This window comes from Anticarsia gemmatalis, chromosome 19 (assembly GCF_050436995.1).
Source record: "Anticarsia gemmatalis isolate Benzon Research Colony breed Stoneville strain chromosome 19, ilAntGemm2 primary, whole genome shotgun sequence".
Classification (NCBI taxonomy): Eukaryota; Metazoa; Arthropoda; class Insecta; order Lepidoptera; family Erebidae; genus Anticarsia; species Anticarsia gemmatalis.
Window position 1 is genome coordinate 3,548,577 of NC_134763.1, and position 144,179 is coordinate 3,692,755.

The following is a 144,179-nucleotide window of genomic DNA, read 5'->3' on the forward strand; positions in this document are numbered from 1 at the left end:
TAGTATTGCTAACGACTTTATAAATAAAGTTTTGTCTATCCGTGACTAGATTCTAACGAACTAATATTACTATTATTTTTAATAATAAACGGTAATGTACGATTTGTACTTTTATTATATTATTAACTTTTGTCATTTTTTTTTTGGTTTTGTGTTCAACTTACCCTCATTTTGCCAAGTAGGTATGTTTCTTATCCTCCGTTATATGGTTAAACTCTGAACCGCTAGCGAAAAAATCAAGATATTTTTTCTTAGCAGAAAAACTGAATTACTTTTTGCAATATTAATATTTTACTAGAAAAAATAAGTAACGTAGGTACTTTACAGTATAGAAACTACGTTAGATGGCGGCTAACGCCCGTGACCTTATAGTTTATTCATGAGCTAGTAGAAAAAACTGGTCGAGGGAACGTCCCTTGTTGATACAAAAAGTAAGACCCGACCACCAAATTACTCGCTCGTTTTACTTATTCAAGATAATATTGTTTCATTAAGTACTTTTAGCTAACAATTTCCGCATGGAATTCAAATACTGTTGTTAATTTTCCATGATCCTTCCCAATAGCAAATGTTTTCTTTAGAAATAATAATGTACATAGGACAAATGCAGTAGTAGCTACACTTATTTATAGTGCCGGTGTGTGTAGTCATCGTAGCATTCGATAGACAGCTACGATTCGCTACGAACGTCTAGTTCGTAGCGAATCGTAGCTCTATATCCCGTAGCAAGCCTACGAAGAGCTACATTACCGTTTACTAAACGTAGAACCATTCACAACAGCTACAAATCCATTTTTAATCTGATTCATTATGATCAAAGGGAATATGTTGAAACTGAGGTACATTTCAAATAACAACTTGTTGAAACCTCGTGGCTGCACTATCGAGACACGATCTACATTGTGAAGTGGCACTGAAGAGCTCACAGTTCAGAAACTAATATTCTACGTGTTTGAAAGACGTAAGCGTTCAGTTATTGAACAAAGTTGGAAACTTTCAACACTAAATGCATTAGTGCTATCGAAATATCAACGACGAATGCCCATGCGTGGCGAGAATATATTTTACAAACTTTTATCTTTTGCAGATGAATTAATAACTTAGTTTCTTAGTAAATCTTTAATATATAATTTTACTCATTATTTATAAATCTAGTTGAGTATTTGAAGATAATTCAATGCGATGATTAAGCAATATACGTATTGCCTTCAAAATAAAACCTAGTAGTTTATGTAGTGGAACTCGCTGATAACTCGAGAACTCGATGGTCGTGATGTTCGTAAAAGTGTGACCGAAACTTAATTTTTGCACACTGTACCTCGATTCTGTACATTCGATACTAACGTCACGCTATCGAATACCATACATTGCTATCGAGCTACTCGTTAGGAAACCGGCAGCAATCCGGCAGAGAATCGCGACCTATCGAGTATCGAAAACTTGACATTAAAAGTGAGAAAAAGTTTCGTTCTGAAAATTTGTTCTATAAATAAAATTTTATTGGTAATTATTGTGTATAAACTAATTTTAAATATATTATAAAGTGGATAAAAAATTATCATGAAAGGTATTATTCTCATAAATAATAATTATAGTCTACTTAAAACGGTATTAGTAAAATTAAATCAATAACATAAAAATATCATACTTAATGTTGTTCAACGAAACATTATCAACACAAAAAAAATCAGCGTTTTTTTTTCAACGTTGAAGCAGGGAAAGGAGACAATACCTTTTCAGCCTCGTTGGCCTCGTCTGGCTAAAATTATCTAATATAGATTATTTAAATAGTTTATAAAATTAAAAATGGAAAGAATATTTTCTTTCGAAATTCGAATTTCAAATTGCCCCTAAGTACGCGCTCCAGAAAAAAAAAATTATAAAAAATTATTTTATTTTAATGTTTGGTGGAAAATGGCGCCATTGAAGAACATAGTTGTTGCAAAAATCCGCTAGGGGCGCTGATCAAATTTTCATACAAAATTTTTCGATAGGTACTCGGTAGTCGATACTCGATAGTTGTACAGAATCGCGGTACTGAAGCCGTGTTGAATAATAACAAGCTCCATCGATATCAACCTGATGTAATATCCATATCTTTTAATGAACTATACAATAGAATCATTGCTAGCAGTGGAATGTTGAGATGATAATAATATTGAAACCGAAGCTTATATTAGGTGCATATGTAGTTCCAGCATTCATTAACGGGTCAATATCGTATTTGTATTTATGTTCATATATCAGTTACGTCATAGTTGAGTAGCGAAGGGTTTGTAAGAAATTTTCTGTATCATGCTTGTGTACCAATCCAAAATATATTTAAAATATTTTACTACTTGGTACTTAATTATTTATATCTGTAATTATTTATTTATTTATTATTTAAGTATTCGTTTGACATGTTGCGGATGACATAACCCTTCTTCTGGGACGAATAAACTACACTATATTGTAGCGTTATGCTACCAAAATTATACATTACTAAATAATAAATACACGAGAAAGCCCATAAACAGACTGTAACAAGCAAAAAACACTTTTGCAATATGTTTTTTTTTATTTTAAGTGAGAAAATGTTTTACCTTTACCCTAGATCATTTGTAAATTCTACATTAAGAAGGGAAAGGACTTAAACTTTGTTCTCAACTTACGAGTAGGTAAAAGATCTTAGCAAAACATTTTCTGCCTTGTCGGTCGCATTGCGACACAATCTCAAGTCTCTACCCACACATGTGAATGCTTCGCTGAGATTCACTACTAGCACACACACACATGCACGCTCACGCACACATGCACACTCACGCACACAAACGCACTACTATAAACAAACAGCTCCAACTATCGTAAGCTCTACATAATTTGATTTGTGCGCGCGGACAAAGAATATTAATGTAGACGTAACTAGGTTTTATTATGATTGCACAATTTCATGATATATTTTTCGTTTCATTTCTTTTAGTGCTTCCTGTGAATAAAAAAAATTAATATTCTATATGTTCTTACACGTTAATAACTTACGTTAATTGTGTGTCAAAAAGAGCCTAATAAAAAACCTTCACGTCTTTCTTAAGTTGTGTGTGAGTGTGTCAAGAAACTGGGCCGGGGATATATCTTACAATACCGACTGCTGTGCCGCGTATCCCATGACTGTTCCCCATGGCGATATCAAGCCGGGATACTTGGAACACGTTCACAATAAACTACCACAAACCAACCGTATAAACTATCCGCCCACTATAATCCCTCCATTTATTACTATTTTTCGCTCGCTGTCGGACCCTCTCTCCTTACATATAAACGCGTCATGATTTACACAAACTATTAATTATGATGAACACTCGCACTCGGCGGAGAGGATACAACATACACTACATCAAGTAACGCTAGATGTATATAATTTACATAAATAATCAAGGAAATTATGTATACAGGGTATGTTGCGGCGTAGAGTTAATGGTTACGCGGTTTACAGCGTCTAGAGATGTAATCTATGTGGGTGTGTTCTATTTACTTCTATCATTATAATATTACCAACTATACAGAGGACAATGATACTAAAATCTTTGAGTTGTGATATTATAAAGGTTATTTGTTATAACCTGTAATTACATATCCACTACTTATGTTTACTGAACCCTTGTCATAAAGTGTCTATCTGTCGTTAAATCTAATTGACAAACGGTGGGATTACGTGAAATAACAACGTGAGCTGCCAATATGAAGGAATAACGTAATGTGAATTTAGTGATAGTTTGATTGATTTCTTAGAATTTATTTAAATTATACACAATACTTACTAATACTGGTATTAGCCAAAACTTTTCAAAAATTAAGCGGTAAATGGAGCTGAAATCTAATTTACTCGTTTTGTTTCCATTGCTTTTAATTATTAACAACATTAACACATTAAAATGAAAATTCACTTTAGCGGTTGCATAAAGTATTTCATATTTAATGAAATTTTGTATGCATCTGTTAAATCAGGACCAGCCAGTTATTTGTGGTTTGCAAAACATTATTAAATAATATTTTGTAATTATAATGGTGAATATTTTCAACCTAATTAATTTATATTAATATTGAGTTAATTTTCGAATAAGAGAAATAAGTTGCGAAATTTCGGTTTCAAGTTTAGACACATTGTGAGGGCATTGACCTGTTTAGCCAAGTATTGTTCCCGCAATTCTTATATATAGACGCTGTACGCCTCTGCGTATATGTGCAAGGGTTAATACAGCCGGCGTAGGTCTTCATACCCTCTGCGTAATTGGAAACATAATTGTGTCTGTGACTTCACAATACTACGCCTTAAGATTTTTAATTCAATTTCTGTGAATATAGATGCACTAATTATATACAATGATAAGTAATGTAGCGCATTTGTGTCGGTACTACCGCGCATCGAGAGTTTAACGTTAAAATGTAGTGTTATCCCTTACGGCAGCCGCTAGAGGCTTTGTTCTGATTTCCATATAATTTATCAATAGCTAACCGGTTGTCGTTAGTATTTAGTAGTAGTAAACTTCCTCCCTATTCTATGTATTTAGTATTGAAACTACTATTACAGCTAAATCTAATTTGCGTATACCTAAAGTTCATTGGAATTGCTTTAACTCTCAACCTTCAGAGTTCATAGTTTACGATTTGAACATAATGAAGGTTCGAATCCTAACAACATACGAGTACGTGCCGGCTTTGAATAACTTTCGCCGTACACTTGTGACTTTGACGTTGCTTTGCTAGTTTGGATAAGTACTGGGTTAGTATATTCGTACAACAATAATTTGTAGTTAAACATAGCATGTAGTTTGTTCCATATAAAGGTATTTTCTTGAATTATTACTAAAGTCATCAGTCGTCTCGAAGGTGTTGGCATGGGTGTAAAGAATTAACACCGGGTACGTTTCCAAACTCTGGGCTATTATTGAGAAAATTGAATTCTTTGTCCCAACTAGGAGTCGAACCTGACATATTGTGATTAGCAGTCGTATGTACTAGCCACTCAATTAAAGAGGCAGACAGGCAAATTAATATTTTTTACTTGATACACATAATTATAATGGCATTTCTAAAAACTTGAGGGTCTAAACGATGTTCATACATACCTATGGTAATTTTTACCTAAGCCGCCATTTAAAAGCGATAACACACAGGACACAGAACTCGAGCATTATGTACGCTTATCTCTTACAGTTGCTTTATTACAGACCCTGTGTCATTGACCTCGCGGTCGTGGCGCAGGTTAAATGATGAGCTCATTTAAATTGTTTTCACAGCGGTAGAAATGATAATTTAATAATCAGGAGCCCTCTTTTGCAAAATTATGATGGTTATGGAAAATGATATATTTTTATATTTCTTACTAGATTATGGGTGATGTCATACAAGCTAGGACTTGTGTTTGGTTTTGATTCGAACCTCAGACCCCCCTATTTTTAGTCCGATGCCTCAACTATTTATTATATTACCAGTTTTGAAGCAAAAAGAGAATGAAATAAAATGTGTTGAATATGAAACGAAGCTGGTTTTAAATAAATTTTGCGAGTGAAACTCTGGAATGCAATATCGCAACAAATAGTGGCCACGGATATTGAATATGATTGTTTGTATATATTTTTATTTGTGTCCACGATATGAAGAGAGTTTATTCTTACTGAAATTTAAAATAGCACATGCTTATTTGCTATTGAAGAACTATTGGGATTTGATATCTTCATAAATGATATACCTTATGCTAAGTGCTTGCAAGGTAGTAACTTTTACTAGTAGACTATAAATTATGAGACGATACCTTTCGCTAAGCTCATAGGCAATGTGTGAGGTAGCATATTTTCAACAGTCGTTCGAGGATTTGACGTTTTGAAATGTACTGCAAAAATAGTTCCTTCGTAACCCGCTAGAGGCGATGATTCGATGTTCATACAAATTTCTCAGAAGTAAGCCGGTTATCGATAGCAGAAAATCGCGATAAGATTTACGGTACTTTTGTAGAATAGATAAGAAAAGGAAATGTTACCATTAACTTAAAGCAGTCTATCATATCTGTAGTCTGTTACGTCATATATGTGTATGTAAGTGTTTCATTCGCATAATTGAGTGAAAGATAAAACGGTGCTATAAATTATTTTAACGCTTGCTAATAATGCACGCGGCTGAAGGGTTATTGTGTGACGTCATCACGATATACGGGAAATGTTATGAACATAATAAATTGGTGGTTATTATAATTATTATGTACTCGTGTATTTCATAAATGAGAGGGGATTTTATACAGACTTCTTGTATAATATATTTAACATAATATTGTTTTTGTTTTTCGTTAGTTCATGATGAGGATTTCAGTACATATACTTTTAAGTACTATGAATTAAAAGGGGATAAATAAGGCGCACGCTGGATCAGTGTAGTAGATCGCAGATTTTCAATGCAAATCTTTCTGTATTCTTGACTCATAACCAACAGTAGACCAAAACGGGTAAAAATGTGGTAATACTGAAAATTTTGTTACCTTTATAATACTAAAATATTGGTCAAAGTCAAAATTCATGAAATATGTTTTATATTAAATAAAAAAGGATATTTCTTTTTTAGAGAGTCATATTGCTGTAATACTTCCGAAATCAAATAAATGCACAACTATTTTTAATATTTTTTTTCCGTCACGTTATTTAATATCCATGGATATCCGGCCGGGTGGTTATGAGTGACGGTTTATGGGAATATTCCATTGTCAGTCAGACTGGCTGACGGGAGAATTTAACAATCGGTACCGATACGCGCTGTATTGGTTAACCATTATCTCGACTTATTGGACTGTTATAGGAATCGGATATTTACAATTTTGTATACAAAAATGTGAATTTTAGTGGTGTGTAATTTTTTTGTGTTTTATTTAACGGAGCGGTAAACGTGATAGTTGTTGGCACATAGTTTTAACATCAGTTGTACAGAATGTGTTGAAGGAATAACGAAGGCGAAAAGTAAAAAGTATCATAGTTTATTTTTTTGCTTTACGAAATAAATTACGTTTTTGTTGGCTTAGCTGTTCCATAAAAAATGTAAGTAAAGTCTACTAGTCAAAATATAATTGTGTTGAATTAACTATAGAATAAATCAGTATTTTTTCCGTTCGTAAGATTTTTAGTGCGAGGTTCCTTTATATACATATGTGCCTAATATAGCCGTTTTGTGCTATGTTTGTTCCCGGAGGCTAAAATAGAACTTATAATTAGAAACGTTGTCGGAGATGTTATTGTTACATTAACATCAAGGCTATGTTTAGAAATAACAAGCAATTCACACTTTCCATAACTTGGAATCCGAATCTAATGGATGAATTATTTTACAATTCTTAAAAAACTTATTTATTCCACTCACATAAACAGTAAAAACAGAATGAACTCTGTGTCTGAATGAATATTTAAATAAGATTACATGAATGAATAAAAAATGCAGCGAGCAACAATGTAATCCTGACTTTTCTAAAGAACAATACGAATAATTTGAACAGAGATGTGCGGAAACGTGAAATGTGCGCATCGTTGTGAAATACTCTGCTGATATATTGTACGTCGCTCGTCGTCCGCGACTACATACCTACCGGCAGTTTATACTATGATTTATTTCCATATAGAAAGATGGCTTGAGAATTTGCTTCCCGATGGACTCAAAGCTTTCCAGCAACATCGATTCGATATGCTTTAAGAATTTTAATGTTATCGACTGCGAGGACGTGCCGCTGCAGAATGTAGAGATTTTAATATAAAAATCTTAATAATATTAAAACTTCGCAAGCAAAGTCCCAGACAACTACAAAAAGTTTAATTATGAGCGCAGTATCATCGTTTAAACAACCAAACGACTGCGACCAAACTTAAAAGACAACTTTGTAGCGGGAAAGCGTGAAGAAAAATAACTCCATTGTAGCTCAGATATATTTCTCAAGGAAATAAGCGACTATTTAAACTCCCCCGCCTCTCGCCCGAGCTCATGATAAGAGGGATTGTACACAAGAACAATAAAGTTTTCTTACTCAACGGGAGTTTATTCAAATGAATTATGGTTATAATAAAGCAAAAAGGAGCACTCCCGGATGTGCCGGGAAGAAAAGTTTAAGAAACTTCTTTAAACAAAAGTGGTAAGATGGATGAAATTTTGTTTTGTATAAGCATTTATTTTGTATGCATATACAATAAATTAAGATTTATTTATGATGTTGTGGAAAATAAATTATGAGTACTTTGTATGGCTTTTCTTTACGTGAAATTGTAAGGTTTGCTCGCTAAGAGGTTAGTCCCGTGGGAGCGGAGCGGTGCATTAGCTCGTGTGCGTCGGTGTAGAGAGGTGTGTGGTGACGGTGCTCGGTGCAATGCTTGATTTCACGTCGGTTAACAATTGTTCACAAATACAACACGTAACTATTCGTCTCCTATGACATATTTGCGATAGCGGGAAAAGGAAGCTTATATTCATAAGTTGCATACTAAAGAAAACAAGAACTCTAACATATTCCAGTGCCAGCCATTCATCACGACGATGGCAAAACAAGAATAAATGTACATTTTTGCAGTATCAGAAAAGCAGATTGTCCATTCACTCGAAGATATATTGAGATTGACAAACCAAATTGATTACAGAGACCATTTTTCCTCGACCAATAAAAATATACGATGACCTCCTTCAGATTCCGTCTTGAACATAAATCGACGAGATGAGTAAACAAAATACAATAATTTATTGGCAATAAAACCGAGTTCGATTGTTGACTTGATGTCAACGCCGCTATTTGTATTAATATCTTATTGAATGTGAAACCAAATTGTCTTCCTCATAATTTATATAACCCTTTTGAAGCCAAATAGGTCACAAAGGGAAATGGGGTTGTAAGCAATCGTGAATTCCAAAAGTTTACTTAGCGACTGCGCTTAACGGTATTCGCAATTATTATTGCAATCATTTTTACTATGTAGTTACGCTTAACAATACTCGTACTATAACTGGTATTTTTTTAAGTATATGAACCATCCTATAATTGTCATTTCGAACATAAATAAATGTAAATTTAAAAAAAATGTTATCTTGTACTCGTATTGACTCATATAGAAATAGTACTTTGTAAAAAACAATGTCGCTACATGCATTAGAGATAACAGAATCACAGAACATTGTGTTCACGTGCGGGCATCTCGCGGGAGACGAGTGATCCATTCTACTTCCAGCGCGCGCACAGAGGACACTCTCCTGAGAACTACCTACATCATGTTTACACTTCACGACCTTTGCGTAACAATAACTAAGTACTTTTATCATTAGATTGCTTCTGCCCAAAGTGCTGTCTACGTATGTGTATATCTAAAAGATTCCCCTGGTCTTGTCAATACGGCAGTAAAATATAATACGTAATTAAGTAATGCAGCAGCATTTTACTAATAAAATAATACGTTGGTCAAGTTTAGAAATATCAAGGATTATTCCATGTTGGCAAACAGCTAACTCGTTGGACTATTAATTTATTATAAGTCTTCTGCATATTATAAAGGTTATTCGTCGTGCGCCCTTTAGAGGTCAACCTAAGTGAACGATGTCACAACTAAAGCCAATGAATAGTATTCCTTACAAATAAACAGTAGATAGTAATACATATATGTGATTCAATCTCTTCTGTGATTCTCCGCATTGAGCGTGGAGAGTTTCAATAAAACGATCGAGCCGTTTGGCGTTAGATAGAATAACCGACAATCGGCCGCGTTTCATTTAACCCGCCCACAAATGGCACCTTTGTGCTACCAACTATTGAACATATCGAGATTTCCTACGTTATACTTCTGGACGTCTTAAATGTGAAATCTTTTGAGGATTTTAGTTTTACGCAGTCGTATTCTCTTACGTAAAGAATTACAGAGTTTAGGAACTCTTGATTGGTAAATTACATTTGCTTTCTCAAAAACCAAATGGGAATGTTATTATGGCAATCTCCTAAATATAAACCACCTTTATTTATCTCAGACTTAGTATTTCCATTTACATGTACTCACATAAAACATTTGTATTCACGTAGTTAACCTCTCACAGTAGTTCATCTGTTTAACACAAGTGTAGTACAAGATAACCGCGGCTGACTTGGAGAGATCTCTCAATGTTTACTGCGACCACTAACATTATACTACATAATTAGAATAATATAAAAAATATTATCTCATACACCTAACTCTACAGATGACTTTAAGTCTAGAGAATATGTTTATGGAATGAAACTATTGATTTTTGACTTGTCCGGGGTAAGTTAACGATTATGCGGAAAGCCCATCGATTTATGACCACAGTAGACGTCGTTAATACAGATATTCAAGAACGAAGTACTGACGATTTGAGCCGGGAAGTGCGAGTAACTGCCAATAAAAAGGTTTATGAAGCTCAGAATGTTGAATATTTGATACCTCCTTCCATGTTTGCGTTCTAGATCTTCAGTAATACGATCACAGAGAGCGGATTCAGTCATTCTCGAAGAATATGATCGCCTATATTGATAAAAGTTAATAAAACTTGTTCATATCGGTTTGAGTGACGGCTCTTTTTGTGTGTCGCTAAAGATTTATAGGTATGTAGTGGTGATCCGTACTACTCACTCACACGTCGTTCGTTCAGTAAATGCGTGCTCGTTACACAAACGCTGCCACTCTGCGTATTACCTTAGTTATTGACACATATTCCATACAGCCGACGTAAAACCCTTCACTTAGCCCTGTCACACGTGTATTGTGTAGCTTTCGGTATTCAATTCGGGTGAGATTTTTATGTAAATCTGGAGGATCAGGAATTTTATATTGCGATTTTATATCCTATCAATTTTTTATCCAAGTTGTGACTACTTCTACAACTATAACTTTTATAGAATAATACGAAGGAGAGAAATGCTCTGGCTTTGCATTGGCGTGCGTCTTGTTGCACTTGTTTATAGCGGTTATCCCGGCGCAAGTCTTTGCAGAAGAGGTTGCATACTCGTCAGGTTTTAGTGGGCTCTACGGTGGACCACAAACATATTTTCGCAGTCTCAGCGTGGCGGGGACCTAGCCGGTGGGAAGACCCTTTGCAAAGACCCCAAAAGGTTTCCCCAACGAAAAAAATGAAAATAAAAAGAGGTCTAGTTTTGATAGGTGAGGGTTACAGGAATCATCTTTGTATCTCAATTAATTCTTATCTCGTTCGTCCAAGTATCTCGACAAGTCTAGCACTTGCCAAATGTTCATCGACTGGTTATAATCGTTGAGATATAGGCGTTAAACAAGAAACTTCTAGGAAGGTCAGTAACCAAGTGCCGCCCACTTATGCACTAATTACATCAGGCGTCGGTCACCAACGTGCTTTCAAGCTTGATCATTATTAGATTACCCGTTCAGTGCAGTTGTGGAGTGGCTTGAAAGCTGACATATTAATTACTAATGATGATGGATCGTGCTGATATCGCATAGAACATCAATTTGCTGTAGTAACATTATACTAGTTATTGGTGAACCTGAACGGGGTATTATCTCTAATAATTGACTGTGACTTCATATAAAAGGGAAGCAATTTATAATTAAATAATCTTGTGTGTCTGAACTATTCTGGCATTTATAGTACGGCCGCTGAGTAATTACCGATTTGACAGATTATTCTTTAAATTAATCGATATAACCTTGCACGAACGACACATTTGCCGAATGATTTAGAATACCTCTTTAATATAAAACTTTATGTCAAAATATCAGAATTAAGTAATTTTCCAATAAACACTGTTTCAAAACTTAAAATAGTTTGTGAATAATATGAACACATTTATTTTTTGTTCCTTGGCGCGCTTGTATAAAGTTACATCGTGCGGATTCGTGCGTCTAGTTTTCATAATGATGTGCTTAATAGTATTCGGTCCGAATTCATTGGAATAGGTATGATTTTTATTTCAAGGAATATTGATGGAATATAGGAATAAGGAATATGGATATTTATTTTATTTCATCAAGGATACTCCACCTAATGAAGAACTTGTGTCTTTAACTATTATTGGTTTTGATTTAATAATGGTAATATTTAAAAACAAACTGTTCCAAAATGATATTAGGGTTACTAGTTCAGTCACTTCACTAGTATTGTCAATTTTACTATAATCATGTGACGCGGGACGAAAGCCTGACTGTAGGAAAGTTTGTGCATAGTACATTATTGTGCGCAGATTGCATTATTAGTATTCTGGCAGTTATAAGAAACATGTAGTACCTAGATAAAATTATTTTGTGACTAAGAATAATTTTGAATTAATAGTTCTCGTTACGAAATAAATTCTAATTTCAACCATTTAGTACACTAGTCACGAATTAAAAGATGACTTCCAAAACAAGATTGAATTAGCAGTGAACCTAGTCGTTGCGTAATGTTTCTAGCTAGATGAAGTTACCGCGAGGAAGGAGGCTAAGCACTGAGCACTAAGCACTAGCCTAGCGCCGAGTAATCGAAGTGTTATATTAATTATTCATGACGTTCACTGGCGACACTGTTACCATCCAGGATACTTCTTGTGTTCGTGACATACAGGTGAGCCTAGATTTTGGTAAATCTAGATTATTTTCATAATCAGGGTTTAAAAATGATGACATAAATAGAGACATAAAATCACGATCATCATAAAATCAAATCATAAAATCAAAATCACCTTTTGTCCAAGGGTAGGTAGATACCAACGAATGTCTCTTGGTACGATCCTTACAAAGTTCCCTTGCCTCATTCACATTTATACATTTTGTTATACAGAACCGTTTAAAAGATAGAAGACTAATAAAATTAAAACATTGAAAAACATAGTTGATTTAAAGAAAAAGATTAAGAAGTGTCTAAAGGAACGCAACTAAAGGCTCTAGGAGTTCTAACACTTTAACTACAGTACTACTAGAGCTATTGTAGCACATCTGAGGTAATATTTAAAAGGTGCAGTACAAATAGTGACAAATTTAAATCCTTTTACTCTCTTTATCCAGATTTAAATTAGGCAAACGTTTTATTTAATTAGTAAGACCTGGTTGGTGGTTCGTGTGTCACATCAGCTGAGCTAATCAAATTGTCGGCGGCAGAACGTAATCAGGGAGGCTATGAAGATAGCTCGGAGTGCGACGCAAACATTACGCGGTATTAAGACCGTTCATTACGTCGTCGTGAGCAACACACGCAATGGAAACTGCTAATTAGGTTTCATATTTTACAACTATTGGTATAAATCGTGAACATTATGTTTATACAATAAATACTTGGAGAACATACCCAAAGGTACCAAATATGTATTTTCTAAAAGCTTTTCCAAATTGTTAATTGACTTTTTGTGTCATGAAGAGATTTTTTTTTCGTTCTTCCCTGGTTTCCTCACATCAACATTATTGTATTTAAAAATGCTAACAAAAAATGTATCTGAATATGACTCTTACTAAAAAACTTGGAGTGAATTCAAATGTGCATGATGTGTACATTCACATTTGCGGTTCTCGTTAACCGTTACTTTTTTGCTTACGATGTGTTTAAAACAGTTTTTTGCAGTTCATGTAACTCGTTACGTAGTTTATAGAGTGGAAAACTTTACAAACATCAGCAATGTACGGCAAAGTTAGTTTTAAAAACATTCTATCAAAGTAAAATTCAATGACGGTTCATATAGTATTAGAAAAAATGTTTTAACCTTATAGCGAACGTTTCGTTCCCTCCGTTTGTAATTCACTCATTTGTTTCAACTTCATACTTGGCTGATTTATGTTCAGAAGTTAGTTGAGCGATATATTATGAAATTAAAAGAAATTATGGATGAGGCGCCCTTGGGAGAAGTTACTCTTGCTTTATATATAGTTCGACAAATGCAACGCCTACGTACTAAAAGTAGATCAAAAATGAAGAAGCAATACATGGGCAATACTTACTAGTTTTTCTTTGGCTACAAGAACTAAGTTTAATGCATTGCTAATACACTATATAAACCGCCCAAAAATTACTATAAAAGGAACTAGGAAAAGCTTCTCCTATTTTTGGGTTCAATGTCCCAAAGTACTTGTTTCAATATAATAGAGTAACATCACTTCAATGTGTCCCTAAAAGATATAATAAAGTTTTTGTATGACGTAAAGTTCTCTCATCATTTATCAAGACAAATTCCCATCCACCATTTGCCGGTCACAGGTCAGTGGGACCGCCCACGGGAGCAATAAGATATATCAGGAGTTGTCGTGTCCCATCATTATTCCCCGATGAAAACACACTGTTCTTAATGAGTCGTATCACACGCTGATTAACGTATACCCGTGTGTTTTACATCACATGAACATTGGATGCTGTACAATCTAAGGGAAAAACATGTTAACACTGTTATTCTACAATCTATTCTGTTATGTGAAAATATGAAAGTATTTAGTACTAGAGGCCGCCCGCGACTTTGTCCGTGTGTAAACTCTTCCCGTATAAATTCCGATCCCTTGGGAACTCCGGGATAAAAAGTAGCCTATGACGTGTTAGTCTGGGTTTTCAGCTACCTATATACCAAATTTCATCGTAATCAGTCCAGAGGTATTTGCTTGAAAGGATAACGAACATCCATACATACATTCTCACAAACTTTCGCATTTATAATATTAGTAGGATGATGTACGACAATGATACGTTTCCATTTATAACCAAAATGTAAGGTAATATTCACTAGAGTAGAGAGGAATGGAAAGTACACAGTTAGCCACTAATGCCCGGTTTCTGATGTACATTTAGCGGTAGTTTATCTATTTAATAGCGTTTTAAATTTTATAAAAATACGCTATTGAATAGATAAACCGGTGGTAAATGACATAAAAAGCGAACGGAGTTGAGTGGCTGAATAGCTTAAAAGCTTAAGAATTATAACGCCGGTTAAAAATGCCAGATTGTTAACACATTTGTGCATACAACTGTACCTAGTACGTTGTTGTTGTACTCTCGCTGTACACTGTGTGTAGTGAACCGCAGCCGATGTGAACACTAATCGTACTGTCGACATCCCTGGTGCAATGTGCTACTAAATAAAAATTCACCTTATTTTGCTTTGAAATTCTCATATTACGTGAAGAAAACATAGAAGGTATTTTAGGCACGAAGTTAACTATAATTTATATAGTTCAGTAAACGATTTTATCAAACGAGTCTTGCTTTTTTTTACAACTTTACGTCATTTGATTATCCGCAACACAGATATGCACATGCTCGTTTGCAAAAAAAGCCGTCGGCCACTTTTCTTTATCCCCGAGGTGAGTACCTGCCCACATACATACAGTAAGTACATCTATGAATCCACAAAAATACTACACGTTCTATAAGAATACTGTTTTGTGTAAATACGAAGGAGAATAACAGTATCTTACCTACTTTTCTTTTGAAAAGGATATAAAAGATTTTACGTTGGTAAGGCGATGATCGCTACGAGCCTACAAACCGGAACAAACGATGAATAAACAATGAATCACTTTCATACTTTCTGCGCAAAATATAACAGGAATTTGTCATTCAAATTGTTTCGTATTTTTAATGACGCGAATAATGCGACGTCCTTTTAATATTCAATATTTGGTAGGAAAGACTCGGCTGATCTCTTATAAAAAGTATATGAAAAGATATGTTTTATGTACTAAAATATCAAGTGTTAATAGATCGCCTAAAACCCTGTTGTGGAATTCTATCGTATTTTGTTTGTATTATTATCATTAGACTTTACAAACTTGCACCCATATATCATAAGAGTAAACGTCTCTAAATAAAATTGTTTCGCTGAAAAGCTATTTTTGTTTTGAATACTTTCCAATTATTCACTCGTTATATATCTGACTTAGAATATCCTCGTGTTAATTTGAAGTCAAAGGAATTTTGTATTTTTCTAGATAAATCTTAGTCAATCGAGCGGTCAATGCTAACGTCGAAAAAATAGGTGTCAGACGTAAAACTTGGCATTGTTATCCTAATCTAGACTCCAGAGCATACAAATGTTTCATGAATGTTTGAAAGCTGAGCCACTTGTCCTTGGAGTTTCCTCTTAGACTGAACCTGACTGCGCAGTTATGATTTACTTCAATACCGATTTATACAGCCTCCATAGTAATGTATTCTTTAGAGTGAGTTAGGTGTAGCTAATATAATAATATTTATCTTGTCCAGATTTTTGTACCTATGTACTGAAAAATATTATGTATTTTGTCTCGTTTCTAGTACCTATACACTGAACACACGTACTCAGAAATAATGTATTTAACATATTATTCGGCTGTTTACCTCTGCGGAGCAAATTATATCGAATCTCTAAACTTTAGTTGATTGATAAATCAATGTCGATAAATTCACTTTAGTAAACAAAAGAAATGTTTAAACCAGAATACGTAAAATGTAAATTTGCAGAATATTAAACAACTTGTGTAACTAAAGAAAGTAGAGACATAACTTTTAATTCAGCGGGATTACCACGAATCTATTCACATGTAATCACAAAACTGCATTGAATGCGAACAAGTGTCATATGAATATGTCGAGCTTCAAATAATATGTAATAGCAGCCAAATTATTTTAGTTTTGATGATAGTGTGTCGCACATAACCGCAAATGACAGCGTGTCAGGCGCGTATCACGCGGCGCGATCTCGTATGATTGCATTCACACGACCGACACACACAAACATACACACACACACACACATACATGTTCTCACGTGTTATTACACATGTAGAATGTGCTTCTCGATTGAACATTTGCAATGATATTGGCACTTGGCATATGAAACCGAGACCTAACGTGAGATTAGATGGGGTGAAAACTACTTTTATGCAAAATAAAGCTGACCATTTCTTTACCTATATAAGCATTTAGAAAATAGCATGAGCTTTGAATCCTTTTTTAAACCTGCGGTTTAATACAGTTTTTGATGCTAAAATAGCAGTTTATATCTTTAGTTTTCAAGCTATTCACCAATTTAATGCCTCAAGAAATAGCTTGTTCTTCAATAAAATAGAAGAACAAAAAGTCACAAAGTTAGTTAGTAAAAGCTTTTGTAGTTACTAATGCTACTACATGTCTAATTAAGTTAAAATCTATCATTTGTGCAATAACGCAATGGATTGTGTTTGACCTGGTTCGACCCTTGTCTCCTCAACAATATCTACCTGATTTAACGTTTCGTTTTAATTAAATAAGAAGTAAACATAATAAGCGTGTTGTAAGCTTGTGTGTCGACAGGTTAAATAATAGTCAAAACCGTAAGATTTAACCAAAATATACCAACATTAGATCATAAAAACAATATAAATAGTCTTTTACATAAGTATTGTATGCTGTCGACTTTTACCCTAAATATTTTTCTTATTTTCTATTCAAAACGAACGCTAACATGCTAAAGCAATATCACTAAAAGATGCAGCAGTGTATGTTGTGAACGAAATACAGAGAGCAATTCACAAACGTCAGTAGACCGCAGCGACATAAATCAGACTGGAAGATGTGAAAAAATGTCACAAGAATTTCACAATGAGCCACTGAAATTGTGTCGACAGGTCGTACGTTCAATGGCGGTTCTACCAACTTTTAAATAGAAGCAAAAAGTCCTGCAGTGAGCAGTATTTTGTACATGTGGTGTGGGTGCGGTTTTCGTTCAATGTATGCGTAGTTTATTTACCTAAGTAAATATCATATGACTTATGAATAGTTAATGATGGTATCTCCTTTTAAAAAGTTTCTCATTTTTTACAACTCCATTATCAGTTAATGAGTGTACATCAACTTTTATATTTGAAGTCGTTAAAAGGCTCTTTAATCTTTACCTGAAAAAATACGTCTCTTGAAAAACAGTTTTATCTTCGTTCCGAAGTTTTGAAACTGACATAAATCAACGTTCGTGAAAAAAGTGTTAAATTGTCTTTGAGTCCAATTAGTAAGCCAAGAGTTAGAATGGTACTTTTTGTATAAAAAAATAAAAGCGCATTACATCGACGTCGCACAAATAGTAAAATAACACAAATTTGATCATAAAAAATTTAAAGCACGTGTACGTAAAATTTCTACATAAAAACATTATTGCATGTTATAAACAGAAAATAAACCAGTCCTCAATATTCATTACTGCAATATGCCAAGAACAATAAATTCCGAAAACTATCTGAACTTTTAAAATTCAAACAATATAAAAGTAAACGAAAAATATAAAAAGATATTAAAATAAAAGTTTTATCGTTAAAAATTCTCATTCATTCTATTTGTCTAAAGTTGAAAACTAGCCAGATCTGTGCGCGTCCGACGCTCAACTTACAAACATTCAAGTTTCTTCCTTATCCAACTTATTCCAATTGAAAACTTCTATTATAATCTGGGGCAGTCGGGATTCTTAGAGAATATCTGACGTTTATCATCTTAAAAGTTATTAACATCTATCCGAGTTAGTTAAGTTGGTAGCTTTCCGCTTTTCCGTTAGATGGACGTCACAGTTAACTGTCCTTTACGGATCCAACTAAACCTAACAATTTTGCATTCTTTAGGAACACACCCTTACATGTATAATGATGAGGGCAAATACTTGCATTTGTACATTTGCGTTGTGCCCGAAGTATTCAAAGCCCTCAATTAATCCCATTCATTAGTGAGAGCGCCGGTCCCTTCCGAACTTGTAAAGTATTCAGTCAGGTCAACTCAAACGAAAATACCCGGAAACTTTATACTGAATTCTTAAATTACGTACAAGAAACCGTCCGCTCCATTTATTCACTTCTAAAATAGCTCTTAAGTAAATTAAAGAGTAGCTGGTCATGTAATTGTTATGCTCTTGTAGATCGTACTGAGTGATCCTCATTTTGCATTGAACTTCGCGCGGTAGAATGGAATTATGTCGTACAACTTTGTTCTGGCTTTTTACAATTTTGTTTTGCTTCCGACAAGAAAGTAGCTCACGTTTTTGCTAAAAATCGAATTATTTTTGGGATAATTAAAGTGAAGTTAAACAACCCTTTACAAAACTGTATTATACGTTAAGGTTTTTACAGTAATCTTGTGTTCTTGATCAAAACTAATAACTTCTTTAAACAATGTAATTTATTCTTAAACAATGTCCTCCTTAAAATTCTATTGTTATCATTGAATTTTAAACGACTCGCTATTATCAGTCCCTTGCTGGTAACAACACAGTTCGGACACAAGTTAACGGTGATTATTACGAAGTCCCCTGTCCGCCATTGTCCTGTAGTGGATACTATTCCCGTGAAAAACAATGTTGCGTGACAGTTGAGTGCGATAACACGTTTTGTGTGCGTTATCCTGCGCGCTCAACATTGCTTGTTTCCCATAAAATAAATTGTATTTGGGTCGAACTTTTTAAGAGGTAAGAATATGTACACGTATACAAAACTATGCAGCTTAATATATTTTTTAAATAAAATAGTTCTTTTTTGCGGTCTTACTGTCCGCTAACCTACTCTCACCCACCACCAGTAAAGTAAACGTAATATTAATTAAATCTCGTAGACAAATTAGCGCGGTCCACTAAGTTCAAATATGAACAAACCTCTTATACAAATTATTTTCAAAGTCCATCAACAAGTGCTTGTCAAACAATCTGAACTACACACAGAGCCGCAAACTTCGTAAACAGATAAGAAATTCACAAGTAGCGGTTATCTGAGGCGCCCAGTCCCTCTCCTCCCCCCTCTCTGCACGTCGACTGTACTGGATCATCGTAAATAATCACCCCTTTACAAGTTTTCATTAAGTTCACTAATTTCTACCGAGCAAGTAATTTTCTTCATCGTCCGAACTTTACCAACGATCGTTGTCCATTTTTTTCTTTTTCCGCTACATTAAACATAATTTTGACGAGTATATTGTTGTGTTTAACATATTCTTGTGTACTTATTTTGTTAGAAAGTTAAAAGTAGGTAGTACTTCTTATCTTTACTAAGCCGTGCGCCAAAAATAAATGACTATTAATAACACTAAGCTTAGATTTAGCGTGAATAGATTGTCGAATCAAATCCCTTTCCTTATCTATTAATATATAACTACGAAATACAGTTGACGAAGACAAATATCATGTTAGATTAAGAAGGAAAAATCAAGGAGATTGTCGTCGACGTGTGGCCTCGATTCTAGGTCCCTAAGGATGACTTAATTAAAACCAGCACCGCCTACATCTGTCCTTGATTTATTATCCGCTACGTGAAATATTAGCCACGCTGATTCCTTATATGAAACATTTTTCATAACGTTATACTGTACACTAGCCGCCTGCGTTAAATCGTGCAGCGCGTTTTTTTTTCTATCACTCCATATAAAACTAAAGCAACGTCGATCGCCACGTTTGTCTGTTTGCGATAAATACAAACTCTACTGAACGGATTTTGATGCTATCTTCGTGTATAATTCGTTAAGGTTAACTCGGAGGAACCCGAGTGATGCCGGATTAACGCCAGAGTCAATAAACAAACTTTGTATTAATTATTGGGTGTCAAATTTCCAAATTAAAATTATAATTTAATACAAACAAACAAAACTGTACATTTGTTATGTTTATGATAATAATAGGCAGAACCTTAGCTATATTAGGATTGTATTTCAAAACTAATCTGGTGATAACAACCAATTTTCGAGTAAGTTAGGACCTCACTCTGGCAACGTAATTTGTGCGGGTGACGATCACGGGTTATAATTGGAAATCCAATAATAATCGCGTTCGGATTTGCTCAATTGAACTACAAATAACCTTTTGATTAAGTCAATATTGTATAATCACGTTTGTGATTACAATCATAATCAAGCGGAAATTGCGTTATCCACAATTAATTGTACTGTAGAGAGTAAACTATTAAGGTAGATTATGTAATAGAATTACCTTATAAGCAGTAATCTTACCTTTGAATTGATTAAGTGAAGAACTTTTATTTAACCCACTGCTGTCAGACTGCTGAGCAAATGAATCTTCGCGAATTGAAATAGGGGTTAGGCCTTGAGTCCTTTTGTGCAAGTGTGGGTAAGAGATTTTGCCCTCCCTACCCTCAAGAAAAGCGTTTAAGAGTGTTTATGTATGCAAGGTTTATATAAAATGTAAATATACCGCTAGTATCTTTTAGTTATTTTAAATACAAAGATGGTAAATACGTAGATAGCAAAGAAAGTTGTAAGTAGTTCGTGATTTCACAACAATAAATAAAGCTTATTTTTACGAAAACAGCTAACAATCCTTATCTTTTACCACTTATCTTGAAAGAGGAAATTGTTTAACTTTACTTATTTGTTCTGTATTCGTCAGAACTTTACTTCTTACTTTCTCATTACACAGAAGCATGTTTGCATAAGTTTCATAAAAACATCAAAACTTGTCTGCAGAGTGCCTAACAGAAAAACTTGTATTATCATCTGAAAATGTAGGAAAACATTTCAACCACTTTCATTTCTGTGGAATAGAGAGAGTAAACTGACTCTGAACTACCATTAAGATAATTCGTATCCGGGTTTTGAGAGAAACAAAATGCGAACACGTAGTGAGGATAATTTAAGAAATTTGATAGAAGCGTTATTCGATCCGTCATTACCAGAAGAAAAATAAAAACCTTTCATAAATATTCCTTCCATATTGGTTTCATTTTTAATTTCATAGCTTCAAACTGCGAAGTGATGCCGAAAAAAATATCTTAGAAATCTTGCTCGATCCTTGGCCATAGTGCACTGTGATTGTTTTAGGATAAGTGAATTTGTGAAAAAGAAATAGGTACTAGAAATTTATCTAGCTTAAGTCTAAGTTAAAGATAATATAATATTAATATTTCTACATTCATGTCAAAAATATGATTGGTTTCCTCAAAATAACGTAACTTCTAGTTAGTCATGGCTTCACCTTGCACACATGAGGTGAACTAAAATTCCGCATTCAATTTACACACTGATACCTGAGTGTTTACTTATAATGGAAGGTCGGACCTTATTTGAATTATTCTCATTAATATACGATCCAGACTAGTGCATTCAGTACTCTTACTACTCCAGCGACAATATATACCGACTTTACGAAGAAAATATTTGTCGCAGCAACTTTTACTTATCTTATGTTACGCCCACACAGCCGGGTTCATGTCAACTAAACGCAATTACGATTGTTAACAATTTATTTTCTCCACTTCAAAGTACTAAAGCAAAACAAATATTCATTATGTTCGCGTTCATTTTGTCAGATTAGCAACAAGCAGGCGCTAATCCTTTATAATCGTGTTTGTGTTGTACTCACTATTGTTTACTATTCCTCACACGTAACGGGCACCGCGCGTAGGCAACAGTAACAAGATCTTGTCTGATATAACTAATATTATACTTCAGTAATTCATAAATCAAAACATCATAATATTAGTTAACATATTAGCTCACCTGTTTCGTAAACAAACAAGGCTTCAATATACAACAAGTTTGAACAAGCACAAGAAACCCTTCGGGACTTAATTAAATCGGCCATTATTGTTCAGACTGTAGTTAGTAACTAAATTGATTTCTATTGAAAATGTAGAACGGTACAAATGAGTACAAAAGCCTCGAATTAAACCCAGTTATAGTACAATAGTTAGGCTTTGTGAATTGCTTTCAGTAAAAGCAAATTGGTAATAGAGTTTTCTTACTAATTGGGCTATGGGGAAGGGTTGTTTAAAAACAGAGTATTACTGTAGTGAAGCAAATGATTTGAATTTGTAAAAACATTGCCGATGTACGTGTTTCACTGTAATATGGGAACGATTATAGTTTGCCCACTATAATCCCGTTAAAATTAAACCCATCATGATTGTCCTAAAACTAGTGGACGACTAAAAATAAATTGAATTTTATGTCGACCTACGAAAACTATAACAGCCGTACTCGATACGTTTTTATTCCCTCGAGCTGTTGACAAAACAAGCAAATATTAAAGTTCTCTACGACTTTATGCCTCTATAGTTTGCGATCATGAAGGAATTTTATTTGTATAGGTAACATCTTTGTAGGCGAAAAGCATTGATAAAATCTGAAGGTATCAATGACTTAGAAGATTTTTTTACATCTATAAACTAAACACGTAAAATTTTACTATAAATATCAAAACATAACGTACCACTGGTTGGTAACATGTTAACATTCGCATTAATATACGTATTTTTAAACAATAAAAATGTATTGTTAACTTAACAATATCGATAACCTACAAAATTGTTAAAATAACAACGTATCATTGTTGTTCCATTGTTAACGGCTTGACAGTATACAATCATGTCGTTTCTCTTTGTCATAATGAATCTGAATAATAAATAAAAATTGTACACGTAACATTGTATCGCTTACAGATTGAAATATATGAGTTTGTTCCTATAGTTTTCAGTTCATAAAAATAAAAAACCAGTCTTAATTAGCTATGGACTTTCTCTAACTATAGAAATCTAAGATATCCGATGACCATCAGCCGAATTTTTCCTTAACAAGAATAATATTCAAACTCCGGAATACTTTAAGAAGAAATCAATTTCTTCTGTGAGTTTCTTCCGTGACCGTAAATTGTAAAACAATGTAAGTAGCGTTCCCGTCCTCGCGTGTTGCAGAACTACGGAATAAATAAAGGTGTCTTACATAAAGTCATGAAAATCTTGTAGAAAATGTACGAATTATGACACGACGACAAATTTAAAGCGCTGTAGAAAACTGTGAATGAGAATTAAATTATGGTAAGTAGTTTTCACAACACACCAGTCTTACTGAGGGATAGCTTGTTATAACCCCAGTAACTGGGTTGTGGGAGTCCCATAAGCAAGCAGTCGCTCCAGATGTTGTACAATACTGGTATCCAGCGCTATCTGGTGAGATCGGAAGCCACCTCAGGCATAGTTGGAAGAAAAGATAGGCTAATGAGATTTTATTACTCGTTATAGATATATAGATTATAGGGATACACACAGTCTTTGGCGCGGAGACCTTCTAATGTGTTCTTAAAATGTCATTAAAATACCCAGATTCATGAATACAAGTTTAAAACAAACCTATTTACACAACTTGATACATGGGTGTATGGATGCAAGGAACAAACTGTCTGCTTAGTAATTAACAGACTGTAAGGGAAGTTAGTGGTTTTGTTCTAGTTGGTTACTAGGCTAGCGTTTTATCTTGTTCCACTTAAGCACTTTGAAATGGACCATACAGTAAAGCAATGTTCTATTTAAGTTAAATAATTAGGAATTCATGTGAATCTAACTTAATGTTATGTAAGTTTTAAAAGATTTTTGACATTAAAATACTTATTAATTTGAACTGGAGCTAGAAATATGTGTAAGGCCACTGAAATAGTTTCCTTGAATTAATAATTTCGATTTACACATAAATCCTCATCCGAAACTGCAACTGCACTGTCGTAGAAAGATTCTCCTTTTCAGTTTACGAGACAAGTTCAGGACAAATGTAGTAGATCTGTTGTGATAGTAAATCTGTTGTGTGAGTCAGCGGAACATTGTGTGCCGCCGTATCCCGCACTAAATGTATAGCTTATCGTAATGACCAACTCATCTTTGTCAGCTTACCGAAGGATACTGTCTAGGTCGTTTGTTATTTATTATTTTTATCGTGAAACTTATAGATGTATAATATAAAGGAGAGTTATTGTAATACCACATCATTGCAGATAACGCAGGCTAGATAAAAGAGTATATTACTTGAGAATAACTTGTGAAATAATTGAGTTGTTTACTCATTCTAGCAAAAGCGCACTAAAGCGCCAAAAACGGCGCGATTTAGCCGTACATCATAGGGGAACCTGTTGTACCTTGGCACTATGTGTACCTAGGCCACTGGGCTCGTTTTCAAATATTCGCGCGATACTAAATTCTACTGTTTACGGTATTCGATACGTCACTACAGACTATTTAATGTAAAGTTAGTCGCATTCCGCCTTTAAGCCGGTGTTTGGTGTTATCGACGCTGAAACTTTTTTGTGTGAAAAAGTAAGTATTTCTAATATATTTTGAAGTCTAATAGTTTTAAAAGTTTTCTAATAGTCACTTAACTGTTATATGCTATCGGTTCTTTGATTTTACAAGTCTCAACACAATAAAAAACTTACGAGATACTTTACCTCTAAACTATATAAATCCACCGTTCTAGTGAAGTTGGAGTAGTGTTGTACTTCGGCCACTGTCGATCAGCTGTACCTTGGCCAGTGGCCAAGGTACAGCTGATTGACAAAAAGTTAACAAGAACAGAGAAATTTATTATGTTCCAGAGATACAGAAGTACTGGGATTTCTACTATATGCTTATGGCTGAATTATATATCTACATTATTGATTATTGAAAGTGTTTTTATAATAGCTAGTCCAAATGACTGATTAAAATTTAAGAGAGAAATAATAATTTATATATAGGTAAAGATAATTGTTTCAATATTTTGTTTTCCATTTGCTATGCTATATAGGTATATTGATTTGCTATATTATATTATGTGATATCGTCGCTGCGCCTGCCAAGTTCCACATGTGTCTTTTGTGAGATTTTGGAAAACTTTTTTTTTATTTGGGACACACGATTCATTTTTTTTTAACATCAAAATACACATATGGAGTTTGGCAGGCGCAGCGATGTGATGTAACGAAACGGTGGCAAAAAGTTAGTTGTTTTTGTTTAAATATTTTGTTTGAAAAGCATAAAAATAGCTATGAATATTATTTTCATTTTGATCATTTCTAGATGTTGATCATTTGAGAATTTTTAAAATGTGTTGTTAAATACTGTATACTGTAATAATACTGTGTACTGTAATAAATCAAATAAAATGATTTTAGTTAACAAAACTTGATAATTTGCTTAAATTACCCCCAAATTTCAATGTGTCCTAGGTACAACGTACTACTGGCCTAGGGACATAGGGTATGTTGTACCTTGGCCACATTTCCCATTTTTTTTTAAATTTAAAAATATTATGTAAGTATTAAATATACATTTCTGATATTTTTTTGGTGAGTACCCAAATAATTGACATTTCAAAATATGCAAATATGATTTGTGTGCTGCATGTCAAATCATAATAAAAAATATATTTCTAAAAAACCGGCCTAGGTACAACAGGTTCCCTTACAATTTCACACACTTTTAGATGCTACTGTTTTATTACTAGCCTGGGGCGTATTGTTACTTAGGTACATAGAGTTATCATACTGCGAATTGTTCTTGACCTGACAAGACAATATAATATAACTAATATTTATTTATAACTTATGCAAAGTCGTATAACAAACTAGCTGACCCGCGCAACTTCGCTTGCGTCACCTAAGAGAATGGGTCAAAATTTTCCCCGTTTTTGTAACATTTTTCGTTGCTACTCCGCTCCTAATGACCATAGCGTGATGTTATATAGCCTATAGCCTTCCTCGATAAATGGGCTATCTAACACTGATAGAATTTTTCAAATCGGACCAGTAGTTCCTGAGATTAGCGCGTTCAAACAAACAAACAAACAAACAAACAATCAAACAAACAAACAATATTAGTATAGATAAAATTTCAGAAAAGCTATTAATCCACATTTGTCACCTTACCATTTATATCCTGAACTATTTACTATTTATGTCAACCGGTACAGTCTCATACGAGCAATTATGTCGGCTCAAAGTACTAATAGTCCTAAAGTTATAAAATATTCAACATCTCCCAACACTAAACGTTATTTACGAGTGCCTGGTCTCATTAGTAAGGTCTCGTTAGGCGCAGATAAACAAAATATACAGCAGCTCGATTCTCTACTACTATCGACTACCGACAATCGACCTGTCATCGAGAAATTTAGCATTTTTGTCGTAGGAAATGTTTTGGCAGTACATTCTAAATGTCAGAATTTCGATAGCTAGCCGGTTGTCGGTAGTCGATAGTGGTAGAGAATCGAGGTACAGATTATTAACGGTAAGTACTTTCTACAAGTTACCTGAAGTTATGACTACCATAATTCATGTCTATGGTCGTAGCAGTACGTATGTATAGTAGAGTGAAGTGTGCTTTTCTACAGCAGAATAACAAAAAATAACTTAGAAAACATAGGTAAAGTTATCAATTAATTGAAGTAAATCATATTTACCACAACATTTTCTCTTTTACTATTAAATTCGTTATAGTAACATAACTTTTAAAAAGTTTTTAAAGACAAACAAAAAGCAAGAATATACAAGTCAATGTTTGTATTCCCAAGTTCGAACACAGCCAGTAAGTTGTAAGAACCAGTCGAAATATTGCGAGAGGGACTAGCTATTTGTTCCAATTCATTATTTACGAGGCCTGTATTTTTTGTGAACATCTTCTGTCGAAGGAGGTACAAACAGAGCTTCAGATTTATAGCCACGCAACCTTACAGATAAATCAACAATGTACCAAACGGCTTGAATGTTCCTACTTAGGATTACGTTTCCGTAAATTGTTCAGCAGTTTAACATTAAATCTAATTTTAAATGTTTTAGAAAAAACTCTAGGTATTGAGTTATTTAATCTATACTAATATTATAAAGCTGAAGAGTTTGTTTGTTTGTTTGATTGTTTGTTTGAACGCGATAATCTCAGGAACTACGGGTTCGATTTGAAAAATTCTTTCGGTGTTAGATAGTCCATTTATCGAGGAAGGCTATTGGCTATATAACATCACGCTACGAACAATAATAGCAGAGTAGCAATAAAAAATGTTACAAAAACATTGAAAATTTTGACCCATTTTCTTTAATGTGACGCAAGCGAAGTTGCGCGGGTCAGCTATTGGTAATAATACTGAAAATATACATTCGTAAATCGCTTAAGTTAATTCCTTAGTTAAAATTCGAATGAAATGCGTCTATAAAATCAATTTTGCGCAACGAATTTAAACAAAAAAACATTCTCCATTAGCAGTAAAAACAGAAATGCACTGGAAAATAATCATATATTTGTTTGAATAATGTTTTTCAAACAGGTTTTTGCATTGTACAAATAACATGCGGGGCGATATTAATTCCTACCGTAATACTTCCGCAACAATAAAATGTGCACATTATTTTGACAAATGGCAACACACGACACATTACGCATAAAACGTACAATAATTTATCGCAAGCTTAGCTCGATATTGCACGTATTTCTCACAGACGCGAGCCTCCACCGCTCTCTACATAACGCATGCCGATGCAGGTGCGCCTCCATTCCTAATTAAAATAGTATCTGAATATTTATTGCAGATACAAATTCCAAGAGATGTAAGCACCAAAGGTGTAGACTATAGCCAATTACGTTTATTATTATAGGGTTAGTGTTTAATAATTGTCTCAATTTACTACGTAAGCGCGTGTGAGAATAAAAGTCGAAAATTTATCGTGAACTACGATAAATGTTCGTCTATTACTTTAAACTCTTCATTATACTTATGCCTTAAGCAGATTAGTATTGAATAAAGCCGTAAAACATAGACTTCTATATGTACTGTATATAGACTTGAACATGAGGCTGAGGCAAACGAATAATCAGACAGCATATAAATTACAGTTAATTCTGTAAACAGCCGTTAAACTAAGTTAAGTATCGATTAAATAAAATAACTCACTCCTGTCCCACTGCTGGGCAAGGGTCTCCTCCCAACGAGATACGGGTTAGGCCTTGAGTCCACCACGCTGGCCAAGTGCGGGTTGGGGACTTTACTTTTAAGACGATTAACGGGAATACCAAATTAAATCACAGTTATAATCTAATAATTACTTTCACCTCGTAATAAAGAAATGAACGAATCACCCTCAACCCTCCCGTTGCTCATTAATATTAATTATTACATTATAAGATTTCGACAGACGCGCCTTCAACCCCTTCTTACTATTGAATCACATTTTATAAGCGTGATTGAAAACATTATCATGGTTCCTGAGCCATTATCAATTTATTCATTAAGTAATATTGTCCAACAATTTAGCAGAAAGCCTTGGCAAGGTTTTCAGCTTGTAGAGGTATATATAATTCATGATATACAACGCTAGTGACTTGCGGACTTATTCAACTGATGGTGGCTTGATTGATAAAGCTAATTATTAATTTTAATTTATATAAATCGTGCATGTCAATGCCCTTCTTAGTTGCTGGATCTTTATAAAATAATAACTTAAAAATTCTATGTAGGTATTTATTAAATTGTAAATATAAACAAATTTAACGAATAAAGAGTTTAATTTCAAGTAATTAGTTTGAAATCAAAGACTTAATTACATCTTCTTTATACTTATAAAAATACTATTTCTATTGTTAGGTCAAATAATATTTAATATAATATTTATTAAATCACGTAATTTAATTAATTAGTCCGTCTGGCAGTTACTAAAGTTCTCGAGAGAATAAATAAAATAATGAATATTTCAACATAATATATTAGTCTTCGTTCAAATAACTTTGAAAGTTAACTAACTATAATTGTATCATTCAATAAGCACATTTTTTTACAGAATACGTAAATTAATTATTATCTTAATTGCAAAGTGAAAAAAAGTTAATAATGTCATTGAGTGTTTTAATAAAATAAGTTTCTCTAAAAATATTACGAGTCGATCAAAGGTACTTTGATTTTATTTATGAATTCTGAATAATAATACGTCAATTTACTCAAATCAAATTCAAATCAGTACCTAAATCATCAGCATAATGAAAAATAAAAGTGTACGTATAATTTCATAAAAATGATACATTATGTACTTAAATAATAGTTGCTCGGAATATGTTACGAGAAAGAAGGTCCAACAATGTCCGCGATAGTTTACGACCGTCCTTGACCTTAAAAGTTAAGGCATCAAGCTTCTTTATCTGTTTCTTCCGAAACCTTAGCTCATAAACTGTTGAATTACAGTTTTATTACCTTCCTCTCCAGTTTTCATGAGACTTTTTTGTTATATTAAAACAAGTCTCGTAAATATACCTCTGAAATGTGCTGCGAATATTCACAGACCTGCCGGGACGTATTTGTCGGCGCCTCTTTGTTACGATGCTACTTTTATACTCTAAATCCTTGCAAACAAACTAAAAAGTTTTAAAGAAAGACTCTTTGATAGTAAACTAAACTGTTTTAGATGAGTTGATAAGTATCCATAGTATCGTATCAAATTCGTGTCGTTTAAATGTCACAAGTTTCTTTTTGAAAAGATCCTTCTTTGCAAGAACAATACAGTTGCACAGAAGCGGCTGTAAAAAAAGTGAAACACATATACAAAATTATTGGTAAAACACTGTACCAAAGTCTATCGAACCAGCCTTCTTCATCAATGATACATTTCATAACGCCTATCGGTTTTTTCCTTATCATAATATCTACAACTTTTGTTTAACATAGAACACAAGTCTCTTTACAGCTCTTACGTGTCGTCGTATGACACCTCCGGGAGTCGCGTTAAAGAAGGCAACCTTTAAAAGGTTCGCTTATCGCAGTACCCAACAGTTTATGACACGTCACAGACATTCAACAATGGGGACTACCTATCGATAAAATTCTTGTGAATTTCCTAACATTGTATTTCAGGATTTTTTGGAAACAGATGGACAATTTTATAAAGACATAATAAATTTAATAAAATTACGATCAGAGTTTTATCATCAACATAACATTTTTAATTCTATAGATCCCTACCGCGTGGGTACCATACATACCTATCGATAGAAATGTGTTTGAGGAAGCTAATCTAAAATGCTTCGGCTTAAAATTCATGCAGTTACCATCAATCAGTGCAATGAGGCGTGTACGGACGCTCAGGGGGATAAGATGGTGGAAACAACGTGTCTGATCATCCGTCCTTATAACAACCATTAAATTAATTACCAAGAGATAGAGTAGTTATTTTCGTTAGGTTACGTGCATCAAATTAATTAAATTCCGTTTGAATAGCTATTGTAATATTGATATATACAAATAAACTACAAGTTTTATTATCTTTCAAATGAAAAATGGTTACTTTGGTAAAGATCTAGCGTGTCTATAAGACCCTCGTAGCCGCTATATTTCGATTATATGAAGACGTAAAGTATCCTCGCACACGCACGACGCGACACTTGACAAATGTACCTCACACTTATCACACGCACCCGCTCCTACACTACATACACTACACACATTACAAGGTTTATAGCGCTCTGTTATTGAATATCGGAAAGAATATTGCTTTGATGGCCACTTAACACCTTTTGTAGTTCTGAGTACAGGATCTGTTGAGGGCATTCTGTTTTGTTTATAGCTGTTGTTTACTTAAGTGACTATTTTATACTGACCCAGAGATGTACTTAATCTTTTATTATCCCTTATAGTATGTACTAGCTGACCCGCGCAACTTCGCTTGCGTCACGTAAGAGAGAATGGGTCATAATTTTCCCCGTTTTTGTAACATTTTTCATTACTACTCCGCTCTTAATGGCCGTAGCGTGATGATATATAGCCTATAACCTTCCTCGATAAATGGGCTATCTAATAGTGAAAGAATTTTTCAAATCGGACCAGTAGTTCCTGAGATTAGCGCGTTCAAACAAACAAACAAACAAACTCTTCAGCTTTATAATATTAGTATAGATGAATTTGTAATAAAATCTCTTTGGCTTCAAGAATCACAAATGAGTACAAAGTTCATTAGGTTTCTTTCAGTGAGCTCGTGAGGTACCCAAATATCGAGCTTTTTTGTGTAAGGAAAAAATTTTATTACAAGTTCATACATACTATAATGCGAAAAGAGATTATTCCCGGCCTAATATTTGTCGTAAGAGATAAACATTATATTCGAGTTCTAATTCTAGTTTTCAATATAAAAAATATGGAAGTGTAAAATTTTCACTTATGACAATTGGTGCCGGAACTGAAACGTAACACCACGTATTATCATCCCCACCACACTGGAGGGTTGCCAAAATGCAAGCCAAAGTCTAAGTGCGCCATTTAAATTTTACGGCGCTCTTAAAAAAACTAATCGTCTTGAAAGGTTCTTTGAGATCCGACACAAAAATCCACGGCATCTTTGAAGATAGATTATTGGAAATAACTTCGGATAAGCGTCAGATGTTTTTAATTAACTACGGTACTTAGAACTGGATACTTGAATCCCGGGCATTGTAGCACCTACATCTAACAAGTTACGCAAGAGCTTTTGAAAATTCTTTAGTATCTTATATCTACTGCGATCCTAGAACATTATTATTTGAAAAAATCTTTTACTATAATGGAAATATAACATTATGTTATATTGCAAAAATACATTCGAATAGTAAAACTTTCTATTTATTCTAATTGGGCAATGACTATGAAAATTATATCAATTTATATGAGAACCGAATCTAGTATTCGCTCGTGTAAGTTCAGTAAAACTTTTATTAGACCTTTTATAATTTTTCGCATAGTATTTTAATGTGAAAACGTTTAGTCACCAACTTGTCCGTTCTATAGACTATATTTGCGTGTCGGTGTTATAAATAGCGGACGTTCTGCTGACCCCCTCACGCGCCGTGAAATACGCAGAGAGTACAATTTGCATAACGTTAAAATACGTGCGTTTGAATTTATTAATACCGTGTAATGACTGTAATGGCGTCGTTCGTCATTGCCACGTGTGTACTTTTAGGAAAATTGGTTTTAACAAACGTGCTGATACAGAAAATAAATTTAATATCAAATTTTCATGCGGTTGGTACTTTAACCATGCCAAAACCACCGCATGCTGAAACCAAAACCTTCAACGACGAATAAAGTAAATACATTTAAATATGACTGCCTCTGTTACTAGTGTAACCGACTGCTGACCTGCTGACTGCTGACCGATGAGGTCTCGGCTTCCATAACTAGGTTGGGCATGTTGCTATTTCTTTAACTAATTTATATTAGATTTTTCTTAATAATTTAGTAACGTGTCCGGTATATAGGAATAGGCTCAACTCCACATGGAACTAAAATTGTAATGGCGAAACGAACACCTATGCCTTCACCTTCGGGTATAACATGCATGATATTATGTACGTATATGTACATTTAATTATTATTATAGATACAAAATCAACAAGTTGGGAATCGATCTCATACGCGTGTGACATAATAAATTCCCGGTCACGTATATGTGAGCATAAACAAAGATTACACAATGAAAATTACGCGATATTTCATATTGTTTACTCTTGATTTAGCGAACACTCGTTTTTATGTACTTGACATACATAATTTATCCTTGTTGAAACAAATTTTCGTTGTGTGGGTAGCTTATTGCTTTACAAATTATCCAAAAAATATAACTATGTAGGAAATACTACACGCTTGGATATTTTTTAACAGTCTTTATTATTTTATTCATATCTACAGTTTATACAGCTTTAAAGCCGATATCCGATTTACAATCATTATCTACTATCGGCTTTAAATACAACTTAGAAAGAAATTACTTTAAATACAACTTTTTAAGCGTCAAAAACCTTCTAGTATTGATTATAAAATCTCATCCCCGAAAATAATATACACAAATTATGTTGCTGCTATGTTTCAAAATTCAACCTTATTCATCCAGTAAAGTTATCAGAATGATAGAAAAATAAAGCCAAAAAGTAAATGACAGTTTTACAACAAAATTAGCACAATTTTACGTCATAAAAATGTTAATCCCTCGAAAATATGCTCTCAACGGTTAAAAGTGTAAAATTCATGGTGTTTTAATAAGGATGAAGTGTGTTATGGTGGAACAGGTTAATCTTTTTGGGTAAATGTTCGCATACAGCATTATCCCGTGAGAGGGCAGCACTGTCGACCGTCGTCATCTCACGCATGGTTTATAATACGGAATATACGGAATATACGGATATGCAGATCCTTGTTTATTTTATTTGATGGGAATGGGAGCTTCTCATCAATTATTATTTGCTTGTAAAGGATTTCTGGAATTTAACTGCGCAAACAGCAGTTAAATTTAAATAAGTCTGTGCAAAAGCTGGTTTCGTAAATGAAAAGTTAATGTCAAAAAACCCATCGGATAGATTTAATGTTTTAAACCGTAAGGAAAAGTTTCTTTTAAGTCTGTATTTGAGGAATAATTTTGACTAACTTTTGGAAGATCTATGGAGTTATTGTCAATAGTATTTACCGAATAAACGAAAAATGCGCTCTCAAACGAGTATCTAGAGCTATCAACATAAAGCGCTTATCACAGCTCAACAAACACGATTTTCGCGCTATCTCCATATGTATTATACGCCATATTTTATTTGATTGTCTACAACTAAAATCCCATTGAATATTGAACACGTTTAGTACCGATGAATCTCTACCAAATAACTATCCCAGGGAGAGGTCAACGTGTGTCTACACTTACACTAAATTTCACTTTCTAAAGAGGTAATTTTGCGCTAACCGTATTTCCACTAGTGTGACTACTCGCTTCAAATATTTACACGAAAACTCTTCACTTGTTTACTTGCTCTCGTAATGTGGATCCAATCTTTTGTACTGTAATAAAATAAGAGCTTCAGTCTGCGAAGGTTTTATGTTCGCAAGTTAACTCAGTATTGATGTTCGTAATTTGATGAATTCAGCCAACACGAGAAAAGTTCTGTAAAGCTAGCAGAATAAATTAATTATGTTGATGCTATTCAGTTCTCAGACGATAGACTCGTGACTACTATGTGTAATCGGACAAACGATTTTTACTAAGATATTACACTAAAAACAGGTACAACTAGATTCGTTATTACGTCTTACGAAAACCTTTTTAAAAAATCTTTCCATCCATCATTATAACACATTTCATTAATTTGTGACAAATATTGCATTACCGCCTTTTTGTTAAATCTTATAATAGAAACTGGACAACGCTGGCTGTTTAACATCAAAAATAAATTAAGATGCCATTAAAGTAATTTTTTTTACTTTTTCCTTTTCTACTAAATGGCGTCAACGTAATTTTTTCATCATAACTTGCCAGTTACTGTAAAGTTTGATAGAATATTAGTATCTTATAAAGAGGTTTATTAGCAAAAATTTTAATACTTACTAACTTTTTATATACCTATACTACCTTTTTGCACATTAGTACACAGTAGAGCAGAGGCAAGATTCGCCATATCGCCAATTAAAAATTCGATTGTCATGTTTTTTTTTCCTTGTCGTGATGTTTTTCTTTTCATAAAATTTGGTAAGTTTTTTTAACTCAAACTGAGTATAAATACAAGGAGAGGTTTTTTGCTTATGACATACAAGTTTTTATTCAATGTACGTCATGAATTATATTATGAATCTAACGAAGCACTTTCATAATAGTCAGTCTAACGTAAAATAGGCTAGCTCTTTGCATTTATAGTACCGGAAATAAGAGATTGAGAATGAAAAATAGAAATGTAGGAGGGAACGCGGAAATAAATCTTTGAAAATAGTGGAAATGGTAACGTAGGTACGATGAATATAGGGCAGTTAAGAATAATATGAAAGTGTTACTACAATGATGTGCTTTTTAGAGAGCGACAATAAATTCAATTCATTCAACATAAATATATTCTATGCAACGAAATACAGATGAAGTATTTAAGTTTAGTGATGTTGACAAGTCAAAATAATACGTTTATCTCTTGGTGAAGTTACAAATTCCATGTCAAACTCAAACCCAGATATTGTCAAAAAGGCGGCAGTTCTCCAGCCAAGGCAAAGACTTGCTAGCGACGTGAACAAACTAGGCTGAACACTAACAACATAAATAAACAGACAAATAAAAACTTTATCTTACTGTTTCTTTTCCGTATTATTTCTTATTTCAATCTAGACCTTCAAATATTTATGGTCTCCGCTGGTCGCTAAATATCATTACGCCGAAAATCAAAAACTTTTGTAAACATAAAACTCACTTTGTTGAACAAAAAATGAGGTTCTAAAACAATTTATTAGAAATTACATTGCCCAGAAGTTATTTGTCGAGAAAACTTTCGTAATTTGTTTACACTTTATAGTTTGAAAGGATTTAATCTCTTTCTAGAAAGGTTTCTGAAGAGTTGTTTGCGGGACTTGTTTTATGTTGATAGTACTATACATAAATAGAACACAAAATATTTTATTGAAACAAGGTCATTAACCCTTTTATATGTTAGACAAAATAGTTAGAGCATTAAAAGCGGTTTTAATTGCGCTTCAACCCTCGCACGTTGATAAAACTAGAATGATTCTCGAAATAGATCTTGCTAGGGGTGTTTTGCCTGCTATCCCCGCACTAGGCTATGAAGCTGAACTATATTTGAACCCCTCCCTCACAGTAGCCGGCATGCTCTCATGCCTGGTGAAAATAATAAGTTAACGTGTTTTTTTTTTCATTTATTTCCTGCATCCAGCTACTTACGCCACTAAAACTACATAAAGCAGAGTTGTTGCTTTCCTTATCCATTCAGGGTGGCACGGATTATTATTGCTCCAAAATCATTGGCCATTTAAACTTTACTTACTTTACACAATATACAGTTTAGTAGTTAAATTTATTCTCTTAGTTTTTATGCATCGCGTTATAATATATTAATTTAGCTTTCTAGAAGACAGAGCTACACTGGGAATTATAACATTTTTATGCAAAGGTAGTAATTGCAAAAAAAGTGAAACCCCAATAAAGTTAAATGTAATTGGTCTTTTGTACAGAGGTGACGTTCCGCGGCTGCTTTAAAATGATGTAACAAAACGGGTTCGATGGCTGCATCATCAATAACCCAAGATTAATGGAGTAGTACGTCTTAAGATAACATCGACATTTTACAGACGTCCCTTTAGAAAAAATATAAAAGACTTAATCACTTCCAAACTAGGGCGAAAGGAACCCAAATAAAAAAGTCTTGGCAGTGTATTCGTACGAAACAAATGTGCTTTACTTGCAAATTAAGATTGTGGAACAAATAGATGTTTTTAGGAATAACAGACTCGAATTGTTACAGGATATCCGTGACATCTGGTGAATTCTTATTTATTGTTTTTCTAGAAGTTTGAAGGCTTTTCAATATGTTTTCTTTGAATTGTTAACTTTATGTTCTCCACGGAATTTGTACAGAGTTATGACATGACAATGTGACTATAGTGCTGCTGCTAACTGGTATGGAGAATTAGATACTTGTTCGCAAAATCTTGAAACATACAAATAATTATATAAACCTTATAAAGGTTCAAACAATTTTGCGTGAAATTTAAATAGCAATTAGCATTAGTAGCGTTAGCTGGGTACTTAACTTTTTAACCATAACTATGTGCTATTAAGCCTTAGACACAAATATTTTATGAAGTAAGTATAACAACTCTTTATGCATAAAAATGGCAAGTCTAAAAAACTCACTGATTTCGTCCTGATGTAGGTACAATATACGCATACTATACTTAACGAAAGAGTATACCTTTAAAGAATATTGATAGGGGCTACACACCTACGCACAGGACAGAGAAAATCCCTATAAGTTGCAGTTTGAAGTGTTCAGTAATGTTCAGTACCGCGCAATCAGTCGCAGCGTGCGGACGTCTCCGCGCCGCTTGTTGTCGTGAGCGCGAGTGCACGTTGCGCCGTCGAATGTACGAGTGCGTGGTCCCGAGTGCTCCTAGTGAGTGTTATTGTGATGGACTAAGTGGTTTCATTGAGAAAATTAACATCGTTAAAGATGAAAATGTAAGTACTTGATATAGTTCTTTTTTGTATAAGGTTTCTTCAACCAGGACTTTACAGGACCGTGAAACAGCTGCCCTTGAAATTTTTAAGTTTTAATTTATAGCTTTTTTTTCTATCGTGAATATTTAGCTTTTGAGTGTGGGTATTGTTTATAGACCCGTATGTTATAGAAGTGACTCTGGGTGCTTATGTAAATTTAGGATAGCTATTAAAAATCAATGAGATCGGAAAGCAGAATAACATTTTTACTTGGACTAGCATCATAGTTGGATCCTCGAGTTAAATAAATGAGGATCCTCTTAGGCACTGGATGAAAGCGAGCACTAATTTAAGTTCACGGCTCTAGGAATTAATTAAATGACATACATAGGTAGTAAGGTAAGGTATTACTTAGACCGTCATACACTCATACGAGTCTCAGTTCGTCTCAATAAACTGAGTAATAAAGACAGAAGGGTGCAATAGTTTGGAGACCGACCACACTTGGAGCCCACGTTTTCATTGACCCCGTTCACTAGACTTCTACGAATCGGCTCAATAAGCGCTTTCCACGTATATTTTAAAGGGCTGTTCCACGATTTAACGTTGAATTACTTTGTGAAAAAGAGAGACAAATAAATACCGTATATTTTATTTATAACTTCACGCCTGTTATGCTTGAAGATGTAAGCAAAGGTGTAAGAAATGCACCACCATCATACAAAAATCTTAGAAAACCACAGCTGGGGCGAGCTTATTGCCATCTATGGGATAGGCATGTTACCAAAGTGTAGTCTGTCAAAAGTAGGTTACAGGATTTGTGAGCAGACGAGAACCGATCTGGGGACCCCATCATTATATAGTAACGTTGTACATCATACTTTTAGCGTTGCATGAGCAAGTTGACTTGACAAGTGACTTTGTATTTGATTGATCGTTTTAATAAGCTTGACTCCAATGGTAAAGGCATCGATCTTACGATCGAGTTGGTTAATAAAATCTCACTGCAATATTGATGGAACTCATGTTATACACAAGGCTTTGTCTTTAGCTATGGGTTGAACGGGATTGCCAATATAATGCATACATTATACAATATCACACCTGTTATACTCGAATGTTTAGGCAGAGACGAAATTCACCCACGTTATCTATTGCTATTTGCCGGGCAGGTTACCAAATTCTGGACAACTATTCAGACCCGATCAAATTAAATTAAAAAATACCAATAGTACATTGCCCGACTCGGGAATCGAACACGGGATCTCATGATCAGCACTTATGTTGCACTACCGACCGCGTCAATAAATACCGTGCTGACATATTGTCAGTCAGATATAGTTGCCGTTTAATGAATAAATACGTTAAAGAATTATGAAGTGTTTTGAAAGTACTTATGTAAACACTTTTATAAAATACTGCAATAACCGATGATTACTGATTAGTATAAAGTACTTTGTTGTTGAACAAGTTACGATAACAGTTATCCAATGACTAATACAATTACTCATGTATTTATTAGTACATAGTGACGGGTACTTTCATAAATAAATAAAATAAAATTAATATCATTGGACAACTCACACACGGTTATTTGATTGCAAACTAAGCAGAACTTGTACTATCGTAACCAAATAACTGATAAACATACTTATATACTTCTAAACACATACTTATATAGATAAATCTACAACCAGGCTCAGAACGAATAGTCGTGCTCATCACACAAAGATTTGTCCCGGGTGGGATTCGAAGCCGCCATTCGCGGCGCTGCGGCTATTGCGCCAAACGCGAAGTTTCATAATATTGAGTTTAGCTGCATCAAGAGCTGTTGTAACTTGTAACCACTTCACTTGAAAATATTACCTACTCATAAGGAGTGTAATGATATGTGATGGTTACGTATGTCGATGTTTACAAATATAATGATATCTTCTATTGATATACACAATAAAATGTCACCTTGGCATCCCAAAGTATCGAATCTCAGATAGTATGGATTAAAATAAATTAAGGATATTATAGGATAAATTAGTTGCTTAATTAAGCTTATACTTACGTGCTAATCTAACAGTGCTATCTACAATCACGCCTTTTTCCCATTGGGGTAGACTGAGACTGAAGAACGCAACTTGCCACGTTCCCATCAAACTTTTTTTGGTTCATTCACATCCATACATCTGGTCACACGCTAAGATTATCTGTGTAAAATTAATATAAAAAAAAATGCAAAAACATTTTAATAATGAATTCGATCTAATTTTTCGATGACCAATAAGTTTTCAGATCTTTAAACGTAGGATCTTCTACTCCCTTGCTCTTCAGTAAAGGACTGAGACTTTTTAGTTCAAGAGCCTGAGTTTGTGAAGTAATTTGCTCTTCAAAAACACTGTGTAGGATGTACCCTGTACCTACGCAGAAAATCTCTCAAAGAAGGGTGCGAAGAGCAAGCTTCGTTGTTAATTTACAAACTCAATTTAATATAAGGCCTCGTCCTTGAAAAAGCTTAACTTCGTCGCTACCAGTGACGTAAAATTATTCTATCTCAAAGAGGCTGTTGAATTATTTCGTTATCTATCCGTTAAATAATTCCTTTTCAAACTGTAATGTGTTTTTATACTCTTAATATAGATTACACGTCGATTCAACTAAACAATCATAGTTTAGTTGAATAGGAAAGTGCCTACATTTCTTAGTTAAGTACTGTAGCGCGATTCTCTAGCACTATTGACTGACGAGAATCGGGTAGCTATAAAAAAAAAAAATGAAAATCTAGACAGCGCTTCCAGCGGGCGCCGTACGAACAATTTTTGCAAAACAGTTTAGATTTCCGACTCACGATAGGTACCGATTGTAAATTACCAATTAACTGCAAACGCGAAAACAGTAACGTTTAGGGTAAGTGTAGTACTATATTTCTTCAAAAGATCTTGGTCGACTATCGTTACCGTTTCCAATCGGATGTATTCAATCATGAACAGAATTCACTCCCTTTACAATTTTATTATATGTATCCATATGTGTTTAATATATTCTATGATATAAAGAATTATGTAACTAGAATCTATACTATGTACATTGTACATATGTTATGAACTGCAGTACCTCTACCTACCAAAGTGGCTGCATTTACTAACAAAAGATTACGCCATCGACCATGACTTACACGTGCACCAGTTATGAGTGCTTTGACCAGCTATTACAGTTTACATTGTAATGTATTTTACTATGAGCCAAGTTATTATTATAGTATTACGATAATGTGCACCACAAATAGTTTTACACGCTTTCGAAGGTTACGTATTAGGTACTGTACACGATAACGATGGCGGGCACTGAACTTTGCAAGATTATTGCATTAGACACGTGTAGTTGTAACCAGGAAATGTACTAACATATCGATGTAATTGTAACATTTTATTGAAATGTACCTTTTTGGTCATTATGTTTAGAACTAGCTGACCCGCGCAACTTCGCTTGTGTCACATAAGATAGGATGGGTCGTAATTTTCCTCGTTTTTGTAACATTTTATATTGGTACTCTGCTCCTATTGGTTGTAGCGTGATGATAGGTATATAGCCTATAACCTTCCTCGATAAATGGGCTATCTAACACTGAAATATTTTTTTAAATTAGACCAGTAGTTCCAACAAACAAACAAACTCTTCAGCTTTATAATATTAGTAAGTATAGATAATCATCAATTGTAAGTGTTGGTCAAGTTTATTGGAGCCATTACCTGCGTAACTACCTCAAACTTTACTAAACAAAAAAGAAGAAAGTAAATAATGAAAATTATTAATATTTTCTTTTGAAGCCAACAAGGTCTTTGTTATCATAAATAGAATTGGGAAGTGAAAGCCAAATTCAACATTGAGACTTTAATAATAGCACTGATACCTTTTATGGCTGCAGAATGTTCAATAATTATTTGTAAGAGTCTTCTCTCTGACATTTTCAGAAAGCTATTAATAAAACCCGTCAGGATATTTAATAATACGCATGTTCAAAGATCGGAAATATCGTTTTCGTTTCATGCGAAGTTATAAATACCAAAAAGACTTTTTCAGAGTCTTTTTTACGTAGTCATTTGAAATTCTGACTTTCCACAGGCGCGATTTCCGATTGCTATCGACTATCGACAACCAGCTAGCTTACAATGAATTTTAAATGGAAAACTATCAGTGCCCCCTAGCGGGTAGTTTGAGAATTAATTTTGAAGTATGTACAATCTAAATGTCAAACTCTCGATACTAGATAGCACCTAGTGTAAAAAATGCGTTTCAGCCTAAAATAATGACATCTACCGTTTCTCTGTATGTGTTCCGCTACTCGATTTCGTATGCGGGTGGTACGAATGAAGGTAAATAAGCGCAGATAGTCAGCGGTAAGTGGCGCACATAATGAATGGACGCATATCGTTAGTTAGATATCAAATCGCGGCTGCTGCGGTAGCACGAGCTATTTCACGGCTGGACACACGATTACACGAAGTAGGCTTTGTGAGGGAATCGCCTGTGAACAATTTGCTAATTAGATAGGTATTCTGTACACTGGTAAGCCAAGTGTTGGCTGAATACTGTTTAAAAATGGTTCAGTTATAAACATGAATTAATGTTTTCTATTATAAAAATGAGACAGGATCAGTTCTGTACTACCAAACTCAAATGTGACGAGCTGTTGAAACATTTTATTTTAATCAACTGTGAAATTCGTAAGTTGTTTATTTATAGGGTGACCTATATTTTATCACAATCGGATTGCCAAATAAACCTGTTCAAGGCTTGCTTTGTCAGTAGACCGTATTATTGACCTGATGGCACTCCTTCAATAAGTGTTCGATCCTTGGCCTGCGGAATATTCGTGAATTGGTTCTCAGTTGGCAAAGTGCCAAAATATAAACTGGGTGGGAATTTGGCAATACGGGAGTTGTACAATTTTATTAGTTTTTTTTTGTCCAGGTCCATGTGAGACTGCGGTCGACTGCACTCGTGGATAGTAAACAACATTAAAACTTCGCCACAGCACTTCCTCTAAAGACCGGTTCCAATAATACAATAGCTTTACACACTATCTATCTAGTTTTAGTAGTACATTTGCTCATAAGGGGCAGGTTGCCTAGTAAAAGCTATCCTTATCTGAAGATAGGTTAACAAAACCAGACGTAAATGTATCGGTATCCTTCAAATGAAACGCCTACTTAAATAACAAGACATATATTTATGGCAAAGGATTATGTACAGATGTTTTAACGAGCAGAATTCCTGGAAATCGTTACCTTGCGTGTACTTACTTACTACAATCCCAACGTCGGTTTCTTGGAAAGCATCAATCAATTAGATTAAAGACTGGCTTATGGAGTTAATGCAAACTTCGCAAAAAATATATTTAAAAGGGTATTTGAATATCGCTTCTTTTTGGTTGGCAGCTGTTTATCCTAGGCTTACTGAGAGTAATGATGTTTTTGGCCTTCCTTTTTCACAAGATTTATTTATTTTTAATGTGGCAGTATTCTGTTTTTAGATTGAAAGCACACTTGTTTTACCCTATTTACTAAATTGGTTAATGTAAGCATTTGATAAATACATTCACAACAATAAACATTTAAAAAATTACACGAATTGCCAATTATAAAGATCTATAACGCAATGTATAGTTAAAATTATCTAATTTTCTTCTAACAAAATGATGTCGCGCAACTGTCTGCGGCAGAATAATCTCGCGCTAATGAATAAATAGAATTAACGGAAAATTAACCCTGTCTCTAACACGTAGCGACATTTAACTTCAAGTCATTATTCAACAATTTTCAAGTAAATTGAGTTTCCCTCTGATAGATGTGCGACGAACGTGCGTAATTAATGTGTACAACTTAGATTGAATTATACAATTTGGAAGTAATTTTGTTTTTAAGCTCTATTTAATCAAGGGAAATACTGTCACTTAGCCCCTTAGCTAAATTATTGGGTAGCTTAACTGGTTAAATTCTAATTCCTTAACATTACTACCTGCTCAATATGATGTCAGTTAATGTATGAAAATATGTCAAAATTCCATGTGATATACAGTTGTTTCCTTACATTTGCTTTCAGTTTATAAATCATCAGATATTTGGCCGTAAGGCGTATAACTTGCCTTATACGTATATCGCGATATTCGAAATAGATTATATTATCGATATACTTGAAATTCAGTGGAATTTAACTATTTCAGCATATAAAACACGATAACAAACTACTAATTGATCTCATAGTTCACTCTGAATAATTGGGAACTGCGAGTGTCTATTGCCATTTAGTCGTTTTATGTATTGTGTCACTGGCCCATTTATCTTTTACTGATTCATTATCACAATGTAACAAACGTTTTTACAGTTCCCTTTGTTTTCTAAATTAATTTAAAAAAGCAACATTTGTTTTACTGTTATTATTAGCGAATAACGTTAAAAGTAGAAAATATTAAGAAAAACACTTTAACAAGAATACTATCGCCAATCTACATCAGCATTTGTAAAAGAGAGATTCAGTCAAAGTAAGCCTTAATACAAAAAAGTGATAATATCTAATTGCTGGCTTAGGTTTCAAACCCAGGCAGTCTTCGAAAGTTTAACGCTAGTCGTCTTACTTGTGTTCACACTGGACCGTTAAAAAATCAGCTTCAATTTAATTCACAAGGCTCGCTCTCTGCCCGTAGTGATCCGTGAAAATCGTCTAAACGTGATTTTCACTCACACGCGCCATGTTCCGGTTCGTTACATTAAGTGAACACCTAACAAATTGCTTAATGACTGGCCTTTCACTAAAGCTCTGTCATTGATTTTCTGTCCGCGCCGACTGTCTGGTTTTGAAGCCTTAAATAGCAGACGTTTTTTACTCAGGCAAGTAATAAAGCAAGTCTTTGTATTAAATCAACTAGGTTTGATGATCGATGAAATAAAAATTATAGGCCCAGTTTGGCCATTTCTGGATATACTTTATCTTTCAGGTAAAAAATATAGAAAAAAAATTGTATGTGTTATCCGACATATAAATTCTAGAAACTTGTTATACAGCGTTGAAATTGACTGTAAATGTGTCGAATTTACGAGTATAAAGTAAATTTGTACGACATGTTCAAATTAGAACTCATAAACGCGCAATAGAATTCAAATAGGTAAAATCTATTAGGATTTGCATAAGAATCTCTTTGCGACTAAGTAATTTAATCGCACACGAGCAGATTATGATCGTACATTACAATATTCTCGTATATTTCTAACGTAAGGTATTCAAATTATTCCCTAGAAGTTCAGTATCTCAACGGGGATGAGTCTATCCTCACATTTTACGAGAACCCGCAGCTTGTAGACAATTAGTCGCCGGACGTTAAAGGCGGGCTTGACCGCACTCCGGGACCAACGTTTATTAATAATGAACAGAATGAACAGAATGCCTACCAGAGAAACATGCCAAGTAATTAATCTAGAATTAATTTGAACCTTAGCCCAACACTGACTACTGCGTAGAGCTCGGAATAATTCAATTGCTCTTTGTTTTTGAACGGATGTTAGCTGATGATTGAAACCTTTTGAAATGCTTCAGGCGTTTTCATAAAGCTAAGATTTAATATCAAGTTCAGTCACTTTCCATTTCGCCTTTCATATTGACCCTTTTGAAACGATACCTTCTGGCTCAAGGTTGTGCGAATGATCAAATTACTATTTAATTAAAAACCAACTTGGATACTTAGGTATTGTGATTGATTTCAAAGTAATTTCGGGAAATATGGTTTTGATTAATCAAAACTGTCTTTCCGGTGATAATTACAGTGAATATAGCCGTACAAAGCAATAAAAACGAGTGTCATAAGATCATGAGTTTAATGATGAGATAATAGGAGTGTTGAACAATATGCATTTCTTATATAGTCACTAAGACCCAGCCAGACGTAAATAAAAGAAGCATTTAAAATACCAAACCGGCCGTGAGTCTACTTAAAAGATTTCAATAAACTTTGCTCAAGTTGCTATCCACTCTGTCAGCGTAACTTCACAAGTATTCCAACGATACAATAAACTGGCACATTGAAAAGGCACAATTATTTGACTCGCTGCCATTTAATTCACCAGAGAAGTATTTTAAATAGGAATAAATGGACCGGACGGATCGTTGGAGCTAATTAAAGAATTCAACATAAAGTTCCGGGCATTTGCTTTGCGTTGACCGAACTTAATACTTTACAAGTTTGCCTCTGCCTTTTACTAATGAATGGGATTCAATGAACGTTGAACAGCTTAAATCTTACACACGGAAAAGTTCATGTAGATTTTCAAGAATCTTGTCAACATAATAATAATATATTATAAACCTTCAGTAAGGACTTATAGGAACTTTCTTTAATTTCATTTAAATGATAGTAACGCGCAATACGTAAGGCTCAAATAAAAAGGTATTACCAACTTAAAGAGGCTTAAATACGAGCATATCAAAGACTGGGGAAAACACCTAAAAAAACGTCCAATATTACTATGTCTCGAATGAATTATAAAACTACGATTGTCGATAAATTGTTTTAAAACGTTACACTTAGAGAACTTATTTTGGTAACTGTTGGTCTTAGTTTAAAGTTTCAAACTTCAAAGAGCGCCAGGTGTTCTAGAATTTCTAGTTCTATGAAGACTCGGGTTATTGTTGGAAAATTCAATAGAAATAACTTTGAAAGAATACTTGATACTTAGAAAGTAGAAGTTAGTTGTGAAGTGTTTAGGGAATACTTGTTTGGCTCAAATAATGATAAATCGAAGGAATTTTTAACGATGATAGTTTTAAAGATTTTTAGTTAATATTTAAAGACATGAATATAACGTCTGAGATTTTTAATAAGAGTGAAAAGTGATAATAAACTTGTTGTTCAAACGAAGGCTTTAATTTTTTGTTGTGTTGATGAGTTACTAAAATGTTTTTCTAAACTTTCGAAAAGTTCGAAAAGCATTTATTTTGTCAATCGATCAAAAGAACTACAAATCTTTCCTCAAACTCCTCATCCATCATTTCTTTCAATTTCAAACATTACTCAACTTAGTTCAGAACATAAATCACAACTGATTCGTTTGACGTGTTGAAACTTAGATTAAATATTGATTGAATTGGCGCTTCTATTTACTTTTATGAATTTATAATATTATCAAAGTATATTTTTTAACCCGTATTCTTGGCCGAGTTAAAACAATTAGAGACTTAAATTAAAGCATATAGGTAGCTATTTTATTAATAACTTGCTAGGTTAGTTACTACAAAGGCCTTTTGTAAGTATACAATCTCTTTACAATTGATAATTATATTTTTTTGAGTTCTAAACCTCTTTAACCACCCATCCGTACTGGCCACTATATCTGCAAAAAATGTTAACATAGCCATTTGGCCAATAAAAAAAAACTAAATATTTTTTCTGTGGCATCCTAATGATTTTTACACGGTAGAGTGCCAGTGTTAAATATTAGAAACTTTTTTACTTTCAATGTTGTTTTCATCTTAGATATTATTTCTCAATATACCTATCTATACGAAATAAAAGTGCACTTTGGTGCAGTGCGTATTTTTGGGTTCCTGGTTTTTTACTGTCAACTTTTCTGTTTTATTTTCACTACACTTGTTCTACTTCACACGCTTAAGCTTTTAGTACTGTGGTAAAAAGGCTGCAGCCACTGAATCACTCAAAAGTAAAAGGAATATGAATATTCATTATGCCTATTTTCTATGTACTAATACTTTACATATTGTTTATGGTGAACTGCAACTAATGAGGGCGGTCTAATCTTTTGTTTGTAAGTAGAGGAGAGATCTCAGCGTGCGATAATTATGTGGGATGAGACAAGCATGGCTGCCGAGGTTAAGTATATAATGCGACGTTAACTGCGTCAAATAATGATATCATCTCCCTTCTTTTCTCTTGTCTTTTCGTAGCGCGGTAATGAGATGTGGCTCCGGCTGCCTAATGAGGGGAAATTATTTTAGCGAAATGACGCTCCCTGGTTTTTCTTCCGGCCTACTGACGATAAGAAAGCGACATTTTCAAGGGAAGGGATTTCATGGAAAATTCTGCGTAATTTCTTAATTTAAACAAGACTTTCTTATTCCCAGTTATGTATTGTAATGCTAATTTATTTTTTTCTAGGAAATGTTGGCATTTAGCTTGTTCTCGGAAAAACGAACAAAGTTTCAGTGTTCCTTTATTCAATAATTTCTGCTACCTATATTTAATTTCATGGAATAATGTTTATACGTTTGTTTGTACGAAACAAAAGCAAAGCTCGTTGATTTTATAAGCATTTTTGTATTTGTGTTACAATATATCAAATACAATCACAAACTCGACCCTTGAACCCGTTACAGCCAATAACCATGTAAGTTATGTTTGCTCCTTTTATCATGATGCTCAACGCGGAAACTGAAGGAGGTCATCGACATATTCTGTTTGTTGAGGAAAATAAGCTCTCCAATAAATTTTGTTTATCAATCTCTTTTGGCTCGAGTGGACTATGTATTATTGTGTGCTGCCAAAACATTTATTCGACTGTTAAGTCTCTGTACATTTGTTAAGCAATAGTTTTGGTTATAGCACGAAACAAAGTTGCAAAAAGTTCGAGTGTGGCTTTGTGCGAGCGCTGCACAAATAACAACTATGAGAATAGTTGATACGTTGCCGCGGAGAATAGTAAAATGCATTTAAATCGTGTTGTATTTGTGGCAAAGTTGACCGATGCGAACTTTACCACCGTGTGTGTGCAGAAATGTGTGCAACTCTCCCGGGAGCGACCTTTTAGCGAACTGCCCTTTGTGTAGGTCGACGTGGGGTCAGAAACCACCGTAATCTACGTGTAACTAACCGCAATGATTTATTACCTCACTATCTACGATCTTTGAATCAATACTTTCACACGATTGAGGTTACCTTTTTCTAATGGATTTCCGATAGAATTTGTTTTCCTATTTTTTATTGGCTACATAATATTATGTTTTAGATTTACTTGTACAAAGTTTCTTATTACGTTACGTATGAATATATCCTATTACGTTATATAATAAGCCGTAAAGAAATAGACGCCAAAGATAAGTTAACAAAACTCCAGTTACGTATATGACCAAAAGAAGTTAAATTGACATGCTCAGTGTCTGCTACATAACCAAGTTATTTAACTATTTAAAGAATGCTAACAAATCTATAAGCAAATAGCTAATTATCCTTTCAAAATTTTACGGAACAAATTTTTCGCTGTTACCTAGATCCGAATATAGGCTTCAACAAACGTACCTTAAGGTAAATGTGGTGATCATCAATCACATCGAATAATAGTGAAAGAAATGTAAGGGACACCTGACAAATGACTACATTCCATTGTCTGTCCTCTCCAATAAGCTTTTTATATTAAACTAATGATAGTGTTTTTATTGGAAATGCTCGGATATATCACTATGGCCCAATTTATTAGAAACCTCTCAAGCTGTTAGTGCTTTACTATTATCTTTTAAGCTACGAGTATGAATTATGTTGTTCAAATGAATGTAGTTTTGTGATTCGGTAAGATTTCGGTATTAAGTTAAATCTTCTTTTTCAGGCTGACGTATCATCTGGTCGGCATCGCACTGCTGAGTATAGCGTGTGAGGTGTTGGCGCAGGAGGACAGAGAGCACCAGGGCCCGCAGACGTGCGGCGGCCGACTGAAGGGGCCCGTGGGGCTCATACAGACGCCCAACTTCCCCGAGCCCTTCCCCGTGCCCATCAAGTGCAAGTGGATCATCGAGCACGACATCGTCAACGGCACCATCTCCATCTACTTCACGCAGCAGTACACCACCAGCGGCCTCACCTTCACCGAGTACACCTACTACGACGACACATACAAGCTCGAGGAGAGGAGAGCACTTACCGTTACTGAGGAGAATATTACCAAGATAAAATGGCTACAGGTAAGTAAATATTAAAGGTTTTGATGCCAATAAATGATCTAAACTTTGGCTAAACTTACTGCAGTTAACTCGAAACGTTCATACTAATCCAATACTACGATCTTCGTATTTATTCAGCGGTTTCCGTAAAAAGCCGATACTATTTGTAATACTAACCTACTAAACGCTACTCCCACGTTTTCAAATCGACAGATAAACGTAGGGAGGCTGCTATAAGCCGCTCTAATCCTGTGAATGCACAACTGGATCAAACTGGATTATTGTGGCTTTACAATTCTATAGGGATTGACCTGGTTCATATTTAGAGTTGTAACCAATATTGGGTCGCAAATCGCAATGTAGTTGATAATATTAACTATTTATGTATCTTACCATTTGATATTTTGATATAGGACAAAAAAAAGTTCAGGCGTTGAAGAATTACTATTTTTGTTTTATGGTTAAATATCAAATTGTAAATTTAACACCTAAGCTAGGTTTAACAACATCTGGGGGCACGGAAGTGCCCCCGCAAGTCGAGCAAAAAAAAAGCGGCACGGCCGTAACATCCTTTTCTCGAAGCAATTCGGGCTATTTTTGACACCCCTATAATTTCGTTGTGAATAAAACAAGAAGCCTGGATTTTCAGCAACTAATTAGTCATTGTATAAACACGGTATATTTAAAATTTCAGTCAATTTGAACCAGTAGTTTAAGAATGACAACTTGTTAAAATTTTGAATTTTGTCACTCACTGATTCACTGATTCACTGATTCACTGACTCACTGACTCACCGATCATCAAAAGTCTAAGGTACTTCTAGCAGACTTAGAAGCTTAAAATTTAGAATACAAATAGGGTTTAGTGTCTTAATCATGGGAAAAATTTAATATTTTCTAATTTCGGTCCAGTTTTCTAAATACACCAACTGCAACAATAACTTTGTAATCCCATATAAATTGTATAAGATTACAAGGTTACATTTGCAGTTAATGAATTATTATTACTGTAGAAAATAAAATAAATAGGTGTAAATAGGTACCTACTATATGAGGCATAACGGGAGGGGGTATAGAGTGGGTAAGGGTGTGTAGCCCATGAAACTGAACAACATTCCCATAGGAAAATATGTTGAATTATGAAAAAAAAACGTCTTTCCATACAAATTGGACTTATGTTCGCTCTACAAAAAGAAGTGAGATGCCACCAAAAACATTCTATAAAAACCTCAAGTCTCGCCGTAAAAAGTGGTGAGATCTATATAATACCAAGTCGATTAATCTATTTAGTCTCTACTTAAAGGACCTTCTGTCTTAAGTTATTACGTATGTTATTATCATGCCAATTTAAAAAAAAATACCTTTAAAACAAATAGATCGACTTGGTCATCGCAAGAAAACACAAATTCGCCATTAACATTTCAGGAGCATTAACTTCTCGTAGTGTTGTGTAGTGTGATACATACTAATAATTAAATCATGCGATGGCCAGGTCGGTCTATTTGTTTTAAAGGTATTTTTTTTAAATTGGCATGATAATAACATACGTAATAACTTAAGACAGAAGGTCCTTTAAGTAGAGACTAAATAGATTAATCGACTTGGTATTATATAGATCTCACCACTTTTTACGGCGAGACTTGAGGTTTTTATAGAATGTTTTTGGTGGCATTGCATTTACTAATAATAAATGTGTGTCAGTGTCCATTCTATTGTTTTCATATAGTTCAAACAATGAACGGGCGCGGAATCGTGCCGTGTTTCTGCTATTGAAAAACACAGCCGCGTAAAATGTTTCGGTTTGAGACTAAATCAAATATTTACCGTGAGTTGTGCAATGTGCAGTGGACAAAGGGATGCTTTTAATGCTTTTATTGCTAGGCACAATTTGGACAAATCAATTTAATTTACTTACCAGTTAAATTAAAGCATCACAAATATTTACATTACACAGGTATTAGTGTACCTGTGTAATGTAAATATTTCCTGTGTAATTTAATTATCCCCCACTTAGTGTTAAAGTTGTTCAAGACGCTTAAAGGTTTTTGACATCAGTAAACGACTTGTAAACCTGCCCCTCGGTGCACGGAGATACTTAGATCAAACATAAGTGGTGTTCTGGATACTAATCTTCGGAATTACCAAAATTAATCAAACCCACTGATAGTTTATCGACTGGTGAACGCAATTTACCATGGGCGTCTTATAGCAGTACTATATAGATCTATCAATAGTGCAACGAGCTCTTTTTCTCCACTCCTGTCGCGAGCAGGTTGCCCCACTCTTTCCGTTAAATCCATTTCGTTAGTTATACAAAGCTTTACCTAAACAAAACGTTCACTGTGAACGAACTAAGTTCTCTGTACAAAAGGCACGGAGGCAGTATACAAATTACCTGAGTATTTTTGTTCCAGTTATTTGGGTTTAGGCGTCGGACTACGTTTGTACCTCACTCGATCTTACTGCTTTTGTTTCGTTGCTGCTCTTGAATATTTTATTTTCTTGTGTTCTATAGATCTTTTGTTGTTGAAGAATTTACACGCAGTAATAAAGTACCGTTGTGTTATGTACATCTTTTGCATACAAGCTTGACAGATAATCTATCAATATCTATCAAGGACTTTCAATTATATTCATCTCTCAACCTACAATTTGTCTGTAAAAGAACACTAACAGAATACAGAATAGTTTATCAGACTACCTAACTATACATTTGAACCTTCGATCAGAGGTTATTTTTTGTTAAATCTTATGTTGTTTTTTCTATCACTTATCGCTACAGTTTTTCTTACGGTGTCTGTGACAAGGGTCAGACGGCTACGCTTTTTCACTTGACCGCTAACATTTAATATTTTGACCTATATCCGTGACTGTAGCCACACAATGCTTCTTACAATTAGAGCTTCAAAAAGAAGAGGGCAATGAATCCAAGTTTAAAAATCGTAATTATCTTATTAGATGACGGACTGTTTTTATTAATTTTGAATAGTCAAATAACCCAATAAATTTTACAAGTATAACGATATTACCTACCTTACGATGTATTTTTAAAACATACATCTACAACAACTTATGCTATGCTTAGAGAAAATTGTGTCCTAAATATTATTATTTAAAAATTACTTGATTCTACCTTACTTAACTTACTTGGATCACTTTCATATGAAGAGAAAAACTATATGTTTTTGTATGTCTCAAAACAGTCAAATAACGTTGCATTCAAGTTTGCATTGAAATTGTACGATTCTGGTGTGTTTGACCTTTTCTGTGATTTAACGGTTCCTTTTAACGAGGACTTTTCAGATTCAATTTGTGTAAGGGTAAGAAAAGGTCTGTCGATACGCTCCATTTATTTTACTTTTGTAAATAGCCGGTCAACTGGCTTCGGCTGAGCAATGAAAAAGCCAAACTATAAATATTTGGCAAACGCTACTTTTCATCAATGTACACTATGTACAGTCAACAACAGACGTTGTTGTCTCAGTAGTGTATTTACGATACTATAGTTTAAAGCTTTGATATTCAAATAAATTATAATCAGACGCATTTCAAATATATTGCATCTTAAATTTTAATGTTTCTTAATTGTATTTTTGGAACTAGCCCCGATACTAAGCTGATTTTGCATGCTACAATTTTTAATACTATCGTGTCAAAAATATTGAACCAGTACCTCGATTCTCTACCACTATCAACTACCGACAACCGGCTCGCTATCGAAATTTTGACATTTAGAATGTACTGCCAAATTGTTTCCTACAACACCCGTCAGAGGCGCTGATCATATTTTCATGCACAATTTCTCGATGACAGGTTGTCGGTAGTCGATAGTAGTAGAGAATCGAGCTGCCGATTTCATGAGTGAGCAATAGAAATGGAATGAAGAATATATTGTCATAGCGATTTTCAATAACTTCACTCAATATGCCTCGGTCCCTGGGGTCACGTTGCTTTGATTCTCGCTGTTCTCAGAACTGGGGCGTTTGTATCGATTAATTGCTGTTATTGAGTTGTAAAGTTGACAGACCATTCAGTAGAATCAATCTGTTGTGAACTGCAACGCGTCTTACCTGTAGGTTGCTGGTTTTTCTTGTATTAACCTATACTGGGTACATATATTAGTTTCTCTATTTTCAGATAATTTTCAAGATTATCGCAAACAATGAACATACACAAAACATAGCTACTCGTAACAATTAAGTTTGTAGTTCATAAAGTTCACGTTTATTTTGGGATATAACACAATAAAAAATTAACCCATTTTTAAAGTTAGTGAAATCCAAACACTAGTGATAATTTCTGAGGAAGTTGGCTGAATATAGAATTATTGAGTGCACATACCAGGTGACAGAGTTGTTTATTTTTTTTTTACGCGAGAAGGAGTATTTATTGGCTAAAAACAAAAATGGATTTGAAACTATGTTTACGATATATGCAGCGAAAAATTTAGTTATCATACTACGAAATACATGTAAGCAAATGTCGGGCTCAAAGCAAAATGGAAATACAGTCTGCTCCTAGTTAGTTTCGAGCAACGATTTTAATCTGACAGTGACGTGAGGATTTTATTCACCTTGTTTTTACCATGACACGTTTTAGAAAACTATCTTTCTGCTCATCTAAAAACAAATACACATAAAGTTTTTATACACACTGTATAAGCTCGGAAAATGTATAAGGGTGTTGTTGTTAACTGTCGCAGGAGATAGAAAACAAATGACACGAGCCTTGAAAGATGGCTAGCAGTTGGTAGCTTACTGACGGGCGACAATATTTTAAAGTGGACATTTGTAGGATTTTGGGACACCCTTTTTGTTACGTACCTTCAAAAGGAGAGTATATAGATGCAAAAGTTTGTATGTTTGTTACTCTTTAACGCCAAAACGACTTAACAGATTTAGATGAAACTACACAGTAATATATGAGTTGACTATTTGAGTTTTAGATAAAAATTTTCAATATTTTACGTGAGTCAAATTTCCTGATTTAGTTGGTTTTTATTATATTTACGTTATATCATAAGAAAGTTTGTAATGTCACTGAAAGTGGTACAGCTCTAAACCAAGTTAATCCCTACAACGTTTAAGTTATTTCAGTAAATCTGTTTACAGAATAAAATACAGCGTCTAAAACATATTTACTGGGTCGTAGTTCAAAGCTGAGAGCTAAGGCGATTCACTTGCAAGTGGAATTTCCAAGATAAATCTACCTACTCCGAAAGAAAAACATTTCTCAAAACCGTTTTGAAAATATGCTACGAGTACCTTTGTACTTCCTACTTTTAAGAGCTACTGCTTTTTTAGCGTTTGTAAGTGAATGTCCAAGCTAAACCACTTTTAGAGAGACTATTATGTCATTTTCTACACCAGAATGATAAAGAAAATGTCGATCGACGAAGAAAATTCATGGTTGAGTATTGGTTTGTTGGATGTAAACTTAACCTATAATATTTCGATTTTATTCATATCTGAATTTTAGCCATTGATGTCACATGTTCGTGACATCAATGACTCTGTGTTAGGGATGTAGCAGAGCATTATTCACAAAACTTAACGCACGGTGCAGGATCTTTATTGTTCAAATTTAGTCTAGTGCAATAAATGTCTTTGAAGGCTATGCGATTAGCATTTTTATATATTAACCGTCTAGAACACCAATTCACATCCGATAAAGCCACGTTCTAACCCTATTCTGTGGTAGTGTGTTATAGACGCGGAGTCAATTTCAGATACACAAAGATCCTCAGACATAAATAAATTAATGTACGACGTCAGGATAAGGAATTTTATGTCAACAAATAAATTGGATGTTGTAACAAAAACTAATTTATAGTCTTCCAACTATATAGCTACTCACCCCCGGTGCGTATGGTTGCCAAGAAAAATGTAGCTCAAACATGATGATAAATTGTGCAATTCAGTTATATTTTAATTAATAGTTTTGGCATATTTATCTATACTAATATTATAAAGCTGAAGAGTTTGTTTGTTTGTTTGTTTGTTTGAACGCGCTAATCTCAGGAACTACTGGTCCGATTTAAAAAATTCTTTCAGTGTTAGACAGCCCATTTATCGAAGAAGGCTATAGGCTATATATCATCACGCTACGGTCATTAGGAGCGGAGTAGCATCGAAAAATGTTACAAAAACGGGGAAAATTTTGACCCATTCTCTTAGGTGACGCAAGCGAAGTTGCGCGGGTCAGCTAGTTATTAATATTAATAGTTTTCGCAATTATTATTAGGCCTCTGCCTGCACCTCTGGAAAAAAGGCGTGATTTTATGTATAATGTATGTATTTGGTAAATTGTTTTATTTAATTACATAATAAGTAAGGAAGGATACGAAGGCTGAAGGAGTGTGTATAATGCGTTGTCTGGTCTACCATTAGTAGAATTCAGTATCGTCACTAACTTATAAATATTTTAAAATTATCGTTAAAAAATCTTGAATAGCGCTGAATATGTTTTACTGAAAAAAAGGGGTAGCTACTCGTTTGTCGTTAGATGGAGATAAAGTGCTTAAGTTAAAGTAATATTCTAACAAGAGTGACAGAGATATCTCTATTATTTAAAAGTACCCGCAATTGTAATGAAATTAAAGTTCAAGTAAATTATTAAAAAAATATCGGTATCCTATTTTAAACAGCCCACAAACAGATAGGCATAAAGATGGATAGACTTTCAGTAAAGAAGCATGTTTATCTCACCTGCTTAACAGCGGCTTGTACCGAGTGACACTGACAGGGGTAGTTCTGTACACAATGTATTACTGTACCCACAAAGGGCCGTACTTACTAACACTATATATTTGTCACCTGTGACGGCAGATGTCTAGACGGATTAAGGTATGTTATTCTACACTAAACAACGTACTTAATGCTGTCCAATAACGTAGGCTTGCAGGTTTATGTTATCGCTGTATTTTATATAACCCTACGTTAAGTGCTTGGCAGTTGCTACGCACATAGTTATTTATTTCGTATAATAATTGTCACTTACAAGTTTCTACATATTTTTAGTAATGGGAAAATACTTTAAACCGCTCTTCCAAGCAGCCTGCGTGACATGATAGCTACGGTATACGCTACCTGAACTTTGACATTTTAAACGTTATAAAGAGGAATCATTTTCGATATTTTTTACTGTTTTTTTTCTTGTCTAAGTATTTCTTTTTCTTTGTTACTTTTTTATATTATCAGATACTTATTTTTAGAGTAAAAATACTTGGCAAATTATTGTAGGATGGGTTAGTAACAAAAATAATATTATTTTAAGTAGCAGCAGGAGTTTGGGCACAAAATTACGAAACAAAGTACTTTTCGACATAAAACAGGTCAATATCGAATATCCTCCTCGTTCTCTCTTCCCACGCGTTGAAAATATTTATTTGTACAGGTGTTAAGAAAATAAAGCGATCTTAAACATATTCACGACATAAAGGAAACACATTTTACAGTAACATTTACATGACAAACGTTTACATTATTTGAGCACAAAGGACAAAAAGCTTTTGTATTCAACGAGCTTAAAAGGGTTCAAATAGAATGGTGATTTGTTCTCATGTGATTTGGATATCATATATTATATTTTTTTATTCTTCTATAAATACGCATAATGTTCTTACAAAGCTCTCTAAAAAATGTTTTCGTTGATCTACTATTGTATAGATTTTGTACAAAAATCCTACTCCAGTAGCGCGATTCTATAGTCGATAGGTAGACTATCGACTATAGACAATCTTACAAAATTTCTCGATAGCTAACCTATCGAGAAAGGCGAACGGCAGGTTTATATGAAGAATTCGTACAGCTTATAAAATGTCATGTTTAGGTTTACTTTTTGTTTTAATTGGCAGCTAATATGATAAACAAGCTTATTTTAAAATTATTATATTTTTAAAAGTTGGGAGGTAAAAGTTATGTCCATTTTTAGAAGCCCCGATAGTTCGCTAAATTGCTCAGATGCTGTCAAAACCACAATCCAAAACAACAGCAAATTAGCGGATGCGTAGACGTCAGACTAAAAGTGACGTCTCATGAGATTTTATTTTTCTTTAGTTGTCAACAAATATAAGCCATATACCAAAAATTATTATTTAAATAAACAAATACTTTCTAATTAATCCGGACTTCTAAAAATATTATTCCCAAATAAAAATAAGTGACTTAGTCCCCTAAATAAGTGGTACAAATTCTGTTACGAAACAACACAAACTTTAAGCTGTACGAAATCTGCCGATCTCCTTTGTATGATACTCGAATCAGCGCCTCCAGCGGGATTCGTAAAAACTATTATAGACCTCCCGGTCTATAATAGTTTCTATCGGTTCCCACCGATAGAACTGGCTTCAGAGAATCACGCTACTGAGTTAGTTTAGTGTTAGGACGGCAGAATAATAATACGACGGGTGTTATATTCTTACATTACATACAATTATTATTAGTGCGTTTATTGTTGATGTTTGGTCTCAATCCAAAGGCATCATGCATATATAAATACTACAAAATAATGTGGACTCTGATACAATTGAACTGAGCGTGGATACGTATAGTTGTGTGACGTCATGACGGAGCCTTCAACATCGGCCGGTTCATTACAGTAACAATAGCTCGGAGATAGTGGCTTGTAGCGGCTTCACTGTGACGCGCTCATTCTATTGTGGACTTTTCTCTCTACGAGAAGAATTATTCAGGTCAAATCAAACTATTTCCACGAAAATAACTCTATTTCTAAAACGAACGAACTATTTTCATAGGTTATAACCATTATTCCTCGAAAACGCGGTTAAATGTTCATTAAACATTTGAAACGATTCTGCATACAGACTAAGTAAGAGGCATTTACTCGGAGTTTCTGAGGGATAATGTTAGTCTGTGTTCTAACTTTATGATGTCGTAGCAGATATTGAAATAGTCGCCGTCGAGTATAGATTTAGTGTTCATCGTCGACGTCTCTGTGCCAAGTTACGTAACACTTTAGATTTATCGGAGCTTTAGATTATGCGGACGATTCATATATTTGAACTGTTAGCAGATTCGATATCTGCAACTATTCAAATATTGCCACAAGATTATTATATTAACTGGCAGTGGGATTGAATATTCAGCTTTACACGTTTGTAAATTGTTATAGTATATTAAAGCTAATTTATAGCGTTACAATGTTTATAGCTTTATTATTTGTACTTACCAACCTGTATGACAAGATGTAAGGAAACGTACCAAGTAGCATTCTTTGATCGCTGCCTACCCCTATGGAAAAAAGGCGTGATATTATATACCTACCTATGTATAATATTACAATGTACTTACAAAGATTTAAGCTATAATAATCAACATATTTATATAGATTCGTTACTTTTAATTTTAAGAAAATAGCTCGGGAAAATGTTCCTTTATTACCTAGTCCTGAAACTACTTCCAAACATTATAAGTGAATATTTTTGCTCAAAGAAACGGAAGGAGCCATTAAACAGCCTCTTAGAATACATAAATTCCGAGCTGTATTTAATCACTATCATTTTCCTCTCGGACAACTCATCTAAATTAAAAAGTCGTCTTGCAAGAAAACTTCGCAATTAAAACTAGTTGCAGACTGAAACGTTCTTCACACTAATTACGGATATTATTTCGAAATTTCTCTTAAACTGAAACTGCAGACTGATCCGTAGCATTTAATTATTGTTGCGGTTTTAGCAACAGATTTAACTAGTAGCTACTGCATTCATTAAATAATAATCTACCTAGGTTTCCGGCTTTAGTCACAGTAAACTTCAACTTTAAAATAATATATTTTCTTTGCGAATAAAATGTGAAAAGTTTTTATAGGATTCACTATTATCGGCCAGCATGAATAACTCTACACTAGGTCGACGATTAATCACGTGAAAGAAAGCAAACTAAAGCAGTTGTTTAGCAGAAGTAATTAATATAACAATTAATCTTGAACAACAAAGTAGATATTACGTTAAAAAAGACGATTTCCTAGAACCTTAAGCGTGAGATACTTCGTCACGATATTGCAAGTTAATGCATATCAAGTTTTAGAAATAATCCCTGTTTATTTTGATTTCAGGAACACACATCATAAAGTTCTTAATTAATAGCCGCATATCAGTTCCATTTATCTTTATAGCGGGATAAAAGAGAGCATTTGCTGTAGTTAACTAGTGTATGTGAGTCTGGCGTCTCTCTGCTTGTCTGCTTGTATACATGAGTGTAGTGCAATATCATAATCTTACATGTTTATGATAACGTCCACAGTCTGTACGTAAGCACGTCGTTCTACAAAATTGAAATGAAACTTGGTTTTCTGATCCTCTTCGCGGTGAGAGAAAATCTTTTTGAAGGAAACATAAAGATTTTGTTTGTTCTTTTTCGTATCAGTTACTTGCCGGAAATAGCCATTGACTTAAGTTATTATAAAAGAAACTTAACAGTAAAATTTTAATTGTAAAAAATCATAAACACGTAATCATTTTGGTTCGTAAAGATGAAGCTAAATATTTATGACGAACTCTCCATATTTATTTAGGTCGAGTGTGCTAAAACATAACGAATCAAAAAACCGAATTTAAAAGTTCGCTTTTCAGTATTTGTATTACTTTTTATATCGTCTGCTGTTAGCGGTTTTACCACTTATTCCCAGAACGATGCACATGTTGAATTTTAAATGAAAACTTTTAACCACGACTCAACGGGATGAGAAACTTTGTGAACTATAAGCAATGGATACTTCACTTTTAGTTTACGTTCGCTTGATTTACTTTCAAGATAGTTGCGCTCGTAAAGTAAAGATTCGGGTCTAAGCCTTTTGTTTAGTTTAGTGAAAGAAAATACTTAGGACTTAAGAAGTTATGCCTTTAGATTTCTTTTAAGTTTTTTTAGTAACAAAATGTCATATGACCTTATGCTGCAAAGTCGTATTATTCCAACAAGCTATCTATTTCAACTTAGGGATTATTAACTTTGCTAGATCTTAAAATATTCTGATATGTTTTTATACGTGGACACGTGACCTTTAATAATACCTACTCGACTTTCAGATTCCAAAAACTCCTCACTGAAACTTTGCAATATTAAATTCTATACATTTGAAAAAAGAAATAGAAGTCTAAACTCTGTCTGAAATAACAGCAAAAAAATCTGCATCTTGAAACGCTCAAGTTAAGAACATGTTATAAAAGCTATTACTTGCGGAGTGCAGTCACTTTGATCTGTCCGACGCGCCGCCTCCAGCGACTCTCGCGAGCCTTTGTACCGTACCGCCACGTTGGAGGGACACACCACATCTATGCATAAACTTTTACAACACTATTATCTCAAATATACTATCTTAAAGCAACGTTTATAGAGTTTTTAAAATTTGCGTCGAGTGTTTTGCTAAAAATAGCTCGAGAAAAAGAAAATATTTCATGCGATTACCTACTTAAATAAAAAAAGCTTTCATGGATAGCGCAAAATTACATAGTTTTTTTTTGTCTAATGGCATTCTCGGCATTAGTATGCTTTTTAAACAAAATCAAGGAGTGTTGAGTTTATATACCAATAAATGCCAGTTTATATACCAAATACCTAAAAAAATATGCGTTACAAATTTTACAGACAGCTATCAAAGTCACTCTACAATAATGTATAATAGAATACGGGAAATTAACCCATATCTTCCCAAAGCAATTATTATTCAAAAATACATTAATTTCTTTACACTTTTATTTAAAGTAGCCTTTCAATAAGACAAAAATGGGCGTCAAATTTTTTAGGGTTGTAGGGTAACTGAAATTCAGTACCGCACCTTAAATGGGGCGTTGGGATAATATGCCACTGGAATATGTATAGAGAAAAAAATACCTGTTGTTATGTTATATCACTTTTATTTATGGAATATCATATAAATAGATAAAATTACAAGTAATCATATTAAATGATAAATAAATAAATGAAAAAGAAATCAGTAAAACAAAAAATATTGAATTGTGAGGCAATATTTCAGGCAATGTGCGAAAAATTACGCAAACCCTTCATTAGCGGCTCCTAAAATTAGGCTTTTGTGGCATTTACGACACCAGATTTGAGTTCCGCTTTGATAATATAATGGTCCTTTCCTTCCTCTTGATCATAGTCTTAGCTTTCTTGGGGGCGCAGCAGACATATCGGATCAAATAGGGGTCTTCACCGCTTCGCCTTTCCCCTTGACGTCAAACAGTCGTCCACATTGCCTTACCACATAACTTCTGAACTTCTGATGATGAAACCGTACGTCGAACTTCGGCTTCAGCCAACAATTAGTGACGCGCAAGATTATAAATCGCCCCTGCATCCTTGCTTCCACTATCTTCGTCACTCAAATCACTATATTCAGGTGGCGTGATAAAAATGTTAGCTGAAATTGTAATGTTATCGTCTTCCAAAACTGATAGAATTCACTGATATTCAACCTGTAACTAAAAAAAAACAAAGTAATAACTCTAAATTTTATATAAACTATGTTTCAATAAAATTGTTCAAACAAATTATCATGGTGCCTTCTGTTCCCAACGCACCTCAAATGGGGCGTTCAATAAAACATTGTAAAATGCACATAAAAAAATGAAATAACTTTATGTTACTATTATTACCTGATAATTTAATCTTATTACTTACCAAAACATCGCCCCACTAAAATAATGAATAATAAATGTAACAGTTATTACATACCTTTTGCTGCCACTCGTGTTGCTCGAAATTGACCAAACTCGGAATTTTATAAAAAAAATACTAATGACCACAATCGCTGCCAATCACTACTAGATTAACTGCAAAGATGTCTAGTATATAATAAAATTATAACATCTATCATTAATTGTTTACACTCAGGTTTTATCGTGTAAAATATAAGTGCACCTTAAATGGGGCGGTGGGAAGATATGGGTTAACGCGAACACGCATTTTACCTTAAAATGCCTAACGTTTCGGCGCAGGTTGCACTCGCCGTGGTCCCAGGCAGACTCTGCCTGGGACCACGGCGAGTGCAACCTGCGCCGAAACGTTAGGCATTTTAAGGTAAAATGCGTGTTCGCGTTAATTTCCCGTATTCTATTATACATTAAACATGCAACGCGAGAGTTTAAAAGTTATGATTGCAAATCACTCTACAATAACCGTCGTTTATTGTTCCAATAAAATGCAAAAACACAAATAAGCGTTTACAATTTAAATGTAAAACAGAGTTACTTGCAGACGTGGGAATACGATTTGAATTATGTATACGTTACCGCTATTGTTATATCCCCAAAGCAAATATAAAGTTAATTTAATTGCTTTTTCCTTCTATAAAAGCACAGACCTATTCTGAAACAATACATCGCATGTGTAGGGATTTAAGGGTCAATTTTACAACTTACGGTTAAATGTTAGATAGTATAAAGTCAACCTGGGTAACTTTGAATCATTTGGGTAACATTGACAGTGGAAATTTGAACTATTTTCGATTATTCCTGTTCCTTTCATATGAAACCAACACAATTGATAAAAGATTGCAAAACTAAAACAAACCTTAATCAATTGTGTTGGTTTCATATGAAAAAATAATCAAAACTAGTTCAAATTCCCACAGTCAATGTTACCCAAATGATTCAAAGTTACTCAAGTTGACCTTAATATAAGCTATAAATAAAGTTAGAACATATCAGCCTAATACATGTATTAATTTTACCGTCAAAGTACAGCCTGACAAACTAACCAATACCATTAGAATTTCTTTAGGTAAACCTTCTGCGCTTTTAAAACCTACTGAATCAGTGCCAAATTTGTGGTTATTTCGACGGTGAACTAATAGGCGGTTTTCTTCCACAGGTGCAGAGTCCAGTGCTGGTGGTAGAGCTAACGTTGAACAGGTTAGAGGGCACTCAGCTGCGTGCGCTGGGCTTACTGTCTGTGTTCGGGTTCAACATGACGTACGCGGTGCGCGCGCCCGCGGACTCGGCCGGACCTACCTCGTGCAGCGCCATCGAGTGCCGACTGCTGGGACACTGCTATGCTAGGCACGATTACCAGTAAGTAAATTATTAAATACTAACAACACAAGGATAAACACAATAACATGAATATCGTAAGAATAACAAACCCATCTAACTTACTCTTTACATTGTACATACCCTCGAGTCTTCTCTTTCAGATTTAGATTCTTGCTATAAAATGTTATTTTCTTTCTCTTTTTTCTCGCAGGGAATTTTACTGCTCGTGTTTCGACGGCTACTCGGGAGCTGACTGTGGAATAGGGCCCCTGTGTCCCAAGACCTCCAATATGTGTAAAAATGGCGGGACCTGCAGGTAAAGAAATCTTATCGAGAAGATAATATGCTTGCAACATTTGTTCAAAGAAATTGTTATTTAGTACGTAAAATTCTAGCAAAGCAAAGAGTACTAGTAGTTGTTTCGACAGACAGATGGGCCCTGCCGCTGTCAGCTGCATCTGCGCTCGAGGCTACACCGGCGACCTGTGTGACACACAAATTGCTCAACCAAGTGAGTTATTATAAAGTTATCAAAAATATTTATGCCATAAAGAAGAACTATTATTGTGGAAATTCATTACTTTTTGACAGTGTGCGGCAAACAAGAATGTTCAGATGGTTGCAAGAGACGAACATCCTGTGACTGTCACCCAAAAGAAGCTGACTTTAGTAAGTTTCAATCACTTTCCACATTTGCATGAGCTGACTTAAATGACATTCAGGCCAATTGAGATAATAATATCAATGTCCCTTTACAGCATCGGCAAGGTACGATATAAACTTGGAGGTAGTGGACCAACCAAACATCAACATATCACATGAAATTGTTAAACAAGCAAGTATTTGTCTTACGAGAATTTTATCTTGTAATAAATTTAAAATACCCGAAAGTTTTAACTTACAATTAATATTGATTTCAGCTGTCAAGTTACTTAATAGCTTCAAACATCACGTTAGATGATGAGGTTGAAATTTTGAATATAAGGTGAGGATATTTCAGAATAATTTGAATGCGATTTTTTACACACATTAGTAACAACCAGGAGCGTATTGCATCCACGCATATTATCAATAGCACTCTTTTAAAAAGTTTACAGTTGTACATGTGTGTGACAGTTCAGTGCGTGCTAGTGGTGCTCGTACAGCGATGGTGCGCGTGTGGAGTACACGACACGGTGCTGGCGCGCTGCGAGCGGCGCTCACGCGGCTCGGAGCTGCGCGCGCCCGCACTCACACTCTGCGCTTGTTGCCTGATACAAAACACATCAACATCCAGCCAGCACTCAGCTTACATGTAAGTTTCCTTATCATATCCCAAAAAGGCAGGCACTTGCGTTACTCTGATACAATATTGTTTTTTGTTGTTGTCAGGCGTTAGCAGTAAATCAACGTCCCGAAGTATGGGAGGGGTCAGAATTCATCCTGACGTGCATGGCGTACGGACCACCCGACATTGTTTTCACCTGGTATAAGGACGGCGTTAGAGTCAACTTTAATGGGACTACACGGTTAGTTATTTGAAATAGCTGACTTTTTAAAAAGTAATAAAACATCGTCATCTTTTTAATAATGTTTTCTATGATTGTTAGAGATATCTGGACGCGTACAGTCTCAGAAGACGAGCTGGGTCGTCGCATGTCAGTGCTGGGCGTGGCATCAGCGCAGCAGATCGACGCTGGCGCGTGGTCGTGCGCTGTTGATGACGCTACGCGTAGACGCTGTCGCGCCGTCACGCTCACCGTACTTTCGCCACCCACCATAAGACTCGTACCTTCCACACTCACTTTGAGTAAGGTAAATTAGCAGTGTTAATAAAAAAAATTAAACGAAGATACTAATTGTGCTAGTTATTGATAGATTTTTAAATATTCTTGCTTAGGGTGACAACGTGAGCATGACATGTCTAGCCGGTGCGGGACGGTCGCACGGAGTGTTGGGTTTCAGTTGGGCCCGTGAGAGGAGTCTATTACCCATGCAACCACACAGACATGTGTGGGAAGACTTGTACCCCGCTGGCAGCGTTTTAAGACTTTATAATATACAGGTAAAACCTATTGTAAAACTATTGTATAAGTATAATAATCAAATATGCCAATTAAATATTTGGATTACTTTTAGAAATCTAGTGAGTATCGATGCCAAGTGTCGTCGATGGCAGGCACCAATTTCGCGGCGGTGACCGTTTGGGCGCTTGGCACTGATGATGAAGCTTGTCGCAGCGACACGACGCATGGGGTACACTGGATTAGAACTGCCCCTGGCGCTCATGCCTCCGCACCTTGTCCACCTGGATATACTGGGGAGATCATCAGGTAGTCATGAGTTTCTAGAGACTTCTACAAAGACTCAGATGAACCACTTTTTTCATTGCGATGACCTTTTCAGATTTTGTGAGCCGCAGATTGGACAACAAGGTGTCAAGTGGATGATGCCAGATTTTTCTAATTGTGAAGCTGATACTTTAAAAGAGGTCTATGAACAGGTAAACATCAAATAAGAGTAGCCGACCATAAATATTTTACTACACATATATATTGCAAAGTATTTCATGTTTTAACTTCTAACGTTGAGACCACCTCTTTTTTCAGTTCAGACTTATCTCGTACGGGTATTCATGGAGTAACGTATCGGACGTATCCCGGCAATATCACACAGTTCTACGTTCATTACGCTTGCACCCAGGTGAGGGTGCAACTCCCTTGCGTCACGTTGCTCATATGTTGCAATATCTACTGTCCGGTGCCGCAAGACGCCCTGATGCATTTCACAGCGCTACACATCTGTTGAACATTTACGATCATCTGCTCGCACGCCCGGAAGCATTCTTGGACGAAGAGGTACGGCAGTGGTCAAGAAGATTTGAAACTAAGTGTTTTGGATATAAATGCTAAACCTAACATGGTCTTTTCAGAAAATCTACGAGCTCCAAAACGCGATAGTCACAGCAGCAAGCTTGAGGAACAAGTTGTCGCTTCATTTGCACTCATTCACAATTGCAACTGCACCGGTGCATAGAAACACTGCGCACGTAGAGTTGCACCGTGCAAGTTCTGACGAATGGATGCTATCGTCAGCTGAATTGGATATACTTCCGACCACATATGAAAAACTTAATACTTCTTTTGTAACTGTGTTGTACCATGACTTGGGAACAAGATTGCCGTCACTGAGGAGAGCTGTTGAGTTTGAGTTAGTTTTTCTACTTTTAATTGGATTTATCATTATAGTATTTTCTCCCTTTTTTTCAACTTGTTGTGTTGTTGCAGTGGAGATCGCGAGGTGGAGTTTATGGTATGCTCGCAACAAGTGCAGGTGTCCATCAGAGGTGCACCAGAAACACACACGCTCCAACACACTGTCACCTTGTTGTTCTCACACTCTAAAAATTACTCTGTTGATGGTACAAATAATTTACTGATATAGAATATCGAAGCAGTAAGACTCATTAGATGTTCTTATAACGTTTAGCCTTTCTTTACCAGCTTCAAAACTAGCGTGCGGTTTCCGCTCGATGAAGTCACCGGGTGTGTGGAGTATATCGGCGTGCGAGGTGCGAGTGTCAGGTGTATCGCATGCCGCGTGTCGATGTCGTGCTGCTGGCACTATAGCTCTGCTTACACCTGCAACACATATCAGTGTGAGTGCACACCATTTTAGATTTGAATTTAATATTATATTTTCCCGTAACGCAAATGCAATAGACCTTGAATAGAATAATAATCGGTATACCGCATTAATTCAGACAGATACAGAGACAGAGCTACGCGGCGCGGTGGTCGTGAGCGTGAGTGCGTGCGGCGCGATGTGCCTGTGCGCGTGCGCACTGCAGCTGCTGAGTGCAGCACGTGACTGGCTACTGAAACTGCTGCGTGGTGCAGTGGCACTGGGTCACGCGGGGGCCATGTTGTCACTGCTTCAATGCGAGGCAGCAGCGTGTCCAGGTGCAGCAGGCTGGGCGGTGGCAGCGTGCTGGTGCGCAGCGGGCGCTGGACTGTGTGCTGTGCCACTGGCGCTAACCGCTGAACTGGCGGGAACGGCTCCACGCACGCATTGTGTAGCACTTCTGGCCGGTGTGTGTGTTTTGGCATTCACGTGCGCGCGTCTTTGGGGAGGTGGTCCACTGGCACTGGGCTCAGCCGCCAGCCGCATTATAGGTGCCACTGCTGCTTTACTGGCCACCGGTGCAGCAGCACTGGCGCTTTGTGCCGCTAGGAGCGCCACTCACCTCGCCCGCAAACTGCCGTCCTCTGGAAGTCGCGTACTGCGTCATACGCTGCTGTTGCTGCTCACCTCGTCGTGCTCACAAGCTGCGGGTGTCGCCTACGTTCAGCCCGCAGAAAGACAAGTGGCACACGTTGCGGCGCTTTCTGTCGCCGCCTTAGCCAATGTTAGTAACATTCAGCTTTTATTATTTTTAAATAATGCTTTATGTAATATAAAAAAACAGTGAGAATTTGTTTATATTTTGCCAAGGGCGTAGCGATATTGGTGTGCTACGTGTTTCGTGATGAAGAGTGCGTGCGCGCGGCGCGACGTATGTTGTCGCTACAACCAGATACGCGCGCCCAGACCGACACTTCGCTTAGTTGTAAGTACTTCTACAGTATTAAACAATTCTACTTTTAATTGAAAAGTTACTTAACTTAAATTCCTATTCTTAGTGTACATAAAGCAAGGCGGGGAAGTGGAGAGTCGCGGTGGTGCCACAATGGACTCGAGCTCCACGCCCGTCTCACCCGCCGCAATGTATTGGCACGATGCGTCCTTGGAAAGTACAGCTACTATGTACAGGTAAATAAAAATGCATTCGACAACCATTCAAATAGAAAAAAAAGAAGTTTATTTTTACATGCTTATTTTCTTACAGACGACAATCAAACCCAGACTGCCGCGCTGACATAGTCCGTTGTGTGGAGTACAGGGATTGCGTGATATCGCCGAGACGTGGAGAGCGTGCAGGGCCCGTGTGTGACTTGATCCCTGCGCGTGCGCCGCGAGACTACGTCGCTACAGTCTGTCTTGAGCTGGGGGCTAGACATGAACCCCCGCCGCAGACACAAGTGACATGTCCTCTCAATTTCGAACCATACAGTGACAAAAACCTAGATACTCCAAAGGTAACTAGATCATACAAAATAATTATAATGTTTCACTTTTTCACTTAGAAGTCACAATGATAGTGACTACTAAGATAAGAATTAATATACCGATTGCTGGTATAATCATTTTCATTGTTCACAGGCAAACTGCACAATTTGTGCTCAATCAACACCGGACGTTTCGTTAACATCACAGCCTATCAAAAGCTGTCTCAAGAAGAAGTCGTGTGGGTTCACGTCGAGTACCTCGATGCCGTCCATAGACACAATCAAAGACGACAACAAGTCACACATAGAACATGTCAACAGAGAGTGGAGCAAAGCTTACGACAACCCACAAACTGAGAAAATGCTTCACAAAATATCTACTGACCTAGATTTTCTACTAAACAGGACAAAAAGTAAAAACATAGCGCAGGAAATAGAAGAAGCACCAACTTAACAGTAATACAAATGTATGCTAAAATAAACAAAAGAATGTACATATTGTAATAGATAATACATAGACAGATTGTACTTGTTAAGTTATTTTTTTACAATGATTGTTACTTGTTTAAGAAGATAATGTAAGACAAGGAATAAAATACTGTGATATTACATTTTAATAGGTGTTTTATTTAGACCTGTTTAACTAAAAGGTACAAGAAAAATAAAAATACAACCACTTAATTTTAAACATACGTGCAACAGAGAGCTGACGATACCTTAGAAGTGGACTTTCTTAAAAAAACACTACAATGAAAGGTTCGAAACTTAAACCTCTAATACTCTATGGATAAGAGAGCTAGCTGAAAAGATGCAGCCATAAAAAAAACTACGAATACGGCAAAGTTGAATTCTTAGAATAGAATATAGAAAATATTTTTCCAAAATTGCTTACAAATGTATGTGTTGGTAAAGTTATTTGTAGCAAAAATATAGGTATATTCGGTAGGTTGGTAATCACGCAAGATTATATCGGCTCACCGTCACGAGCGGACGTGACAAGAAATTGAATTATTTACCATTTTCTCGGCTTTATGTGTCCGTCGCGAGTATTCGGTAATTTGTCTTCCTCTACATCGGATGAAGGATAAATGTTTTGCTATTATCAAGCGTGAGGCTTTTTCAGATATTCTGTGCAAATTATTTAGTAAGTGCCTTACTTACAAACGTTTTGTAAGCACTAATAGTATTTATACAGCGTCATGTCACTTTCAATCAATTTTGAAACTGTTTAAGGGTGATAACGAAAAAACACTGTATGACTATTCAAAACTTATACTACGTTCATTAGAAAGACAATTACTGAATAAAAATATACATTATCAAAATCTGGGTCATTGACCTCATAACCTAGAATAATAAAAAAAAAAATTATGACTTCTCAGATGAATCACTTCAATATTTTATCGAAATATTTAAGCAAAGAGCCTGTCTCCCGATGATGAAGTTGATCGCTTACAACATTGTTATTTTAACGGCTTGTTCAAGCGTGCAGCGAAGAGGAGGCGACCTAATTAAATGAAGCTATGTTGACTTAAGATTGGGTTGAGCTCAGTTTACACAATATTAATACAGATAAAGTTTGATCACTTGATGAAGGTGACTGCGACGAGCTGACATATCTAGTCGTTAAATATTTGTTTAAACTCGACAGATACGTAGTGCCTGACCGGTGTGTTTTTACAGAGAAAAAGAGGAATTCCTAGTTTTAATTAATGCTATTTATTGCTTCACTGAGTACCTAGTACCAGAGATGTATTTTAGTAAGCAATAACTGTTGGTTACAGTTAACCAAACAAAACCAAACAAAACTGTAGGTAGGACAGTTCCTACCTACAGTTTTGTCATCATAAATAAGGAATAGAAAATCTAAATTGAGGAATGTGCTGACTGCTGATGCTTAGTGCTACTGAAAGTTAAATTGCCTAGACGTATCACAAGAGATTTGTAGTTGATTATTCTCGTCGTCTTAGCGTTCTCATTGTCTAATATTAGTTATGTAGATAATTGTATTTTCCATTTAGCATCTGTATTGAGACGAATACTTCCACAAACGCGAGTCACGGGTTGGCAATAATCTGTTTTTTCCACGACAAGCGGTACTATTTGGTCTAGCTTAAACACGCAATATGTTCTTACAAGTTAATTTACCAGTATGACTAGACCAGTAGTAGCATTCTCGAATAACACATAACATTTTCTTTTTATCTAAACAAATTCATTTTTAGTTTTACAATTTCACGCATTAGCACGAACCCATCAGCGAACTAACCCCATAACAGTTCCATTTCAGAGAACTTTACATTTATAAGATAGTCTAATTTGGAACAAAGGATTTTTGTACTTGTACCTCGCGGAATAAGGTTGAATCTGGCTATTTTACAAGCAAGCAGTATTCTGTAACATCATTTTATAATTAAACGATGTTAAAAGGGGCATTGAAGTTGCACCGTGGTAGAATATTACGTGGATATTAGCTCTGGGACTGTTTCAGTAGTATTTTGAACTAAGCTAGCCGCGATAGTCCACGGCAAAGTACAAAATATCTAAGCTTATACGGGTTGAGATACCGTGCAGTGTATTGGTCAAACTTCATAAGTTCTTTTTAATTATATGTAACATAGGTATATCTCATAGCTTCGTCTGCATAAATTAGTATGCAAATGCAACGTTACTAGGTAGGAATGTTAAATTCAAACCGCGCCGTTTTTTTAAGCAATTTATGTCTCTAAACCGTAGCTTTACAAAAGCACACAAAGTTCAATAGATAATTTAGTCAATCAACTTACTTTACCCGGTCAAATGCACTGCTGTTGCTAATCAATGTGCAGTGATAGTTTGTACAATCAGATTGTAGTTACAGTAGTGTTTGATTACTAGATTATTATTCTGAGCACGCTTGTTTGTGTATTAGAAGGTTAGATACATATTACGCACATATACTATCTACCTAGTTACAATACGATAGCACAGACTGTGTCCAGTCATTTTATGTTTGTGAATATGAATTAATTTTGCATAGTTCAAAAATAGCTTTTATCTACATTAATAAAGTAAATCTTTCTTCAAAATGGTTTTACCGAATGATGATTCAAGACTGGATCTAATCTGAAAACAACATAACAGTACCTCGATATCTACGCTAGCTACTTGATAGCACTGACTAAAGGGGATCACGGTACCGGTATCTATATTAGTAAGAAACGCTAATATCTTACACAAACTTACTAAAAATATCAGCAAAAAGTACAGCTTCCAGATTTTTATTTCTACTACTTTATTGAAGCTCAAGAATGCTTTGATAGTAATTGTACACCGCGGGGTGGAGTATTCGCATTTAAAACGTGGCACGTCGTACACGTAGCTGTAGTTAATATAACACAAGGAGTGCCATGAATGGTACGAGCCTCTCGAGACGTCGAGTGTTCGCTACAAGCACTGCTTCGCAAGCTTACTGCAAACTCGTTCTATCGAGAAATGCGCACACGATGAAAAATAGAAATTGCTTGATATTTTATTTCTATAGCTACTCCAGTTTCCTTGAAAAGCATTGATCTTTATATTTATTGGAGATTGGAAATTTTCTTTTTGCCGTTAAAGATCAAACACTACAAAGTAGAATCTATGAATAGGTAGGTACAAAATTTCACGGTGTTATCTAGTAGTAGTAGTGGTTAGTACTTAGATAGTATGGTATTACTACTGTATAATATTATTATACAATCTTGTATAACGTCACAACAGGTAACTAAATATGACAAACTGCAGATATAGTGCCATCATTTCGTAGGAGGAGTAACTTCGTAATAATGCATTATTCTATGTCCGAGACGTGGTTGCTGCACGTCTCTCAAACTTCTAACCAAATCTTAGAAATTATTATAACGTAGAGAGTTTGTAGAACTTTACAAATTATATTTGGTGCAACAACAAATACAATCTAGAATACAAGTTCAGTATGCGTATCACGTATCTCAGTTCACAACTATAGCGCGATTCTCTACAGTCGCTACTATCGACAGTTTGACATTTAAAAAGTATTGCCAAAATAGTTCCTACGTCGCCCGTTAGAGGCGCTGATCAGATTTTTATGCAGAATTTCTTGATAATTAGTTGTCGATAGTCGACAGTGGTATAAAATCGCACTTCTAGTGTCTATCAAAGTAATGGACACTATTTAGTACATTGCTACTTTAACGTAACGTCTTAATCACTATAATCTAAAGGAAAACACCATGTACACCATAGTGGGTTTCAAATACTTGCCAACCGAGATACGTGATCGACCCTTAGAATTATGTCAAAACGTAACTTTGTTTATCGTTGAAACAACAAGGTATGAGAGTCATTTTATTTAATACAAACTGTTAATAATCTTCATTACACTTAGAAAAGTGATTCAAAGTAATGTCATAATATTATGAAAGTGTAAAGTCGTAATCGTTGAGCGTTATGTTCACACAACAGTAACACAAGTCCTGTGTTCTAGTCATTCGTATTACGTGTTATGTACACTCGTCTGCCAAAGATCGTTTAATAAGAAGTAAAGACCTACATTCAAAGTTAAGTTATTTTTTATAGTGATAAGACAGAATTGTGTAATTAAATCTAACGAATATTTTGTGCTGTTCTCTTCATTGAACTAAACAAAAAACATAAACTTTTTAAATATTTAACGGTTTTTGTGGTGCAGTGGTTAAGGTGGCATCCAAGCCAGTGAGCAGACCAATGCATCGAGAGGTCGCAGGTTTGATTTCCACAAGGAACATAAATATACATATGTTGGTGCGATCCACAAATTGTTGCTACAAGTCTGGTTGTACTTTGTGTCCGTTGTTTGTATGTTTGTAAAAGATCTCGTGACACAAGAACAATTCTAAGTGCGGGAGTTACCTTTATAAAAAAAGTGTAATTTAGTCCACTTTTATCTGTCTGATCTAAAAAAAAAAACATGCTGTCACTTAACCGATTTTGCTTAGGCAAGAGAGTAGCTTGAGAGAAATACGCTACTTATTGGCTTTTTACATGGCAGAGAGCCAAATTGGCGAGCTGTATACATGCCTAGTAGTTTTCGCGCGGTATGTGGTAAGTGACAAGAGAAAAGTTAAATGAGCTTCAGCAACCCATGTTTATTACATCGTCTATAGCAAGAGACCTACATATTTTAAGTTTTACTGATTTTACGACAAATTTCTTTTGTAGGATTGTATACAATGTACTGGATCTGTGTAATCATGTCATTGTGTACAAAAAAAAATACATATGGTTATCTGATTCATTTGATTACAGGTTGTATGACCATAATTTACATTTTGTTTTTATTTGACGTATAAATAATACCTACCAAAGCGTAATTACCAGGATCATCGTTATTACGACAAGAGCGTTGAAAAACAAACACTAGTGTGTCTGTCTGTCTGAACATTGTAATTGAACACTGTTTGCACTCTTCAATTAGACGAGTCGGGGCTCTCAGCGCAGCGCCTGTTACAAAATAAATCCAAAACATTTCAATGACTTTTTTATTTCACTTTATTTGTGAACTTTCTACAAATTCACTTCGAGGTGCCGGCCGTTGGAAAATGGACAGCGAAATTTCGCAAAGTTTTTGTATAGGAAAACTTTTAATGATTGACCCATAAATGTTTGTGCCGGAAAACATAAAATACTAGATTTGTTTATTTTATTTTTCACTTTGTTGGAAATTGTATTGTATCTTTTGTTTTGACAGAACTAAGTTATGAACCGGAAAGAAAAACTTTGATAAGTTTATTGAGTAGTTGGACAATACAAATCAACACAACTTTAAATTATACCCTTTAAACTTTTATTCTTTTAGATACAAATATTTACAGTTACTTACACATTTTTTTTCTTATTAACATGCGTATCCTCCAGAGTGTAGGTATAAGTAAGTATATTGAAAAGAAATCAGATTCATGAGTGAGCAAGAATCGCCTGAGAGAGATTCGATTACGTACAATCCTGACGCAGACTCCATCGAAAGCATCCATCAATTAGATTAAGGACTGGCTTATCTGAATCAATGTAGATTGAAGCAAAAATATATTAAACGTATTAAGGATTATCTTTACGTAGGCATTTCAGTTTTTTGGCTTACAAAGAGTAATAACGTTTATCTTGTTAGTGTTAAAGTGATGCCAAATACTCTTTTTAGGCCTAGTTTATAGTGGTAAATCATTTAACGACTGTATAATCAAACTCGGCACTATCTGAGTCTCTCCAAACTTTTACTTAATAATTATGCATTATAATGATGCTAGAATTCGCTGTCAAATACAAATTAATTCTAGGATGACACTGAAAAAGTATATAAACAAGCAGATTTTTACGGATGAAAATTTTTTAAGCCTCAAACTTAGTAAAAAGCAAAATATCAAGACCAATCGAGCTAAGTATAATCCAAGATCCTAATTATGTTGAAACAAAATTGTGCCGTGTCGCGACAGTGCCTGTGGCTGGCTAATTGTCTCGCGCTAATTAATAACAATTAACTTTGTCTCTTACTTCTACTTGTGTAACTCACTGACAGTATTTAAGAGCTCTACACAATTGATTGGGTAGGGAATCAACGAATTTGACTTGCCAATTAAAGGATAAGTGGAAAACAGTGGCACGCAATCCAATTTTACATAATAATATTAATATCTTGATAACTGTATTCACATTCAAGCTCTCAGCCAATTAGCCTTGCCAATATTTTGAAATTTAGTTCTTGCGGTCTTGCGTTATTTATCCATACTTAATATTATAAATGCGAAAGTAACTCTGACTGTCTGTCCGTCTGTCTGTCTGTTACCCAATCACGCTTAAACTTCTGAACAAATTTGCATGAAATTTGGTGTGGAGATATTTTGATACCCAAGAAAGGACATAGGCTACTTTTTACCCCGGGAAAATGACGCATTCCCAAGGGCAAATGGCAGACGGAGTTACGGGTAGAAGCTAGTGTAGTTATACGTTTGTGTAATTTTGTCGCACAGTAGAAAAGAGAGAACCTCGTTAAAACATACAAATTTATTAAATGTACTTGTGAATTTTTGTTGCATATTTAACGAACTCGACGCTCATTTGCGAGGCTTCATTGATTTCAATCAAAGGATACCGAAAAGCCAATTAAAATATCTGACAAATAAGTAATAACGAATTTAATTATTGCTTCTTGAACAACAGATATTTTTTAATAATAATGAACTTTTAAATAAAATGTATGCAGCGTTACAAACAAGAATAATTATTTAATTTCATCTCTACTACAGCTTCAGAAATTTAATCAATAAATTTTATTTAATTATTCAGAGATAATTTAAAAGCTTAATCACGTAACTTTTTTAATATAATTAACATCATCAATTGTTGTGAAAAGTAAAATAATTATTTTGTTTTATCTATAAACATTCAGGGATTACGTATATTATACTTATTATATATCCTTTTTCAATGGTACTTTAAGCTTTTAAATTTGTGATGATTATGAGTTACTTTTTTACAAAGAAAGTATAATATGGAGCACAATAATAACGAAGGCGTCTGGCAGACAATGTGTGTCTGGTGTCTGGACTCTCTAACAATCATAAACTTTATATATTTTCAGACTACCGACTGACCCACTCAGTACATTTAAGTTTTCTGTAAAGGTGTGTATGACACCTTCAAGAGGTTCATGTTGACTAATAAGTAGCTTTTCAAGGCTAGTCAATGGGATGATAATACTTTACCGTTACACGACTATACATATCTCGAGGAGTTACATAAATTTAAAGTATACACATACTATTAATATCTGATTCATATAAAGCAGAATACACATCTAATCCCCCTTTCATTCCAAGAAGAACCGCCCATCGTCTTGTACCTAAATGGTATAGGTACAATTAGGGACCAAAAATAATAATTTCTTATCATATTATTAAAGAATTGAACATGTAAATGGAAATAAACTCAATGTCCATCAAAACGAAATGAATTTCCTTTGTGACTTTTACAACAATAAGAATAACAGCTCCTCGTGAATTATTTATCAGATTGTCTGATCTTAACAATGGATTTTTCGATTGTTGAATTATTTTAGACAATACCTACGATGATTATTGAAATATTAAAGAGTCTTTGTGTGCCCGCTTTTGACCTCGCTGCCAGCATGCGACAACTTATTCTTGTAAAAAATAATGGGTATTACTGATCATATTGATTTTGTATTATATTACCATTTACATTACCAGTATTCTTAGGTTTATTTTGTTGTACCTACCTAATGCTGAAAAAAATTTACTTATTCACACAATATGAACTCTAAATTTAGGTTTTTTTGCTATTTGCTTACTATACTTCCAATATTAATTTAATAAACTATTAAGCTCTTCATAGATTTCCGGCAAGCGCTTCGCTAGTGATCAGTAAACATCACCTAAGTATAATAATTTTCGTTGGTATAATATACGCGCACGTGCTCTGTCTCGATTAATTAAGTCAACTAATTGCCTAATTAGCTTTGCAACGGTGATTGATTGGTTATTGCTTTATATTACCTCAAATTAGTTTAGTAATAACACCTCTATCTCCCACATTCGCTATTTAAACTGCGACATACTTTTTTATTGGTTCAACAATGATATTTTACGGCTTACCACTTGTCTGTCAATAATGATAGAACGGTTCCTTCTGTACCTCGATTCTCTACCACTATCGACTACCGACAACCGGCTAGCTATCGAATTTTGACATTTAGAATGTACTGCCAAAATGTTTCCTACGACACCCGTCAGAGGCGCTGATCAGATTTTCATACAAAATTTCTCGATGACAGTTCGGTTGTCGGTAGTCGATAGTAGAAGAGAATCGAGGCACTGAGATATTTTACATAATTACGATATAAACATTAGCAAATTGATCACGGACGTATAAATCTATATTACTCTACCTTTAAAAAGCTACTTCTAAATCGAGTAATATGTCGACATAACAAAACGTATCATGTATAACGTAGCTCAAGTTGACGTGACTCGCAGATTGAACGAATAACTCCCAATCGGTGCTCTTTCACGCTTCGTAAACATTTTACTGATCGACGTCCGTGAATATATAGCGACGTTTACATCGAACACCTGCCTCCTGTCCTACTTCTGGACTTGGGAATAGAATAACAAATAACTGAACTTGTCAAAGATATATTTTCGATGTACAGTTAAAGGTAATGCTGGATATTCACAAAAATGGAGCTCAGAGAACGTATTCTCGTGTACGTATAGTGGCTTCTATAATCTTTCAATATCGCTTGATGACAAATATGATGATAGTGTGAGAATTGAAAGTTAAACCTGTAGCTTAAGTTTGTGATTTGGACTAGTTGAAGTAGTTTATATTTTAACTTTTAAACTCTTGCGTTGCTGAGGCCGACTCCAGTCAGCCTGCGACTACGGTGAGTGCAACCTGCGCCGAAACGTTAGGCATTTTAAGGTAAAATGCGTGTTCGCGTTAATTCCCGTATTCTATTATACATACATAGTTTCTATTTTCTTTTATTCTTTTGCAAATACAAGCGGGTCTATCGAACGTATAGAGAAAATGGAAGCAGGGTTCTATGCTCAACTGAACTTGTTTTGCATTGGTCTGTCTACATGAAAATATCAATCTAAATACACTTATACTTACATATAGCGCTACTAATATTCTAGGCATCAGTACTAAATGTTTGTTAATAATTAACATTTTCATTGGAAATCAATGTTTCTCCTAACTACTGCTAAACAATAATGTTTGAGTCAATTTAGTCCCGAAGGGTTTCTTGTGCCTGTTCAAGCTTGTTGTTGACTGTAGCCGTTTGTTTACGAAACAGGGGAATTATTTAATAATAGGCTTCATATTATGTGCTAGAAATAGCCTTATATTGAATCCATTGCTTGTATAATTAACCGTGTAACTATTACGTATATTGGAGTTAAGATTAATTACAGATTTATCAGTTGAGTAAACACGATTAGTTAGCATTATGAGTAATTAATTAATACGATTATATCACCTCTGTAGCTAATAGTTGCTTTTACAAGAAACATGTACATAATATTATATATTGTAGTTTACTTTGAAGTGGTGGAACTGTACCTCGATTCTCTACCACTATCGACTACCGACAACCGGTTAGCTATCGACATTTTAACATTTAGAATGTACTGCCAAAGAAGTTTCAACGACGCCCGTCAGAGGCGCTGATCAGATTTTCATACAAAATGACAGGTTGGTTGTCGGTAGTCGATAGTAATAGAGAATTGAGCTACTGAATAGTTGACTGTAATCGAGTTACTGACACCTCGGATAATTTGATTGTCTTTCTCTCGACAGGTTTTCATTAGTTTAGTCGGAACGGAAGGTGTTCGTAGAATACGACGGTAAGAGTAATTTACGGTAAGATATGGTTAAGGTTCAATGTAAACAGGCGAATGAGTATTTTTATTATATTTTGTTTTGTAGGCAATACATTCATTAATTGTGGCAATAATATTACAAAAAAAGTTATGCTAAACTTTCTTATACACATCCACATCTTTTTGTATTCCTGTATTTGTTTCGTGCTACAAAAAAACAACAATAAATAACGGACTGTGTTTTAAACTTCAAAACGTTTAAAATGTGATTAAGCAAACAATATCAGTTTGACGCTATCATGTGTATAACGTCATAATATTTGTAGGCGCGGATAAACACACATCACATTACTGTGTTTGCACTAGTTAATTTATTTATACAATCAAAATGAATTTAACAAATTTTAATGAATAAAATCTTAGTATCGCTTTATTTTTTTATCTCTAATCCTATTTCAGCACCCACTTTTAATGATTGGTTAAATAGTTTTCATAGTTATAACGAGCCTAAGAAAAAATATGTGCTACAGTATTAATCATTGAAATTTCATCTCACAAAAAACCTTTAGTACAGTCCATATCCCTATTTTTTCGTATTAAGTTGTTATTGTTACTATTTAAACACAGATTTATTTAAATATCTTGTGTTTATTTCCGCAATGTCAGCGTCTTAAAATTCTTAACAATGTTTGCATAAACAACTGCAGGAACGACTGCAAGTTTTAGAATTGTAACTTTCGACAAACTCCATGAATTTAAAACAGCTTTTATTGCACCATTTAAACCGTCCATTCCCGTGTTTATTTGCCAGAAGCGGAATAGGGATAAACCTTTTAAAACCAACTGTGTTGACAATTGCAAACACAATTCGAAAAGAACATTACCGGGATTACGGCAACGAATTATATTATTTTTATCGTTTATCTCTATGTTTGTTAGTCCCTTACTTACCTTGACATAGTAAAAATGGAATATCTGCAAACCATTTTCTTTTATTTCAGCTGTTAAGAGTTGATCTAGTTTACTAGAGTTGCGAATTATTTTTACTAACGCAAGTAGTGATCACCGTTATGAAATCATTTAGAATAAGGATGAGTATCGTGCACAGATGAATTAAGTACCTGTATTTCAAAGATTATTTCCTTTCCAAAACAGGTACAGCTAGTGAAGTCAAGATGTGACGTCATAATTCTACAACGTCTCTGTTTCTGCGTTCTTTAGCCTTGTTTGACGCCTTTGATATGCTAATCTTTCTCGTAGCGTGTGCGGTCTCTTAGAGACACTTTAAAGAACGTTTTCAATTTAGACTGTGTCTTTAAGCGAAGCTAGGCACAGTTTAGTTAGTTATGTCAAAATAGCATATCGCTTAGAATTTTGGCAATTATTTTTGTAACGGTTTTATTATTTACTGTCTTATTATTTAGCACAGGACTTTGATTATATTTATCTAACACTTAGCTGCTCATTAATTGTGAAATTGACCTTAAATAAGTTTTATTTACACTGCAGTTGCTCAAGTTTTTCAGTCAAATTAGATCGATTTATCTGAAAAATAAACCTTATTTCAGCTAAATGATGCATAAAATATGGCGTAATTTATTTAATCATGGCAAACCGACAGTGGTTGATTTAACGACCCGCTATTTAAAATCAATTCTATCTGTAACGAGGACAGAGTTAAGCCAAAATAAATGTTTGACATCAGTTTAACGTGATATTAAACATTTAGTTTTATTTGGAAATGCGAAAGTCTTTGACTATTGACAATATAATATCGCATGCGATGATTGTAACAATATACTGGTAAAAAGAGCCCCCTCTCTTTTGTAAAACAACCCAAAGGATTAGTCTTTTCTGGCGAGGTCTTTATAAACATAGACAAAGACTCGAAAAAAGGGTTAGCATATAAATAATACTTTGTTTTGTATGATAATCAAGTCCATGACTGACCGATCGTGATGACTGCCGTTAGTGGCATCATAAGAGACTTGCCATCTTTTACACAACGTGATTTTTCTTGTATCAAAGTTATATTAGTATCTAACTGGTAGTAAAGTAATCCACAAAATAGGAATGAAATGTTTGCTACACAATATTGTTTGCGCTTTATACAAACATTGTTATTTGCAACACATTGCGCGGCTTACAGTTTATTTAGTAATCGTCATGGTCCCAGGTCACCGTGTAAACTGAATATTAAATTAGAACAAAGCCCGCACTGAATTGAATTGTAATGGATTCCCGCGGTTACAACTTAGTTAAATATTAGTTTTAGAATTTAATTTGTATTCTGGCCCAAAGAGTATTAACCAATATTTTGGTAAAATGTTATGTTTGTGAGGCAAATTGTTACGTTTGTGGTAGAGAGAATTTGATGAAGTTTAATTGAAGTAGAATTCCGTTTTGAATATATATTTTTATACAGATATAAAGCGTTCACGGGCTTGCAGTGTTATACCTAGTCATAAAGGCTACTGATATGCTTTTACTCAAACTCGCACCGCAATTTAAAATGTTTTTAACATTTTTTTCATCTTCAACTTTTATTTTAAACGTTTAATCAAACTCTACTCAAGAATCGCTCTATGCATAAATTGGGTTTCCTTTAAAAATTGTGCAGCCGTTTTTAAGTCAACTGCAAACAAACATAGTTCATATAATTCCACTTAATATAAATCACGGCATGCTATGTCCGAACAAACGTAGAACTTAGTTGGAAGGCTCTCAACAAGTCTCTGAACACTCATCTGTAATTAAAGTGTTGCAGCACAAGTGAAGTGAACAGTCGACACACAAGCACCTCAGTATTTACTCAGACACTAAGTACAAACATTTGAGTGAAAAGTTTACGTTCATCCGCACCTCACATGCAAGTTTCTGTCCAGTGCATGTTGCTTTGCTCATAAAATGTGTATGTAACCACTGGATAAATTGCTTTCGTATTAAATGATAATTTCGTTTTAATTGTAAATGTATTGGTAAGCATAAAAATATCGTAGATTCTGTAAACAGGTTGGGGAAAAAATATATCTTCGCTTAGAAAAAAAACATTACCTGCTCAAATAAATCTTCAATCGCGAGTATATAATATTAACATAAAGTTAAATGCTATAAATAAACTATAAATTTGATTTAGTGTGTTGCTATGTTTAGCTTTAGTTTCGAAAGCGGATATTTCCCTACAGTTTCCAATTACCTGTTCATACCTTCCTTTCGGAATTTGTTGATTGATTTAATGTTATCGTGTCTTGAAATTTGATCGTATTTCAGACCCAACTAGTTGCTCGGCAAAGGTTCAGTTTTCAGTTCGTGAGTGATTTCCCAAAGGGGTAAAGTTAGCGAAGTATATGTAAATAGACCGTGTATTGTATTGGCTTTAGTTAAAAATAGTACACCCTTAAATATTAGAGCCTAGATAGAGTCGAGAAAACTTTCTTGTTTGTTTGTCGTCGGACTTTAAATAAGCGAGGGTGCCTCAGTGCACTAAAACTTTGGTCATATGCTTCCTAACGACCAATAAAAAAGTCCAACAGATCTTTACCATAAATCAGCGAAATACCCACAATGTAGAGCTCCGTAGCTGCCGTCTCTGAAAGAAATATTGAAAACTACGCTTTGGAGGGCAATAAAATGAGGCACGTGATTACTTAGTATGAAGAATGAGTTTCGTATCTCGTATGGATACGATGTGAGCACGGCAAATACATTATTCTACCTACTTTTACCGCAATAAGTACATTTTCTGTAGAATTACTTAGCTTTTGTTACAGATTTAATGCAGGTTTTAGGAAATTACTGGCTCTTAAATGTTCATACTTCCTCTCATTACGATGTCACTAGTTAACAACTGACACCCTTATAATTAGCGCCACATTGTTATACTTGTGTAAATAATAAAGCAACACAATTCGTGTAAGTGGTATAAGTACACATATTTGAGTAACGAGCGCGCACTCACTGAACCAACGACGTGCTAATGGCAGGGGATGACGTCTATAAATCTTGTTGCCGCCGAAAAATGCGCGCTTGTCATTCATACTGATATGGGAAAGATATCACGTTTGCTAATAAAATTTCTCAGGAAAAATGCGTTCAGCAAATAAAGCCGGTTTTGCACACATAGTGCAGCAGATGGCAAATGATTGAAAAACTACCATCGGCGAAGAATCTTTACGGGCACTTTAACAAATTTTTACTTAACTGACTGTAAAGGTCAACTCGGATGTGATGATGTAGGAACCCGGATATTCTTGGCTGTAACTTAACTTCTTCATTTGCTTACTCTTGCTTGTGGCTATAAGTAACATCAACCAAGACAAAGCTGCTTTCTGTTATTACTTACTATAATAAAAATATGTAAATACGTGATGACGTCACGTATATCTTAAACGGCTCACATTCCGTCGTCACAGGTTACGTGTGACGTGTCGTGTGTCGGCGCGGCGGATATCTCGCGGTATTTACATATTTACCTCACTCTAAGTGCGATGAATATTGTCACACATCTGGCACAACGTTGAAAATGTTCTTGTTTTTAAAATAACAACAACAAAACATTTCTTAGTCATTGTACAGTAACATACTGTAGCTTGATTCTCTACCACTATCGACAACTGACAACCGGCTAGCTATTGCATGAAAACCTCATCAGCGCCTCGAGCCGGCTCCGTAGGAACTATTTTGGCAGTACAATTTAAATGTCAAACTATCGATAGTCGACAATACCGACTGTAGAGAATTGCGCTACAGGTCTGTTTTATATCCTTCAGATAAGATTAGATATTGATAAGCAGAATACATAAAAAGTTACACGTTATTTTTCAAATAGTTATTACACTATTAATGTCATATGCAAGGTCTGTTTCGATTGCCTTGGTTATTTCGAACTGTGTTCGTATTATAGGAAAACGTTTTCATTAAATAACGTAGTAATTGGGGGTTCCTTAGTGTGCTGGTTATTTCCTGTAAACGAAGAACGAAGGGGGAGCAAGAAAAGAATGTCGGACGATACCACAAAGTTACGAGGCAACGTTAACAATTTTAAATTCTATTTCCGCTGCAAGTCGCGGTTGGGACAATATTTTTTTGCTCACTTCACTTTGATGCAGAAATGAAGCTAGTTTCCATTATAAGCTTACGGAAATGTTTGTTTTTTTATATTATTATGTTTTATGATTTTAGAATAAGGACGTTTTAGGAATTCTATTAGTGTAATATTTACTAAATTGTAGAGTGTGTTTATTAACCATATACATAAATAAAAATGTTTAACATTCAAATGAATAAGCTGAATAAGTACTTATTTAAAGGAAACAGTTGTTACAGACGACGGGGATCCAAAAAGTAAGTTCGATTAGTAGATTATTTATCAGTTTTTATTAGTTGAGATAATTTTAAATTATATCTTGCTGAGTCCTTAAATGATTACATCCCATATATTTTGTGTTGTATATTTTTATGTGTGATCAACTGCTTTTCCTGAAATACAAAACAAAACAGTTTTATATCTGCACAAATAATTCGTTTTGTAAGAATTAATAAGATAAACTATGTAAATAGCATTGCGCATAATACATATATAACATTTTACGAAAATAACATTAATGCGCTAATTTACCTTTAAATGTCTGAAGACGACACGACCAGTGCAACTTGTGCCGAAACGTCTAGCAATTAAAAATAACTGCATCTTCGCATTGCACGTTTGTATAATATTGTATAGCTAACATTATTGTAACATTTCAAAAGTTATAAATCACTTACTCAAATTATATTCTTGTTCATCCTCAGGTTCGTCATAGTCATCAACGTCATACGAGTCGTGGGGAGTGAGATCAGACACAGGTTTAGTGCAACTCATGCCCTCATACTGATTGACACAGCAGATCATGTCGTCCTCTTCACAGTGAGCGTTTACATAACACAGTGGTAGGATGTTGTGCACTGTGTCACGGGGTGGACACAATTTTATGCTAAAACCTCCTACAACAAAAAAAACAAGGAATAAATAAATATACCTACTTAAATATGTAGTTACTACTGTATAGAAATTTTTTAAAAGGTTTTGTTGGCAATATTATTGCCGCTTACATAATTTTGGCAAAATTTTGTTGTAGTTGTGGGCTGTATAATAAACGTTTGGTTGTCTTTATTTGTGTGACATATTGAAACCTTTTCTATGCTCTATGACGGGTCTACAAATAATAAAATTATATATAATATCCTTGTATTTGTATATTTCTCCGTCTGTCACAATAAGCCTAAAAATGTATAGATATATACATAAATTACGAAAGTTGCCAAAAAATAACTTACTAGCCAGCATTATATTTGCAGAAAACAAAAGTATCCAAAGACCTGAAAATGAAACGCCAAACCATAAAATCAAATCATTTATTCGTTTAGGTCAAATATTGACACTTATGATAGTCGATAAAAATCTGTAAGTCTATAACTATATCAGTTAAAATATACTCAACAGTAAAAAGGTAAACGTAACGTACCCAATGTACCCATACTTAAAATTGTGTAGTGGAACTAAAGTGCTCCCATCGTCCGATAAAAAACTACTGAAGAAATAATTAACAAACAGCAGTGTTCATTAAAGTAAGGTGATTAGAAAACAATCACTTTCAATCTAGTTTTATATTCTGATATACGATTACTTGACGGTTTTATTGGTTTTATTACCATTTATTAGTCTCTGATCACCATCTTTAATAAACACTCAATGTTTCTTATGTAAAACAAACAATGTACCTATTAATTAATATCTGTCTTTTTAAGCGACACTAATATACCCTTTTTTATTATCGCTTAACAGATTACAGAGTTGCTATATCATGAATTTAATAGAGACATATGACATTTACATTATTTCATGGTATCTGGTAAATATCGCTTTATTCCGTTGTATTAAAGCTAATAGTTATTAGCGTTGTAGTAAACCAAGAACATAATAAAATAAACTTATCGTAAAATATATTGCTGGCACCTAATAAATAAAGTTATTACTCCTGTGATTGCGTTTCATAGTTTTATTTCTCTATTTTATGACTTAACTAGTTCCGACAAAACTTTCTGTTCTTTATTGTGTTATTACGAGCATGACAATCAAAGGTACTACTCATAAAAAAAACAAAATAATGTAGTAATTTCTAAAAATAAACAAGTTTAATCAGATGACTATGGACTTTCTGCTATAATAAAAAACGACATGTAGTGAACTGTTAATTGAGTGATACGTAAAATAACAAATCGGAAACGGTTTATTCGTTTCGATGATAGATTTTGCAAAACAAATCACGTCAATTAAATCAGCTTTTCGAATACAGTATTGACGAGTTGCGTTACACATTGGGTGTTGGTCGAGGGGCGATGTTTGTGGGGCGAGCGTGAGTGACACAGTGCACTGGCAACATCTATGTGGCACGTGATAATCATCAGATTGACGATCTGGTAAATAGTAATCAAGCAGAATGTGCTGTGCAGGATATTGTAGAAATGTAATTTGCTACATTACTAACATCAGATTAAACAATCATTCAATAAACATAAATTATATTACACGTATCTCTCTAATGCTTTCGGTGACTCGCACTATTTGGCAAACAATTTGTACTGTAAGAATATCCCAAATATTAATTGAACTGAGATTATTTCTTACTTTATATTAAAAACCCATTCGTCATTAATCAGTATCGACGTATCATCGTATGGTGTTCATTTAGTAGCAAATTCATATCTTTTTTTATTTAATATATCGCATTAATTAGCTGCATACATGACTATCATGAAACATCAACAAAAATATAAACTTTAAGAACACTTTTTTACAAATCGTAAAATAAAAGCGACCAACATGTTATATTTTCTAAGTTTCCAAGAAAGCGAACTTCTCAAGTGAACAAACTTAGTGTGAAACTAATAAAATAGAAGCTTCCTCCACACGCTGATAAATAAAGTTAATATTAGCTCGTACACCACTACACTGAGACTGAGCTAACTTGGATCAACTATTTAAGTGAATAATACTTTACAAATACATTGAAAATTAATAATTCGCAGAATTTCAGAATAACGATCGGTTTATCGGAAAATTGTGTAAATATTTCGACTTCAAATTGGGGGTTTTAAACAGAAAACCGTTTTTCTTGGAGTTAACAGTAACATTTCTCTCTGCAATTAAGTAGGTCATCTACTTAATCTTATTAAGTCAAGAGCTCAATAATTTAAGAGTATAATGCTCATTCAATTCAATAATGACTTTTACCGGCACCCTCCCATCAGATATAAAAGATTATAAGTAGGTATTAAAATAGATATGGTTAGTATTGAAATTGTAACGATGGTGTATAATATCTGAACCATTGATAACCAAGAAAAAACATCTAGTTATTGTATTTGTAACCGTGATAGCTATATTTACAAGCCCCCCGTGATATCGTTATCAGAGCGATTATTTATAAAGTTTCTGTAGACAAACATTATACAACACAAATTTAAAATATCAGCATTACATTTGCATTTTTTATCTCCCCTCCGCAAGACATCGACCTACATAACATTCGATGTACGAGTATATCTACTGGTCATCATGAAATAACATTTACCTACCTATTATTATTACCTACTCATTACCTATTATAGATATTTCGAGAAGTTTGAGTTGATGACAAAAACTATACATACATTATATTATTATGCCTTATCATCACGATGGTGGTAAGGCAGAGATTAAAAAAGTATCTTACTGTTCTAAGTGTTTCTCCAAACGTTTTTAGTTATATCCCTATATCCTGTCAAGAATGTGAGTTGGTAATTCGTATCGCACACTCGACTTTTTAGGGGTTATTCCACTTAACTCCAAAAAAACGTTCCACTTTAACTCCAAAACAGTTTTAATAAATATTTTATTTAAATATAATTCATTCCACTTTAACTCCAAGAAATCAGCAGAAGTAGAGTCAGCAGCATAAAATATTTAGCCATACGGATGACATGGATGCAGAGGGAGCAGTTCGAGTCGCTGCACTACGCGCAGGAATGGTCAGGCCCTGAATAATTATAATATTGAACATCCAATCTTATTACGTAGTAAACATCACTTGAAAAATCAAAAAAAATCTAAAATTATAAGAACATCGAAGCGAACAGCGCGTGTACTCCGACAACTTATATCTAAAAAACTTATATCTTATACATTAAAACCTGCACTATTTATTTTATGTTAACTTAGCTAAGTAAGAAATTTAATTTTTATTTAGAACTTTATTCTAATATAACAGCTTAATCCCGTCCTTGACTTTCAATCTTTTCACCAGGATAGCACTTTTGATCCTACGGTGTTCGTTTTTGAGGACGATGACCTGACTAACCTAATTATAATAACTTAAATCAAAATTACTGGTTTGTGAAAAATTACTAGGACGTTTGGTATATCACCAAAATATCGTCAAGATATAATTTTTGCTGCTGACTCTACAAAAACTCTTTTGGAGTTAAGTGGAATTGATGTAGGGAAATATTTCTATCTGTAAATTATTTTTTTTTATTGCTTTGGAGTCAAAGTGGAAATAATGTATGGGATGTTAAAGTTTAGAGAACAATGGATTTGGAGTTAAGTGGCATAACCCCTTTTTAGAACCCTACTGATATGATTTGTCTTTTTCAGCATCATTCTTATTATGAGAAGATAACAAAGTAAGTGGTTTTTACTATTTATTCTTAGATCGATTAACGTATAAGCAAATGAACATGTCAGTCATACAGTTTAAAATTAGGCATATTGTTTATCGGTATTGCCGGGTATCGTTTACAGTTTAGATCGCAAATATTATTGTTGATAAATATTATGGGTCTTATCAAATTTGGGTACAATGGAGGCAAGCAAATGACATAAACCGTTTGTTTATATGAAATCTTTATTTTAATCTGGTTAAAACTACTATTTTAGGACACTATACCATTAAAACAACAATCACTCACTTATTTTTACTTAAATAAAAATTACAAGGCACCGACGTAGTGCTGTATAACTCTGAAACCCATGTATAAAGTGATGAAGTATGGAATACCGAATGACATGCTTCGCGTTGGCGGCGGAAGTGGGTTAATAGCGTAAACATAGGTGAACATCACTCTTCCAACGGTATAGATCCTGAACAGCCAGGTCGCCAACGCAGCCGACGGTCCCGTCGTCAAATACAGAGCTCCCAGTATCCAAAATGCCGGGATATTTTCCAGATCATTCAAATGCGAACGCCGCGGTCTTTCCACATCTTCATCATTAAATTTGACAACCCCTTTCCTCCCTTTGGCGTCCTCTTCATTCGCGAATACATTTTTCTTATGCCTCTGTATACCAGTAAGTACTCCAACAAACAAAAGTTTTAATGCCAAAATCCCGGAATAGAAAATGTAGGATTGTACTGTCGGGTCGGCTAATGATATAGAAACCATGTTTGCTAATTATCACTGTTTTTCACAAACGATACGTTGACTGCACAAATTCTGATCAAAGAATGGCACGATCACTGAGGCTTTCTGCTTTTGTATCTGTTGCGGGGCTCGATAACATTTAATTCATGTCATGCCAGTCATTGATTTATTGAGTAATTCCTAAAGTTGGCATCGTGAAAAAATCATTTTTTTAGAATTTTTAACTTACTTAAATAAGATAATATTATAATATGGATAATAGTATAATTCTATGACAGGACAAAATAACTTTTCATATCGACTACACACATAAACCAGTAATAAAAATCTGGCATTTTTATTTCTTTCCTTCCCTTAATAAAATAAGATATTTGCTACTACCAAGTGACATAAAACATGTTTATGCGTTTTTTTATCTTATTGCTGTATTAATATTTTTTTCCAGGATTCAAGACAATTTAGTAAGAAGACGGTCAAATAAAACTAGAAAATGTCAAAGAAGATATCTTGAAATTGTATTTTTTCAGCCATTTGCTTTTTTCAGTAGTTAGTTTCCATCAAGCAGTCTCAGACGTTTATACAAATGATATTATTATTTCAGTCGACGCTCTCTTGTTACAGATATTTTAACGTTTACCTTCACTTAAATTTTCGTGACGTTGCAAGAATAAGATTCAGATTTAATGAGATGTTTAAGTTTTTATAGTCATGAAGCTAGTCTACTAATTTCGATTGTTCATAAATGAATAGAGTAAAATTATGATAAGGAAGCAAATATAATAATCGACAAATAAATAATTTACAAATAGCGAGAAAGTAGGTTGGTTGAAAATTAAACCAGCAATACACCAGCAGTAAAATCAAATTCGTGTCGCTTTAAACGAAATCTTTTCGCAGAACGAGGGCGGAATATAAAACGAATTTGGAAGTCAAAATATACCGACAGGCTATACGATTTTCCAATCATAAAACGATAATAAATATTTTGTTATGGTGCGCACAAAACTGAAGCAAGAAGTAGATAAAAAAAATATATAAAAAGCCTTATGCTTTATTTTTATGTTTTATTGATTGATAGCATAATTGTTATAGCGGCGTTATAAAAATATATGTTATCAATTAATTTGTGATAGCCGAGTGATCTAACAATGTAATTAACACGTATTAGTGATAATGGTCACAGTTTTTAAAGGAATGCAAAGTCCCCGCCCCGCACTTGGCCTGCGTGGTAGAGTCAAGCCCTAAACCTTCCCTTGTTACGGCAAGTGACCTTTATCAAGCCATGGAACACTAATAGATCAAATTTATTTCTTATGTTATGAATTTATATTTAAAAAAATGTAGGTAATCTTTGTTTTAAAACGTTTTCTATTAAAATTCTGAGGAACATTAAAGTACAAAAAGTTGGTGTTGTTTAAACAAGCCAGCTCTGTTGCATAATGCATATCTTTAAGACGCTCTCAAGTTTGTCCGAAGTGGAAAGTGGACCGTGTCCCGAGGGTATATACCATCGTACGAGCTTTTGTGATCGGGGATTTAAGAATGGAAGAACTAACAGCTCTTAAGAATTTCGGAGAAATGTACACGTGCCCGATAAAGTTCGGTAGTGTGAAGATAATGATATAAATGTATGTCAATATTTAGTCTCCACAAATATTTTCAAGGATTAGAGAATACAATTTTTTTGAAATAAATCTTTGAAATACTAATTTTTGGAATACTACTATACTTACAAGTACATACCCAATTTTTTCATTTAAGCTATTCATTGTTCTTTTTTGAGCTGGCTAGTAGTTTATCATCTAAAACTTTGTAAATTACATTAAAGGAAATTATATTCTCAACGTCTGATGGTGCGAGTTTACTTTATTACCTTAGATTCACTAGTACCGTCAACTAAACTAGAATGTAAAAGAGCATATAATTAACACAACCTTTCAATAAACCAAATCTCATTTAATTGGTCTATGATCGTCTCAATTCACGACCCCTTAGTAGCGAGCCGATACGATCTGAATAGGAGCGCGCACCGCTTCCTTTGAATACATTAGGATAAGATCGAGATCAGCTTTAGTGTAATTAAATCGACTAGTTCGATACACGGTTCGGTTACGTGATCATGTAATGCGAGTGTTAGCGGCGCTGATAAAGTGTAGTCGTTTGTAGTAGTTGTCGCAGTTACAGGAGTACACTGAAGGAAGCCTCATTACTTATGCGCGGTGCACTCTACAATACAGCGCATACTGAACGTGATGAATACACCTCAATTTGTCCGTGTTAGTGGTTCACTTGGCGTAGAGTTGTGCATTTTCAGTTACTTTACATTTTCGATTGATTAGTTTGGTTTAAAGCCAATTGTCGGGTCTGATACTTCGACCAACATAAGTGGTACTAGTACACAATTATACATATATTATTATAATAAAACATTTATGTATACGTGTGTGGATAGCATGCGTTTATCGTAAAAAACCGAATTCATGTTGAAAAGTATTATACTTTTTTGTTTATTAGGTTCTATTTAGTTTTAATCTGAATAAATATTTTCCTTTTTAACTCACAAACTATGTAGTAATTACGACATTTGTTAAGGGGCTCGACATTCAATAGCTCAGTTCTCGCCATACTAAAGCCTCCCGTTCCTAGTATCACTAATTGCGAGCAGTATCTACAAACCGCAATGAATACACTAGCAGCATAATGTACCAGGCGAGAGCAAGCTCGTAATGACCTTAGAAGTGAGCTAGTATTACCGGCAACACTCACACTAGTGGTGATTAAACAGATAAGCTTGAGTGCTGCCGCAACTGCATGCATTATGCTAAGTGTTTCACTTCAAGCTAATATCTTGTTGGAAGATGAAATGAACATTACGATGTACTCACTGCACTACTGTGCTGTACAAATCTGAGGACAAGTCTGTCATCAACCATACTGTAGCTCGATTCTCTACTACTATCGTCTACCGACAACCGACCTGTCATCGAGAAATTTTGTATGAAAATGTGATGAGCGCCCTTGACGAGTGTCGTAGGAAACATTTGGGCAGTACATTCTTAATGTCAAATGTCGATAGCTAGCCGGTTGTCGGTAGCCGATAGTGGTAGAGAATCGTGGTACTGCTAAGTACAGCTAAGTTGCTCGTGTTATTTTGGTAGGCACATTGAACTTAATTATCACAATACTACAATACGAACGATCACATACGCTAATTTCTTTACGGACTAGGTCACTGATTTGTCCACTGATAAAGATTCGTGATAAAGTTTATGATAAAGCTTCATTTAGAATGAAGATTGTACTGTAATAAAGTTAAGTTAATGGTATAACAACCAGAAAAGCTCATTATTTTTTTTAACGTTTGCGACCTCAATGCAATGTTTTCGATCTCTGGTTTAGTAATTTTGTATTTAGTTCATTACTACTATTAAGGTCTAAATAACGAGGATATTTCTTAATGAACTAGAACGCAAATAATATTAAACCTGTACCAGGTTGGGCGGTTAAGTGTTCATCTCATGAATATTAATCCACATTGTCAGCATCTAGGATCGGAATACAGATAACATTTAGTCTCAAGAGAATAGCGACCAACGGAGAACCTGGAAAACTTTAATATTATTTTAAATGATAAAATCTGGAGTAAATGGTATCATACTTACTTACAAATACATTGCTTTAAAACTGTGTTGAATCATGTCTTATAGTGATTTTAAGTGCGAGGTTTAAGAGCTAGTTTTAAGTAAGAAAGGGTTGAGGAGAGTAAATTATCTTGAATGTAAAATACGTGCCTGCTTATACATATAACGATAATTGCCAAAAATAATGCACCACTTACTACTTCAATTGATCAACTGTTTTTGTCTTACAACACCATCAAATCTCTTCAATAAATTTTATTGTAAAAGTATGAAGATTTGATGCTTTACTACTACTAAAGTAACCAGGAATAAAACAAAGAAATAAAACGGCTAACATAAAATGTGTTAGGTACTTAGTATAAACAATAGTTGGAGCCTTCCTTCCTTGTTTTTAAGGTACCTTTTGTTTTTTCTAGTGTAATAAAATGAAAAACTAACAAAAATTCGACAGATAAACCTTACGAAGAGGAGAAATATATCGCGTTTGTTTAATAGAACGGTACATATTTTACTAAAGGTAATTTTACAATAAAATTATACTGATGTATTTTACATTAAGCATTGGGTAAGGAAATTATTATTATTATTACTATTTATTGTGACTTGACCAGGCTGGGCTCAAAGCCTACACCCTTGCTCATTCCTTTAGGAGACCCTTGCCTTATGTCTAGCAGTAGGAAATTAAATTTATTTATTTTTCTATCAGAAATGTAGTATGTCTGTCTTTATGTATAACATGAATGAACGCACCACAAAGACTATCAGTAATACAAAATATATTGTACAGTTTAAAGCAATTCTATTTGAACGAAGCAAGCAAACCATCAATATATTATTAGAACTTCAGTCTCGTCGATCTCATTAATTATACTGATGTATTAGTAAGGACAGTGTTTGTGTGCTCACTACAAACAACCTTCGTGAATATTGAATACGTTCAGACTCCGGCGACAGTAAACAGCAAATCAGATTCAAATTACGGGCTCGGGTTGCGGCAATGTGTCCTGTAAAAGGTTTTTGAGAACGTTCTATAGTCCCAAATGGGTAATGTTAAACACAGTTAGTGCTTCGACTATATTGTGTAACCTATATCTATTATAATGGTTGCTGTAAATGGTAAAAGCTGTAAGTGGTTAATGTGAATTAAATAATTTATTATTATTATTGTATAAAAGTAAAAAATCTCAACATCTATAAGTACTTATTAAGTATATTAAAAATATTCGGAACCAGGTTACCATAGTTTTTAAATTCTCTTTAAACTTACTTTAAAAGTAAAAAAATTGTTATGGTTGTACCTAGTTTAGAAATATATTTTCCACTAACCAGTCAGGCTGGTGTGAGTTGTTAAAAAGAATTTTAGGTTTAGTAGTAGTTTTATAATAGAATGTGTTGCCTCATTGAGCACCGTTTGGCAGCCGTCCAAATGGCACACCACTAACTTCACTTAGCACTTTCTGTGTGTGATAATTGTAGGGGACGCTTCAATGCAATTACACAATGATACCTAATTCAACATTAAGTGTAAGATATTTTAATAATTTTATACTTATTATTGTTGCACGCCTAGTTATGACTGCCTCCGTGGCGTAGTGGTTTAGGTCACCACGCTGCAACCACTGCGTCGGGAGGTCGTGGGTTCGATTCCCACACGGGACAATTATTTGTGCGATCCACAAATAATTGTTTCGGGTCTGGTTGTACTTTGTGTCCGTTGTTTGTATGTTTATAAAAGTACCCGCGACACAAGAGAAATTCTTAGTGCGAGAGTTGTCTTTTGAAAGAAAAAAAAAGAGTTCTATCATTCAGATGAATAAACTTTTCATTGAATAGGATATGAAGATATCCTTTATGTTGGGTTGTTTATTATAAGATTACTACTAATGTAATATTTTACAACGAAACAGATACAAACAACTTCCAATTATTAATTATTATTCTTCAATGGAGTAAACTGTTGGAACTGAAAACAAATTTTACATGATAAAGTTGTAATCGACTCGTTTCGACGAAATACAGAGATTGGGTCACACCGCAGCGGGATCAAGGCAACCGCGATCCGTTTTTGAAACGAGATTATTGATGATTCATTTATTTTTAAAACCCGTTGCGCTTTACTTACTTCCTATTTATTATTGGCTTAATAAGTAAAATCAGCCCATCGGCATATTTGTATGTTTGCTACCTGACGCAGCTATACATATGAATTCAAAGATAATTTAACCTCCTAGATGCCAGAAAAAAAATATACAGATTTTTTTTCTGGCATCCAGTAGGTTAACACGTAGATAGTATCTGAATAATTTCTACAAAAGACTGATGTTTCCAATATAAAACTAATGGCTCAGATAGATGCTTTCCATATTATTTGCCAAAACGAAACATCATCCGGCGAACAAAATTTAACCATGATAGAAAAATCTACCTCAAGAACGTTAAATAACAAGGGAGTAAATTCTCATTGGATTCCTAAGAATATTATTATAAATCCTTCTTTATTAACAGTTGAAATATAAAACAACGCGAAGCGCGAAGTTCTTCGATTCGATTAAGTTTTGTCAGCCATCGTGAGTTGTTCTGTGAACTTCGACGATGAGGCGGCTATTAGCGGTTTATCGTGGAAATACAATTTCAAAAGAACTAAATAAAGTTGTTCAGTATAACTATGATCTAATTACGAGAAAATAAAACGATCGTTTCTGTATTAAAGTGTTTTTTTTTTCATTAACATTACCATTTGCATAACTATATCATTACTCATGATTGCAGTAGTTTCAGACTACCGGACGTTCCGGACGTAAAAGAAAAATAATTTCGAAATAGAGTGTATTCTATTTTGTGTAAAATTGTCGTATGTACGTAAAACGAAGAGAGTATAAACGTGAGGGAGGTTAGTGAGGTGTTTTGTATAAGGATTGAGGTGAGTCGACGGTCGTCGTGTCGGACATTGGTTCACATCCCGTGCCCCCGACGTACACGTGACACGCTTACTTTATAACATGCCTCTAGCTAACGCCGAGGTGCAAAATCTTTGAACTGCTTGGTACCAAGCTAATATGATGAGTTATTCATAGGTGATATGTAATAACAATGATGAGCTTTGAAGCATAGATTCCCGATCGGATTTTTCTACGTCTGCGTCTTATCTACTCCGTAAGTACACTGCTACTACACTGTAAAAATTAGGTACCCTGAATTAGATTTAAATATGAACGATAGTTTCCAAGAAAATTTGTTTTAGGTTTAGTTTAGTATGTTACAGGGCGTTAAGTGAGAAATCCCAGCGGATGCTGTTACCTCCACGTAAATGTCGTACGTATCTCTTCATGAAAAATGTTAACTCATTCAGAAACAAAATACCAATAGAATTACCTACAAGTAACACTGATTTTACCTTCTCGTAACCCAATAATCTTGAAATAACATGTTAAATCAAAAGTAGCTTCTTCAGATAATAATCCCAGTCGGAGCAACCAAAAGATCCCAAAAGCTTATAAAAACATTATAATAGAAGAGAAAATATCGAGTGTAATAACATTTTATTGAAAGTGCCTAAACAAGTTTGTGGGTCGACGACATCGTATAGTATTGGCATCTGGAGAAATTGTATTTCTTAAACTATATTTGGTACAATAACATAAAATGAGGAAGGACTTATACCAAGGCCTTGACTTTAGTGGTATTTGAGAATGTTTTGTGTCACTGGCGTACAATGAGGCTGACAGTAATACTAGAATACCATCGTCATCGTTTCCAGAGTTCGGTACTCGAAAAATTTACCTTTTTGACAAACTGATGTAGCCAATGTTAAGGCGAGGCAAATCAGACTAAAAGAAGTATGTAGTTAATTTGTGAAAAAGTAGGCAAAATAAACAAAATTGGTCATCGTGGCAATTTAATTGCTTTTGTACTTACTATATTGTATAGTATGTCATTACAATACATTAAAATTGAACATTATAGAAACTTTCAGTCTCATACAAAAGTTTCCATATTGCTTTTATGACTAACATTAACATGAAATATTGAGTTAATTACTCTTTAGTTTAATTTAATCACAAGCAATATGAGCGGCCCATGCAAACTCCGATATTATTAAAGTTTCAGTAAGTAATATGACAGGCGTGATATAAAATAAACTTTATCAGAAGTTTGTTTCACAAATGGCAAGTTAACGTGGTGAAAATCGCACAGCACCGCCGCCGCGCCGGTGTCATCCAATCTCTATAAATATCACGTTGAAAAGAATCGATCAAAGGTTTATAAAAGTTTTGTTCGTTTATTCCAAGTTATGAGCCCTCTTGCTATATTTTTGTAAAAAAGGAATATAAAGGTTACCTCATTTTTTTTTAATTTAATATTTGCGACTCTACACCAAAAACACATTTAATTTTCTTGAATGTTGTCTTTTGTTGACATTAAATTGTCTTATTATTATGATATTTTTGTGGTGACCTTTGTCAGTTTTAAACTAAGCTAACAATTGCATGAATTGATTGAATCAAAGAGTAAATCTGTATAAATATTTTCTAGTTAAATGAAATAATCGGATAAAAGAAAAATAAAACTTAGTAAATTTGTAAGTCTATTAGTTTTCTGAAGAAGATACGTGATCTATTTACCACAAAGTAGAAAGTGGCCGCTTTGAAGTCTAAAGACTTAAATTTTGCTGAGGTCGGGAACTTTTTCAATTAAGCATGCCGCTTAACTACAAGAACGTTAACAGACCTTGTGGGAAGTTCTCCTTTGAGAATTCCTACATTCCCGCCTTCCTAATAAAAATACCGACAAACACGTAGTGTGTTGTATACTATATACTAGTAGGTATATACTAAGTATAGTTGTCTAGCTTCAACGTACTCCGGCAACTGAGAGAGAATTACACGAAATGTGCGTCTGTAAACGTTCAAGTAAGATCTGACCTCGAATACCGCCAATGCGGGTTTCTGAACTCGTAAAATTGTAATGAAGTCACGTTTGTACGTACAATATCTCTGAATAAAACATTATCATCTATCGTGAAGTGACGTATACAGTTTAATACTAAATAGTTGAGCAACAGTATTACAAACACACCCTTTTTATACGTAAACTAATCGAAAGTGCCTATTTATTACAAGTCAGTTGCTAACTTGTGTATTCGTATAGACTACTCAAATGCAAAGAACGGGCTATTGGCCATTAAGTTTACTTACCTCTAACTTCAGCCGGTCGTCCTCAAAACGAGCGTGAGAGTAAAACCAAATAAATCATAGTATCTTTCTCTTTTGAGAAATTTAGAATGTCGGATTAGGACACTCTAACTTGATATGAATTGTCGCTGAAATTATCTGTAAAGAAACACCTGATATATTTAATTAAGGTTAAATAATTTGGATACAAAATGGAATTCCTAACTAAAAGTAAAATAGTCGCGCTCCGTCGGAGTTCAGTGCCACTAACAAATAGTCAAATGTAGATTCCATCGTTGTTCCAACGTGTTTCGTTTTTTTACGTCACGAACTGACGCAACCCGACGCTCCAGACAAATTGCTGCGGTTTTATACGATAAGCCTTACCGACAAAAACATAGAAAAATATTTGATTCAAATATGCACTGGAAAAGAATTTAGCAAAATGAAACATTGTGTTTAAAAAATGATCCCATCCATAACCTATTAATTTTACTTCTTACATGTTCAAAGACATACATACCCATAATATAATTTACTTTCAGAACTGAAGATTATGAAATAACTCACATTGTATAATTATGTTATTTATATATTTTTAGAAGAAAATTGCGCGCGGCCGAGTAAATACGTAGGTAATTAAAATTATTTTTTTATTTTTTTTCTGCAGCACAGCAAATTTAAAAGAGGAATAATTTAGTTGTTTGTAAATATATTTATATATTACATAATATTTTTTTCTATGATAATGGGATAATTTAGCAAAATAATTTATCTCCGAAAAGCAAAAGAAAAGAGGACGATACATTTTATAAATTACATTAAAAAATAAATAAATGTAGAGATTAAAAAATATCAGACCGCATTATGAGAAAAAATTAACTGAGGACATTAAATTGAAGAAAAAAAGCCATTTAAAAACAAAACATTATGGCATCCTAATTCTTTGGCATCATAATGGCCAGTATTGTTTACAAACCACACAGAATGTTTGAACTTTTCTTGTAATAATAAAAAATCTAATCGATCAACTAGGTAAGTAGTCTAAGTAATAGGCAGTTAAACATTAATAGGTAGGTACTAGACCTACCTATTAATGTTCATGCCACATTTTTAATGCATTTAATTAATTACATCATAATGTACTTCTGTTTATAATAAATAAATAAAAACAGGTCAATACAGATAATGTGCAAATAATAAAAATATCATTTTTAATTATGTTACTAATATCTTTCTTCATTCACACTAATACTGAAATATCTGGGTGAGCAATAAATAGCAATGTGACAGTATAATTATGTGGCAGTTTACCCACAGCCATACCGCACTGCGGCACCCTCGTGAGACCCTTTGTAACTACGAAAAATAATAAGCTATCCATTTATACACTTATGATAAACTAATATTTTTCCTCAATAACTAATGATTTACGTTATCGTTTCCAGCGGAATCTTCGCTACATATTGAGAAGAATATGACTAAGCTACTAGCTTAAACTCATACAAAAAAATTGACGCTATTGAATAGATAAACTACCGATAAATGTACTCAAGAGTAGTAGAATAAGAGTCGTGTTCGTTTTCAAATTTGAATACAAAATTAAATGTTAAGTCTCAAGTCATGAATTATGCAACGACGCTTGCTAGTTTTACAAAACAAACTCTTTATTCCTTTAATATATTTTCTAAGCTTGAATAAAAGCGTAATCTTTGTTAATCGTGTTCTAATAGCGAGTGTTTCAAAGGATTTAGGAATTCTAAGAAAGAATGCCTGAGGATTTTCTTTGGAGCTCTTTCACAGTTCCCAGAACATGTCTTATTAGAAAACTTTTATCTTAAGTGGGATATGACAACATGATGTAAATCATTGTTGTTGTAAAATTTGAACAACAAAACTAATTAAGCATTAATTATACAAATGCAAAACGAAACAATTTTTTTATGTCTAAAAGACAATTTGACCCCGTTATGTGAACTGTTTGGTTAGCTAATACAATTAATATGAAATTAAAGTATTTTTTCTATAGAATTATTTTTAATCATTAATTGGCAAATTGGCAAATATTAAAATAACAGTGCTTTAGTGCGCCCTGCAGGACCTGTTCCTGCAATCGACTTTAAATATCAAACTCTCGATACTCGACAAAACCTTCTGTGGAGAATAGCGCTACTGAAAACTGTTAATGAAACAAACTTAAATAACATGGTCAACATATTTTGCTGAAATCTTTCAGAAATAACAATAGTAAACATGTGTAACGAAAAACAATAAATCCTGTAAAGTACAATAGGAGTAACAATGAGTATGTACGTCACACGGAACACTGAAGGTAGTATCCGCCCCATTGTTGGTGTAATGAACGCAGCTCGGCGCCGGTGTAGCGAGCGATGTAGCGCTTCATCATCTATGTGCGATTGATGTGAAACTTGCACTATTGATACACCGTCCGTGATACATGTTGACCGTTTTCATCTTTGAATTTGTTGTGACTCAAAAATCTGTGACAGCAGGTAACTCTTAAGCTTTTTAAGCACAGCAACAGCAACACCCATCGAGAGTTTTTAGTAAAAAATATAAAACTTAAGACTCCTGATTCTCTACCACTATCGAGTATGGACTACCAGCTAGCTATCGAGATATATCGAACAAAATCCTGATCAACACTTCTAACGGATACGTAGGAACTATTTCTGCAGTTCCGACTGTAGAGAATCGTGCTACCTGGCTATGCCATACTCTAAAAGTATGTAAGTAAAGTAATTATAATCACTCAAAACGAATTACTTATTTTCTTAAAAAATAAATTACTCGCGTGTTTTAGTGCAACACAAGTTACCTGACATTCGAAATAAGTTCTAAATAATTATTATAGTACTTAATAGAGATGCTTACGGTACATATCTAATCTTTGCATTGTATGGTAAAGTATGCGCGTAGATGAAGTTTCATACTTTCCCATCTATCGGGATTACAGTTTGTACAGTGTGTGTGTATGCTGTAGGATTGTCTGTATTGAGTGGCTCGTTATACACCGCGTCACGAACAACAATGCAAGTTTGGCTTTGAACCAAATATTGGTACACAAGTACATATTTGTTCTTAAGAAAATAGAAGCTACAAACACTAATAAAAACCTTTGAGTTTAGATAACTGAAAGATGGTCCAAATAAACAAAACTTTTTTTCTCGAACCAATCATCTACTACAAAGTAGATGTTTCCGTTGTAACTAGGAATCAGAAAAATCTTTATCTACTATCTTATTGATTTAATTTACTTATGTCTGAGAACTTGAAACGAAATTATTGAAAAAAAAAGCTCCTTGTTGATGAACTATGTACCACATCTATACTAATACTAATATTATAAAGCTGAAGAGTTTGTTTGTTTGTTTGTTTGTTTGAACGCGCTAATCTCAGGAACTACTGGTCCGATTTGAAAAATTCTTACAGTGTTAGATTGCCCATTTATCGAGGAAGGTTATAGGCTATATATCATCACGCTACAACCAATAGGAACAGAGTAGCAATAAAGCGTGAGTATTTTACTCAGTCCTCGAGTTAGCGTATCAATTATATCTTCTTTCTGAATTGTAAACTCGAATGAAGCATTTTATTCATGTCATATCCGTTACAGAGGATCGTAAATTTTCTATATTATTAATTGGCAATGTAGATAATTGGCAGGTTACTTTGACTCTACGGGAATTCAAAAACGGACCTCAAAACTAAGCATATTGACATTATTATCATTGTGCACAAATATCATATGAAGATATTTGTTCATGGTCAACAATTCAAGTAATATATGCGTACAACACGGTGACTGTGTTAATATCGGACGCAGGAAAAGTAAGGTGAATAACTATAAATAGCATTTGACAAATATCTGACGTAGATAATAAGTAATGCTCTAAAATAAAACGTCATGATCTCGCATATCATATACTAGCTGACCCGCGCAACTTCGCTTGCGTCACATAAGAGAGAATGGGTCATTATTATCCCCGTTTTTGTAACATTTTTCACTGGTGCTCTGCTCCTATTGGTCGTAGCGTGATGATATATAACCTAAAGCCTTCCTCGATAAATGGACTATCCAACAATGAAAAAATTTTTCAAATCGGACCCGCAGTTCCTGAGATTAGCGCGTTCAAACAAACAAACAATCAAACAAACAAACTCTTCAGCTTTATAATATTAGTATAGATTTTGTATAAAGACGACTCATGCGTATTTCCCTAACCGGTTTAGCAACAAAGGTCAAACATATTATAATTATTATTCATCAATGTATGTGCATAATGTATTTCTGTATAATATTTATCATAAGTTAATTTGTACTATCCCGGCGTATGTTTTAGTTCTTTCCCAAATCCTACATTATTGCCTGAAATGGATTTGCGTCATATGTATTTCAAATTGATATGACCGGTATTTACGTAAAGCTGTTTTATGTTTATTTTATAAATAAATAACCAGTTTATTTTTATTATTTTTAAAATATTGAATGTATTTTTGTTATTTTCAGCTAGACCAATAGGGAAAACTTTAAAGCGTAAAACTCAAGGGAAAGGTCTCATTTTTATCCCGGGTAGGAAAACTTTTTAGAATAAATAACTACTTAAACCTCTGTTCATTTTGAGATAAGTGTCATTGTGTGCAAAAACGATGAAATATCTTACTTGACGGTAATATATTTAACAAAATTTATGATCATTTAACTAAAAATACTTTCCAATCTCATAACAAAATAACCGAAAATTTCCATTATCATAGCAAACCGCGGTATAAAAAGGGTGAATTGTAACGGTCTTATATTAGTTAACTTGTATTTACGCTGCAAAGGTTTATTTTATTTTGACGAATATCAGAAACCAAATTATTATTTATACACATATAATTACGTTATGTAAATAGAGTCAACGTCAAAAAATTATTCTGATAACATTTTAATACAGTTGTATAATATTTTACAATTAAAATAAAAACAATATATTCAACATTAGCGTGCAACTTAATCAGAATGTGAGAAATAGCAATAAATACGGAGCAAGGAAGGAATTTCCTCACTACGGACTGTCTCTATAATTTCATTTATTGCGTTCCTCCGGTGTTGATTAACGATTGCGGTCCATTTCGTGATTGCTCGCCATAACTTAATGAACACAGAACGCGTTGCTTGGCTTTGAATTAATAATTCCTAGTGTTGCAGATTGAGACAAATTACTTTACAATAAATAAAATTATTGTGATTAATTAACAGGTCAAAGTATGACTATAAACTTAAAGTGTACGGAAAATGCAACTTATTCGCATAGTAAACAAAGAACTAAATGAGTCCAATATTGGGAACGATTAATTGTCTTCGAAGTTGAGGAATGATGTACTAAATTCCTTTAATAACTAACCTCAATTCGCTCTTCGCTCGACTTCGCTCGTACATATACAAATTGTAATCCGAAAATGCATGTCAGTTAATGCACGGTCCTACTATATCATAAAAGAAAAGCATAGCCAGAATATTCCAATAATTGCCGTTACAACATTTTTAATTGAAATCGATGTGAGTATAATTGTTGCTAGAGACTCATTCGCCCTTCTGTTTCAGACGTACTGTAGGTAGATGTAAATTGTTTCAACAACACTTATTTATTTACGAACTTGTGCCTGTGAATACTGTTAACTTATCAACAGGCTTGATGTAATCTTCAGAGCTTTCGTTGGGATAACGAATGCCGCAGAATAATTTACATTGTGGTTGCGGTAAACCTCAAGGAAACTCTCAGACTGTCGGTGGCGGCTCTTATCTACAAATACAATGTCTGCCAAATGAGAGAGGTTTTGTAGTTTGGTTTATATAACTTGACAATATTCGCTGCTAATTTTCCTCTAAAGATTTATGTTAACGCAAAAATAAAGTTTGTTTTAAACATCATAATTTATGTGTCTTTTTGCTTTAGAGTAGTTTCGCCATTCTAGATATATTATCTGTAGAATGTAAACTGTAGTTTAAATTCTAAATATTGAGGTAAATTTTGAAACTAGAAGACTATAAAAATTAAATATTTTAAAATTAAAATGCATTCGTTTGTTTACTCGTTCTTTATTGTGTAGTTTACATTTTACAAATGAAGAATAAAATGAATAAATAGGTAATACGCACCGCGCTAATGAGTTTTAAGCAGTAAAAGAGGTCGTGACCTCATTCAGTAACGATGATGGATCACGATCATTAAAGCGCAATAACTGAACACCTCACCATGCGCTTGACATACCTTACAAACATACACATAAAAAGTATGGATTGTTTTTTTTGTCTTATTCTGTGTCCTACAATGGCAAAGGCTTTTCCTAAGGAATTATACTTTATTATATACTACTAGTGGACCCGAAAGACGTTGTCCTGTCTACACGTTACTAATAAATTAAAAATTAATTAAAAAAACATTGTCCCGCGGACAAAATTGTGAATCTAAACCATTCTCAGATCCCCTTGAAAACACACAAAAAAAATCATCAAAATCGGTCCAATCGTTTAAGAGAAGTTCAGTGACATACACACTTACAGAAGAATTATATATATAAAGATTAATCGTAATTAGTTAATTTGAACGGTAAAAAGAGTTCCTACCAAAGTGTACAGTAGTTGTATTACACTTTTGTTTTTTTATTGTTAATTAATTCAATAAAATTGTTGTTGATGACGCAATTGTAGTAAATAATATTGTATTTATTTTTTCCTACTAGAATTATTAAATGGTAATATTTTTTAGTAACACTTTTTTAATTACATGCAAACAAAAGAAAAATATTATTATGCTATTTGTCTTGAATATTGAAGCCAACAAGATTAGAAATTATTTGCCTGAGGTTCTACTTGGTGATTATGAGCTGAAATCATTTAGTTTAGCGCAACTTATTTTTAATAAAATCATTAACTGCACGTTTGGCGCAGTGGTTTAAGCGGTCACCTCGCCGCAACAACCGGAGCGCCGCGTGTGGTGGGTTCGAATCCCACCCGGGACAAATCTTTGTGTGATGAGCACGAGTATTTGTTCTGAGCCTGGCTGTTAATGTATCTATATAAGTATGTATTTAGAAGTATATAAGTATGTTTATTAGTTATTTGGTTACCATAGTACAAGCTCTGCTTAGTTTGGAATCAAATGACCGTGTGTGAGTTGTCCAATCATATTTATTATTATTTACTATTATTATTAGAAGATACATTGCACAAAAGTTTTAAAACGTGAAATTTCACAATGTATTAATCAATCAAAGATATCTTGATAGAAGCGAAGAGACGTTCAGGTGGACAAGGATTAACGTTAGAGGCTAAAAATCTAACTTTGATTGTACTGTACCGCCAAGGCACAATCACACCGAACAGTCTTAAAGACATTATTACGCGTTCTATTAATATTGTTTAATGTTATGTTGAATTATGTAACCAGACACAATTTTTTAGCAAGTTCGTGGTATTTAGAGAACTGGCCATAGCAACACATTTTGTTTAACTTAAATACAACAAACAAATTGTATACTTAACTATATTTTAAACGATTGATGAAAATGATGATAAAATATACGAGAACATTATAATTTGAAGCCTACTAAAGTTTAGGACTTTGTTACGCTATAGTGTAAAACTTACCAATGATTGGTCTTGCCGATCACGTGTGTCGGGTGATAAGGGACGTGAATGTTGGACATCATTACTGCCCACCTGAAACCTTCCACAGCGCATTACTGACGCGCCTCACGACTATCCACCCTACATTAACGCGACGTTTCTTTGCGTTCGCGTAAATCGGTTATTAGTTTTCAAACAGTGACGATTCTCGATAAAGATGACATTTCTAACTAAGTGTATTATTGCTGAAGAACTGACGACATTATTGTAATTGGGAGTCACTTTGTACATTAAAAGTAATTTAAAGTACTAAGTAGTAAGTAGCTCAATTACTTTATAATTAATTATTGTTAGTCAAATTTCCAATAAAATTGTCGCCGTCGAGGCCGCTATATGTTTACAACAAAAATATCTTTGAAAGTTTAGTAGCAGGGCTTCTCAGGCTGCAGGCTAAATTTATCCTGTGATAATCTAAGACTCTATCACCCTTATGACCTAGTAAGCCAACGACATTCAACACAAGTCTCGTTTAGGTCAAAGAGTTTACTTCAAAGGACTCCTATAAAAAAATCATGACACTATTTTGCGTAGGTGGGAAAACGCAAACAGACCATACGCAACAGGTACGAAGAACACTTACGATGTTACTTCAGACGTTTTAAATTGTGGTCAATGAGTAATATGATCGGTCAGTTTTCCCAACTGTCAGTAGTAAGATAGTCTTCCTGTATACGAAGACTGTAAAACTGGAGTATCGCAAGAAGAAATACGTGGTAGGTCTACTCTTCATAATATCTCTATATTAAACCCTCATTTTCACTTTTCTCCTTACACCTGTCTAGAATTTAGATCTAAAAACAGTTCATGGGTACGTGAGCGGAGTCGTGCGGTTCATTAAAATAATTAAGGTAATTCGTTCTATAAATTTTATTTCAAACCAAAAGAGGTAATAAAGCGCAATATTTATGATTCACCTTGTAATGAAGTATGACCGTTTATAAAATATTAAACCTATCATTATTCATTCAATATCATATACAAATGTTCGAATTTGCGTTAAATGACTAAAATTTTAAATTAGGTAGTAATGACTAAAACATGGCCAATGACCATAAACGTATATCGAGTAACTAGCAATACTTGTTTAAACCTGGGGTTAGGCTCGTTGTATAATAATATCGGTGATAATCCAAATCAAAAGCTCTTTGCGGCTAAAACAATTTTGGTTACAGGATAACTATTACTACGAGTCTCATAGAAGAGACTACGTTCTGTATAAAAAAAAATCCTTTACAAAAACTGTATAACCTATTTGAAAATATGACCATAAAATCGAGTTTGAGGTTTTCATGGTGACATCAATTCACTCAATTCGATGAAATGTTTTGTGATGTTAAGTTTCATTATTTAACCAATACAATTGACAGAGAAACAAACAAACTGCTTTTGCATTTAGCTGTAAAATTACAGAATGAAATATGACGTATAACTTAGGTTAGTATTTAATTGTGGTACAATTAATATAATTGTATTATCATTGTGACTGTACAGTTTAACCGCAGTGAGAGATAGTAACCAGTCCTTGTGGGTACAACGCGTCATTAAGTTTTTTAGTACTTTTGTTAAAGGTGTTTTTATTTGTTCGTCTGACCAGAATACCTCGTAATGCTATTTGATGACAAATGTATGTTCTGAGAAAATTAAATGTAAAGCGACGGTAATTGAAATCAAAACACAATTACGACCTGGCAGGCTATCGCATATATTATCTCATTTGACCACTATCTGAAAGCCACTACGCTGTAGGTACATTGTTTTCTCCCTTAGATTATAGTGATTAACACGTTACATGAAAGCAGTAGGTAATGTACTGAATGGTGACCATAAATTTGAAGTAGACTAGATGGGACGTATCTATCGATGCATCTGCATAGGCGCGTTTATGTGTATATGTATATGCAAGCTGCCCGTACTTATAAAATGCATTTTGTTTTCAAGTAGTTGTGATGACGCCTGTGTAACATATCCTCTCAAACTATCGTTAGTTATTATATCAAGACCCTCTATCTTTATCCCTCTATATTTTATGCAAGGATTTTTGCCATTTCAAAGAATCCAGACAGTTTCCTTATTAGTTCCATACAAGGTATATTTCAGTGTGTGATTCCATTGAATTAATTACAATATTACAATAAGAAAAGATAAATTTTATGTCGCGTGGACAGAAAGCCGGACGTCACCGCGTCGGCAACATGTTTAACGAAATTCTGTGATGACGTAAATATTGCTCACAATAAGTTAGTCAGAAGTAAGAGGAAATACCTCTACGCGTGGTTGTGACGCGGTGACCTTTGACTAAATATAATTTAATGTTATGTAAACCGAGTGTCAATGATTCATTCTACTCTTGGTTGTATACCTAAACATCGATTTAATTATGTTACTGTAAAAATGAAAGTGTTTGTTTGTTCTTATTTGGAATGAAAACGGCTCATCCGATTTAACAAATATGTACGGGGCAGTGTTGGGTCAATCAACTAATTTTTTCAATCAATTGATTAGTCATGACTAATTTAGTCATGAATTATTTAGTCATGATTGAATTAATCATGAGTAAAACTAATAATCATAATCATGATTAAATAAATTAGTCATCAATCATTTAATGATTAAATGACTGATGACTAATTTATTGTATTTTGTATGATGATTAGACTAAAAAAAATAATTCAGGTCACATAATTTTAGTTTAATTGAACACATCTATAGAACTATAACTGATCACCACCTTAAGTTGACTGAAAGAAGATAATTCCATTATTTATAAAATTTGATTTTCAAAACGCGTAGTTTTAAAAAGCAATTTAAATTATTTTAAACTAAATTAGCCCGAACTTATTTTTGCAAATGTGTACCTGTGTAAATTAAAAAAAAAATAACTGATTCTGTTGTAAAACTAGCTTTAATTAAAAATCTGTGATTAACAAATCAACAGTCATGGAACGTAGACTTGAAAAGCTTAGTTTTATTTAACTATTATTTTTAGTCATTAAAATTTTAGTCATGATTGAATAACTAACACTAACACTAATTAATCATCAATCACGACTCATGATTGAATTTTTTTAGTCATTATTCATTAGTCATGAATAAATAATTTAATCTTAATCATCAATCGTCAATCAAACTAAATTTTGCCCAACACTGGTACGGGGTGATAAATTGATACATACACTATTACTTTGTACATTTATAAATGTATAAAACTAAAATTGTAGTTTGGAATTCGACCAATCGATTCGATTTTTAGTAAGTATATTAACATCTTAGTGAAGTTTAAAAAAGTGGACTTTAATTAGACCAATGTTTCGCTGCTAAGGTTCAACATACGCAACTAGGACTTTGTACACACTTATTAGATGAAGCACAAACTCCACATAACAGTTCTTAATCATTAGTTTTTGAGAGCTAAGATCAAGGCTAGAGTAATTTTATGATCTAGTTATTTCATTTGCTTTTGCCTGTTCTATTAATATTGACGAGAGTCCAAAGGCTATGAAGTGTAATTTTGTTAACTGTTAATGGTCAATCATCGTACCTTAACTAACATGCCAAGTATTCACAAAAAATTTGAAAGATGCTGCGAAATAAAAGACTCATTTGCCAAAAAAGTTTCTACGACGCCCGTCAGAGGCGCTGATCATATTTTTATACGGGACTCGATAGTAGTAGAGAATGGAGCTATTGTAGCTCAATTCTCTATTACTATCGACTACCGACAACCGACCTGTCATCGAGAAATTTTGTATGAAAATCTGATCAGTGCTTCTGACGGACGTCGTAGAAAATGTATTGACAGTACATTCTAAATGTCAAAAGGAGAATGGGCACTTCTGGGCGGTCGGCGGCCATTAATGAAAGTAGTGTCAAATTAAAGTAATGATAACTAGGAACAACTTTTACTAAGAACGTTTCGTTGCAATCCTTTTAGGTAACAATATATTTACATGTAAATATAATAGAATTTCATAGAACATAATAACGATTATTTCGTGTCTGTGATGCATTGAACGTTGTGTAATAACGAACGTTACATCTTCTTATAAACAACAACCGTAACAATATGAATAGACAAAGAGCAGCATTCCAACGTATCACCGGCGATCAGCCTTTTTTCGACGATTTTACTAATCTGTCAGAAGATGATGATGATGTGTGAAGTGAAGTAAGCTCGTAGTTAGTATGCTATCTATCTATCTATTATATGGTTAACCTAGTGTCAAAGTTGTTCAAGCCACCCGAAAGGCCTTTAACATGGCTTAACGACTGTTATCTTAGTTGACAACAAACGGGACCGACATTTTACGTGCTCTCCGAAGCACAGAGACGCTCAGTTCAAATACCACTATGCGGTCACCCATCTATAGAATGACCGCGCCAACGCTGCTTAACCCACAGATCGTATACCGACCAGTGAGCGCAACTGGCTATGAACGCCTCGTTATTGAGCTGAGCATTCAAGACAGGCTTCTTCTAATAAGAAGAAGATCATGAACAACAGATAAGTCGTCTCAGTGAATAAGTTATAGAAGAGCAAGATGTTTACTTCTTACGATATTTATATATTTACTTGTTATGATAGTTCGAATATTAATAATGTCTATATTTGTATGCAATATAAGAAATAGTACTTTTTATTTAATCTCCGAATATAAGCCAAAATATGTTTTATACTATTAAAAGTGCTCAAATACAAAAATGTATTTTATTCGTCATATAAGTGCGTCGCGGCAATAAAACTTCTACATGGTAATTATAGGACTAAACTACATTAAAAAATACCAAAATAAAGTTTGGCCGCGGATCGCCCAGGCTCCATACTATTTTGCCCATTCTCCTTTCGACAGCTAGCCGGTTGTCGGTAGTCGATAGTGGTAGAGAATCGAGGTACAGGTTTTCATACAAAATTTCTCGATGACAAGCCGGTTGTCGGCAGTCGATAGTAGTAGAAAATTGAGCTCTGACCACTTCTGTCAGTGATTGTAGAAGTTCAGATAAATTTTTGTGCCTGATCCGCCTTGTATGCCTGATCCGCGTCGCACTTTGGTAAACTTCTCACCTAACGTTTCAGTCCCTTTGGTTGGCTGTTGCTTCTGGACACTCATCTAGTTACGCGTCGAATCCATCGCGCCTTTCTCGTATGGGCCTTCCCCGTCGCCGCCGAATAATTTGTGGCACCCATTTAAACAAAAATACAAATATTATATATTATTGTTTACAAAATACGAGAAAGTAAAATATGGTTATAGGAATATCTTACGTAATTGTTATTGTTGTGATGTGCTCTGACCCACCTGTACTTTTGTAGACCACAAAACACTAGTTGCACGTCAGTTGTAACTGTCATCGGAGTGACCTCTTACCTCATTCCTTTGATTATCCTTTATTGACATCTTTTATATTAATATTTTAATAACAAATTATTTGGCTCTTAATAAACATTATTAAACATGTCTTCGTCCGTCGCTTTCGTTATAAAGATGTCTTTAAATAAATGGCGTTTAAATTGAAAGACTTTTTTTAAAATAAAGCTGTAAACCAATTTTTATTCTGTAGTGTTTTTATGAGTCAAAAGATGTTGGTAATTCAGATTCATTTTAGATTGGCCAGTCTTATTTGCCGGTGACGTTTTAGCAATGACTTGGACCAGCTATAATATAATCTCAAATCAAATTTACACTTTTTAACAGCTTGAAGATCCTTAAATAATTTGTATAAAATATCTACGTTACTGCGTTCATGTTATTGGCGCGCGACTCCAGACTCAATCTAAGTCGCGTCGTTCGCTAGTTGAGTTACAAATCAATGTGTTAAATGTTACTTTAATTTTTAATTGTTTGCAAAATTATTTCATTTTGGATTTGTGAATTGATATTTTTATATATTTATAAAGTATTGGTGTGTCACGCGAGATGAAACTGAGCATCAGCATACAAAATGAAAAAAAGGTATCATGTTGGAAGATTTTTTTATTGCTAAAATATAAATCAAATGGACTGTGCGTCACATAGGAAAGTTAATGTATTACAATAAAAAGACAAACTTTTCCAATAGCAGTTTACCTGTGGACAAAGATTCACGTTTTCCCCATTCCCGTTAAATTGCTCGGTATTGTTTTACGAATAGTGCTACGTACAGTATATACAGAGCGCGTTCTTTTATTAGTTATTCATTCACGCTGCGTTATTGCGTTCACATGACGTGTTTTTAATAAATATTACATTATACAAATTCAAACAATTCATTGTATAATCATTTTACAACTTGTTTTATCATAATTAATCTTGAATATCTTAAAAAATATTATTCTGATTGTGAAGTTGAATAAGTTTAAAAACTACAAATAGGTGTAAATATTTGTGTTGTGTGAATATTCAATTTTATTTGTTTTTTGTATTATTAAATAATGGCTAAACGTTTGTTGTCTCATTTAATTAACAAACCAGACGCGCTAAAATTACAAGCACCTATATCAGTGGTCCGTAAAAAAATGCATACTATGGTAAGTAGTTGAACACATACGATCATTTTGTTTTAATTATATAAATTTAATTCGCCTCACCTGATACTACAGTTCTTTGGAAATCTGTAAAATAGTTTGTTTGAAATTCTTTGTATTCTTTCTCTACACAAAAAAACTCGATATTTGGGTACCTCATTTGTGATTCTTGAAGCCAAAGAGATTTTATTTCAAGTTCATACATCATAACATAATGCGAAAAGACTTTCTCCCCAACCTAATAATAACATGAACGCTTATGATGTTGAAACAAAATTTTTATTTACGAGTATCATCAAGATAAATAAGATAGTTAATCCTGTATAACCTTTTAACAGTTATTAATTTGGTTCTTAAATTTTCAGGTACCAACCAAAGAGATTCAGATACCAGTCAAATACGGTCACATTGCAGCCAAATTGTGGGGTAGTTCTGAAAATCGTCCAATAGTAGCGATACACGGCTGGCAAGACAACGCAGGTACCTGGGATAGACTGGCGCCGATGTTGACCGAACATTCCTCTATACTCGCCGTGGACTTGCCTGGACATGGATTATCGTCATGGTTTCCCGCCGGTAACTATCACTTATTGTTATTTTCTTAACACAGATTCTTGTTAATAAAATGTTCGTATAAAATGGCTTAAACATTTTCAAGAACAACTCCTGAGTTTATTAGCTAACAATTCCCTTATACTTTATTTGAGTTTATTGCTAAGAATTACGTCAAGAAATCAATGTCAAATCAAACTTTCAATGTCTAAATACAGAACGTAATAATTGCCTATCTCGAGGTAGACAATAACAATAAAGATTTGTAGTAGAGGTCAATTAATGTATTATTTACTTACAGGTATGATGTACAATCAGTGGGATATGGTGAAACTTATTCTACATCTCAAGGATTACTTCAAGTGGGACAAAGTTTCCATAATGTCTCACTCCATGGGTGCGCTGGCAGGACTACGATACGCCTGTTTGTTCCCCGACGATGTCGACTATTATATATCTTTAGACGGTCTCCTCAGCGAGAACTGCGACTTCGCAGAAATAAAGAAAATGTTTCCTGAATGGATGAAAAAAGGATTATTCACACAAGACCTTATAGATAAACAACCACCAGTCTACACGTTAGAAGAGATGACAACTATTTGGCACCACGGAACAAAACAATCAGTAGCATTGGAAAGTGCACATTACTTACTGAAGAGAGGTGCGAAACAGTCGGAACAAGATCCTACTAAGTACGCATTTTCACGCGACTTTAGGCTAAAATATGTATTATTAACTCCAGAACTAAAGGAATTTGCAGAAGATATCATGAGCCGGATAAAATGTCCAATGTTATATGTTAAAGCTTTAGACTCACCATATTCTGTTGACGAGTTTGCAGTCGAACTTCGAGATAAAATACTGAAAAAGCACGAACAGAGTGAGCTACACTTTGTTTCAGGAAAACATCACGTACATTTAAATAATCCTGAAAGAATGGCACCATTAATATTAGAGTTCTTAAAAAAAGTTAATGAAAAATCTTGACTTAGGCTAGGTAATGTATTTCGTTAATTTATTTAATGTCATATTTAAAAAATATTGTAAATATTTGGTTAAGTATTATCACATATCTTTAGTTACTTTAATTATAGAATGCTTTTAATTTTAAAATATTAGTTTTATTGGTCGTCTTACGGCTATACAATTACCTAACCCACTTACAAAGATTGTTCTTGAAGAGATGTACGTAATATAAACCACACTTGGCCAGCATGTCGAGCACTATAACGCCCTGTAGGTATACAAAACTCAGGTCATTGTGCTCGGTAAAGATTTAATAAGGAGCTAAAAAATATGTAAAATTTTAATTGTTCATGTAATTATTACTAATACAAAAAATTACGAGTATATTAGCCTAAATACAAGTGCAGCAACCACTCAGCGTGACCCTCAAAACATGAGCAGTTAAATAACTTACGTTGAATTATAAATTCGAGATATCATAAGTAGTTATAATGGGTCTTTAGCTACTTACATAGCAAACTTCATCGTAATCGGTTCAGTAGTATTCGCGTGAAAGAGAAAGAAACATCCATACATGCTCACAAACTTTCGCATTCATAATATTAGCAGGATAATTTATTGGTCTGAATCGAAAGACATGCTGCTTTAAAGAGGATCTTTTTGAATTACGCAGGATATGCAGCGGGAACCGATGTAATCTATTACTGTGTCAATAAAGTAATAAGTTCAGACGTTAAATGGACTGAATTCGAGCAAAGGATACATTTCGCTACTTCGGGGAAGAAAGGGCGTAAAAGCCATTTTTGGCCAAAATGAGTTAATAATGCAACTTTGTTTAGTTTTCGACGCTCTATCGATCTGTATATTTAAAATTTCGATATTCCCAAAAAAATGGCTTTTACCCCCATGATTTTTTTCTCACCAAAACCATTTTTATTAAAAAAAATTGTCGTATATGACATTATTTAATTATTTCAAATTAATAAGGGCGTATCACCATAGTATGAAAGAATATTTGGTCGTAAATACAATATTTATTACGTATAAATTAACGAAAATTGATAAAATAGTATAAAATAATGGTATGTTTGTAATTTATTCTACTAGGTAGGTATTGGTGTATTAAATAAATAAATTTAGTTAAGATGCAAATCAGTTTTATTCATTCATAAATCAAATCAAATTGACAATAATTAGTAATCTTCTCTTTTTTCTATTTCCTTTTCTGTTTTTTGTTTCGTTTTCTTACTTTTTATTAGATGATAGTAATTATTTATCACAGTTAATTAGGATTTAGTTAACTTAAAATTTAAATTAATGAAAATAATCAAAATTAAATCTTTTCTTTTGTTTCACTATTCATGAATCGTGTGCATGTAACTTAACAGGGAGGTAACCTAATTCGTTATAATAAATTTTGTAATATAGAACTATGATAAATCAGATAATAATAATAATTATGCTATTATTTTGAGCTTCTATGCACCTTAACTTCAATATTCACCACATTAAATCTTACAAAATTATAATAATTGTAGGTTTACTCACGATAATTGTTATAAGTGGTGCAGTCATTACGACCTTTTCACTGTCTAAAGATGGTTTATACGACACGATGTATGTTAGCATTATAGATATTTGTGGATTTACGTCCTATAGTACGTATTTATAGACGGTGTAAAAGCCATTTTTATTAAAATTTTGGGTCGTAAATCCATGCTATCTTCTAAACCATAAGGTCTACTTAAAATTAAGCTTCTTGATATTAAAGAGCACTTAAATGCAAGTAAATATCACCAATTCATTCGAATTTAACTCTATTGGAAAAAAAGTTATTTTCCAAAATTTAAAAAAAAAATCGTTTTTTCGCTCCCCTGTAAAGTTGCTATTTTGGCTTTTACGCCCTTTCTTCCCCGAAGTAGCGATTTAATGGGTCAGTAATCAAGGAAATGTTCAATTTAGCTCGTAGTCTAAAAATTAAAAAAAAAAAACATAAATTGGTATGGTACGGAGTCATATATGACATGTATACTTATTACTTTGCTTACATATGAACTTTGTTGGAGAGGAAAAATTAAGTTAAAATTGTATACTTATTAAAAAATATGTACGAAAAATAGCGTAACAAGTATCGAATATTTTTTTTCCTGTATCTCAGGTCGCTTTTTTAATATAAATAGGAAGGAAGAATGTCACGGGGTTTTCCCATTTTTATTTAAACGTGTCGTTTTTGTAATCCAAGGTATCCCGTGGGTGACAGAATGTAATAATGCTCCTGATTTTCTTCGCCGAGACTTTTTTTCTATCATTTTGCTTTATGTAAGTATTATATGATTATGTAATACTCAGTTATATCCTAATTATAATTTATTAGTGACGTACATTTGCTAAAATTATTCATATACTTAATCAAAGTATAATATGGCCCTATGATAATCATTTAAAGCCATAAATGTGTACTGAGAATACAACACTCATAATGTGAATCAGAAATGTTGAATATTACAAGTATTTAGTCTTTTTAACATACCAGTTAATATTCGTACGTCTAAATATTTACCTACTAGATCCGACGAACAGAATGAACTATATATATCCTGTAAGTTGTCGATAATCGGTGCTATTAATCTCAATTTACGAGTGTTCATCTCCACACTCACAGAAGAGCTGAGAGCTGTGAGCCGAGAGCTGGCTGAGTGGAAAGTGCAACGATGCGTTCAACGAGAGATAGTCATTGAAAATGCTTCATTACATTTTACTCTTACCGCAAATCAGCTTTAGAACAGTTTAGTAAAATTACGTTGCAATAAAAAATCCTACTCTTTTCATTTGACTAAGTTTGTATCAGGTTAGATACATAATAATATATACTTTTCAAATGTACAGAGCTAATTTAAACCATAATCAATTTAATCAGTAGACAAAAATTAAATTATCATAGAATCTGAATAATTTTAAATCAAAAATGACTTTTGCAAAGCTTATAGTAATAGGGTAAAAATACTTTGTTGCAAAAACAGAATGTTAATAATAATTTTTAAATTCATCCTACTTTGTCTAAGCTTCCATGATCGTTGCTACATTAACTGTTTGCTAATAATTTAGAGCAATTAGTAATGATCTGTTCACGTCGGCCACTTGAGTGTAGTTACAGATAGCACAAGCCTCTCCTAGATTATACAGCCTCGTATTAGACTAATACGATGCTGTTACGTAAGGTGACTCCCCGGATATTATGATTAAATTACAAATTAATTAATAATAATAACGTTTTTGGCGAAAGATTTGTGCTTATTTTAAAATAATAAGCTAATACATATTAAATTACCATAGTATGTATAAAAGATAATGCCATCAAAAACATTCTGTAAAAACCTCAAGTCTCGCCGTAAAAAGTTGTGAGATCTATATAATACCAAGTCGATTAATCTATTTAGTCTCTACTTAAAGGACCTTCTGTCTTAAGTTATTACGTATGTTATTATCATGCCAATTTAAAAAAAATACCTCTAAAACAAATAGACCGACCTGGCCATCGCATGATTTGATTATTAGTATGTATCACACTACACAGCACGACGAGAAGTTAATGCTCCTGAAATGTTAATGGCGAATTTGTGTTTTCTTGCGATGACCAAGTCGATCTTTTTGTTTTAAAGGTATTTTTTTTTAAATTGGCATGATAATAACATACGTAATAACTTAAGACAGAAGGTCCTTTAAGTAGAGACTAAATAGATTAATCGACTTGGTATTATATAGATCTCACAACTTTTTACGGCGAGACTTGAGGTTTTTACAGAATGTTTTTGATGGCATCTCACTTCTTTTTGTAAAGCGAATAGAGCAAACATAAGTCCAATTTGTATGGAAAGCCGTATTTTTTTCATAATTCAACATATTTTCCTATGGGAATGTTGTTCAGTTTCATGGGCTAAACACCCTTACCCACCCTATACCCCCTCCGGTTATGTCTCATATAGTAGATACATATTTACACCTATTTATTTTATTTTCTCTAGAAATAATAATTTAATTCATTAACTGCAAATGTAACCTTGTAATCTTATACATTTATATGGGATTACAAAGTTATTGTTGCAGTTAGTGTATTTAGAAAACTTGACCGAAATTAGAAAATATTGAATTTTTCCCATGATTAAGACACTAAACCCTATTTGTATTCTAAATTTTAAGCTTCTAAGTCTGCTAGAAGTACCTTAGACTTTTGATGATCGGTGAGTCAGTGAGTCAGTGAATCAGTGAGTGACAAAATTCAAAATTTTAACAAGTTGTCATTCTTAAACTACTGGTTCAAATTGACTGAAATTTTAAATATACCGTGTTTATACAATGACTGATTAGTTGCTGAAAATCCAGGCTTCTTGTTTTATCCACTACGAAATTATAGGGGTGTCAAAAATAGCCCGAATTGCTTCGAGAAAAGGATGTTACGGCCGTGCCGCTTTTTTTTTGCTCGACTTGCGGGGGCACTTCCGTGCCCCCAGATATTATGATGACGAGAGTAAAAAATGATTCGGATCATATTTCCTGGAAAAATAAGATTCAAAGATTTTTGTAAACAACAAAGTCAAATTTATTTATCCGTCTCGTTATTTTTTTTTATACATAGGCTAGTTTATTTCGCTGACGACCAATTCTTATTATAAAGTAGAACTCCTCTCTCAATTTCCTTATCTACTTATTGTGGCAGGGTTGTACGTAGTTGGTATAATTTACTCTGGCAACACAAACACTCCAGTGCTACCATGCGCGTGGTGGAGCAATAAATTGTCAAAGTTAGTTGCATCAGTGGCTGCTCTTGAATAAATATCTCATTAATTGTGAACGCGTCGGACCAATGAAACTGAAAGTCACGTAATGATTCATTGTGTACTACACCTGACAAGTGATTAACTGTTAATTGCTAAAGTTTTGTAAACAAGGAAAATCAAGCCTTTCGAATGGAATGATTATTTAAATCTCATCTCTTTTAGACCCGTGGTATAAAGTACAACTTGATGTTAATACTCATACCATAATTGAACATTTCTTTAAGCTTAAAGCTCCCAACGATAACTAATTAAATGTAGGTACAATAACCTTTTAACATGAAACACCGTAAGTATAAAATAATAAGATTAAATTATTAGATTTTTTTATACATAAAAACATGCTATATAGGTAAATTCTTCAACATCACTTTAATCTTGGATATAAATTTTATCACATTGAAATCAATCCCTTCCGTATGATAATCGACGTACGCTAGGTAATACATAGATGTTATATTGGGAAGGCCTCCGTACATTAGTCCCGCGGTCATCGTGAACATGCTCAGAATAATTAGCCTGCCTTCATAAATTAGTCTCATAAATTAAGGTTATAAATGTTGACCAACCCAACATTAGCTTTTGATAAAACTTTTTTTAGAATTACGGAGTTTTAGAATTCATGCCACAGCAATCCTAAAATATCTAAATGATTTTAATTTCTAGGAATTAAGTAATTGAAAGAGTAAAATTATTTTTTGTATAAGTTGTATGTAATTTGTACTATTTACATTTTAACTTTAATGTAGTATGCCTGAAGCTGAATTGACTTTGTATCTCTGGTTTCTGGTAACTAATAGGTTAAGTCAGCTCAAAGATGTCATTTAATATTTCATACAAAATTATAGCATTATGATTTTATCAAAGTCACTGTATTTTGTTCACAAATTTATACATTAACAGCTGCAGAAGTGTATGTACAGTCAGCTCCAAAAGTCACTGAACATATTCAATCTTTCGAAACCCTATATTTGTAGTATTGCATATTACTCCATCGAGAAAACATCTGACGGTGATCGGAATGTTTAATTCCAACTAATTCTACCTGATTTTGTTCATGTATTTATTAACATTTGGTAACAGAGAGGCTCTGTAAATATGAAAGTGTAAAGCGACTTATGGAGCTGACTGTACCATGTTATAGGGAGCGAGACTATTGCCATCTTGTTTTTCTTTCTAAAACTTGATTCCGAAAAACTGTTTATTTCTAGCAACAAAATATAATTAAACGGCGTAGTTATTTCGAAGCCAAAATCTAATTAGACATAATGAAATAAAATATCTGACACTATAATTAGGACCTTAATTTGAACTCTGCCTTGTAAGTTAATTAATAATAATTATAATTAAGATAAACTAATTTTGGTAACAAACTATGAAAATGATATTATGGAAATAAGGCGTTTTCTTAAATATTTTTGGCGTCCAACGTCAACTAATGATAAAAGCAATTATCATTACCAGTACAATAAAGATGATTTCGACTTGTCGAACTTTGTGTACTTTTGTGTACTTGAAAAGTTTGTGTACTATATACACTCATAGGGGATAATAAAAGATTTCATGACTATGATTTTCGCAACTAAATAAGTTTTACACTGTAGGTATTTGGTACGTTCAAAAACAGGTACTATCTATACTAATATTATAAACTAGCTGACCCGCGCAACTTCGCTTGCGTCACATAAGAGAGAATGCGTACTAATTTTCCCCGTTTTTGTAACATTCCTCGTTGCTATTCCGCTCCTATTGGTCGTAGCGTGATGATATATAGCTTATAGCCTTCCTCAATAAATTGGCTATCTAACACTGAAAGAATTTTTCAAATCGGATCAGAAGTTCCTGAGATTAGCGCGTTCAAACAAACAAACAAACAAACAAAGAAACAAACTCTTCAGCTTTATAATATTAAGTATATATGTGAAAGTAACTCTGTCTGTCTGTCTGTTACTCAATCACGCCTAAACTACTGAACCAATTTGCATGAAATTTGGTATAGAGATATTTTGATACCCCAAAAAGGACATAGGTTACTTTTTACCCCGGGATATTCCTATGGGAAAATTCAGGTGGCGGACGCTAGTCTCCTATAAATCCAACAACGCGGGGTACAGTAACACACATATACAGATGTAATGAATAGTGAGTATTGAATCAGTTGTGCGGCGGCAAGCACTAGCAGACAGATGTCCGACTCAATTATACCGACGTAAATATAGCGCTGCGGTGACTGACGAGGGTTCGCGACATGGAACACGCACATACACTTTCACTTTTTAAGAAACCAAAATTATAAATAAGCACAATTAAAGGCAGTAAATAAATAAACAATACGATTTTTATCTTTATTTTTATCTCTGTCCCGAAATCTCGACATGCACTTAGCCAGCGTGACCCGTTGCCCCTCTCTCATCGGGGCACTAAACCCTCGTCGAACAGAGGTACAATATTACGTCTATTTATTCCTGTAACACAAAGTATGGCTTTAGAATATAGCAATTATAAATAATAAATCTGTGTGGCTAATATTTAAAAACTCCGTAAAACTGTTAATCAGAAAAAGCCGGGCAAGTATTGAAGTAAGCGATGTTCGTACACTGTATCTGACAGGCAATTAATAAAGTTGCGGCTACTCTATTGCTTCTGTTCTAATTTACATTGGACGTGTATAGATTATCAAACAACTGACATACGATCTAACCAATTAAGTGGGAATGCTTCATGTATGTATTGTTAAACAAATACCTAAGCCTTTAATAGTAGATTATTTTAAAAATCATTTTTCTTCTTCAAAATAATAAAGTGGCGAACAGCATACGACTGCAAGGAAGAGTAAATTACAATGTATTTCACTAGTGACTAGTACTTACATAAATACAATGCACTTACACGAGAAGCACAAATCTAGCGATTTCAGTAGTATGTGTCATTGCAAGCAGTTATCACTATTTTGTTTAACACACATTCAAGTCGTCACACTGTTTTTACTTGATTAAGTCTGGTTACGCTTGTTCCTGACCTAATCACATATAACTTTTATCACGTGGGAGTTAATCTGATGAATATGAAACTAACCTTTGTATGGACGATTAAGGCTAACAGAGTGGGCCAATAACAACACATGCAAAGTTTCTCACAGTAATGTGATTTTAGTCTTGTTTCAAAATGTCAATGAAGTTTGTCAAAGTATCTACAATTTCACGGGAACTTTCTATTTTGGTCGACTCTAATCCATGTTAATGTTCGCTTGTCTGCACACTCACAATATTGTTCAAGAAATATTCCAATAACCTTTATAATTAGTTCTCTAGAAAATACTGTTTTTAGGAATGTATTTTGGTGGTGTGTATTAATATTTTTCTTGTTGGACTTGGAAGCTATAAGTTAAATAGATAGACGGAGTGGGAGTATATAAAATATTGTAAATAACTATACAGTTAAGTTGAACATTTCTCAACTTCTGTTTCGAAGACAAAATAAAGAAATCCATTACATAGATAATATTTATAGGCAATATTTGATAAATTGTTGTGTTAATACACTTGCCTAACACTAAAAAGTAGGGTTCTTATACCGCATAATACCGTTTTAAGGAATAAGTGTCTCAATTAGCGTGCTCTTTTCTTTGTGTATTCACAAAGCGTTGTGATCGTCGCAATAATCGAACGACTAGTGCTTGTGTTGATCGTGCCGAGTGCACTTGACGCTACTGCTGTGACGTTCAGATGAGATATCACGGCATAATACACTTCTATCTGATCTGCACTCGTACAAACGGAATTGTTTAGTTTGTGTGACAGTGAAAACTTGATACGTGCTTTGTTTTTATTGAATGCTCAGGTTAACTTATCTCCGCCTAAATTTATAAAACTATTAAGTACAAGTATAAGACATAAAATTAACATTAGAAAGCGAGTGAAGATCGTGACGTTAGTTAATTCATGAGTTAGCGCAAAAACTTGTTAGTTTTAGGGATTTATCTTATTTAATGGCCAAGAAATACAGGTTTTTAAAATAATGATTGGCAACGATTCAGCGACTAAATCTATCACGTAACAATACTTAGTATAACATTACAATTTAGGGTCACTGTCATAACAATTGTTAACGTTAATTCCTTAACAGTACCTATACATTTGGATGCCGTGAGATGATAAAAATTATCAATTAAACCATTTTTAGCTACCAAAATCCCGAGTCCGTCGATGCTTTAAGAGAGAAATAAACCCCCATCGGATGCCATCGAATATTCTAGCAAAATTGTCGCTGAGTGCGGGTGTTACATTTGATGTGAGCACAAATGGTCCACTTTGGTCGGTAACGTTCCATGCGCTGAATGGAACGACTGAATAAAATACTGCGATTTATGTACAGTATTACAATGTTCGAAATGTCAGAGAAAAATATATAGGCACTATTGGGACCTACTGATGACAATAGGACATGCGCCGTGAGCCCTTTTTATAGCTTTGAACATAATAATTTTGGACAAGTAAAAATTTTCAGGATAATTTGTATAGCTCGGTGACTTTTCAGTAACAATTTTCTAATAAGGTATTCTGCACTTTGGAATATGAGATATCCTTATTGTTTTTTTTATTTAAAAACAAAGATGCCTTTCTTACCGGTGGCCCCTTGTACGAGTGTTTCTTCGAACCATTGAACAAAACACCACACACGTATACCTTTAAACGTTATTCCATTTGAAATATTTTCACTACACAGAGCGTGTGCAGTAAACCGTAGCCAGAAGTTAGTCCACACAGTTAGTAAGTTTTACCTTAGTTCTGTTGCTCTCACAAGTCATGTCAGATAAAATAAAACGTTAAGAACTCACCGTTAACTTTGCCGTTCGCTATTAATCAAGGAGCTATAATTTAAAATGACTTATATAAAAAGGAGCGTGGCGCAGTTCTTTAGGTCGCCATGCCGATACCATTGCGTCGGGAGGTCGTGGATTCGATTCCCACCCGTAGCAATTACTAGTGCGATCCATAAATCATTGTTTCGGGTCTGATTGTGCTTTGTGTCCGTTGTTTGTATGTTTGTGAAAAGTCCCCGCGACACAAGATGCTCTTTTCTTAAAATAGAAATAGAAATAAAATATTATTGTATATTAGCCCTGTTAATTATTCGCTTCTGTAATATCTGCAAAAATATGAAAAAAAGTACAAAAAAATATTAAAATTGCATACATATAAAGAATAGTAAGAAAGGCACTTACTATTCTTTAAGTTATAAGCAGCTTTCAATATCTGTGGCTCGTTCCGAATGGAAACCGCGTTCCCTTTGGGGCCCCATACTTTGGGTGATGTTTAACGATCCTGATAAACTGTTAATGAAGGTCCTTATCGGATTAACGGAGATTGCAGATACCATAAATATACTCTTGACGTTTGAAACTAACACAACAACATAACAGGAACTGTACCTCGATTCTGTACAACTATCGTGTATCGACTAACGAGCTGTCATCGAGAAATTTTGTATGAAAATCTGATCAGCGCCTCTGACGGATGTCGTAGGAAACATTTTGGCAGTACATTCTAAACGTCAAAGTTTCGATAGCTAGCCGGTTGTCGGTAGTCGATAGTGGTACAGAATCGAGGTACTGTACCTCGATTCTGTACCACTATCGACTGTAATGTACTGCCAAAATGTTTCCTACGACATCCGTCAGAGGCGCTGATCAGATTTTCATACAAAATTTCTCGATGACAGCTCGTTAGTCGATACACGATAGTTGTACAGAATTGAGGTACTGTACCTCGATTCTCTACCACTATCGACTACCGACAACCGGCTAGCTATCGAATTTTGACATTTAGAATGTACTGCCAAAATGTTTCCTACGACACCCGTCAGAGGCGCTCGCTGATCAGATTTCCATACAAAATTTCTCGATGACAGTTCGGTTGTCGGTAGCCGATAATAGTAGAGAATCGAGGCAAGATCTCTTCGTAGAATGTAAAAAAATATAGAGTAGAATTGCAAAAATATATTAGACGTCTATAATAATATTAATTACCAAAATTGTTTCGGTTTAATGAGTGGGCGAGCGAAGGACAACTGTTACCACGTAAAGATATTTTGTGTCGAATCATTTTTAAATAAAAATATTACTTGTAATATAATTATAATCGTTAGGCCTAACCCTTCCCCCTCGTTCGGGAGGAGACCCTTGCCCTGCAGTGGGACAGAAACGGGTTATTAAAAATAAAAATCGTTGATGATTACGATATAGAATAATGGACTTAATACTCTTCTACAGAAACGACTCAATCAAGGATTTTTTTATAAAGTTTGAAAGTGTATAAAATAGGAACGCATATTTTGCACAAAGCTGTGTACGGAGCCAGAGTGACAGATTGGGGTCGCATCACGTTGTCCACGTAGATCGGCACAGCCGGCACACTCGCGTCCTCGGTACCACGCGAATGATGCGACGCACCGCGCACCGGCACATTCCCACAGTCAATATTTGATTTAGTCTCAAACGAGAGCGTTTTACGCGTCGCCTCCATGTTTTCGAAGTTCGCATAGAAACGATATATTTCAACTGCATTGTTGAAGTGATATTATATTCGCAATTTGTAGATGTACCTGCCTGGGACCATCTAAAATAAAAATACCCGGCTAGTTTTTCTATAACAATATTTCTTTAGATACCTTATATTTTCTTGATTCTACAACAGCACATGCATGAATATTACTGACTGAAGTTGAACTAAAAGTAGCTTAAAAACTCTTTATGGGAGATCTTTATTCTACTCTACAATAAAAAATATGCATTTAAAACCTCTAAATATTTTTTTTCGTCATTTTATGCAGCAACTATATGTAGAAAGGAGGAACATAAACCATTAAGGTCGTATAACTGCGTGGTTTGCTCCGGAATTCTTTCCTTTGTCCCACCTCCCAGCCTCTCGCAGAAAATGACTCGCGCTGCGTGCATCCCTCAATTATATTGTAATACCTAGTTACATTTTCATGAAACTGAAGAAAAAGTTAACTTACCTAGTCGTTTGTAACTTGTTTGGTTTGAGCGAAAACTGGCAAAGTAATTTGTAGTCGAATACAGTGGAATGTATTAATTAATAGACTCCGAGTATAGTAAGCGCTAAAGTATTTCATCCAATCAAGATTTGGTAAGCTACAAACTTTCAATAATAATTTTAGCTACTGTTAAACAGTTTAATCACGGTGTAGAACACAGCTGCTTTTATAATAAATACCGTGAAATTGTACGACAAACTTCAAACAAAACGACTGTATTGTGTCTACCAAGTTTTGACAATAAGCTTCCCTGAATGGATTGTGTCGGAAATACAACTGAAATATTTATTATTGAAGCAGGTTTATTGAACCAGGAAGGAAACGAACTTTGGGAATTTGACGTTATTTCGTTTTGCTTCCTTAGCTCTGTTTTTTTCTTCAGTCGTAAAATAAAAATGCTGAAATATTATAGGATTGAGATATTTTTGTTATAAAGAAATAGGAATGTAGGTGTGAGTAAAGGCATTTGATGTGACGTCAAAGTAAGGTAGCGCACTTTATGGTAAAAGACGCGATGCGCGTATCACGTGATGTAAGTTGGTGACAATGTGTGAAACATTCGTCTCTCACGCTTCTCTACAATGATGATTGAGTCCTTAAGCAACGCAACACCCCCCTCGTAGAAATTGAACCAGCTTAAGGTTATTATTTTTGTCAAAATATTTATCTACTAAGAACTTTTTCAAAACATCATAATGTATTTTTTTTATTTGCAATGCAGCACACTTAAAACTCCAGTGTAAAACCTCATTTTAAGCTAAACACAGCTATAGGATATTATTAATGAAACAAAGAAGGGTAAACAGATTATAAGGTTATCATAAGGTAAAAGACAGAGTTCCTATGAATAAATATAGGATGATGTGACGCGTTTAGCGCCGCGCATTCTCTTCTCACGGCTCACGGCAAATATTTTGCGGTATTTACATATTTACCACACTCTTATTTCCTTAGATGTAGGTGGAACTGCGTGGGTAGATGGGTAATGCGTTATAATCCCTTTGAAATAAAAACATTGCCATATAATGTAATAGCAGCCACGTCACTTAGCCACATCAATTTGTTCCGATCTGGTACATACATTAACCTTTGATGACGTCAATATAACAAGAAGTTGCAGTGGTAGATAAAGAAGACAGTACCTCGATTCTGTACTACTATCGACTAACAACAACCGGCTAGCTATCGAAATTTGACATTTAGAATGTACTGCCAAAATGTTTCCTACGACACCCGTCAGAGGCGCTGATCCGATTTTCATACAAAATTTCTCGATGACAGTTCGGTTGTCGGTAGTCGATAGTAGAAGAGAATCGAGGCACAGTCGAGAAATTGTAAAATAAATTAAAGAAGGGTAAAAAATATTAAAACTTAACTTCTAAGGTTTTAGCAAAATTGCAAAAAAATTAATAATGCTGTTTTTCTGTTTTGGAACAACTTACAATAAAAGAAACCATAATATAATCAATATAATGAAATAGTTTTCAGGATAAGTTACGTCTATCCTGAAAACTTTATTAAAATACTTTGCTGTACTATTACTGTGTTCCTAACAACAACTTATTTTTCGCGAAATCTAAAAGTCTTATTATGAAGTTAATCCAATGTTTTATAAATCGCACAAACCGGATTACATTATTTAATTCGATCCAAACTCTTATTTTGTTTTTATACGGATTAGTGAAGTTTTGAAAAGTCAATCTGTCAAGAGGGAAATATTTTATGGCAGGTCCTTAACACAATATTGTCCAGAGTATAACAAAGTTATGAAGGTGAGGGAAAAACTGGCGTAACTTGTGTTGTTACGTTTTTAGACAATTTAATAACGTTCCGCAAAGCCGATGAACTTCATCGAGTAAAGAAATTAGTTTTCTTTTACAACATTTTCTTTCAGACTTTTGGTGAATCTCACATCTTTGTACCTCTTACAATAATGATTAAAGACTGGTTCTTTGTTGTTTTAACTGCACGTTTGGCGCAGTGGTTTAAGCGGTCACCTCGCCGCAACAACCGTAGCGCCGCGTGTGGTGGGTTCGAATCCTACCCGGGACAAATCTTTGTGTAGATGACGAGTATTTGTTCTGAGCCTGGTTGTTAATTTATCTATATAAGTATGTATTTAGAAGTATATAAGTATGTTTATCAGTTATTTGGTTACCACAGTACAAGCTCTGCTTAGTTTGGAATCAAATGACCGTGTGTGAGTTGTCCAATAATATTTATTTATTTATTTAAAAAAGTCAAGTTATTAGTTAAATAAATATTTTTTATTTGAGACATTATATACATTTCTAAGTATGATATAGAAAAATACAAAAATCATCTGTTGACTAAACGAAATAAAAAGCTTTTCCTTCGAAATTGACTGGTAAAATATAATATCTTGTAATGAAGTAATTTAGTTTCTCCGAGATCTAGTTTAAAATTCCACTGGCAATCTCTGAGTAAGTATAACTCAGCGTAATAGAAAGCAGCACATTTATTATAACTAACAAAGCCACGAGTACAAATACATGAACTGAAACAAATATACGTGTACATTTTTATAATGTCGGTATATAATGTGCATCCTAGTGTTAGGAACTCATGACCGAGTTATAGAAATCAGTTAATAGTGTGGTACATTTTTATATTTAATGTGTAGCTTGCCATCTGTCAATATTATGAAATACTTGTTACTGAGTTTTTATGCGATCACAACTTATATAAAGCGGACACACTTAACTATAATAATATGTTGTTTTGCGAAATAAAATTTTCATTTCTTTCTTTTGCACTGAGGTTCGTAAGTCACAAAGTGGGGCCCTCAAACAGTAAGGCTGGAACATTTCCGTTGCGCTAAAACAGCCTTACATCCGGTTCCTATTTGTGCCTTTGCTGTTTTAGGCTTCTTTAAGAATACTTCATTTACACCCTACCCTAACTGACTTAAAAAAACCTTCATTATTTCTTGTGTTTTACTATCGCTAGTAGATATAATTAATAATATATATATTGCGCGATGCAAGCAAATTGCTAGCTTGCTGTAATTCAAGAGTATGGAAACGATTGAGAATCAATTAACAACGACTTTCTCTGTAAGTACGTAGCTAGTTTGTATGAACAAACTCACTTAGATCGTAGAAGCCAACCAATAACCTAGCTTCACGTGTAATGGAAATGTTATATTAATTATTCATGTCGTTTACTAGCGACACTGAAAGGTTTCGGGGTTGGGTTCTTAAACAAGTCACACACGAACACTTACGAATGCAATCAATATTTGTGAGCTATAGTAATAATAGTATCTCTAAATAATTCTTCTGGTAGTCGTCTCCCGAACCCACGTGGGCTATTTCCATTTACCTTATATTTTCCTCAATTAGCGGACACGGTTAACCACTCGGCACGTCCGTGTGTCAGCCACGTTGGCTGCGCTAATCAAATTGTTGGTCGGGAAGCGTAATTAAGGAAGCCTTGATAGTCATGAAGATAGCGAAGTACGACGCAAACGTTACAGTCAGAGCATTGATTTTATTTCGTCGTCGGGAATATCGTTGTGTTCATGGAATCTCTTGTATCGCTTTTTGATAAATGGTACCCAATACTTTATTAATAAGCTTTCCTCAAATGGCTTGGACAACTTATTGATTTGTAAGTTTTCTGTACATTAGTAAGTTGTATAGTTGGTAACTCAATAATGCACCTGAGTGACCATGTGTACGTGACGTTTAACTTCCTCAAATACAATGTATGTACCTCGAACGCATACGGCTATAATATACTGGTTGATGCGGAGAGATTTGGGTTGTGAGTTAAAAGATCTTTGAGAGTTTTAAACGACATGTGCGTCGATGTTTGGAAATGCACTAGGCAAGACTTGTGGAAATACGTGTACTACTTCCTCTACCTTCCGTGGAGAAGTACTGCTAAGTACCTACTTCTACTAGGAGTACTGTGTGGAGGAACATGACACCTCGTTCCTCCACAGGTTTCTTATATAAAAGCTAAGTATTGCAGCAATAAACACGTCTGCTTTTAGTTATGACAAGAGACAGTCAGTAGAGAAGTCAAGAGAAGGTCAGTCGGAACTGCTGATTAACTAACAGTGATTATTTCAAAGCTTAAAAGTTTGTGTATGAAACGAAACAAAAAGTTTGCATTTAAATTGTTTAACATTTTTTATTAGTTGGATATTGTGTATTGTTGACAATTTTTATTAGGAAAAAAGAGCCATGATTAAAACAATGTAATTTATTTTCTATCTTTCCTTACATTACTTACTTACGTACATTAACACACACCACAGAAGGCGTTTGCAATTCTAGGAGACATTTTAATTAATGCTTTGTTACCTAATTAATTACGGCATCAACAAAAACTCGGCCGTCTTAGAGACTGTCGGAAACACAACGTTGTGGGATTGTTGAAGCACATTCATTTTATTTACAAAATTAAATGAGTTTCGAAATGTGGAACTCGTTCCCTGGTTTAATAACAACGGAACAGTTATGATTAATGATATTAATTTCAAATATAATTTATTAATAATGTTACTGCTCTCTTTCCAGAGAGTAAATTTCGAAATTAATAAAATATATTTAACACCTAAAATTGTCGAAAAGACTGAATAATCAAAAAACATTTCAATTTCGCATTCAACAAAATACAGATTTTTTAAATATTTTTTTAAATAAGGCATTATACAAGTGCCTTATTAACATACGTTACGTAAGAGTTCATTTTTGTAACTGTTAAAAACTAGGAACTCTGATTCATGTGTTTTCTGCAAGTCTTGGCTATCGTCATTACATTAGATACCCGGCGTTATTTTCTTTAAGTTACTAAATAAAGACTAAGTTCAGGTTTAAATTCTTGACTTTGCAATTTTGCAGAAATTGAAGTATTTGATATATTTTATAATTTGAATGAAATGCAGTAGATGTCAAGTTTAATAAATAAAGTTAAATGAAAACTTTGCATTGTAATTAATATTACAAAGGAGTCTTCTCAGATAAATACTTATGTAGTTGTTCGTAGTTGTTCAGTGTGCAGTGACGTTGAACTCAAGGACTTTTAATTTAAGATGAGAGTTTGAAGCCTTCGCGAGAGTCTTGTTTCTTTGTTTGTTCCTTACAAGTTCTTCAGCTTTATATCAAGAAAACAAAAGGATTGTAGCGGCTTGTGGGTTCACTTCATGAGCTTACATTTATTTGTATTTCTGCACTTAACCTAGTTTTGCCTTGAAGAATGCATACACAAGTCACGTCAACTTTACAATTGTCAATAGCAGTTATTCGTATAAAAACATTCTTTAAAGTTTTTCAAATCTCCAATATTCTAGTGGCCTAGAAATAGTTGTATGCTAAATTGAAAATGGTATAATAATAATAAATCTATGTTTCGCATGGTTTCTATTAACTTAAAGGTTTCCCATTAATGAAGTTTCACGCTTTTGTTCCAAATATCGACCTTCGTAAGAATTGCATTATCACGTTACCTTTTCCGGTTTTCCGATTGATCTCATTCATTCGCAATGCTTAGAGGAAAAGTAATCAGTCGGATTAATCCAAACAAGAGAAAAATACGGAGCTGATATAAATATTATTATTAGGTCTTAATTTTTTTTTTATTTTTATAAATTCTTAGTATCATCGTACCTACATCGTATCCAAGCTCTGTATGAATAAAAGTTAGTCTTAAAATACAGTTCAGGCTGCTCTTGATGCTCGGCGTCTAATTGTCTACAAGTTGTGGGTAGTCGTAAAATGCGGGGTCTAATTCATAGCCCATGAAATGCCGAGCGTCGGGGTTAATACTCTCTAGTGCTTAGATATCGTTACGTCGTTTCGGGCAAGAAACTCTGAAGTGGTCATTTTTTGAACAAAGAATAGTTGTAAAATTAGTTAAAAAAATAATTTTATAAATATAATTAGGTCGGGGAAAAAGTATTTTCGCATTATAGTGAAACTTGTAATAAAATATTTTCTCTTCACAAAAAAGCTTGATATTTGGGTACCTCACGAGCTCACTGAAAGAAACCTAATGAACCGTGTACTCATTTGTGATTCTTGAAGACAAAGAGATTTTATTACAAGTTCATACATACTATAATGCGAAAAGACTTTTTCCCCGACCTAATATTTCTGCATATTCAAGTTATGGCAGTTGGTGTGATGTTTACGATGTGTGAATGAGTACCTATTTGAGTTTTTTACGTGCTCGTCAAGTATGTGCCTTGGTGAACGTTACACGTTTTATTGAATTTTGTGTTAATCGGCGATCAGAGGCAAAATAGTTGCATATTCAGCCTGTTCGGAAAACAATCCCTAAGATTACGGTGGAATCATCGCTAAATCAAATAATAGCAATTTACAAAACTACTATGTTTTTAAAATGTAACTTAAATAAAAGAAGCTTTTATAGAAGAAGATCTAGAAGTTAAATCTGAACAGTGAGGACAAATACATTATTTCAACTGTCTTCTGCAGTTCATCAAATGTTACACATCGGTAAAAAAGATTTATTTGAAAATATATAATATAATTATTTGAAATCCTCTTCGGTTTCGTCCGATTCTTCTTCCAATAACCTTTGGTGCCACGCTTCTACTCGTAATATGTATGCGTGTTTAATCGGGAGCAAAGGGATGCGAACCTGCAATCATTTTTTAAGTAACTATTAACTATCTAGTAACCAAGTTATATCTTATAATTTTCAGTTCTGTATATTATGCCAATATTTAATGTATGATGAGAGAAAATAGTCGTTTATTCTTCTTTTTAAAAATTATGACATTATAATTAGTTAATATGTCATCGAAATCTGTATAACAATTTAGCTGTGAAACATAATACCCGTACCTCGATTCTTTATCACTATCGACTACCGACAACCGGCTAGCTATCGAATTTTTGACATTTAGAATGTATTGCCAAAATGTTTCCTACGACACCCGTCAGAGGCGCTGATCAGATTTTCATACAAAATTTCTCGATGACAGTTCGGCTGTCGATAGTCGATAGTAGTAGAGAATCGAGGCACTGATCAGCTAAATTATGTATTTTTAGTACTGTAAGATTTATTAATCTGTCAAGTGTTATGCTTATGGTAGATGTATATAAAAACAACTGACTCTAACGAGTGGAGAGCCTAGCTCCCACACGGTAGGTTCCACGTAGGTGTACGGCAGGTTGACCTTCAAGCAAATGATCTTGTAACCAGGTGGGGCTTCCAGCTGGAAAAATAATATTACAGGTTTATTATTACAAAATCATGTTATTAACATTAAAATAAAATGAACCGCATTGCCACGTTGGATGGCAATGCTTACGCGTTGGGGTAGATAAATGCCAGCCCTTTCTTTGGTCACGAGAAGCGTTTCATACTTCGTTTTTTTTGTAATTGTAAATATTTTCTTTTTTATCATAGTCATAGTCTAGCTTAGTATAATAGTAATTTGTATTACAAATAATAAAAAAGGTGAAAATAAATATTGACAACATTACCTCTAAAAAATAATCGAAGAATATGCTATGATGTTTATCTTCGTCTGTCTTTGGTTTTATCTTAAAGATTTCGTAATAGAATCTGCGGCACTCCTTGAAATAATCTCGAAAGAAACACTTAAGGCCCGCCATCCACCAGTGCCCCACCCATTTCCGATCTCGCTCCGTTCCCGATGCATTGCCTGATCGTAGAATCCCGTAACCTGGTAGAAAATTATATTATAGGATTGCTACACTCAATGCCTGCCTCACTAGATCCCAAGTATAAAATCTTAAGGGTCGGATAAACTGATGCTGAGCATAGCATATAATGTAATTCTAGGTAAATAACGTTCATAACAACACAAGTCTTTACCACACTGGAAACATATTTTAAGTTATGCATAAATGTAAAATGAATAAAAATAGTGATAATGTATGTAAGTATATGAAATACGGCATTACCGAAAGGATCGTCCTTAGAGAGCTCGTCCAAAGAACGACCAGATATAGTTTCAGTGATCCAATTCACGTAGGGGTATATCGCGATGTGTTGCGACGGCAGCTGAGTCGGATTACTAACGCGGAGAGGATCCGCACATAAATTTCCACCTACGATAATGATTATTATAGTTTTAATTTGACAAATTATTAATTTTAAATTAAACCAGCGTCAAGCACCTTTCGCGCTTGACATTAAGCTGATCTGGGTACCTATTTGGTACAGCCGTGAGACACATCCTCAACCATTTGATATCGTGTTGTACTATGTATCTTTCTTATGTGTCTCAGTGCTGGTTTTACTAAGTAAATTTTCTTCTTTCTGAATTACCCTGAGTCTTTATTTACATAACTATTAATTACCTAAAGACAATGCTACTACAGTCCAATATCCAGAAACCTCGTGAACAATGAGTGGCGATCCAGAAACGAATCCACAGCGAGTGCTACACACGGTCTTAGGCATGTTCGTATTCGTTGTATTCTGAAAAGAAGTAGAATTGCGTTCGGTGAGAGAGGTAACTGCAATATCCTATGATGGGTAATCATAATCATAATCATTTATTTGCCAAAAATGTGGTAATAACAAAGATATTAATAACAATTTATAGGAGCAGTACACATTTCGCCATAACATTACAGCATGCAAATGTTAATAATAGGAATGGTTATATATCATATTAAAATAATAAAATGATTTTAATGTACTTATTTTGAAAAGGGAAATATTAGCTGTAGTAGTAGATATTATGTAGATCATACTTGCGGGCATCTGTCATTAGCGACCAACGTTACGATATCTAGTTCTTTGTCCTCATCTCCGAAATTTCTTGGTGCTGCTGCAAATGTGAAATAAATAAATTTAACCCTTTAATGTCCCACTGCTGGGCAAGGGTCTCTTCCCGTATTGAGGGAGTCCACCACGCTGGCCAAATGCGGGTTGGGTGAATATAAATAATTATTGTACAAATAATGAATAAAATATGTATAAAAACTATTCTTCATTAAGATTAAATGAGTTAACAAGGGTTTGAAATATATTATGTTATCTCAATAAACGGCTACCTATGCATATCGTAATTTAAATAGTCGAAATAATAAAAAATCAATGGCGTCTCAAAATTGCCAAGAATTAAGGTTTTACCAGAAGCAAAATCGATATGCATAAAGTCTTCTAGTAACAGATGCCCTTTTTTGTCCACTAGAAAATTCATAAACGGTAAGCACACCGGCAGCATGTATCCTGAAAAGTAATAAGATTAGGTTATTGGTAAGTAAAAACTAGTACTACTTTATTATTTTATGAGTTTTTTTTTCCAAAATAAAGCGTTAAAATAATGCTGAAGTAATATAGGTTAGATATAATAATAATGGTGTATTAAAATACAATTAACAATTATGTACTTAAATATTAAAAGACGAGCGTTAATTACATTTCTTTCAGTGAATTGGTATTTCATTAACTAAACAAACTTTTAAAATGATTTTTTGTATGGAAATTCTGTTTCACAATTTATTATTTTGTCTTGAATCAAATAAGTTCATACGATGTTTCGTATTCGTTTTAACTATGAACTGGCTTATAATCTAACGTATAATATTTTCAATTTGATGTCTGAGTTATTTTAAAATATAAAACTTACTTGATTTTAATGGTTGTAGCAATTTAAGTAAAGCTACGCTGTCCACAAACTTGTAGCGTGTATAGTCTGGATGTACTACGACATCAGAAATCGGCATTATCATGACGGAGGAGTCGCACTCCGCGCCCGCTGAGTAGTCTGACGCTGATATCCCACATTCAGACTCATCTCGTTCGTAAACATCAAACGCTATATTGCCTCTGTAAACATTGAATATGCATGTTTCACATTATCGCAGTGTGAAACTATCTAACTACGGCATTCATATTAAAATCTTAATACAAAGACGGGTAACAAACAATTTTTCCCGCGCCGCTGCAGCCTTCACCAACGTTTTCCTCTCAGTTCCGCCCAACCTATTTACCAGATTCCTATACCATTAATCCAAGTTACCCTTAGGGAGTTTGACTTTAGGCAGGCAGCCGGATGTAAAAACAACGGGCAAATCACTTATCAGCATGCTTTTCAAAAAGAAAGCATGCTGTGCCGACCCTACTTGTCGTGGGATAAGACCAAGTGAGTGTTGCTGCTTAGTTTATCATTTGATACGAAGACGTTTTTATATAGTTATGTAATCATGATAGATGCAAATATACTAACAGGGCATATCCTTCTGGTACATTGACTGCGTCGTAAGCGGTGCATAGTGTGTACTGTGGAGATACAAGCACAACGCGGGGTACTCTTGTGTAATGCGGGTTGCCTTTTTCAACTGAAACATTTTAATATAAATATTATTGTTGTTTATTTTTAAGCTACAATAATACTCAGAGTACAAGGATACTAGTTCTGGAATCAGATAACGTTTGCAAACTATCCAAAGTTAATCAAATTATTTCACATATTTTTCATAACTCATCAGCATACTACTAGCAAGTTTAAAGATGTCTGATCTTAATTACGTAAGTATATAATATATCTTACTGTGTATGTACTGCAGAGCTGCTAGCCAGGTGAAGTGTAGCTCTTCCAGGGGACCTTCTTCGGGAGTCAACGAGGGGTCAACGTGGCACTCGTGGAAGTCACATTTTATCCTTACTGTACCTGTACTCATAGATATTTTTATTGAAGGAAACATAAAGGTTAAATTTCAAACACTTTATAAGTCACCCAAAATATTCTTTCTAGTGTTAAGAACTTGAATTTGGAACTTAGCGTTCCTAACTATTTATTTTTGAAATACTTAAAGTAGTATAAATTCTACATCTTACAGCTTTCTACACAGATATGGCTAAAACAAGTTTGTAAGGCCTGGTAAAGTTTCAAAAGACTGCCTTTAGAATTACGTTAAGAAAATCCTTAATATAAAAAATAAAGTTGCTAAATTAGTGAAGGATGATATATCTATAGGTACTAATATTATAAAGTATCCTATAAAACTTTGAGTTCTGCTAACTATTCTTTGACGTCTCGGGTGTGCGAAGGCAGTATTCCGCATTCGTTTTGAGCGGTAGAGTAAAATCCAAGGCCTCAAATAGTGCAGTAATACACAAAATATTTACGTGCACAGTTATTACACTAAATACTATTTAAATAAAAACACAATACTAACTAGTCAATGTAATGATCACTACACTTTCCCATAATAGTCTGAACATCACTTTAATAATAATTCTAAGCCGTCGCGCGTACTATCACTCACGATAAATGCATTTGAATGATTAACACTCACTTGTTTAATATTAATCATGTTGGCACTGGATTGTTTTTTATTTCTTCTCTGAGAAAATTATATTTATAAACATTCAGATAACTTATTCTTAGAGATCCTCATTTCAATTGAACCAAATAACAGATTATAACAGGGTAAATGGCTCTGTTAAAGAAACAAAAAGTTTCAATTATCATGATAAGCACGTTTTGGGCACATATTTGTGTTGCTTAAATATGTTTGTCTTACTTGGACTTGGTATTACTTTACTTATATTATTGTATTGTATTTGTTTTTTTTTATTATTTGTACTTTTGATTGTACGAAGTTTAAAGTGCAGATTTGTAATATACTTTTAACTTGGTAAGGCAAAAGAAGTTTGTAGAGATCGTAGCAAGTGGTGTTCTTTGGTCTCTACCGACCTTAGTAGAAATGAGCGTCATTATTTGTATGTAAAGTAATAGATAATAAAGTACGGAACCTCAAACGTTATGCGTCAGTATAATATTATGCCATCAAAAACATTCTGTAAAAACCTCAAGTCTCGCCGTAAAAAGTTGTGAGATCTATATAATACCAAGTCGATTAATCTATTTAGTCTCTACTTAAAGGACCTTCTGTCTTAAGTTATTACGTATGTTATTATCATGCCAATTTTAAAAAAATACCTTTAAAACAAATAGACCGACCTGGCCATCGCATGATTTGATTATTAGTATGTATCACACTACACAGCACGACAAGAAGTTAATGCTCCTGAAATGTTAATAATGGCGAATTTGTGTTTTCTTGCGATGACCAAGTCGATCTTTTTGTTTTAAAAGTATTTTTTTTTAAATTGGCTTGATAATAACATACGTATTAACTTAAGACAGAAGGTCCTTTAAGTAGAGACTAAATAGATTAAACGACTTGGTATTATATAGATCTCACAACTTTTTACGGCGAGACTTGAGGTTTTTACAGAATGTTTTTGATGGCATCTCACTTCTTTTTGTAGAGTGAACATAAGTCCAATTTGTATGGAAAGACGTTTTTTTTTCATAATTCAACATATTTTCTTATGGGAATGTTGTTCAGTTTCATGGGCTAAACACCCTTATCCACCCTTTACCCCCTCCCGTTATGCCTCATATAGTAGGTACCTATTTACACCTATTTATTTTATTTTCTACAGTAATAATAATTCATTAACTGCAAATGTAACCTTGTAATCTTATACATTTAGGTATATGGGATTACAAAGTTATTGTTGCAGTTGGTGTATTTAGAAAACTGGACCGAAATTAGAAAATATTAAATTTTTCCCATGATTAAGACACTAAACCCTATTTGTATTCTAAATTTTAAGCTTCTAAGTCTGCTAGAAGTACCTTAGACTTTTGATGATCGGTGAGTCAGTGAGTCAGTGAGTCAGTGAATCAGTGAGTGACAAAATTCAAAATTTTAACAAGTTGTCATTCTTAAACTACTGGTTCAAATTGACTGAAATTTTAAATATACCGTGTTTATACAATGACTGATTAGTTGCTGAAAATCCAGGCTTCTTGTTTTATCCACAACGAAATTATAGGGGTGTCAAAAATAGCCCGAATTGCTTCGAGAAAAGGATGTTACGGCCGTGCCGCTTTTTTTTTGCTCGACTTGCGGGGGCACTTCCGTGCCCCCAGATAATGCATAAGTCATTACTATGAAAATATAGTAACAGTGTTTATTTATTTTGAATCAATGTCAGTAGTAACAGTATACAGCATTCTCGTTTTAGTGATACTGATATTTATGTTGACGCTTGCTTTTCAAAAAAAATATCTTGACTTATGGTAAAGTCATATTGACGATTAAGTGGTTCAAAATTATTTATATGTTTTAAAATATTGATTGATTTAATAATAAAAACAATTCCAATTACGTATTCAAAATCTTAGTAATAGGCGTAATAGCAAAGTACCAATCAAGAAATATATGATGTCTGTTGACAATCGAAGATGCCATCTACCCTTTGTTTAGTTTCTTTAGCATTTAACACCATTCATTAGAATTTGAAGTTCGAAGCTCGAAATAACTCGACTAAATAACCATTTTACATCATAAATTTTAAAGTTTTGCATTGCATGTTTAATCTTTAATATTACACGAGATTTAATGCAAACATTTACCTGGGTTTGGTCGGTCTTGATTCACTCCTTAATTAAAGTAAAATACAGATGAGGACTTTATTGCTGTCCGTTATGTGATGAATTCAGTTGTAACACAAGAAAATACAACTATAATCATGTTGATGTTATCATCCGCGCAGTTCTTAGACGCCAGACTTGTGCCATGCTGTGTATTTATGTACAAACGAATGCTACTTAGAACTGTCGGGAGATGGTTCCGGCATTATGAGTTTTTAATAATTTCATTGCAAAAACTTCATTGCATATTTTTCTATCTCACTAACGAGCTTGTATTATAGAATTTTATTCTCGTTATTTTCCTTTACTGGGATTTCTTTTTAGCTTTCATTTAATTAAAATTGTATTCGTTTGACTCTAGTAAACCCCCATGTCCAGTATGAAGCGTTTTAAGTCATATTATGTAAATAAATAATTTTACCGCGCTTTCTGCATTTTAGACAGCAAACTTGAATAAGAATATTTTGTATTTGCTTGAATATTGTAGTCGTTTACTATAATATTATATCACCGTATTACACACAATATAGCGAAATCCATAATGGGGTTACAGTATCATCGTAAAGACTTATGACTTCAGCGAGTTCAGATATATGCCGCATTGAGTCACCATGTCTGTTTCTCGGAATCTTTTATGTAATCAAAAGCATATGCGTAGTTCGTAATTAGTTTCAGCACAATAAGAGCCCCATGTTAATGGACTGTATAAATCAAAAATATTTAATAAGTTTTTATAAAATGAGATTAATTTAAATATGAATGTTATTGCACGAGACGTTGCTAAGTTCACTTTGACTAAATATTTTAAAGTTCTGATTTTTTAAAGTATGAAACCGGTAGGTATAAGCAATATATTTAGTTAAATTCACTACCCTATTGCCTACTAATAAGTGTTATTTGAAATTAAATTGCTAATGCTATTTTAACCTTGACATATTTGCGTGTATTGCGTCCTGTTTTTTAATGCATTGTTTTTCTGTATTCATTGTAATAAGTAAATAGTAATTATTATATGCAAATAACTCTTACTTACGTATTAAAACTTATTTCAAAATAAACTAGCTAGCCACGTGTATTTGGTCTAAGTGGCGCATGAAATAAATGGTCGTGTATTGTTCGTTAAATACGAGTATCAAACCGTGGCTTTTGCGGTGTTTACACGAGCTATTTCACGGCTGGACACGCGATTAACGAAGTAGGTTTTGTGAGGGAATAAGCCGTGAACATTTTGCTGATCTAATTTCATAGATATTTTATGCGTTGATGTAAAATAATCTAATGTAAACATTTCGAAAGCCGATATTTAGTAATTTAATCGGTACAGTTGAAGATTTTCAGACAAACTTTTTGGTATTCCTATTCTAAGTGTGATGTACTCTCGATTTATACTTTATAAATCAATATACTTACAGGATATTGACCCAAGGATACTCTTTCGTAAGTCTCATCTCTAGGTAGTGGGGTATACGAAAATTGGTTCTAAGTTGGCGTTAGGCCAAAATATGCACTGGGTGGAAATTTGGCAATGGCTAAGTACAAATTTATTAGTTTTTACCGGGCAACAAATTCAGCCTACTTACGGTAAGCTACTGTAGCAGGAACTGGCTTGAGCGGTACACAAACATCGTGAAGTAGGCAGGGCTAATATAACAAAAAAAATTATGCTGCATGCATATCATATTTTGACACCGTACTTTGACTGTTACAATAATTTCGTAGAGAAGCATTTTCTTTAATATACAATGCCCTTTGTTATATCAATTAGCCTAATAGCTCTCTCTATGGCTGTCAAAGCTGAGACGAAAGTGGACACATGTTCACGCTGGTCTGAGCTCAAATTTTTAGCTAGAGAGATTTGCAAGGCATGCTCCGTGTTCGTAGTGATCCGTGAAAATCGTCCAAATGGGATTTTCACACACGCGCGATGTCCCGGCTCGTTACATTAAGTGAGCACCTAACAAATTGCTTAATGACGAGGCTCTCACTAGAGCTCTGTAATTGATTTCTAGTTCCACGCAGTTTGATCTATCTCCAGGTAAAAGCTTTGATGGTCTAAGTACTTAACCGTAACTCAAGCAATTTGACGATGATCTGATAATGATAAGGAATATTTTAACAATATTTTAAAAATAGTACTTATGTGTATGTACAATATGTATAATATAATATATTATGTGTATGTATAAATATGTATAATAGTACTTATGTACTCCTTTATGAATTCATTTTAAAACTGAATTTGATGGCAGTATTAAGTATTTTTACTGTTATTTAACGATTTGACTAAGGTATGTTTAATATTACAAGATATCTTAATTCAATCTCAGAGCAATAATTTCACTTGCAGCTTTATTTGCACTGCTCACACCAAGCTGCAAATTAACAAAAAGTTTGTCTAAGAAGTTGCGTAATATAAAAACAGCCCGGGTATATTATTTTAAAATATTAGGCTAATTAATTAACATATTAACTAACATGAGCCTAACTAAACAAAATTCCACTGGTTCCCTTGAGGCAAACCCATTAGTGCACGATTCTTTATTTGTGGAGAAGTTCGATTCGAGGCTATTACAGAGTAATCTACGAGTAAGTAGCTAAGGAAAGTTGATTTATTGGGACACTGACCTTTTTCTCAACTCTCTCGCACAAAGTCAGAGCTTTCCTCATTAAATACCCCTTTGTTAAATCACATATTGTGAATTTTATAAATAATACTTCTACTCTTACCACTTTTGCCCACTTTTGAGCAAAGTATCTCCTTCCGGAATGAGGGGTTAGGTCTTAAGTGCCCCACACTTTTAATGCTTGGCACTTCACCGACCTAACCTAAGAAGGAAGTTTTATTATTTGTAGGAAAACCAATCTTTTCTATCTATAAAACAAAGTCTTTTGAAACATAAAATCCTAATATCAGACAAGTAAAATGTAGGCTACTTTATTTGTAGCTTTGTCATTTCAAACTTGTTTTTCTAAAACTTATCCGTTATAGTTTTTCCCTGCCTGTCTGTGACAGGGGTCAAACGGCGGCGTCTTTTTCAGTTCACCGCTGAACATATTAAAGTGACATTAAATAATTTAGGTATTAGTTTGACAATCACAATACTTCGAATGAAAATGAATGGTGCAAAATATTCCAATTACTATGATATTCAAGTGCCATAGCCTAGAAATAAACCTTGATCATAATATATTCACAAATGCTATTCTTAGTTCGCAGATATCCTATGGACGTTTATCCATTAAATATTATTTTTAATCTCATCTTCATCACGTGGTAATTAAAAATATTGCGGTTATTGTATTGTATTTTTCTTAACAGTGTTAAATCTCAGTTAAAAAAGTTATCATTAAATACGTTATATTTCTAGTGAAGGCTCTCTCACCAAGCGTCAGATTTAACGGCTACTTCTAACGAGGACTTTTCAGATTCAATTTGTGTAAGGGTAAGAAAAGGTCTGTCGATACGCTCCATTTATTTTACTTTTATAAATAGCCGGTCAACTGGAGCTACGACTACGTATTTGTGTTTTTTTGTGAGCGCCACTTATACTATTTGAGAAAGTTGGCCAAAGATACTTAATGTGTTTTTTCTGAATAGCAAATAAATATGTAAATATTTTTTGGTGAGCATTGAACATATTTAATGAAGTTCAGGAGAATATCGTATATACGTGGATCATTATTGTTATTTTACGCAACTATGTAGAATTTAAATTTAAATATTCCAGTCTATTTAAAGAAGTCCTTGCGCCTCTTCATTAAAACACAAACAGCTTAGATAAAACATATTTTTGTCAAACTGAATTTGTTCAAGTCAGTTTCAAAATATATGGTTTAATCTATCAGTGTTTCGTTGTTGCATCTGCAATGGTCTAGCTAACTAAAAATTACTATGCACCGCTTCCAACTATTTAACTAAAAACATTAATTTATTATATTATCAGCTCTACGTAAAAGTTATCACATAGGTAATTCTGTCGGTAAATCTGCAGTGAAAAACAGAGTTATCAACCATTTTCCCGGAAAGTAGTGAGAGCTTTGTAGCAAATGAAAATCCAATCTGTTCCTAGGCACGGTTCGTTACTACGATGAAATAAGGTTTCTACTCGAACCGAATAAAAATGTATTGGAGGAAATAATTTTCAAACTATGTTATTTTGTAAAAAGAAAATAATACTTTAGATAGAAGACGTATGTGATTACAAACAGTTTCGGATTTAAAACTTCGGTTTCATTCAAATCTCAGAATATAATCTTCTCAGAATTTTAAGTGAGCGGAAGTTAAGTTTATTTACAGAAATAACAATGACACACTAAAATTATTGCTAAAGCCAACCACTTAAACATTGCTGTTAATTAGGTCTCTTTCGAATTATACAACTAGCGTGTGGAATTTTCTTAGACAATATATTTGTCACCCCTGACTTTGAGTGTCTAGACAGATTAAATCGTGTTAATCCGTCTTAAACAAGACACTTAACACATTGTAACGATTTACGAATTTGTTTTACAAAATGTACTCATCTAGCTAAAATACTTTAAATGAAAATAACTTTTAAACTATTGCCACAAAAAAGTGATTTAAAAGCACTTTTTATTATTTAACAATATCATTTTGCATCCATACCTACAATTTAAATAAATAGATGTATTATATAAGCGCTTGAATTTTCTCTTGATAACACATCTAAATTCCAAAAGTCATTTTCAAGAAAACGTCGCAATTAAAAACTAGTTGCAGACTGAAACGTTCTTCACACTAATTATGGAAATTAATTCGAAGTTTCGCTCAAATGAAACTGCAGAGTGAGGTCGTTACTGGCGATTTTTAGCAAGGAAAATTCTGATATATTGTAGTAATACTGGTAGTTACCACG

The 144,179-nt window shown here is 34.1% G+C and overlaps 4 protein-coding genes and 1 long non-coding RNA gene across 7 annotated transcripts; 3 read left to right on the plus strand and 2 right to left on the minus strand.

Annotated features, from left to right (window-relative positions):
• Window positions 1-37,495: 37,495 nt before the first annotated feature.
• LOC142981224 (uncharacterized) lies at window positions 37,496-69,239 on the plus strand. Of its 2 annotated transcripts, XM_076126970.1 has the most exons (23): window positions 37,496-37,651; window positions 49,225-49,576; window positions 63,388-63,587; window positions 63,760-63,864; window positions 63,977-64,059; window positions 64,140-64,217; window positions 64,307-64,383; window positions 64,469-64,533; window positions 64,665-64,842; window positions 64,920-65,056; window positions 65,138-65,342; window positions 65,428-65,592; window positions 65,667-65,860; window positions 65,934-66,030; window positions 66,137-66,385; window positions 66,460-66,737; window positions 66,815-66,948; window positions 67,031-67,185; window positions 67,291-67,935; window positions 68,022-68,136; window positions 68,210-68,339; window positions 68,416-68,665; window positions 68,790-69,239. In XM_076126970.1, the coding sequence occupies exons 1-23, from the start codon at window positions 37,644-37,646 to the stop codon at window positions 69,087-69,089; spliced, it is 4,200 nt and encodes a 1,399-aa protein (XP_075983085.1). In that variant the 5' UTR covers window positions 37,496-37,643; the 3' UTR covers window positions 69,090-69,239. The 2 variants fall into 2 exon arrangements, with proteins under 2 accessions (XP_075983085.1, XP_075983086.1); XM_076126971.1 differs by lacking the exons at window positions 37,496-37,651; window positions 49,225-49,576; window positions 63,388-63,587 and having other exon boundaries at window positions 63,763-63,864; window positions 63,981-64,059.
• A 17,112-nt stretch (window positions 69,240-86,351) lies between these two features.
• On the plus strand, window positions 86,352-90,718 carry LOC142981301 (uncharacterized). 2 transcript variants are annotated; one of them, XR_012959928.1, is made up of 3 exons: window positions 86,352-86,472; window positions 88,688-88,716; window positions 89,900-90,718. It is a non-coding gene; the product is annotated as an uncharacterized LOC142981301 (long non-coding RNA). The 2 variants fall into 2 exon arrangements; XR_012959927.1 differs by having other exon boundaries at window positions 86,358-86,519.
• On the minus strand, window positions 88,930-89,547 carry LOC142980988 (microsomal glutathione S-transferase 1-like). Its single transcript, XM_076126635.1, has one exon. The coding sequence runs from the start codon at window positions 89,473-89,475 to the stop codon at window positions 89,023-89,025; it is 453 nt and encodes a 150-aa protein (XP_075982750.1). The 5' UTR covers window positions 89,476-89,547; the 3' UTR covers window positions 88,930-89,022.
• Window positions 90,719-112,038: 21,320 nt separating the features above from the next.
• Window positions 112,039-114,120, plus strand: LOC142981141 (putative serine hydrolase). Its single transcript, XM_076126836.1, has 3 exons — window positions 112,039-112,464; window positions 112,827-113,037; window positions 113,315-114,120. The coding sequence occupies exons 1-3, from the start codon at window positions 112,369-112,371 to the stop codon at window positions 113,998-114,000; spliced, it is 993 nt and encodes a 330-aa protein (XP_075982951.1). The 5' UTR covers window positions 112,039-112,368; the 3' UTR covers window positions 114,001-114,120.
• Window positions 114,121-132,392: 18,272 nt separating this feature from the next.
• Window positions 132,393-137,125, minus strand: LOC142981275 (uncharacterized). Its single transcript, XM_076127071.1, has 11 exons — window positions 137,030-137,125; window positions 136,402-136,521; window positions 136,078-136,189; window positions 135,478-135,677; window positions 134,979-135,077; window positions 134,597-134,673; window positions 134,198-134,318; window positions 133,799-133,945; window positions 133,355-133,557; window positions 132,982-133,083; window positions 132,393-132,503 (listed from the first exon to the last, which is right to left on the minus strand). The coding sequence occupies exons 1-11, from the start codon at window positions 137,073-137,075 to the stop codon at window positions 132,393-132,395; spliced, it is 1,338 nt and encodes a 445-aa protein (XP_075983186.1). The 5' UTR covers window positions 137,076-137,125.
• Between the last annotated feature and the right edge of the window lie 7,054 nt (window positions 137,126-144,179).

Bases quoted from the DNA above. Each gene is read 5' to 3' on its own strand.
- LOC142981224 (XM_076126970.1), top strand. The intron at 66,949-67,030 runs GTACAAATAATT...TTTCTTTACCAG, and splicing joins TAAAAATTACTCTGTTGATG to CTTCAAAACTAGCGTGCGGT. The intron at 67,936-68,021 runs GTTAGTAACATT...TATTTTGCCAAG, and splicing joins CTGTCGCCGCCTTAGCCAAT to GGCGTAGCGATATTGGTGTG.
- LOC142980988 (XM_076126635.1), bottom strand. From the start codon at position 89,475: ATGGTTTCTATATCATTAGCCGACCCGACAGTACAATCCTACATTTTC.
- LOC142981141 (XM_076126836.1), top strand. From the start codon at position 112,369: ATGGCTAAACGTTTGTTGTCTCATTTAATTAACAAACCAGACGCGCTA. The intron at 112,465-112,826 runs GTAAGTAGTTGA...TTAAATTTTCAG, and splicing joins GTAAAAAAATGCATACTATG to GTACCAACCAAAGAGATTCA. The intron at 113,038-113,314 runs GTAACTATCACT...ATTTACTTACAG, and splicing joins ATCGTCATGGTTTCCCGCCG to GTATGATGTACAATCAGTGG.
- LOC142981275 (XM_076127071.1), bottom strand. From the start codon at position 137,075: ATGTTCAGACTATTATGGGAAAGTGTAGTGATCATTACATTGACTA. The intron at 134,319-134,596 runs GTATGATCTACA...ACTTCTTTTCAG, and splicing joins CTAATGACAGATGCCCGCAA to AATACAACGAATACGAACAT. The intron at 133,558-133,798 runs GTAATGCCGTAT...ATTTTCTACCAG, and splicing joins CTCTAAGGACGATCCTTTCG to GTTACGGGATTCTACGATCA.